This window comes from Anopheles merus, chromosome X, assembly GCF_017562075.2.
Source record: "Anopheles merus strain MAF chromosome X, AmerM5.1, whole genome shotgun sequence".
In the NCBI taxonomy this organism is placed as follows: Eukaryota; Metazoa; Arthropoda; class Insecta; order Diptera; family Culicidae; genus Anopheles; species Anopheles merus.
In genome coordinates, this window is record NC_054081.1 from 418,096 (window position 1) to 556,634 (window position 138,539).

At 50.7% G+C, this 138,539-nt stretch overlaps 10 protein-coding genes across 41 annotated transcripts in view; 5 read left to right on the forward strand and 5 right to left on the reverse strand.

The window, feature by feature from the left end:
• The window catches only part of LOC121595871 (histone lysine acetyltransferase CREBBP-like), a 25,652-nt gene extending 21,613 nt beyond the window's left edge, over positions 1-4,039 (reverse strand). For 4 of the 8 annotated variants that reach the window (XM_041920221.1, XM_041920257.1, XM_041920266.1 and 1 more), the window contains exons 1-2: positions 3,507-3,813; positions 1-916 (exon numbers count right to left, since the gene is read on the reverse strand). The exon at positions 1-916 is cut by the window's left edge and continues 927 nt beyond it. The gene's annotated coding sequence lies outside the window, so the exon portion shown is untranslated. Of the gene's footprint in view, positions 917-2,673; positions 2,749-2,788; positions 3,088-3,506; positions 3,814-3,951 lie in introns of those variants that run through there. The other 4 variants (XM_041920230.1, XM_041920238.1, XM_041920212.1 and 1 more) reach the window with 4 other exon arrangements.
• A 5,121-nt stretch (positions 4,040-9,160) lies between these two features.
• Positions 9,161-30,732, forward strand: LOC121589141 (integrin alpha-PS2). 4 transcript variants are annotated; one of them, XM_041907832.1, is made up of 11 exons: positions 9,416-9,578; positions 12,457-12,821; positions 19,437-19,558; positions 20,870-20,967; positions 21,050-21,179; positions 21,318-21,379; positions 21,488-21,536; positions 22,826-22,900; positions 25,092-28,843; positions 28,936-28,999; positions 29,153-30,732. In XM_041907832.1, exons 2-11 carry the CDS (start codon positions 12,601-12,603, stop codon positions 29,155-29,157), a joined length of 4,578 nt encoding a protein of 1,525 aa, XP_041763766.1. In that variant the 5' UTR covers positions 9,416-9,578; positions 12,457-12,600; the 3' UTR covers positions 29,158-30,732. The 4 variants fall into 4 exon arrangements, with proteins under 4 accessions (XP_041763759.1, XP_041763766.1, XP_041763749.1 ...); XM_041907825.1 differs by lacking the exon at positions 9,416-9,578 and adding an exon at positions 9,161-9,395 and having other exon boundaries at positions 28,936-30,732; XM_041907815.1 differs by having other exon boundaries at positions 28,936-30,732.
• A 2,186-nt stretch (positions 30,733-32,918) lies between these two features.
• Positions 32,919-45,970, forward strand: LOC121589165 (protein retinal degeneration B). Of its 14 annotated transcripts, none has more exons than XM_041907857.1 (9): positions 32,919-33,260; positions 35,913-36,655; positions 37,890-38,664; positions 38,752-39,185; positions 39,925-40,000; positions 40,688-40,693; positions 40,782-43,012; positions 43,119-44,547; positions 44,750-45,970. In XM_041907857.1, the coding sequence occupies exons 2-8, from the start codon at positions 36,578-36,580 to the stop codon at positions 43,305-43,307; spliced, it is 3,789 nt and encodes a 1,262-aa protein (XP_041763791.1). In that variant the 5' UTR covers positions 32,919-33,260; positions 35,913-36,577; the 3' UTR covers positions 43,308-44,547; positions 44,750-45,970. The 14 variants fall into 14 exon arrangements, with proteins under 14 accessions (XP_041763791.1, XP_041763782.1, XP_041763800.1 ...); XM_041907848.1 differs by having other exon boundaries at positions 35,917-36,655; XM_041907866.1 differs by having other exon boundaries at positions 36,416-36,655.
• A 2,797-nt stretch (positions 45,971-48,767) lies between these two features.
• LOC121589127 (protein lava lamp) lies at positions 48,768-57,532 on the reverse strand. 2 transcript variants are annotated; one of them, XM_041907805.1, is made up of 7 exons: positions 57,427-57,532; positions 57,069-57,142; positions 56,109-56,939; positions 55,909-56,032; positions 49,821-55,826; positions 49,478-49,747; positions 48,768-49,414 (listed from the first exon to the last, which is right to left on the reverse strand). In XM_041907805.1, the coding sequence occupies exons 2-7, from the start codon at positions 57,135-57,137 to the stop codon at positions 49,341-49,343; spliced, it is 7,374 nt and encodes a 2,457-aa protein (XP_041763739.1). In that variant the 5' UTR covers positions 57,138-57,142; positions 57,427-57,532; the 3' UTR covers positions 48,768-49,340. The 2 variants fall into 2 exon arrangements, with proteins under 2 accessions (XP_041763739.1, XP_041763730.1); XM_041907796.1 differs by having other exon boundaries at positions 57,069-57,225.
• A 4,590-nt stretch (positions 57,533-62,122) lies between these two features.
• On the forward strand, positions 62,123-83,117 carry LOC121599766 (low-density lipoprotein receptor-related protein 4). Of its 2 annotated transcripts, none has more exons than XM_041927833.1 (11): positions 62,123-62,146; positions 63,607-64,870; positions 66,326-67,331; positions 68,269-68,719; positions 69,203-69,327; positions 69,412-71,554; positions 71,653-71,949; positions 72,030-72,683; positions 73,688-74,765; positions 75,450-75,622; positions 75,697-83,117. In XM_041927833.1, the coding sequence occupies exons 2-11, from the start codon at positions 64,732-64,734 to the stop codon at positions 75,814-75,816; spliced, it is 6,186 nt and encodes a 2,061-aa protein (XP_041783767.1). In that variant the 5' UTR covers positions 62,123-62,146; positions 63,607-64,731; the 3' UTR covers positions 75,817-83,117. The 2 variants fall into 2 exon arrangements, with proteins under 2 accessions (XP_041783767.1, XP_041783776.1); XM_041927842.1 differs by having other exon boundaries at positions 69,415-71,554.
• Positions 83,118-84,943: 1,826 nt separating this feature from the next.
• Positions 84,944-89,967, reverse strand: LOC121589749 (gamma-aminobutyric acid receptor subunit beta-like). The gene is made up of 11 exons (XM_041908865.1): positions 89,357-89,967; positions 88,201-88,294; positions 88,021-88,110; positions 87,573-87,869; positions 87,345-87,448; positions 87,192-87,259; positions 86,753-87,119; positions 86,572-86,687; positions 86,106-86,493; positions 85,811-86,026; positions 84,944-85,740 (listed from the first exon to the last, which is right to left on the reverse strand). Exons 4-11 carry the CDS (start codon positions 87,632-87,634, stop codon positions 85,568-85,570), a joined length of 1,494 nt encoding a protein of 497 aa, XP_041764799.1. The 5' UTR covers positions 87,635-87,869; positions 88,021-88,110; positions 88,201-88,294; positions 89,357-89,967; the 3' UTR covers positions 84,944-85,567.
• A 4,476-nt stretch (positions 89,968-94,443) lies between these two features.
• On the forward strand, positions 94,444-99,930 carry LOC121589722 (gamma-aminobutyric acid receptor subunit alpha-6). The gene is made up of 9 exons (XM_041908833.1): positions 94,444-94,677; positions 94,898-94,951; positions 97,254-97,403; positions 97,480-98,168; positions 98,257-98,324; positions 98,412-99,164; positions 99,238-99,574; positions 99,641-99,829; positions 99,913-99,930. The coding sequence occupies exons 2-8, from the start codon at positions 94,899-94,901 to the stop codon at positions 99,793-99,795; spliced, it is 2,205 nt and encodes a 734-aa protein (XP_041764767.1). The 5' UTR covers positions 94,444-94,677; position 94,898; the 3' UTR covers positions 99,796-99,829; positions 99,913-99,930.
• Positions 99,931-104,422: 4,492 nt separating this feature from the next.
• LOC121589733 (monocarboxylate transporter 12-B) lies at positions 104,423-114,140 on the forward strand. 2 transcript variants are annotated; one of them, XM_041908845.1, is made up of 7 exons: positions 104,423-105,037; positions 108,295-108,659; positions 111,220-111,339; positions 112,065-112,502; positions 112,570-112,676; positions 112,775-113,603; positions 113,675-114,140. In XM_041908845.1, exons 2-7 carry the CDS (start codon positions 108,497-108,499, stop codon positions 113,836-113,838), a joined length of 1,821 nt encoding a protein of 606 aa, XP_041764779.1. In that variant the 5' UTR covers positions 104,423-105,037; positions 108,295-108,496; the 3' UTR covers positions 113,839-114,140. The 2 variants fall into 2 exon arrangements, with proteins under 2 accessions (XP_041764779.1, XP_041764788.1); XM_041908854.1 differs by lacking the exon at positions 104,423-105,037 and adding an exon at positions 107,470-108,139.
• A 331-nt stretch (positions 114,141-114,471) lies between these two features.
• LOC121593311 (SET domain-containing protein SmydA-8) lies at positions 114,472-123,320 on the reverse strand. Its single transcript, XM_041915562.1, has 3 exons — positions 120,452-123,320; positions 116,244-116,711; positions 114,472-116,136 (listed from the first exon to the last, which is right to left on the reverse strand). The coding sequence occupies exons 1-3, from the start codon at positions 121,433-121,435 to the stop codon at positions 116,020-116,022; spliced, it is 1,569 nt and encodes a 522-aa protein (XP_041771496.1). The 5' UTR covers positions 121,436-123,320; the 3' UTR covers positions 114,472-116,019.
• A 6,866-nt stretch (positions 123,321-130,186) lies between these two features.
• The window catches only part of LOC121588183 (histone-lysine N-methyltransferase Suv4-20-like), a 16,692-nt gene continuing 8,339 nt past the window's right edge, over positions 130,187-138,539 (reverse strand). For all 6 annotated transcript variants that reach the window (XM_041905867.1, XM_041905902.1, XM_041905893.1 and 3 more), the window contains exons 2-4: positions 137,898-138,539; positions 132,526-137,814; positions 130,187-132,445 (exon numbers count right to left, since the gene is read on the reverse strand). The exon at positions 137,898-138,539 is cut by the window's right edge and continues 531 nt beyond it. In XM_041905867.1, coding sequence (XP_041761801.1) covers positions 132,374-132,445; positions 132,526-137,814; positions 137,898-138,284 — 5,748 coding nt within the window. In that variant the 5' untranslated portion in view covers positions 138,285-138,539 and the 3' untranslated portion in view covers positions 130,187-132,373. The remainder of the gene's footprint in view (positions 132,446-132,525; positions 137,815-137,897) is intronic.

The window sequence follows — 138,539 nt, forward strand, 5'->3', positions numbered from 1 at the left end:
GTGTGTGTGAATATGTGAGTGGGGATGTGTCTGTAGGCTGATTATCGGGCGACGAAGAGAGAGCGTGGCGCGCGCGCGCGCGCACACTCACACACACACGACACTGCACACGAAACTACACACGCACACACGGGATTGCGATTGATGGAGATGTAGATTTTGGAACTTTACACACTTCACTAACACCGCTGCGCTTACGGACGCGCGCGCGCGCGCCTTCGACGCACACACACCGCGCGGCGTTCGAACGGGCCTGGCTGCTGCTGCTTCTTTCTTTTCCTTTGCGGTGTTGTTGTTGTTGTTGTTGCGTTGCCGTCGTCGCTCAGTGCATCGGCACCAAAATATAAAACGACGCGACGGTGCTGCTGCTGCTGCTGCTGCTGCTGCTGCCTGCTGCTACTGTGTGCTTGTGTGTGCGTGGGCATGCCGTCCTCGTTTGCTTCAGTGTCTATCGGGAGGACGACACCACACACCGCGATCCCTAATACTGTTGTGTTCAGCACACTCGCACGTACTGCAACTCTTGGCGCTACATCCTTCGATTGTTGCGATCGCTACCACTGCTGCTGCTGCTGCTGATGCACTTTCGCCCTTGCTGCTGCTGCGATGGATGCCGACGTCGTTGTTCACACATTAAAACAAAAAAAAAAATAAAACAAACAGGAACTAGGCAAAACTCCCGACTCGACTGGTTTCGGTGTGTATGTGGGTGTGCGAACAAGCGCGCGCGTTATTTTCCCCCCAGTAGGGTTTTCTTTTTTTTGTTTTTGCTTTTGTTTTGAAATTATTGCTGCAACTGCTGCCGCTTTTCCGCTATGCTGGGGTTTTTAAAATATTGCAAAAGAAATTCCTTCTCGCTTCATTTCACTATGTATATAAGCCCCCCTTTTTGGGTTCGTGGTACGGGGGACTATTCCTGTAAAAGAGAAAAAAAAACATTTGTGCATTAGGATAAAAAAAAAGAACAAAATGCCACCAGACATCAGCCAACGAAAACACAGCGGCATTCTTGCAACACAAAATGACCGAAAGTGGTGCCCAGAAATACACCTTTCTTTCCAGGGACCGTACAAACTGTTTCAACTCTGCTGCTCTGTTAAACGAACTAAATTCAGCCGGTAACTAACAAAACCAGACCGAATCCCGCAAAATAATGGAGGGTAAAAACAGCTAAATATCCCTCCACCGCTATCTACATCCTGACCCAGAATCTTATCTGTTTCTGATTCGCTAGTCCTACAATTTGCTAAAATGTTCCGGCAACCTGATGGAACGTGGCTTGACGCGTACGAAGTGCCTGAGGGACCGTGCACGCTCAACTCTGGTGGACTCAACCAAAACCAAAGAAAGAGACGTCGAGGCAGTGTGTTTAAATTGATTTGATTGCCCTTTCTGGCTGTGGTTGATTGTAGTTTCATTCGGTGACGGGAAAGAAAGTAACCTACACTCATCTTTTTAATTTAATTTTAGAATTCCTCCGAGCCATTTTTCCACCATGTGTGCACTAACCAAACAAAACCCACATCACAAATTGCTGCCGTTGAATAACGCTTCTGCCTGCTACTCCTCTGCATAATTCACACAACAACCGCTTCAAAACATTTATGCCCACACATCGACGCAGAGACCGACAGCAGCTTGCTTGCGTTTTGTGATTGCACTTGTGCACAAAACACACACACACACACACATATACACGCCGCACACAACTGTCACTGTCTCACATACGCACACACGCACGCCAACATACAATAAAGAAAGGATCCCAAGCGCGCGCGTGCCTGTGTATTGGTGTGCCGATTGGAAAACCAATAGAAAAGAACCAACTGCACACGCAACTGTGTTATTGGTTTGCCACTGTGTGCGCACTTGTGTGTTTGAACGGGGAGAAAGAAATAGAGAGGGAGAATAGGAAGAGCGTGTGTGTGCTCAGGCACACTTGCTCAGAAGAAGAATGAATAGCAGACGGGTGGTGAGTCTAAAATTGAGATTCGCCTGCAAAAACCACAACCATCATGAACCGCGCACAGCGATAATGCAAAATTTGGAAGAAGAAAAATATTAAAAAATAAATAAACGAGTTTTGCCCGAAACCTACAATACAACAATTGCCCACGCACAAGTAAAGTGTGTTGTATCGTGGTGATAAAAATATGAGGGTTTTTGGTGTGTGCAGTTAAACCTCACCGCCCATCATCAAACCAGTAACAAAACACCTATAAACAGAGGGCAGGGAAAAATGTTTCATCCTACAAATGCTCCTTCCTATTGCTTAAACTCTCACAACACACATCCACGCACATACCGAACCTAATGATGCACACACACATACACGCGCGCACGCAAACTGAGAGCGCATAAAACACATCATTTTTGATTCCGCGTCAAATGCGCGAACCAATCCCTCCCCCCCTGCCCCGCCCCATACACCCACAGTCTGGAAAGTATAAAACCATTTTTCCATTTGAAACCAAAAAGGATCAAAATTATTGAACACACACACAATAACCCATGCACAAACGCGTCGAAAATTTGTGTACGTACAAAGTGCTCGACGCGCATGCACACACACACATACACAAGCGCACGCACACCTTCGCACACGCGTACAAGAGAGCCACGATCGGTAGAGACACACACACACACGCACGCATACACAGACGGAAAGCTTACTTTCTATTGCTTCACTGTCTCACACACTCGGCACAACAATTTGCAAGAGCGTGATTTTTTTTTTTTTGGTACCGTAAAACAATTAAAAACAATTCATGTAGGAAAAGAAAATTACCACTCGAAAGCAACCAACAAAAAATAAAACGCGATATATTTTTTTCCAAGAACCAGCGTTCACCGTTTTGTTCTGCTCGCTCGCTCGCTCGCTTCTCGCCTCTAGAAGCGCTACTGACGACTGAACGAAACGGTGCCCCGCACAGTCCGAGATGTGAACGAGAGCGGCCGAGTCGCGCGACGACGTCAAAATGGCGGCCCTGATGTTGCCCTGGTCTGTTGCAAGCCAGACCGCTGCCGAGCCTGTCAGGAAAAATGTCTGACTGAGACGGCAAACCGCAAAAGCGCTCGGCGAGCTGGTGCGCGCACACTGTTCGGCCCGTTTTCGATCGCCCGCTCTCTCTCGCAAGCGGTCGGAGCTGGTTCACGTGACCTCGACCGTAGTTCCACGCACGGACGTATGGTGGCGCTGCGTTAGCTCAGTGTGCCCACCCTGTCAGACGGCCGGACGGCTGTACACGGTTGCCGTGTATGCACACAACGGCAGCAGCACAGCTCGGGCCACGCTCCCGTGTACAAGTGTATGCGCGTGTGTGTGTGTGTGTGTGTGTGGCTGGAGTGCGTGCTGGCATCGCAGAGGATGGTTAATAATTTTTTTTCGATTTTTTTTCCTCACTGCCTTTGCTCATCACCACAGTTGGGCAATTTTTCGTGCGTGAAAAAAATTCTTGCTACGATTTTTTTTATCCAAGCACACCGTGAAGCGCCACTGTTCTTACCTTGCGCGCCTGTACGAGTCACTTTCCTTAACTTTGATGTTGCCACTCTTCGGCTCGGGCAGAATGACAGTCACGAAAACCCTAACTCGTCCAGCAGCTGCCTGGGGATACTGCACTGTGATTTGTGTGTACGTCGCTGCCAGACGTCTGACGCCTTTTCGTCGGACGGCTCGTGCCCTCTCTGTCACGCTCGACGTTTCATTCGCATGCTCTCGCGTCCAGCGGCTTGCGTACATCACACGCACACACACACGCACACACTGGCATACACACACAGCCACACGCACCGTGGTGGATCGATGGCGATACGACGGTAAAATGTTACCTTTTCAAAATTGGGAAAATGTACGCACCAGTAGGCGTTTGGACCCCGGCAAACGGGGAAAAAATCATGCTGGAGGTTAAGATTTTTTTCTAATTTTTTCTCCGTCCCCTGTGTACTTACTTGGCGTGTTTAAGCGTGTCGTTTGTTTTCGCCCTAAGCTTTTCCCGTGAATGTTTATAGCTTTGTTGCAGTGTTTTCGGTCGTACAAATACCTTGCGTCACATCTACAATGGTCAAACGTCAGGAATGCTCTAGAGCAGTTTGCAGACGAATCGCCGCGCGTTCCCAAGCAACAGCCAGTAAGCGCTATACGGAGTGGGATAAATTGTCATTTCCAATTAGCAGAAGTCGATTGCACCGCTGCAACACGAACGTACGGTTATTTTGTTTACACGCGCGTGAAACTACATTCAAAAACCACATAGTTAGCGACTCGACTCGTGTATTTTCTGCAAAAGTTGCGCGCGATCACTGGCGTAACCGTAACATTTCTGGCTTAAACATTGAAATGACAGTTAAAACCCAAGGGCAACAGATTAAGCTTAAACGACTGGAAAATTAAACATCCGTAGAAAAAAAAAAACGAAAGCTGCGAAATGGCTTCACTGCTGGCGTATCATAACTCATCATTATATTACTGCCCTTTTCTTGCAATGTGTTTCGCCTAAGTTCATCTAAGCATGGCCTATATACCCATCAAACATTTCGAGCAAAAATCTACATGAATGGTTGTATGGTCAGATACGTGAGTATCAAAACCACCGACCTTTACTCAAATCTCACTTTGTTCGGTGCTGGTGTTTACATTGGAGTTTAGTATTTAACCAATCGTGTCGCCGTTCTAGTTCTAGCAATGCATAACTTCAATGCGAAACCATACAACATTACAGAGAGAAGGAGAAAGCTCCCGAATCGAGGAAAGCTCCACTGGCTGGGTATCCCACCAACAGATGATACCACCAGCTTTTTGCTATTTTTAGAAAGCATCAGTCGTTTGCTGTCTGCTAAATGAAGTCTTTTTAGATTTCTTTTGGGCTGAGAGCTTGAGCCGCTTAGAACCAGTTTAGTGATCGTTTAGTGGATATGTGGCACTTGCGAAAAGCCCGTTTACGCTGACAACATAACAATTAGAGCATATTTCATCTATTAAATTACCTTCTTATCATATCGCGTTTTCGCATAGCAAATGGTACAAATGCTACGTGCGCTGTCAGGACCAAAGCTTTCATTTAATCGCTACTGCCGTATTTTCTGCAGAACTGGGCTCCTTTTTTCAGCCAGTCACGTGCGATATTTCCCCTTAAGTTTAGAGTCACTGAAATGTAAAGAGTAAGCCCACAGCGATGCTCAACCCAAATAAATGGTCTAAAAAAAATAAAAAAAAGTTCCCTGGTTCGTAATTAATAAATTACTTAGGCTTGTGAACCATTCTCCATCTAAAAATAATCTACAACGCCTTTTATCCGGGCTTATCGCGACTCGGCTTCACCCGGATACTCGAGTAAGCCACATAATGGGTCCAAATATTTATTTTTTATCACAAACACATGAAGTATATTTTAAATTAAAATTATGTTATAGTATTCTAGTCGGTTTCTTAAACTTTATATTTGTTTAATAAGAATATTTGAATTTTGACATGAATTGTAATGTTTTGTTAGGACAATGTGTTCTGATTATGTAAGATATCTGCTATCTGCTATAATTATCTAAGTTCGCAGTTTTTAAATTTCATGGCAAAGTCACACCATTTTGTCTTTCACAATTTGTGCGTACAGTTAGTACTATTTGTTCAAAGAAATGCCATGTTTGGAAAATCGTGTATCTCCGTTCCCACGTAAATTCATTTTGCATCACCGATCTCAATAACTACGTTCTTGGAATTCTTATGAGTATATTATACGTTTTAAGCGCTGCAGACAAACCTTAATCTTCAATCAAAAACCAATATTTTTCAAAAATATTATTTAAAACCTACTTTTTCTACTTTGCATTATAGCACCACCGCAATTTGTACAAAAATGTTGCTAATTCAGTGAGAAATTTGAATTTCATACGTCTTTCAATTCCTACGTGCCTCCAATTCAACAAGACGTCTTAACGTCAACGAGCTGGTGCGATTTTGGGAACACGGATGTGAAGCATATTTATATCTTTAGTGAAGTGACTCCAGAGAGAAAAAAGCGTCATAAAAACGCTCAGGATATAGTTTCTTTAAAAAAAATTGCACGTTTTCCGCTGCTATTACATTTTTTATCGATTAATCAGAAGAAAAAGCAAAATTCCACTTTTAATCAGTACTTCAACAACATTATTAGCTCAAATCGATTGATAATTGATTACACAAAATAATAATGTAAAGCTAATGTAAAAGCTATAGTCTAAATTCATTTGTACATCTTCTAGAAGCAATCCGGTTTAGTATTGTAATCAAAATGATGAAAATAATATTTCAGGATTTATTTTGGAATCTCCTTTTAGCCTTTTAATCTAATGAGCCTCAAAATTCAATTTAATTTGATCAGAAAATATTAAAAATTTTGACATTAGCACAAAAGAAGCATTTATTTTGAAAACATAAATCTGCAATAAAATTGTAACTTTTTGAGACAAAAATGCTAAGTATTTTGCTAATTACAGCGTAGCTTAAAGTAAACATAATGCGTATGCTTTTCACAAATGTGTACACGCAATTAACGCATAAAAATTGGCATAATTATCAAAATGTTATTGGTATTGAATAAAATAAAGTATCATATGCCATATATTTTCTATTCGATTTACAAAAAAACACTATCATTCATTTAAGTTATCCGCAACCCGGGTGAAAATAGTTAAGTTTTTCTATAATGTAGCAAATATTCGACGTGAATCACGCACGGGAATTATTGTGTATAGCATGGGTATAGCCATAGATGTTTACAAGAATCGCTTGACAGTTGTATCATATTTGACGTAATCGCCACCAAGCAGAGTCACAACAAAATTGCAGGTTTATTGCCAGCAATTCGCTTACATCGGAAACCTTTTAGCGTTTTCGTAATTTATTTTAGTTATTGTTGAAAGATTTAGAAAGACTTACAAAAAACAAAGAACACATCATAAAGCATGATTTCATCAAAAGTCAACAGTTACTGTGCATGATGTACAAAATTTATCAATATTAATTTATATTAATCAATTAATAATTCCTTTGGAATCCTTTTTTTACATTTTAGCAGAGCGGACGCAACGCCGAACCTTGATGTAAACTCTGAAAACAAGTATTGTGAGCGATGTATGTCAGATTGCTATTAATTAGAAAAACATACTTGATGATTCATATTGGAATAGCTGGGATATTTTCTAAAGTTAATGTTTAAAGTTAAACCGGCGTAAGATAATCTTTACTTTTACCAACATGTACAATATTTATTCGATAACTGTTTACAATATTCCACCGTAGATTTGAAACATTGCTAGAAGTGTTCCATTCTAGCATTCCATTGCATTCCAAATGTTCAATAAAAACAAAAATTTAAAGGGAAAATCATTTAAATATAGCATAATCTGTAAATAGTGGAACTCCTCATGACTCCTCATTTTTTGCATAAGAAGCATATCTAAATACTCAACAAATACCTTTCTCAACGAAAAAATCTCACATAACTCAGCAATATCGTCCTGATACACTTGTTTGGCGCCGATGTGAAAACGAGATCATTAAAGCTTGAGCCTTTCGTTATTTTTGCTTATCGCTCAGGTAGATACGAGTTTTGATACTAACAATCGTTTTAAGAATAATTTTAAGCAATTGCCAGGAGGAGAAGTTTCGTACAATTGCGTGTTGTACAAGTGCGTGGTATATTGATGAGTGTTTCTTGCAGGCATTCCGATATTTGCATGAAATGAAATCCTTTTCATATAGAAAAAAGTCTAACCGTACATATCTAACACATGAACAATAAACTTTGGATACACTCCGATGAAAATCAGTTTAACCATGCTATTTTTCAGCAGTGATTGCAAACTGTTTCCTCATATGTCCGCATTCTGACGAGGCTGAGGAAACAGAAGATGAATTGGGGGATAATGGGATTTGTCATATTCTGGAAATATTAAAAAAGAGTCGAAAACAATACACCGTAAGTGTGCTAAGCAAAATGGATGAATAATAATGATAAGGAAATAGAAAACCACAAATATCTTCATAGTTAATGATAATGATGACATATTTCATTACTTCATGTGCATATATGCTCATTGTAGCAGAATATCCTGGAACCAATTATCAATTACATACATTATGTAGAAAAAAACGCTCCGATAACGTGTTTTTCGTACAATGAGTGTGTCGCTGGAAAAAACTCGTTATGCGAGCTTGTAAAATCGATAAGCGAACCATTTTATCTGGTCATGTGGGTTATCTGTTATAAAGATTTCATTATAATTTCTTTTTGCGTCACAAAAAATAAACAATATAATGCGTGCTATGTTTAATTTAAATTCCTGTGTAAATAGGGAAAAAATACAATGGAAACAAAATTTCACATCCACATCGCGGGCACGTTAACTACAAAACGGCAATTCTAAATTCTCGTTAGCGCCCTCTATCGGTGTGTAGCATATGTTTGTATGAGACAAGTTGTGCTACGTATAACAGAAAGGCGAAAGCTAACTTTCGCCGCGATTTACGTCCAACCAAAAATAAAAAGTTTACGTTTTGTTACGATTGTATCAATGTAGGACACTGAATGATTATTCCACAAACGCTTTTTAAGTTGCACTACAAGGTGTTAAACGATTGATGCAGAAGAGCAACAATGTAATGCAGCAAATTGTAAACCGGTTTAAACCAACCGGTGAAATGCATATTACTTGTCACACTGCTGCTAGTCCGCGGTCTATTAAAGGCTCCTATAAAGGAACTACGAGTCCAGACTGGATTGAATCCCTTTTTTGCCTTTACCATAGTACATCTACCTAACCCGGGTTGGAAGAAGTCTCGAAAAGTTTCAGGATTTACGAAACAATGTGCCTAAAAGTTGCACGCGTACAAATGTTCTGAAATTAAATTGGGAAACAAATTTGCTCAAGCCATTCCATCCGTCAAATGTGTGTGGTACGGTAAATATTTAAAATATTATTTTTTGTTTTAAATAATGCCCACCGAATGTATCTACCCTCGACCATCGTGTGGTTGGAACTCACTAAGATCAAAGCGAGACAGTCGTACGATCGTGCAATGTTTCGTCCCGTTCGTGAACAATTTCCCTTTGGCAGTTTATCCTGCAGGGAAAACTCAAGTTTCCGGCCCACCCAAATCAAAACACAACCCTGCTGTCCAAGGCATCGTTCATCGTTCGCAACACTGGGAGGAAAAACGGCACTCCACGCCCGTGTTGGAAACTGACATACCGCGCCGCCAGTGTGCGTGTGACCGTGTGCTCGTGGCGTGCTTCGCCTTTTTCGCAACCGCCAAACGGTGCGGCACGGTGCGCGGTACGGCGGGTGCTGCTAGTGTCATCGCGCGCGCTACTATTTCTGCTACTCGACGCATCGACTTCATTCTATTCTCGGACACGGTAAGGGACGACTCGGAGCGTGTGCATTCGCTCGACCGCAGTTTTGTGTTGGTGCGCGCCCGTTGCAGGAGTGTGTTTACTGCGTTTGGGTTTCAGTTGGTTTTTGCGCGCGTGGTTCCCTGGGTGTTGTTTTGGTGTTTCACTTTAAACATAGGCAGTGTGTGTGTGTGTGTGTGTGCTTCCGTAAGCATCTTGTGTACCTTAACTCGAATGCGAGCAGGCGGGGTGTGCTATGGTTCGCGTTCCAAAGTGTCCACACTTTCAAACCAAAAGACAAAATAATCAACGGGGCAAGCATTGGAACCTTTGGCAAAGGTGGAAAGCTGGCTACTTCTATCAAAACTGCCAAATGGTTCCTTTATTTTTTTTTGTTTAGTGTAGTCGTTGGTTTTGGTCAGCATAATTCCAACGCCGAACCACCCAACCCCAAGTCATCATCAAGTCAACCGTTTCGGTGTGCCAGACAGTGCAAAGCAGTGGGCGGCCGCCGGAGAGGGGGTGGAAAAAATCATCCACTCAGCTCGCGTCAACCTTTCGCGGAAAAATGGCGCTACCTTCCTGCTAGCCCCCTCCCACCCACACACGCACACACGAGCGCGCGCTCCTTCAAATGGGAACAGATGTTTCTTTGGAGGGTTGCTTTTCCGACCTAGCGCGGTCCGGCAAGGGTGTGCCACGGCTCGAACGATGCGTCAGGATCGAAAATGTGCCGCCCCGCGAGCCAGTACTCCCCAGCCCCATCGTCAGAGTCCCGTTTCCTCTGCGGGGGAAAACTCAGACCGTCCGGAAACCGACCAGCGGGTGCGGATTCCCCCAAGTGTGCGTGTTTCTGTGCGTGTGTTAAACAGTGTGTGGTTTATTTTCCCATAATCCACCACACACACATACACACACACACACACGGGCCCCTGTCCCGGTGCGAATGTGTGCGATGGTTTGGCGGGCTATTTATAGAAAAGAATATTGAACACAAAGTACATCGCGGTACCGAAGCGCCCGTGGGCCGTGCGTGAAATATGATTCATACCCTCCTGTTTCACCTCCTCCTCATCCTCCTCCTTCACGTACCGTTTTTTTGTGGATTTGGTGGGGCAGACGAGGACGAGGAAGTTGTGACACGCTCGGAACTCGCAATGCACTCGCTGCAGGATCTCTACGAGGAGGAGGAGGGTGGAGATGCCCGCAAAACCGCAACTGCGGCTAGAGATCGTTGTGCCATTTTTGTAACGGCTGCGACGAGGTGCGCGGTCTGAGTCATCGCCGGAAGGGGTGGAGGGGTGGCGAGGGCCCCACTAGTGAGAGAGCGCGCGCGCACGCTGCCGTTCCCTTTGGTACAAATCACGTGTGTGTGTGTGAGTGTGTTGTAAGCGTGTGTGGGAGCACGGTCGGTTTTTATTACCCTCCACACGGTCGCACGCACGGCAAAAGGGACGGTGGGGCAGTGTGGTCATGCTAAGAAATTGGTTTTACTTCTAGCGACGAGATGCCTGCAGACACTCACAGAAGGAATGGTATCATTTACATGTCTTTACTGCTTCTCTTCAGTAGGGGCAGTGTATGGTCGTATCAATGCATTGTTTATCAATAAAAGTTTGTTTCTTGCAGGAGCTACACAGTTCAATCAAATGCGAACAACGAGTACAGTGGAGACCTTGGAGCCTGCGTCAAGGATTCACAAATACTTTTTTGTACATGTGCAGTCTTTACTACTACATAACGATAAGAGATTTGATGGTTGGGATCGATTAATCTGTAGCGGCTCGGTTGAAAGTCAGTTCACTTTTAGCGTTCTTGACCCAAATGAAAAACGCCTGAAAAAAGGAATAGACTGTGCTGAATAGAAGACCAAAGGCGTGTGCATTGGTTATCGGGTGGCATCTTTTTTGTTCAAACTTCCAAGAGTACATTTGATCACAAGGATCTTGAAGTTGGAAGGAGCAGGGCGTGACCAAAAAAGCTTTCCGCATAAGACCCAAATTAGGGAACATATTGCATTTGGAACATTTGTTGTCAAATCGCACGGACGTATAGTCAATTTCCGTAGTAGAAAAGACAGAACGTGTTGTCATTGAACTAATGCGTCTTCCGTATAACTAATGAGTTACTGGAACGGATTAAACTCGTTATACGAGGGTTCTCTGCACGTAGGAACTAACTTTTTGATCCGCATTCAAAGTGTTCTGAGCACTGAAATGTTGTCTTGTGTCACCTTTGTAAAATACACGTACGAATTTCAAATTCTTAATCCTGCTAAAAGTACAAATAATTTCGAAAAACGAATTAAAATACATTCAAAATACGGCTAGGAAAATCCAAAGTGGTTAAAATGATATTGGGACTGAAGAGTGTAACAGTGCTTGGAAACACAGGAATGGCACTATAAAGAGGTGTCCAACTGTCCCGTCTCTCCCCTACCTAATAGATACAACGACGTGTCGATCTGGAGGTGACGAAATGGGCGCCGAAATAGCGCGCCCAAGTGTTTGTTGTTTTCCCTTTTTCTTCACCTCTCCTGGTCCTGTGTCTCCCCGTGGGATGAGTCCGTGGGAGGGGTAGTGCGTATGCGTTCTGCTGCTACCAGCAAGGACAGGGAAAGGAGCGCAGCAAAGGCAGGGCCCTTTTTCCACGGGTATTACCGACGCGGGCGTGCGTGTTATGTAATTTTAGTTTAAAAATAAAAAAAAGGATACGGGACCAGTTGACATTGAGCAGAGGCTCTCCCGCAAACACAAACAGTTGGGACTAGTAATACTAGCCTGTGTAAACACAGGCCACCGTCACCCCCTAGCCGTTGCATCTTAATAGTGAGTGCTGCGAGTGCCCTTCGCCAACCGCTCCCAGCCGAAGTAATCGCATCTTCTGACGACCCCTTCTGCTATGCATATGCGGACGGGACCGACAGTTCGCCTACGGCAACTACCATACAAACGCTCTCGCCGCACCGCAGCAACACAGAAAACGGCTTCTTGCTCACACCGACACGCTCACTCATTCACTCACACTCTCCTTCTCTTTCTCTCTGTCTCTCTTTTCAATCCCCACTCTCTTCTGTTTTACACAGTCACGGCGGAGATCACGGTGATCGAAGACCGCGCGATAGAGAGCGTCCGAGGCGACAGCAGTGGCGAACCCGTGCTGGCCGAGTCAGTGTCAGTCCATCCTCCGCACACACATAATCATCCGAAACACGTAGAAGGCTGGCAGCATGCGAAATCCGTTTACAGTGCGTGACGGTGGACGTGCGCACGTGCCGCGTACCGCCGCGACGCTAATGCAGCTGATCGCTACCGCACTGCTGCTCGTCTGGCTGGGTCAGACCGCGACCGCATTCAACCTGGACACGATCAACTTCATCCTGAAGGAGGGCGATCCTTCGTCGATGTTTGGCTTCAGTGTAGCGCTGCATCGGGAGCAGAACAACAGCTGGTAAGTGGATATAAGTGAAGTTTACAAGGCCCCTGAGGCCGGGGAACAGATTCTCCAGCTCGTGAAAGTGAGACATGGTATAATGTGATGGACGGGCTGTGATGAAGAAGTGCTAATAGCTAAGATGCTAATGAGGTGTGAATGTGCAGGAGACGATGTCCAGAAGGTCCAGGGTCTAAGTGACCCTAAACATTTCTTTCAATTTGTTGATGCTTTTTTCTGTTTGCTGATGCAATGCATTTGAAGCTTGATTGGCAATTGATCAGAGAATTGATGTGTTCTATTGCAATTCAAACCTGCTTGCCAACTGATCATAGAATTGGCGAATTCTGAAGTATTTGCATACAGATTGGAAGCGTTCAGAGCATCCGGAACAGTGGAGCGCAACTCCAAAAATGCCGTATTGCACAGCATCTTTGGGGTGTAAGTAGAAGCAGTTATAATTTCAAACCCTTAGCACACCCTGGTACACTGCAGATCGCAAACAAGTGGCTATCTCGGCACAAGAGCAGGCTTTAGATTTCTTCAACTCTCGCTCCCTAATCCCTGCACCAGTCCAAGAACACAGTTGCGTGCATGTTCGCTCTTGTTCTTGCGTCGCTCTAGGAATTGTTATCCACGCCAGAGCGCCCTTGCACACATCAAACTCCTGATAAGCCATCGGGGGCCTTGCTGCTTTCGCCACGGCTTATGTGACGTGCCACATCCTACGCCGCTGATTAGCTACTCGTTGCACGATATGCATCGCGGGCCCCTGTTCCTGCTGCTGCTGCTGGCCTGCCCGGGGTGATTAAGATGGCGAAGCTTTGAGTGGCACTTTATTGATTAAGGCCGTAAGAGGGGCTGCCACTCTGCGCGACGCAGAGCGAAAATGAAACGAAGGAAAGAGGTTCCACAATTCCCGTCGACCTTTTTGCGGCTGTGCGCATGCATTTGCCTGCAGCAGCAGCCGGCGTGGCCCTGCCAGATATGAGCAGCGTTTTGCAAACCCCTCCACACCTTCCTTTCGACTTGGGTTTTTCTCATATTGAGCTGCCTCCTTTACTTTTTACCATTTTGCATCGCCGTTCAGCCATTCGTCACTGTACGAACCGGGCGCGTTGACACAGAAAAGTCACACAGCAAAAACCAGACCAGACACACACACACATATCACCGTGCCAGAAGGCCAACCGGGCAGCAGGCGGACACGAAAAATTGAACGAACTTATTATATTTGTTTTGCGTTTTGCGTGATTTCATCTCTCGACGCGCGGCACGGAACGGAACGTCACCGAGAGCGTGCGGGGAGAGACAGCGTCGACTTTGTTGAAGTTTACTTTGGCCCAGTGTTTTGTTGACTGGGCCTTCGGGCGGTTGGTGTGGGTGGCCAGATCGAAGCCGTGGGCGTCGCTGTGTGTGTGCGTGTGTGTGAGCGCGTGGCAGAGTGAATGATGATCATGATGTTGATGCCGGGTGCAATTATTTAATTGACTATCAGGCCCTGACGACACCCGGGAGGGGGACTAGGCAGACTCACGCTGTGTGTGAGTGTGTTCTTGGGACAGCGCGGACCGTTCCGAATCAATGCGGGACGGGTTTATCAATGAGCTGATGAACTTTGGTACTTGTCCCAGTCGGTTTAATTTTTTTTACTGTCACACGCAGACCGATCCTCTGCGTGCGATAAAGCACGCTTGCGATGGGTTTAAGCTTCCGCATTCTGCGTTCCGTCGCTTACGCATCGCGTCTGGCAATTGTATAATTGTACAGCTGCAAGACGCATTCGTGCCCGCGCAGATCAAAGAGCAGCAAAAAGGGTCAGCCAATGGGCGCGGGTGTTAAGCATAATAACGTAGCTTTCGTCCGCTGGTTCGGATCTGTTTGATCCTCCCGCAGCAAAGGTGTGGGAGATGTGTGGGGGCTTGGGAGCGCTTTCCGCCTTCCAACAGTACCGACAAAACAAAAAAAAAGAAGAAAAAAACAAAACAAAAATCTTGACAACACGTGTGAGCCCCGTTTGATGAGCAGACTCACCAAACGTTGCCCCGAAACGGATGCTTCCTTCCTCCAAAAAATGTTGGAAATTGTCATCCGGTGCCTGCTGCTGGCTTGCATATTAATGACTTCGGCCGTGCGGTCGTGTCGATTGCTTCATTGCTGCGGGGGCTTTCCCTGCTGCTCGGAAGTCGGGCGCCTCGGCGTAGGAAGCAGCCCAGGAAGAGGACCCAGGCAGCGGGAAAACATATGGAAAAATCGGCAGAGCGGCGGCAGCACAACCCAACCAAAAACCCGAAACACACACGTGTGTGAAACTGCATCCCAATTTAAACGTGACGTTACCCCCGTGAGTGATTCACGTTGTGAGTGTGTGCGCACACATGTGTGTGTGTGTGTGCCGATGTGAATGAAGCTGCAAAAACCGAGCAAAGAAAGCGGGAGGAGGCAAAGGAAAAAGGGGGCAAATGTAATAGTGCAATAAACCATCCAGCCGAGCATTATCTCGCTGCGCTGCGTACCCTTGGAATCTCTGGGGGAATTTTGCTCTGACTGTTTTGCTGCTGCGCAACATTGGTGTCGCCGTGCGTGCCGTGTGTGTGTGTGTGTGCGTGTTTGGTGTACGGGTACGTAGGGAGGGCGGTGGCCGGTTGCCCACTGCTTCGGGTTCCCGCTTTTGGCCCGAAAAATCAACCATGTGCGTACCATATGTGTTAGGCGGGCGGGCGGGCGTGAGTGCGATCGTGCGCGAGCGGTCGCGCCTGCGCTCAAGGCCTTGCCTTGGCTGAACCAAGCTCTTGCTAGCGGCTGCGTTGGTTGTTTGGGGAGGTTTTGTGTGTGCTTTTTTTCTTATTTTTTTTTGGTTCGCTTCCTCCGATACAACATTTGCTGCTGCTGATGCTAGGTTTGCCTCTAGCGTAGGTCGATGTTGATGTTCCGCCATCTCGGTTGCGCAGCACTGAGCGCGCGCGCGCGCTCGCGCACACACAGCACTGGAAATGTAAGAAACATCTGTTACTTGTTTCCGCTGCAGTTACTGCAGCTAGGGCAGTATCCACCCGCACACAGCACTAGACTGTCGCTGCGGCACAGATGTTTGTGAAATTAGTGCTACGCCGAAGCAAGCGCTGCCTGGAACCCGCCAAAAGTGGCTTATTTTGGCAAACGAACAAAAAAAAACGAACCTCCAAAGTCCAAAAGGATGCATTCTAGCTCACCCTCACCATCCCTCTCTCTCTCTTTCGGTATCGATCGGAAGCAACCCATCTGGCTCTATCTGACGGTGGTAGAGTGTGGAGTGTAAGAGGGAACGTTTTGTACCTTTTTGGCCCGCAGGGCATGCAAAGATGGGCGCTGCAGCATCGCAAAAAAAACGGAAAAAAACCAAACGGAATGCTATTCCGAAATTCAAATGCACCGAGCGGCCATATAAGGGTTGGCCGGGCTGGAATTTGTCGCTCGCGCAGCTACATCTCAGGCCAGCACATCGATCGGCAGCCCAAACCGATCCCGGTCACGACGCGACGGGTCAGCGCCAAGATGGGCAAATGTTAATTGCAGCCGGGGCTACCTACCGCGCATTACCCCCGCGATCGGTGGCTGTCGGTCTTGCACAGCTTCGGCCCAGCTTGTTCGCCCACCGGCGGTGGGGGAGGGGAACCCTCTTTGCTGTTTGCGGCATATTTGCGCGATCGTACTTTTATGGATTTGTTTTATGTCTTCCTCTCGGCGTCGATGCGGGCTCGTTCGAGCAACTGCATGCTCGAAAGTGCACCGAAAGGGGAGGGCTTTCGGTGGAGTGCTCAGGGGTGGTTGGAGTTGGGCTCAGTACTAGGGTTTTTATTGCAGTTATTGTGTCTTCTCAATGCCGCCAACAGAAGAAGCGGAGATTGAATGTACGCAGCGCAAGCGCGAGCGGGCGAAGCGAACCCCTCTCCACACGGGGGAGCGGCGCAGGGCGACAACGGGGTGGAAAAAAGGGTCGCGCATACAAATATGGCAACCGACGGAGGACCCAGAATGTCCAAACATGGGGCTAAGGACAGTAGCGCCGCCCGCCACCCCACCCGGTCCGCTCCCTGTTGTCTGTTAGTGCGCTTTTCGCGCATTTCCCCACGCTCCCGGTGAGACCCCACAAAACCCGCTTTCGATGGGAAGGTGGTCGGGGGGGGGGGGAGGGGTATGTTTGGTTACCAACCCTGTTCCTCTTCGCCTTCCCCGTCGCTGCGTCTTTTTGAACCAAGGCGCATAGAAGACACTAAAGCAAAGGGAAGAGAATACCCAGTGGCACGCATGCGCACTACCAAACCGCAACGCTCCGTACGCAACGGTTCGTCTTCAAACGAGCAACAAACATAACATAATAATAATGAAGAGAGAGAGAGAGAGAGAGAGAGATAGAGAGAGAGAGAGAGAGAGAGAGAGAGAGAGAGAGCAAAAAAAAAGAAGAAGAGCTGTCCCATCCCTGATTGGCATTCCGGTTTCGCTGTGGCGTTTCCATTTATGACGTTTCCGTGTGTTTTGCCGCATGATTAATGGCGGACGATGACGATGACCCGAACAAAGCACACTCTCTCCCCCCCTCCCCCTCAAACTCCTATTCTCCTACTTCCACCCCGAAAGGATTGGTGACGATCTGCCCGGATCGAATCAGACCGCTGTCATTCGTATTCCATTGTCGTATTAGAATATGAACTAGTCGCGACGGGGGGCCTGGGTGCGGGACCATTCCCTTCTTACGTTTCTTACCTTCTTACATCGCACGGTGTGTGTGTGTGTGTGTTCTGTTCGCGTTTCCTGTCCTACGTTTCAGTCCCAACACCTCCAACGAAGCGTAAGGAAAGCGAAGAAATCGAACCTCACCCCGAAGAATGGAAGCGTCTCTGCGCGCCGTACCACTGCTTACGTAATATCGATTGCGGTGTCCTTCAAACATGTCCGCGCGCTGGTATCGGGTTTTCGGTGCGCCTTGCCACACTTGCCAATTCTTCTCCGGCACGCCACCTCGCCGGCAAATGGTTCTAATCCGGTTTTCGTTGCGGCGATAAGACACCACCCCGCACACGGGAAGACATCGCAACCCGGCGGGGTGTCGTTAGATTAGAATTGTCGTGTGTCATCGTGCCCGTTGGTGATCTCACTGCTCGCCCGTCGGCTACCACTGCCACTGATCAAGCATCAATGTGCGGTGCAGCTAGATGGGTTTCTGGAGAGTTGTTGAAAGCTCTTGTTGAGCCGGTGGCCGTCCGGTGTGAGGAATACCGAACTGGGTACCTTCCCTTCCGCCAAGGTCACCGTGAGTAGGGTATTAAATGCGAGTAGAATTGAGGGTTCTTGATTGATACGCGGGTTAAGATACCTGATCCGATCAAGCGGTCCACACAGCTGATGCTTTTTCGTTGCTGCAGGCTTGCCGACATTAGTTCGTGGCTAGGCTTACGGCTTTCTGCTCGCGTTCGTGCTAGGTTTACTCTTGTACAGTGCCAGCCATTCCTGTAAGTGCATACGATTTGTTTGGTATACATTTATCATTCAATCTTTTAGTGCCGAATTCATTATTTACCTTATTATCTAAGCGATATGCACGAAGACATCTCATTTTTGATTATTTTGTTGTTTGTACGTGCAACACATATGGTTAGGATCAGAGATGGAAGTATTTCGCTGTATCTGTTAAGAAAAGAAGAAGAAAAACTACTTTATCTGTTATGAATACGTTCTCAGTCACATCATAGTACCCAATTAGTCTTTTTGAAAATTCTCAATTCTGACTAGCAGTTTTTTTGAAGCTCGTTATTTTAAACTAAATACTTAAATAGTTATGTTCGTCCACTGTAGTTTTACACTTTAAATTTGTTTTTGAATCTGACGACCAGCCATCTATAATTAGCTATTCTTTCAGGTTACTCTTGCTAGTTTCTGTAAACTAGTTATTTTTGCTAGTTACTATTATTCCAATTTGCTTTTGAAATCGACGATCAGTACTAGTAGCTAGGTACTCACCAAAAATTACTACCTGTTCAGCGCTTCATTTGTACACAAATAAGCTAAGATAGATATCAGAAAGGTGGGAGAGGTTGCAGAAGGAACCTGCATTGATTATTAATAGTTTAAGTTATTACACAGCTCAAACTGAATAGGTATCAAAAACGAGTGTGCATCATGATAGTAATGTCTGAATCTGGCTCTTTCGATGGTTTCAGTTGGAATGCTCAAACTTCAGTCTGTTGAAGTATATTCATCATCTGAATTATTATTTCCGTACCCAACGGACAGATACCGTTGGATTTAGTCCGTTTGGTTATCGCCAGCTATTCTATGATCGAACATCGAACAACAGATCTGCGTCTATCTGAGTTCAAGGCTGTAATCTCAACGAATTTCAAAAACCATTAAAAAAACTTACTAGAATCTGTAGGTACATTCCTACACATCTCTTTCCAAAATTTGCTTCAAACAATGAGCCTGCGCTTACAGCCATTTCTGACACTGTAAGCTGAATTCTTACGCCCGGGCCAGTCTCCCCGCCACACACCGAGCGGCATCGCAGCAGAAAAGTGACCGCGCGCATTAAAACAGTGACTATATCGTTTATTTATTCTTCTCCCACACACACACTCACACCACCACCACCAACAGGGTCATTGTGGGCGCACCGACCGCCAACACATCGCAGCCGGGCGTGATTAAGGGCGGTGCCGTGTATCGCTGCGACATTTACGACGACTACCGGTGCTATCTGTTGCCGTTCGACACGAAAGGTAAGTCATCTGCTCGCGCGAACCCTCGCCCCATTTGGAGAGGCTTACTACGTTACTGGGAACGCTGGTAATTTCGAAAAAAGAATCATAACACAGCAGAAAAACGCCCGTTTAAGCCAACGCATGTCGAACATGTGTTTGTTTCTTTTTTGTTTGTTTGATGTTTTTGTTTTAAATGTTTCGGACGACTCCATCGTGTCAGGGGAGGGGCCGCCCTAGGGTGCCCCCGCCCCTGTTACTAGAGGAACAAAACGCTCCACTCTCTACCGTTGACATCGTTGTTGTCTTTTTCCAGAAAGTGCAGCAATAACTGAACTGCAAGCACAGCATAACGCTACCTCTAACATTACCCACGTCCAGTTTGATTTGTATGGCAAGTAATTGCAGCTCGCAATGTAAACGCACCCGACCTGCCCATAGTGCTAGAATTAGACACCCTCTGTCTTCCTTTGTGATAGACGGCTTCCTTTTTCCCGTTCTTTTTTTTAAATTTTCTTCCGTTGCTGAATGCGTTCCGATCAAAGACGTTAGCTTTAGATAGTGGCAGCGAAACATCTTTATATCTGCTTCAGTTTACTGCACCGTGTAGTTCTAGAGCCGGAGCTGGCAACCTACGCTAGCCTTTTATTTGTTATTCTACGCTTTCCACCGCCGCCGGAGCGATTCCGTTAGCTGAGATCGCTTCGCAGGTCGCTACGCAGCACAGCAACAAAAATATGGCTTCGATTGAAAGTAGTGCTCGTTCACGTGTTAGAATAGTCGCCCCCGTTCGCTAGTAATGTCTGCATCGGTGCAAGCTGCCCTGCAAGCGAGCGCACAGGTGTACGCAGACCGCCTACCTTCTGGCCGGCTAGTTGTGAGACGAAGGTTTGACGTACTTGTCTTCCCTTTTTTCCTTCCCTCTCTCTCTTTCTCTCTCTCTCTTTTCTCCCTTTCTTACTCGCCCATGCCATACATGCAGGTTTGGAGAAGTGTTTTTTTACATTCAAAGGTGGGTGACACCAGTCGTTTACGATCCAGTTTGAATCGTACACTAAGCAAGCAACAAAATAAAAAAAAGCCACTCACACACACGTAGGGCAGGTCACCTTGCATACTAGTGGTGCCTGCCTTTGACACTCCTTCCTCACCGGTCTCTAGGTAGAAGTAGTGCTTTCGTTCATCTCGCGTTCATTTCCTGGGCATAGTATTCTTCCATATATCATCAAAAGCATTGCAAACGATGCGACTTGCAATTGATTGTCTACTGCATAGCGTAACTGACATCGTTTTTCGTTTACTTGTACACCATCCCACTCTGCCATCTTTCAGGAAACACCTACAACGATCAAAACGAGCAAATAGACACGAAATCGAACCAGTGGTTCGGTGCGACAGTTGCCAGTGCCGGTATCGATGGTCCGCTGGTGGTAAGTACCCTTCAGTGATTAGTGGTGATTGGCCCAGTAACTAAAGCTGAGCCATTTTGCATTGCGTACCGTATCTGTGCAGGCATGTGCGCCCCGGTATGTGTTCCACCAGCTGCAACCGCGGAAGGCGGAGCGTGTCGAACCTGTCGGCACCTGCTATCTGGCGAAGAATAATATGCAGAATTTCGAGGACATATCGCCCTGTCGAACAGGTATGTTCTTCATTCAATATATCGCTCTCTCTGCCTCTCTCTCTCTCTCTCTCTCTCTTAAACACTCTGTTTATCGCTGTGCGGTCGAACACATTCTGATGTAACGCTTGTGCACTACCTTCATTGATCAAATTTCAGCCTACTGGGGCTACCATCGGCAGGGATCATGTCAGGCGGGCTTCAGTGCCGCCATTACGAACGTAAGTGTTGTGCACAGTACGCGGTGCAATTGTAACGTAACGTGCTTCCCACACGTCTAACCGAACTGAATAATCCCACTGTGGTTTTCTTGTTCGCTCTCATTGCAGGACGGTTCGCGTCTGTTTATCGGTGCACCAGGCAGCTACTACTGGCAGGGTATGTATCACACTTGTCCATGCCGCGGTCTTCGTACGCGTGTCTCTTTCTAGTTCCAGCAGGACGCAACTGTGTACCACAGAGAGAGAGAAAAGAAGAACACGATTTTTCGAACGGGAGCATTGATTAGTGTCATTTTGGTTTTACGTAGCACTTTTCTCGTGTGGCTCATCTCTTGACAGTAGGTCACCTGAGCGATCAAGATCGTTTGAATTATGGATGTACAGACTCTCCCGCTCCGCCAGCACTTCATTACATTGGTCGCGTTTTTCGTAGTTAGAGTTAGAGGCATTTCCTTTTCGCCTAGAAAAGATGATACGAATTCATTGTTTCATACGTTTTTATGCGCTCCAACTCACGCGATGCTGCTACTGGCCGTTGCATTTGTTTTTTTTGTGTGTGTTCGCAAACAGCCTCCCATAGAATAGAGCGTTTTTCTTGTTCCCGTTTGAGTTGCGAGTGATTTTCTTCGGTTTGAACGTTCCAGTTTGTCCCGTATCCTGATTGATTTTCTTCCCATTTCGTCCGGTAGTAGTGCATTTGCTGCTTCTAGAAAAGCTGTCATAACTTTAGCTGTTCCCGTAATGTGTGCATGATTTTCCAAGTGGGTTTGGCGTGCGTTGCTGCACCTGTTTTCTTCCCTTTGTGAGTGTGTGTTTTCTTTTAGTGAGTGGAAGTTTAGAATAGTGCTACGAAAAAATTGGCAAATAAGGCAAACATCCGGCCAGCGATTGGGGATGTGTGGGGAGGGTTACTACGGCAGAGGTAGTGGTAGATAGCTAGCGGATTACCTTGCAGTGTGTCCTTGAGGACGCGTTGTTCAATCGATGCTCTGTGTGGATGACGTTGAATGACCTCTTGTCACTGTATCCATTCGCTCCGTTTACGTTGTCTTGGAATAATGTTTTGCATCATTCTACAAACAGTGTTGTCTTCAAACTTTTGATGTAGGTATGCGAAAATACCTACAGAAAAAAGTTGAAGCGAACAGGAAGCGAAGCGCAAACTAAAACCAACAGTTAAAACGAGAAGATGAAGATGTACGTCCTAGCCATACTAAATGTCTGTTTTTGTTTATTTCCCTTTTTTCCTCATGCCCCCCTTCGCTCTTTCCCACATACATATACGCAAACATACACCAATGCTACTCCTGTGCGAACCCGGCCCGGTCACCAACAACCAAACCAACAACCAAAACCACCACCACCACCTGTCCCAACCCAATTGTTTTGTTCTTACTTCTAATCGTTCCTTGTGATGAGTGCACGCCAATTTTTGAATGATTTCAGGACAAATGTATTCCATTAACACCGACGTTGTGTTTCCCTATAAACCCCCGCGGTATGGTCATTTTGGCGAAGGAGGTAACCTTGAACACAGACCTTAAAGAATCAATCAGTTTAAACAAGAAAAACATAATATAAAAAAAAAACTACCCAATTACTATCTTATCAAAACCTACTAAAAACACTGACGCTCCTACTGTCATGCGCCTAAAATGTCGCCAGATGGCGGCACCCTCCCTTTCCGCTCTCGACGGATCCGCACCCACTCTGTGGAACCGTTCACTAACACTAATGCGGTCCATGTCAAACCTCTACCAATTTTCCATTTTGCTAATCACCCTGCCGCGCCCAATGCGGCCATTCGCCTCTATCCTAAGCTTGTCGTCCATTCATGTACTCACTTGGTCTGCCCACACCACAATCACCACACCAAGAACATGTGTGTGTGTGTGGAGCGTGTAGAATTAAGACATCGATATCAAACATCATCAGTAAATCTTCAATGTCTGGTGGTGGAAACTTACAGGTCATTTAGATGTGTAACGAATGCCTATTGCCATTACTACTCTGTCATCGCTGACCAGGAAGGATTTGTGGATGTTGTGTCATTGTAGGAACTAGACACTTCAAAATAAATGCTGGATTTAGCTGATTTCCATGCCTTTTCGTTTCTTGATGCACTGACGACGATCGATAATCATTTCAATGTTATTATTTAAAAGAAAAAGCGTTCTCTGCTTAGCAGGTAGTTCCCAACGCTATTGCATTCCTGATAAGCCCCGTCACAATCAGTCACCAAACCACCGTTTGGCAGATATCGTTATCGTTCTGGGATAGAAAACAAAACTTGACTGCCGTTTAATTTGCTAATTTGTGTAAATCTTTTTCCTTGATGTGTGTCCAGTGTGCCATCCCCCCTTTGACTTCTAAATAATCAGTGTTGTAGATAGACAAATGTTCCCTAGGTTAACAGTGCGTACTACAACAACAAAAAAGAAGAGAAAACAAGACATACTTGGTTGTAAATTAAACTCTGTTAGAAAATCGACTCCACTGCTTGACGGCTGCATTGCCGGTTAGAGCAATGCTGACGATGTGGTCTTATCGGTTAGATTATTTTTATTACTTTTAAAGCCTACAACAAAAAATGGTGACAAATCACTTCGTAAAAAGCCTTCCATTATCGGTCAGACATGTTTTCTCTTATTTTTTCCTCCTTCAAAAGGAAAACCTGTAAACATCCGGCTTATGGCAGTAGTGTCCAGTAGTGGTAGTGGTTCTTAGAAGCGAATGTATAAGTGTACATAATGTAGACCCTTTGCTTGGTGTGTATAAGCATCTTTCCGTGCGTTTTATGTAGCTCCCATCCCCATTTCCGTAGTCCAGCGATCATGTGTACATACTCATTCTGAGCAAACAGATGGTCACGATGTGTCCCAATTACACACACACATACACACACACATACACACACATACACACACACATACCATGTAGAACAGCCGTTAATTCGCTGCCTTCTCACAGTACATTCCGTTCCTCATCTGCCGCTCATTCAGCTCTCCATTCAGCCTCTCAGACATATCTGGGTCCATTTCCGAGATCGCTCCCCATCGCCCACGCCTTCTCCATAATCACCCCATCTGCATTGTACAAGACTCCTTCATCTGTCATGTGTGCATCCTCGCAGGCGGACTGATCTATTCATCGTGCAAAAATAGACAAAACTATCATGAATACATCACACACGCAAAAAGCCGCCAGCTGCGCATCAAAACCTCTGCGCGGTGTGTACAGAGCGCGGTGAAAAACAAAAAACAAAACCGCTGGCTTCCGGGTGTGGCTTCCTTCATCGGGTAGTGGTCGGAGCGGTGTTTTCGCGACACCGGTCAACCCTCCGGCTGTGAATATACATACATATATTTATAGTTTATAGTCCCGGTTTAGCGTTTCCATCTCATGTACGTCGAGGCTTTTTCTTCCGATGCTTTTCTCGCCTATAACCGAATCACGTTTGCCGGGTCTGTTGGTCACGCTCTCCCGAACACGAGCCGTGCGACTGCAGCGACGTGGCGACTTCACTTCAAACTAACCCCGTTTCTCAACTCTTCTAGCCAACTAGGCAGAACATATAAAGGCTTGCCATCGATAACTTTGGGAGCGCGTGCTCCATCATTGCAGCACTGTTCGGCTAGCGAAAACTAATGCATTTTTCTTTCTCCAATCTCCACCCCCGCCCCACTCCGTGTCACGTGTGTCAATTTCGCAGGCCAGATCTATTCGTTCAGCCTGAACAACCCGAAGGACAAGGTGTACAAGACGCTCGAGGACACGAAGAAGGAGGACGACAGCTACCTCGGCTACTCGTCGACGACCGGCGACTTCAACGGGGACGGCACGCAGGGCGTGGCGGTGGGCAAGCCGCGCGGCGCCCGCCTCCTCGGCAAGGTGCTGATCTACTCCTGGAACATGACGAACCAGCAGAACATCACCGGCGAGCAGATCGGCGCGTACTTCGGCTACTCGCTTGCCGCGGTCGACGTGGACGGCGACAAGCTGGACGATCTGATCATCGGCGCCCCGATGTACACCGAGCCGAACAACGAGGGCAAGTACGAGACGGGCCGTGTGTACATCATGTACCAGGGTGCGGCGCCCGACGGCCGGTTCCGCGAGCTGGACACGCGCGACGGCGTCAACAGTAAGGCCCGGTTCGGCCTGGCCGTCTGCTCGCTGGCCGACCTCAACCTGGACGGGTACGGGGACTTTGCCGTCGGCGCACCGTACGATGGGCCGAACGGGCGCGGCGCAGTGTACATCTTCTACGGCTCCCGGACGGGTCCGCTCGCCAAGGCGTCGCAGGTCATCCAGGCGGAGGACATGTCGGGCGTGACGCGCCTCTCCACGTTCGGCTTCTCGCTGTCCGGCGGCATCGATCTCGACGGCAACCAGTACCCGGACATGGTAGTCGGTGCGTACGAGTCGGACAAGGCGCTCGTGTTCAAGGCCCGGCCGGTCGCCGCCATGGTCGCGAGCACCCTGTTCGAGCCGAAGAGCAAGCTGATCGCGCTGGACGTGAAGAACTGTGCGCTGAAGCGCACGAACAAGACCGTCCCGTGCACCGTGGTCAACTCCTGCCTGAAGTACAACGGCATCAACGTGCCGCCGATGCTCGACATCGAGATCTCGTGGACGCTGGACGCGCGGAAGGCGCGTAACCCGCGCATGTTCTTCCTCGACCACGAGGGCAACCACACGCGGACGCAGCTGATGCGGCTGGCCCGCGGCAAGCTGGAGTGCATCGAGGACAAGGTGTACGTGGCGGACAACATCCGCGACAAGATCACGCCGCTGGAGGTGGAGATGGCGTACGGGTTGCGGCAGAACGTGCTCGGGCGGCAGCGACGGCCCCGGGCCCACACCGAGCCCGTGCTCGACCAGAACCGGGGCACGGTCCAGCGGGATGCGATCAACATCCAGAAGAACTGCGGCCCGGACAACGTGTGCGTGCCGGATCTGCGCATGGAGGTCAAGTCGGTGGACGACTATCTGCTCGGCTCGAACAATCTGCTCTCGGTGGAGGTGCTGATCACGAATCGGGGCGAGGATGCGTTCGAGGCCGGCTTCTACATGGCGGTGCCGAATGGGCTCGACTTCCGCCGGGTCGATCGGCTGGGCGAGGTGAAGGACGTGCCGGTGCTGTGTACCGCACCGTCGGCTGCCACGAACAAAACGCTCAAGTGCGACATCGGCAACCCACTGTCCAGCGGGAAGGTGGTCCACTTCAAGGTGATACTGGCGCCTTCCTTCTCCGCCGGCATGGGCTCCAGCTACGACTTCTATCTCGAGACGAACTCGACGAACGCGGAGCTGGACGGCAACCGGCAGGACAATGTGGTGCGCAAAACCATCGGCATCCTGGTGCAGACCGATCTGGCGATGTCGGGCGTGTCGCTGCCGGACCAGTTCCACTACAACCACAGCGAGTACAAGTCGCTCGCGGAGGCGAAGACGGAGCGCGACATCGGGCCGCAGGTCGTGCACATCTACGAGATCCGGAACGAGGGCCCGTCCACGATCGACGAGGCGGAGTTCTTCGTGCTGTGGCCGTACGAAACGGTGGACGGAGTGCCGCTGATGTATCTGCTGAATCAGCCCGAGACGCACGGCAACATCGAGTGTCTGCCGACGGAGTACGCGAACCCGCTCAACCTGGCGATCGATAGTGCGCTGGCACGGAAGAGCTTCCTCGACAAGGTTGGCGTGTCGAGCGCGAGCTACTCGTCGTCGATGGGCCGCACGGCCAAGTTTAACAGTGCAGCCGGCTCGGGGACGGTCGGTGCGGAGGGTGCATCGTCCATTTCCTTCCTCTCTACCACGGGTTCTTCGAGTGCGGGTCGTGGTGTTGGCGGCAGTAGTAGCAGTAGTGCTGGCGGCAGTAGCAGCTCTAGCAGCAGGACCAGCAGCAGTAGCAGCAGTAGCAGCAGCAGTTTCAGCAGTAGCTCAGCCAGTGGTAGCTCAGGAAGCAGTGGAGCAGGAGTGAGCGAGTCGAGGTACTCCTCTAGCGTTCGTGGATCGACTGCAGCGGGTGCGGAAGGTGCCAACTACAATCGCGTATCTGGAGGAGGCTCTGAGCGGCGCTATCAAACCGAGAGCAGTGAGTCGAGCGCTTCCGGACGGGTGCGAGGCGAATATGGTCAGACGCAGGGTGAGGCGTACTCCAGACAGGGCTACGCCCAGCAGGGATCTCACGGAGAGGGCTACAGACAGCAGCAGCACTACGACGGAGGAATGCGCGTTGACGCCGGTGGTTACGGTGCTGCCGGAGGTGCCGGAGGCTCTGGCTTTGGAGGAGGTTCTTCGAGCAGCAGTAGCAGCAGGAACAGTACCTCCTCTGTCGTGTACTATACGTCCAAGAACCGTACGACCTACCGGGATGAGGACGGCCGGGTGCATGTGTCCGAGAGCAGCGAGTATCACCGTCACGACTCGGATCTGGGCGGTGGTCAGGCGCTTGGCGGCGGCACCGGCTCAAGCGCTGCCACAGGTTCGTCCACCCGCCGGCGCATGATGAGCCAGCAGGATGGTGAGGCACCACCACGCACCGGTCTCATCACCGAGTTTATGCATCTGGGTGACTACACCGGGTCCGGTGGAGCCGCGGGATCTGCCGCCAGTCTAAGCGATCTAAACCGTCTCGAGAACAAGTTCCGCACCGAGTACTCCCAGCAACAGCAGCAGCAGCAGCAGCAGGTTGGTGGCGGCTCCTCCACCGCGTACCACGGCGCTTCATCCTCGGGATCGTCGTCGTCCGGTCGGCAGAGCAGCACGCACTACACGAGCAGCCGGGAGCAGCACCACGTGGAGTCGGCCACGTTCGCGAGCAACGCGTACCACGGCGTCGCCAACGATCTGGAGCAGGACGAGCACGAGGAGGACGACTACGATTCGTACGATCGCAGCGAGGAGCTGGACAGCTACGCCGATCCGGACCTGGCGGCGGGCCACCGGCGCACCTACCCGCCCGGCTACGGACTGCCCCACCTCAAGCACCAGCACCTCAACCAGGGGCACGAGAATGTGGAGCAAAAGTTCCGCTACTACCAGCGGTTCGATCGGCAGCGCCGCCAGGCGCCGGGCCCCCGGGACGAGTCGGACCGCGCGCTGGAGGAGGCGCTTCGCTGCCACGCCACCCGCTGCGCCATCATCCACTGCAAGGCGGGCCCGATCGGCAACAGTGACGTGGCGTTCGTCGCCCTGCGCACCCGGGCCGTCGCGCACACGCTGCACCAGCTGTCCTCGTCCGCGCCGCTGCACTTTTCCACCATGAACGTGGCGCGCGTCCTGAAGCTGCCGTACATCGGCGAACCGAAGGACAAGCCGATCAAGACGCACGAGATCAAGGTGCTGGCCGAGCCGGAACCGACGATCAAGCCGGAGGTGGTGCCGCTCTGGATCGTGGTGCTGGCGGCCTGTGCCGGCGCGCTCATCCTGCTGCTGATCATCTACGGGCTGGCCAAGGTGAGCGATCACAGTTTGAGCGGTTGGGGGTGGGTGGGGTTCACGTTTTGAAGATGGTTTAATCCGGGTTCGTCGTCTTCCTTTCTTTGCAGAGTGGCTTCTTCGAGCGCAAGCGCCCAACGGACGCGTCCGAGCGGCAGCCACTGAACCGAAACGGTAACTATCACGGCGACGAGCATCTATGAGCACAAACACCTTGGCACACAAACCGTTTGTCTCCCGGCCGCCCGCAACAGGGAATTCAAACCTGCAATACTCTGAAACGTCTTTTTCTTTTCGCCATTCTCTCTGTCCGTTCTTATGTTGCAGCGTAAGGTGCAAGGGATCAGTGGCAGACCCCACCTCACACGTGCATCTACCCTCCCTGCCCCTCCCCCTCCCCCCTCCTTCAATCAGGTGTGGGTTGACGGGGGCGACTGTTGCAAGGCAAGATGTGTGCATGCGCAAAAGCGAACAATTTGAAACACAACTTCGAACAAAACAAAGCAAGGGCAGCGCGAAAACAGCCGTGACGCATGTTTTCTGTTTATTGACAACACTTAATCAACTAGTCAACCGGTTTTGCTCGTAGTGCGTGTGCACAAAAAAAAAAAGTCGCATGCCTAAAAACAAAACAAAAACCGCATCAAAATCTCATGTAACATCATCAGCTGATTTGTATTATTTCTGTACTAGCTTGTTTTACCTGTTTGTTTTAAATTAGTGGTTTTGTGTTTATTTTCCCCGTTTTATTTTTCTAACGTTTTTGCGACCCCTGCAACAGTGGGGCGATGTGTTGCAGGTCGATACACTAAACTGGCTAATTAGCGTAATCGCCTCTCTTCCCTTCACTCCGGGCTGAGTGCGCTAGTGAGCATTACTAGCAGTAATAGCAATAGTAGTCGTAGTAGTAGTAGTAGTAGTAGTAGCAATAATTCTAGTTGTTAAAGCGAATGGTGAGCTAGTAAGCGCGCAAAAATGCAACAAAAAAAAAACAACAACAAATGTGGACGGGTTTCGGCGCGAATACTACCTTTTCGCGCATCACGCGTTCTACTCATCCGTACTAACACCGATTAACATCTCATTATTCGCGTTCATTGTGCGTACGTTTGTGAATGTTTGTTTGTTTGGGTTTGTTTGTGTGAGTTTGTATGTGTGTGTGTGTATGTGAATGTGTGTGTATGTGTGTGTATGTGTGTGTGAAGTAGCGAAGACTGACAGAGTATCCGATCCGATCGGGCAGAGGTGTGAGCTCGCCGACGGATACGAGCGCTAAGCAGCCAAGTAAAGCGGCGATTGGGAGGTACCGCGAGGGTTGAAAAGGAAGTACTGGTTTTATGGTAGTACACACTCAAACACAAGCTTAAAACCTTTTACTCTTTGTGCATCAGACAACCGGCGATTACGTTTGCATAAAATTTACTTTCGATCCTTTTTTAGCGAATGGCAATGAAAAGTCATTAAAATAGTTCAATTTGAAGGGAAACCCCTACACACCCATTGACGAATTCAATAACCGATCCGATCGATGTTTGGGACACAACACGTATCGATTCAGCATGTATTGGGGTGAATGGTGCCAAACCAAAAACCGAAAGTTTCATTTTCACCTTCGCGGCATCGCTTTTCCCGCGACCTTTAAGAAGGAGAGCAACTGAGTGTAACAGTATAAACCACGTGCCTTATGTGAACTACGTGCAGCTCGTATGCAACGACCCCTCCTATCCCCCCTCCCCCACCCTATACCCCAAACTATCTCATTAGCCGACCGCAACCGGGTCGGGACTTATTACGGACGGGGTCGGTGGACAGCAGATAATACCGATAAAGAGAACGATAGGGAAACAGAAAGAGAGAAAGAGAGAGAGAGAGAGAGAGAGAGAGAGAGAGAGAGAGAGAGAGAGAGAGAGAGAGAGAGAGAGAGAGAGAGAGGGAGAGCACAAATTTTAAATAATCGTTTTCGTAGCCTAATCAATTGTTGAGACACGAGACCTCATCGTATCGTTATTAAACTGATATTAATTTTAACTCACTTAAACGATGTGGCCATAAAGTAATAACACCGTTCTGTAATAACCTTAGTAAGTTATTAATCGCAGCTAGTAAAAAAACAGAATAGAAAAACAAATAAACAACAAATTAAAAAAAAACCTGAACATGCAGAGGTAACATGCAGAGGCAAACTATTTTAGAAGTGAGACGAAGAAGACGAAGAGAAGAAAAGTTCGGAACAGGAGCCGCTTGGGCTCACCCGTTTCCCGTGCCTTTTTTGTGCCTTCAAGATGAAAACAAAGCCTTTAGTAAACGGACGAAAGGTGTAATGTTTTACCCTGTCGCGTGTAATCTCATCCGCAAGCGTTCTCAGATTAATTGTACAATGTTTTGTTATATATAATAATAAAATGAGGAAAAAATAAATAATATTAATGCGACTTAAGCCAACCGGTGGTTCGTTTCGATTAACCGACCGTAACATGTTCGGAACACTTTATATGCGGCTGCTTCATTTTGGCAAGGTAAGTTTAAAGTTTGTGTTGCCCCACCAATAGAGGGCACCAGTAGTAATCTGCGTACTTCTGCTGGTTGATGATGATAAGGTTATCTTTCTACTTCTCTTCACATCTATATGTTTAAAATTAATTTGAGCAAACGTTAAACATCTTCTAGTATATTTTACATGCTGGCTTTATTTTTGTTAATAAAATAACATTTCTGCAACTGTGCCCTTTGAAGGTCAGAGCTAGTTGGACTGTAGCCAACAAACGCGCATGTCTCGCATCTTTCACCTTGCAAACCGTTTGCTGGTTGTTTGCTGCAAAAAAGCCACAAGAAATGGTAGCCATAAAGGAAATTAAATGCAAATGGAACTAAATGTAACCTATTCCAACACTTAAAACGTATTCAACGAGCGATACTTCCTAATTGAGCAAACATATGGAAACTTTCTTTGCGTCTTTCACCACTCGGGATGAGATTTCGATCACTTTCAGTAACATTGTAACCAAAGTTTAATCCTGCCGTTTTATAGAACGACCTTCAGCTTTGCGAGTGTGTGTGTGTCATTTGATGTGTGGTGGCGCAAGTATCAACAGGGCCTTTCTCTTTATTGCTTCGTGAAATATTATCGTAAAATGAAATTATATATGCAATGAGCAGAAGAAATTTTATGTGCTACAAAAATCATCAAACATAATGGAACAGACATAAATTACTTAGGAAGAAACTATTGTACAAATTATATGAAATGTTAAATTGTTGTAATTTACTCAGAATGTCTGAAATTGGATTTAAATAAATGATAACGGACCAAAAGCTTCGGTTGGTAGGTCATTAGTTGTCCTACCTAATGACTTTCCGTTGAAGGTAAATGAGGTACATCATTAACAACGTTGGTAGTTGGTTTTAGTATATTAAAGTTGCTGATCGTTCCTAAGCAAACCCTAAGGTTTGATAAGGTAAAATATACGATTTATGCAAGTGTGGGTATGTATCTTTCTCTATCTTATACGACAAAAATCATCGCCGCGAATTGAAATCTACCGTTGCCCAGTTATATGCAACAAATAGCTCTTTATTTTCTATGAGATTGCGATCTCAGCTGACGACTGCAGACTGGAGAGTTCGAGCACTGTCAAGCCTCTCAGCAGCTACCTGCTCGAAAGGTCTAATGGAAAATGTTTGTTGGGTGCGCAGAGAGGATGGAATCAACAAGAGAAAGCGTATTAGAAAACATCAAAAACAAGAGACGGGATGGCTCAGAGAAATCACATTGAGCCATTGCCTTTGAAAATGAAAAAAAAATCTATTTTAATTGTTTTGTAATATTAATAAAGGAATCAAATAAATGTAAAAGATATTTTTTTCCGAGTACAAAGCTTGCCCCAGTAATATCTACTTAAGATATGGCCACTGGTTTCGCGAGCTCAACCAGTACGCTCCCGTTGTGCTTCCCAAACAGCAATCTAATGAGGGAAGAGATCGCACAACGTGCTCGCATCACGGCACACACGCGCACGGGAATGCTCAAACACACAGCGAGAGCTGCTGCACAACAACAATAGTTTCCCACTGTGGAGGCTATCTCGCAGAGTGCGGCCGCACGTGTAACATTGGCCGTCTACGACGCAGTCGTTCTCGGGACTTGTTCGTGTCGGGCAGCAAGAGAACCGTACTCGCGCACCGGGGCACGGGCGACTAACACAAAACACAGAGCAGAGTACAGAGAAAGAGAGCAACAACAACAACAACAACAAATACACGCAAAAAAGCATACATTAAGTATACATATACATGTGCCGATACATGTATATATGTACAGTTCACCAGCTAAACCATTCGCCCCACCAACCCCTCCGACTGTGGCTGTGTTTTCGTTTATCCATGTTTATCTATTGCGCTCTTCCTACCTTCATCCCCTAAGTGTGTTTGGAAAGCTGTATGTATTGTTCCCGCCCCAGCATCATCTCGCTGCACTGTTTATTCTACACATATACACATAGCGCGTTGTATCCCGTATACACCTGTATTTTTGTGTTTTTAATTTAACAAAAAAGTCCTCCACTTCTGTCTGAAATTATCAAACAATTGTTTTTGCGCAAATGTTTTGCATGGGTTGTGTGTGCGAGCGATAGTGTTTGTGTTTGGTGTAAAAGAGTTAAGAAAAACAGAGCAAGAGATGAGCAGATCTACACGACTGTATACACTAGCCAGATGAACTGTATGTGTGTGTATATGTGCTTGTGCCTTTGTGTGTCTGTGTGTACAACTTTTTTTGTAAACAAATCATCCGCAAATTCCGAGTGCCCGTACGTTTAATTAGCAAACCGAGAGGCCTCTTGCGGGTGCACTTCCTACAGCTCTAGTGACGTGTTTTTGGTGCGTTCATCAAGACCAAATCGAACGTTAGAATAGTGGAGAAAAGGAAACAGAGTAGATGAGAAGGAAGGGAATGAGAGGAGAGAGAGAGAAAGAGAGAGAGAGAAAGAGGGAGAGAGAGCGAGATACAGAGAGTGAAAGCGTTAGAGAGCGACACAGCAAGAAAAAGAGAGTGCGTTAGGTCGGTGCCCCCTTTTGCCATATTTATTGATTTACCTAGGCCGTCGAAGCAGTCGTGTAACAGCAGCAGGTAGCTGTAAGGATAGGTGAAGTTTGTATGGGCCTAGTGGAGCTTTTTGTTTTTCTATCTATTTTTTTGTTTGGTAGTGGAAATGATAGTTCTTCCGGCAACGAATGAGCCTGTTAACAAGTTTGTTGCGCAATCTGTGCGAACTGCAATGGACGACAGCAATGGTGCAGCACCGATAACAGATCAACCATAAACAGTCCTTTGCTAGCTTCAGCTGCTGCTAGCAAGAAGTGTATTTTGGATAAATATATATGTATTTGTGTGTGTAAGTGTGCTTGCGTGTGAAGCTGTAACCAAAGCTGCTCTATTAGCTTATCTAGCTTCAAAAAATACCACGAGTGGCTCCAGGTAGGCAGTACATCTGCTCGAATGAACCAACAGAGGCCGCTTAAAATCTCCAGGAACGTTTTGTTGCGCCCTTTCCGTGGCGCTGTTGGTGGCGAATCTTCCCCCTCAAGGTCAAACAGAGAACTGAGCATCAATTAGCATCTGACGGTATTTACACGAAAAGCAAAAAACACAAAAAAGTACAACAGCAACGCTGCAGACTGAGGGTAGTGCAGGGTAATCGCAGTGGGGGTAAGGGTCAGGCAAAATTCGCGGGACCTGCTCTCTGGGAAAGGCTGCTCTCTAGGCTGTTGTACCACATACAGCAGAGGATTTCGAAATGTATTTCCTGGTTCTGGCACTGCTCCAGCACGGAAAATTGCGCTCATTTTCGGCAGCGCGCCGTTTACGCTACACGATTGAGTACCTCCAGGCACCAGGTAAGCAGATATAGCAGGACGATAGCTCGGTAGCTACCTTTTATACCCACGCACGACACAACCAGGAAGGCAGTACATCTGCTACTCGGCCGGGGTTGTATCGTTTCTTTGTGTCGAATGAAAGCTGGGAATTGAACAGCAAACTAAGTAGGCCGTTCAGTTGTAGCCCAAGTTCAAGTTGCAGTGTAGTGGGGGGTGGAGGTAAAACGAAGTTCCCTTATCATGAGCAAAAAGGAAGCAGGCTTATTATTAGATTATTGCGATTGTTGCAATCGCACTTGTTAGCAGTCAGTTTAATGGTCTTGGGGCAGTTAGGGAAATCCGGTTCGAAGGACTAAATCATTTTGGTTCCCATTCCAAACATAGCCGACTGGAATACATTTTACCAAAGCAGCCCTTTGACCTTTCGACAAACTTTGAGCGATAAAGACAAAAAAAGCTCTAAATAATAGAACAGAATCTCACGTGGATAAGCAAAAAAAAAATATCACAAAAGCTATATTCTGTTCCGGTTTCGAGTACCCGCTCTGGGCTAGATGAGTGTATCGTGTTCACCTGTGGGGCGAGTTGCCTACCATTCGGGCGCAAAAAATAGATTGGCCTTATTCGCTCCAGAACAAGCACCCACACACATACACACGCTTACATGCGCTCATACACGGTTACACGTGTTTGGTGTTCGAGAGATGCAGGAGACTATCCTTGGCCTAGGGGACCGTGCTATCTGGATTCAGTTCAATTTAATTAGGGACTGTTTGTTGCATGATTCAAAAATAGGATTAATACAGGTCAGGAGCGACAGAGTGTGTGTGTTAGAGGAAGAGACATATATAGATATATAACGAGAGGGAGAGAGATAGCTAGATATATACACAAAAGAGAGAGAAAGAGCAGAACAGCAGAACAGTAGAAAAAACGTTTCCGCGCAGCAAGTAGTAACGGAACATAGCTGAAACGGGAGACTTTAAACTGAGTTGGATGCATTTTGGAGCAAGCTAACCTGCCCACAAACAGGCGCTGAATATACGTATACGCCCGTTTGTGAGCTTGTTTGTTTGATTGATTAGTAAATCGACTGATTAGTAGAATGTTCTATTTTATTTAAAGCTTTCCCTCTCTTTATGTCTCGGAGCTTTCCAATCGCCCTTTTTTCGTTTCTATTTCCCTTCTGACATGTATTGCTTTCTACTTCGAGGCAGGTGGTCTTACTGATACTTCCGTTACATGCTAGAGTAACATTGTTATGTAACTATGTGTGTGTGTATATAAGTGTAGTTCCGTCCCTTAGTAGTACGACATTAACCTGCATTATGTAAGGAACGGGCCAGCACCACCGCCAGAAAGCAATCAGATATGCATGCGTGTTTAGAGTGGACTTTTTAATTTCGGAACCCCGCCGCAAGACGACCTGCATGTGGGTGCTGTGTGTGTATATCTTCGCATGTGTGCGTGTACGTGCGTGTGTGTGTATGTGTAGTAGACACAGCGTGCCATCAGTCGGCCTGCATGCCATAGGCTACCAGTCAGTCAGTCAGCTTCGAGCGTTCGGAACGCTCCTGAAGTGAAGAGAACTGCGTTCGCCGCGAATAACACACGCTGCCTCGCTGTAAATCTTCGCTCGTTTCCTTGCTTCCGACTCCGTTTATTCTGTTATTATAATTTCGTTTCCCAATGTCGAATCTACCTGCGTTTCGGTAGTTGTGAACTGAAGCATAAAAATCAAAGAAACAAGCGAACCAAAACCACAACCAAACATATCCCGATCAACCGTCGCTTGATGGAAAGCGGACGACGAACGTGCAGTGAAACTGACCTGTGTACCATCATTCCCTGTTGCAGGAAAGCATTAACGACTAAACGATGTTAATAAAAGAATATCGTATTCCACTGCCACTAACGGTGGAGGAATATAGAATAGCTCAGCTGTACATGATAGCGGTAAGTACTACTGTTTCTGATCTTCTCCAGCAGACGCGGGCAACTCTTCCCGACTGCGCGCGCAACAAGTGTGAAACACCACGCACTAGTTTGTCGATCCTGCGCACTCTGCCACTCCTCCTCTGTGCTAGCGCAGACTGGCGCATGTTTCTGTCGTAGTGACGCATCTTCTTCCCAAAACACCTTTTCCCCAATCACTGGTACGGCAAGGGCACCATAGATTTCTAGTAGCTGCGAGAGATTGGACATTAATGACTTTATCCACCCCCGCTTGGCTCTTCGCGGACTTGGAGTTGTTGCTTAGATCAGAACACAAACTCTAGTCTGGAGTTTGTATGTATATTGCCTGAGTAGATGTAAGTGTTCCAATTCCAATCCTATTGCGTGTAGTTTATGAAGATAACAGACACCAGACAGATCCCGAGAATATAGAGAGTCGACTATAAACTTTAAGAGTTAATGATTTCCGACCTGTTATGCGTAGTCAGTAAATGTAGTTTTGGTTCTGGGAGACTCTCAGATGTGTTGTTGTATGATCTGTAGAGACTTTGGTCTTAGGGGGTCTCTTTCTCCTCTCAGCAGACACGCAGCCGCCTGCTACCTGGTAATTCCTCGTACGTTCAATTTTGCATCTGGCTTACCCATAACAAAGTTGATCGTTCAAAGCTACTGAACAGTAGATCGCTTGAATAGCTCTTATGGGGTCTATTTCCCGTACATAGCACGTAGCATGGCTCTTTCAACCTTCCAAACCTGTTACAACCAACAAAGCACAGATGGCTGTTGGAGTCAGCAGTATCGACCAGTCGACTATCAAGCTATGTTGGCGCGATGTCTAGAATATCCATCCACACACACATACACACATACACACCCGTAAAAACGAAGGTGATGTAACGCACGTGTACATGTTGCCATTCTACCCTATCTTGTAACACTACCGTTTTCCCCTTGCTCCATTTCCTCTGCCTCGTGGGGTGGCCTCGTGGTGTCACTGGTGTTGGTTTTCCAGCAAGCTTTTTGCGTCCCTATCACCCCCTTAGCCTTAGGCACCGGTGTCGGAAATCAAGCCCCGTATGCTACACTTGCTACATCGCTTTAGGGTGTTCCGGGACAAGGTCGGGTCGTATATATATATGTGTGTGTGTGTGTGTGTACTCGTCCCCATTATCGCCGAGATATCGTGTACTGCGCCATTTTCATTTTCATGCACGCGCTTTTCCCGACATTGCAGAAAAAAAGTCGCGAAGAAAGTAGCGGCGCCGGTAGCGGGGTCGAGATCATCGTGAACGAACCATATCAGGACGGGCCGGGCGGCAATGGGCAGTACACGCGCAAGATCTACCACGTCGGTAGCCACCTGCCGGGCTGGATCAAGGGCTTGCTGCCGAAGAGTGCGCTCACGGTCGAGGAGGAGGCGTGGAACGCGTACCCGTACACGAAGACCCGCTACACCTGCCCGTTCGTGGAGAAGTTTTCGCTCGAGATCGAGACGTACTATTTCCCAGACAAAGGGCACCAGGACAACGTGTTCAAGCTGAGCGGAGCCGACCTGCGCAACCGGATCGTCGACCTGATCGACATCGTGAAGGACCAGCTGTACGGGGCGGACTACACGCGCGAAGAAGATCCGACCGTGTACTGCTCGGAGCGGACCGGGCGCGGCCCTCTCTCCGACTGCTGGCTGGACGAGCACTGGGAGGAGGTACAGGGCAAGCAGCAGCCGACCGCCCGCAACATGTCGCTCATGTGCGCATACAAGCTGTGCCGGGTCGAGTTCCGCTACTGGGGTATGCAGACGAAGTTGGAGAAGTTCATCCACGATACCGCGCTGCGGAAGACGATGCTACGGGCGCACCGGCAGGCGTGGGCCTGGCAGGACGAATGGTACGGCCTGTCGATGGACGACATCCGGGAGATCGAGCGGCAGACGCAGCTCGCCCTGCAGCGCAAGATGGGCAACGAGGAGGGTGGCGACGAGCAGGACGGGGACGGAGAGGAGGGTGAGGGTAAGTGTGATGCCTGCCGTTGTTTTGGCTGCTTTCGGTGTCGTAATTGTCGGTGCCCCTCCGGTCCCTTATTTTTTGTTTCGACAGGTGCCAAAGCGACCGCCGAGCAGGACAATCGAAGCGCCAATCAAATGTACTCGATCGAAAAGACGAACGAAAACTCGACGCCTCACATGGAGAAGAAGGAAGTGATCCCGATCATCACGACCACGGCGGAGGCGGACCACGGTGGGCCCGGTGCGGGCCGACCATACCGGAAGGAAAAACCGAAACCGTCCGCCCCCAGCTCCGAGGAGGAGGACACGCCAGACGGGAAGCAGCAACAGCGGCGTCGGGAGGAGGACGATGAGGACGAGGATGAGGACGAGGACGACGAGGACGAAGAGGAGGATGAGCGGCACGGTGGAAGCCGCGGGCAATCTCAGCAGGGCGCCGCCTGCTATCTGCGCAAGCAGAACAACACTGGCTCCAAGAGCAAACTACATTCACCGCTCGGCTCCGCACACAGCTTCGATCTGCAGGTAATGACAATGGGCACTAGTGATGGGTTAATAGCACAGTTTTGAGGAGTAGGATCATCCAAATTCCTGAAGAATGTCGCAGCTGGAATCGGAGCCACGATTTCAGGCGAGTCTGAGGATGAGTTCAACCGCTCCCGACGACTTTGGATGACTCCCGATGACTTTGGCTGAGTTCAGATGACTTTAGGCGAGTCTAGATGAGCCCAACCAATCCCGACGACTCCGAGAAAGTCGCAGCTGGAATCGGAGCCACGATTTCAGACGAGTCTGAGGATGAGTTCAACCACTCCCGGCGACTCTGGATGACTCCCGATGACTTTGGCTGAGTTCAGATGACTTTAGGCGAGTCTAGATGAGCCCAACCAATCCCGACGACTCCAGATAGTTCTAGCTGGGTTTGTGATTTTCAATTGGGTTTGAATTAAAAATGTTAAAAAATACGAGTTTTCAAACCCGTTTGGAATCTCAACCAGACTCGCTCAGACCTATCCGAACCTGTCCGGAGTAGTCCAGCGTCATCCAGAGTCATTGGTATTCATTCGGAATTCATCAATCATCTTACTTCCCAAAACATCCAGATTCGTGAGGAATTGTCGAATCGAATCCGGTTTTCATTCGAAGTCAGATTCAATTTTTCATACCCAAAGTCAGTGTGTAGACTGCATATCACTGCAGAACACATGCAACCCAGATGTTCAACCCCCTACCCACCTCTCTCTAATGGTTCCGCTCTTTACAGGTTGCCAACTGGCGCATGGAAAAACTGGAGGTGGATTCAAAATCGGGCTCGGAGGAGGAATTTTTCGACTGTCTAGGTAGGTAGTCGTATGCACTTGACAGCTACTGCTGTTTTGAAATCACCCACACAACACGAGAGAAGTGACATTTACGTAGTGTGTGCGTCATTCGGGTGCTGTTGCGGGGAAATGTATTTAATGTTGTGTAATTCTTCATTCATTTTTTAAATTATCTTTGTTTGTGTTTTTTGTTGCAAGACAGACGGTTCGCTCGTAACAATTCATAGTACATGCGCATCTAATTCATTATACTTCACTGAAACTGAATGAAACTAAAATACAGCAAATGTCTGTAGCGTTTTCAGCTCATTCTATTCAAATACATTTCGAATATCAGTTACGTGTATCTAACTACAGTAAGTTAGAGCAAGAAAACGAGTTCCTCTCCACTACTTTTGATTGCAAAACTTTCCATCTCTAGATTGTGAAATAGCATGTGCAAAAGCATTCTGCGTCTTGTGTACCATAAACTGTTACAGCAACTGTATCTTCCCAGTTCGTGTTAACGGTCGTGATTTGAATTTGAATTAGTGCAATAAAATCTTCAATAGAAAAAGGGTTAATAATTACAGCACCCTCAACGTACTGCAAGACACATACTGAACACCGTCCAGTAGCGCAATGGCCGTTGTTGATCGATTGTTTCTGTTTCTTTTCCTTTTTCTTTGTGTTTGTGCATGCGGTTATGTTTGAACGTTAAATCAGCACGCGGTAGGTGTTCAGTAGTGCGATATCGCGTCGACAAGTGCCACACGTGATGTTTAAAATATATCTCTCTCACTTGCTCTCCCCTTTGTAGGTGATATGGGCGAAAAGGCATCGCTGGTGAAGTGGAGCTCGCTGGAGCTGCTGGCGGAGGAAGATGACAGCCCGCAGCTGGCGCCGAACCACCGCAACCAGGAGGACAGCATCTTCAGCCAGTCGTACCTGCAGCGGGTCACGTCCGAGCGGGGCACCCGGCGCTCCTTCCTGGGGCACCATTCGTCCAGCATCGACCGGGGCACCGGGCACGGCGACCCCTCGCCGCCCGGTTCGCCCGGCCTGCCGTCCTGCCCGACCACGGTGCTGGTGCTGATCATGCACGCCGGCAGCGTGCTGGACGCGAGCTCGGACATGACGACCAAGAAGTCGGACATCACGACGTTCCGCGGCGCGCTCGAGTCGGTGATGCGCCAGCACTACCCGTCGCTGGTCGGGCACGTCGCCCTGCGGCTGGTCGCCTGCCCGGCCGTCTGCTCGGACGCGCTCGGCATCCTTTCCAGCCTGAGCCCGTACTCGTTCAACACCTCGCCGTCGAGCGCGGACGTGTCGAGCCTGGCGGACGTGCCGATCGGTGCGATCCCGCTGCTGGCCACCTGCTCGCCCGACTTCCAGGAGTCGGTGAGCCGGGCCGTGTCCTGCGCCAACCAGACGTTCGCCGACTTCCTCAAGTCGGACGAGGGCCGCGGCTTCAACGGGCAGGTCGTGCTGATCGGCGACTCGATGGGCAGCGTGCTGGCGCACGACGCGCTGTGCCGGTCGGCCGCCCACCAGGGCAGCGAGGCGTCCGGCCTCAACCACATCGCCGACTTTGCCGAGGCGAACGATCTCGACGCGACCAAGCTGCTGACGGCCCCGTCGCCCCGCCGCCGCTCCTCCTCCACGAGCGAGTCGCGCGTGCCCAAGTTCGAGTTCGAGGTGGGCGACTTCTTCATGTTCGGCAGCCCGCTGGCGGTGATCCTGTCCGCCCGCCGCCTCTCGGACGCGCGGTACGGGGCCAGCAAGCCGGCCTGCACCCAGCTGTACAACCTGTTCCACCCGACCGACCCGACCGCCGCCCGGCTCGAGCCGCTGCTGTCCGCCCGCTTCTCGATGCTGCCGCCGTTGAACGTGCCGCGGTACGCGAAGTACCCGCTCGGCAACGGGCAGCCGTGCCACCTGCTCGAGCTGATCCAGTCCAGCCCGCAGCTGTTCGCGGACGGCGGCCCGGCCGTCCCGTCCGCCCGCCGCCTCTCCGACACCTCGATCCAGAGTGCCGCGTCCGGCATGATCGACAACGTGCCGCTCACCACGATCAACCAGCTGCAGCAGCGCTGGTGGGGCTCGAAGCGCCTCGACTACGCCCTGTACTGCCCGGAGGGGCTGAGCAACTTCCCGTCGCACGCGCTGCCCCACCTGTTCCACGCGAGCTACTGGGAGTCGAGCGACGTGGTCGCGTTCATCCTGCAGCAGATCGGGCGGTTCGACGAGCCGGGCGCCGCCGGCTACGGCTACGAGAAGGACGTGTCGAGCTTCCGGCCGTCGCAGCCGCGCGAAAAGTGGAACAAGAAGCGCACCTCGGTCAAGCTGAAGAACGTGGCCGCCAACCACCGGGCGAACGATGTGATTGTGCGCGAGGGCGAACCGCAGCGGCTGGTCGCCCGCTTCATGTACGGGCCGCTCGACGTGATTACGCTGGCGGGCGAACGCGTGGACATACACGTGATGCGCGATCCGCCCGCGGGCGAGTGGCAGCTGCTCTCGACCGAAACGACCGACAAGAACGGGCGCGTCAGCTACATCGTGCCGGCGGAGCAGGCCTGCGGGTACGGCATCTTCCCGGTGAAGATGGTGGTGCGGGGCGACCACACGTCGGTCGACTTTTACATCGCGGTGGTGCCGCCACGCACCGAGTGCATCGTGTTCAGTATCGACGGGTCGTTCACCGCGTCCGTGTCGGTCACCGGGAAGGATCCGAAGGTGCGGGCCGGCGCGGTGGACGTGTGCCGCCACTGGCAGGAGCTCGGCTACCTGCTGGTGTACATTACCGGCCGGCCGGACATGCAGCAGCAGCGCGTCCTGTCCTGGCTCAGCCAGCACAACTTCCCGCACGGGCTGGTGTCGTTCGCCGACGGCCTGTCGACCGATCCGCTCGGCCACAAGGCCACCTACCTGAACAATCTCATCCTGAACCAGGGGCTGATCGTGCACGCCGCGTACGGCAGCAGCAAGGACATCAGCGTCTACACCAGCATCGGCCTGAAGCCGAAGCAGATCTTCATCACCGGCAAGGTGCGGTCCCGCGGACTGGCAGGGTTCCTCTACCCGCTTTTCGTAGGGGGTGTTGATTTTTGTTTTAATATTTTGTTTTCTTCTACTTGCATTTCCCAACCACCAGGTGAGCAAAAAGCACCAGTCCATGGCGACCCCACTGACCGACGGGTATGCCGCGCATCTCAGCTCGCTGATGACGGTGGGCGGCTCCCGGCCGGCGCAGGGCAACGCCCGCATGGTCATACCGCGCAGCTGCTTCAACCTGCCCGGCCAAAATCAATCCATTCGCAGGCGAAGGTTCGTGCCGGGCTAAGCTAGTGGACGCGGGCGGGGCTCAGCGCGAACGGAAAGCGGAACCGGCAGATGGAACCGATCGAATCAACGCTAACCCCAAGGCAGCCAACAATATCCTAAACAGGGCCCAGCAGCAACCCTTGCAATCCATGCCAAAAAGAAGAAATTGGAGGAAGAGGAGGAGGAATAAGAAGAAAAAGGGAGGGGGAGGGGAGGTAATATCTAAAGCCAGTAACCAAACGGAGAGCGGCAGCGAACAGGAAGAGGGCGTAAAAGAAGAGGAGAGAAGAACAAGGGCGAATAGTAGTAAACATATATAACAGCACTATTTAAGAGTTGCATCATGTATAGTAGTTGTTCGGCAGGAAGGGCAATAAGTGGAGTGGAGTGGAAGGCATGAGAAGCATGAGCAGAAGATGAAGCAGCGAACCCCGTAAACCAAACGATATTCCTTAGCGTGTAAGCAGCGTTACATAGACACACGTGCACCAGTTTTTTGTTTGTTTCTCTCTCGCGCTCTCTCTCTCTCTCTCCCTCTCTGTCTCTTCCTCGAACTCTCATAGCTTTCGGACGTATCAGTTAAGAATCGGTACAGAGATGTGGGAGTCCCCCACCCCCCTCCTCAGCAATCTATGATATATATATTAGCCAATGGCAAAGGTGTGGAAGACCACAGTGCGCAAAAAAGGCATTTGCGACCAATACGAAAGATCTGTCAACAGGAACTGTTATGTGTTATGTAGCGAAACTTAACTATAGTGAGAATGATATCATCAGTCGAACATGGTTCGAATAGAAAAGGAAAACACACACACACACACACACACCAACACGATACTCAAGCGATCACCAACTATCACTGGTTAGTGACAGGCGACTCTAAGGAAGCTTGGCAATAAGAAGCGAACCCTACAGCAATAATCCTGCGCCCCTGCATTATCTCTCGAAGCAAAATCCCTCGCGCGCTCTCTCTCTCTTTTCATTCCATACATATTCCTATACACTCCCATCCACCCCACCCCTCTCCTATCTCCTGTCTTTGTGTTACTCACACAAAAACACAAACACACATGCATCCATTAAAATCAAGCCCAGTGAGACGATTATCGGGCAAGCACGAGAGAACACATACACACACACACACACACACATACATATATACACACATATAGGTGCCAGGCTCTAGGCGAAAACAGGGGATTGCAGCCATTTGTAAAAATAAATCAGGATTTCTATGCAATATTCTATTTTGTCACATGGTGAGTATGCCGAGTCACCTTTCAACAACATCCCAACCACCATCCCCATGTTGCCCCACCCTTTCCCCTAATGCATGTTTTAGTACAAATCGACCACTCACCCCTCTCTTCGATGCTCCTCCGTTTTGCTGCACACGGCACTCCCGAAACCCGAACTATTTCCGACTGAGGCTAACCGCTAAACTCGTTCACTTCGTTTCAGGTACCTGGCTTAGAAGACTGTCTCTTAAACCGGCTGTAAAGAAGAAGAAACCCAAATTAAAACAAAACAGAGAAAAACGCAAAAAACGCATACAGATATGAAAAGAAAGCAAAACGAAAAAAATATATATAAATAAATAAAAACAACTACAGATGAATCTATGTAACAACAACTACAACAACAAAGCGACAAAACTCACGCGGAGAGGGCGCGAGAAGAGAACACAGAATCTGTTTCAAACGTGAAGAAAAACAAAAACAAGAGAAAGATACCGTTTATAATTATTATAACCTTGTTATTCGAGTATTGTTGAGCCTTATCTCGGTTTTTGTGTTTTCACAATAATGAAAAGGAGAGGTGGTAGGATGAGGTGGTAGACATCAATTCAATGTTCTGATATATACAAGTCGAATCTGTTTGGATATGTAATTAATTTGTAAGGACGTTTTACCCGACGCGGATTGGGCACACACACATACACACATCCACACATTTGTGGTGCGAAAATGTGCGAACATACCTACAGAAACCAAAAAACAAAACCAGCGGAAAAGGGAAAAAGAAAATCGCAATGTTGCTGGTAAGCGGCAGCAGTAAAGGAACAAACAAAAAAAAAAAAAAACCCACGCTGATGCGCACCTAATTACTGAACATATACATATAATGGATACAACTTACATATAAAACCGCGGGAATAGGTGTCCAGAACCGGATGGTAGTACAGTGCAAACGTTGTAAGAATCTATACATATATACATATATACATATAATATACATCCGTGGACGTATTATACAGGAGTCATCCAAATGTTCGTAGTTTGAGGCAAACGTCCGTTAGACGCCCGGTAATGTGTTAGAGGGGGGAAAAGAATACATTGAACAGGGGACAGGAAACCCTGCCCAGGGCGGGTTCCTGTATAAAGCAATGAGGTGCCCACTCCGCTCACCTAGATGGGGAAGCACTGGGGAATAGAGGAGAATATATTCTAAAACTTTGATGTTTCTTTACTGTTAACGTATGGAAGACGTATGGATGTGTGTGTGGGTGTGTAGCAACTTGTAGTGATTTAGAGGTTTAAAACCTGCCCCGGTCCCCCTCGATTCAAGAAAGCAAGATAGAAAGTAAAACAAGCAAAGAAATGAGATGAAAAAGGGGAAAGAGGACAAACTAACAACTGAAAATGATGGGGCACTTAGAAGAGGTAGGAAAAAGAATGCGATAGCAGAGTACTTGTATGTGTTGAGTGGTCAAAATAAACTGAAAATCAAACTTTGAAACCAATGACGACGTAATATTGCAAGATGATGTGAAACGGAACTTGTAACTTGTAACTTTATCTAGCAGCGCCGCAACTGCATACTATACATTACGGATTTACACACACACACATACACCTCATCATGAATACACATCTACACACGAACACACTCACAGTTATGCAAGGCGAGTGATTTGGAAGTCTTCTCATAAAAGAAAGCAAAAGCGAAACAAAAAAGCAAGAAAAAGGCTGTCAATCTTTGAACCCACTACGACAGAGCTGCGCTGCTCTGCTGTAGTAATAACCCGTACCATGCATTGTGTCTCTCGCCATGATTATTTATCCTCCGTCACGGAGCGACTATTTCAAGTATGGATGAATACGCAGAACCCGTGCCCATGGGGCTAAAACCGTCAGAGGAGTCCATATTCATGTGTGTGTGTACCAAATGTATTAACAGTAGGGTTGGCAGCTGGTGTCACTCTGCCACATCCGTTACTAGGTATAGCCGCTACTTAAACTAGGTCGATGTCCCCATTCATGTTTATCATCGCAGGAATACAACATATGGTTAAAAGCTCTGCAAACCCATATTCACAACATCCGCACATCTACTCTGTACAACACTTGTACTCAAAAAGCAGCTCTCGACGAATTTACACGCAGCAGAAGGAACCGAGCGAGGAACAAAAGTAACATACACTCAAAACAAACAAACTAACAAACAAAAAAGAGAAAACAAACGAAGTATTCTATTCACTGGACAATCTTTGACTACGATCAAAACTAGTACTATTACTTCTACTATTGCAGCTGCTGTTACTACTTCCACTACTAAATGCAAACTGAAAGCAAGCGGAAGCAAATAAACAAATGAAATCGAACCCCAGTCCCCCCGCTTCCCACTCCCCTGTAAATCAACAAAGGAAAAGGTTGTAAAAGCGAAACAGCTGAATGTTGTATAAGTGTAAAGAATTATTAGCAACTCCAACCGTCAGTGAATCGTTAGCTTTATCCACGTTTTGGATGCGATCTATACTGCATACACAGTACACACATGCACACAAATATACACAGACACACTGATACGCCCCACAAACGAAGATTTCAGCTGACACTTGGCTATACTAAGCGGATACTATGAATCAGTTGCTTACTCGTAAAGTAATGTAATTGCTTGTACATTAATAAATGATAATAATAAAACAATCCATTGTTGGCTGGGGCCTGTCGCAGTGTACATATGATGACTATTTGTAGCTATTTGATATGATTTCCAGGGTCCCTTTTACTGTCAGGTATAGGCTAAAATAAATGGCTCCCAAACCCATTCCAAATTGGAAAAAAGGAGGTACCATTAATTAACATACGGATCAAGAAACCGTACCAATTCTGGATAGATCTTGAACTGATACTGAATCTATACCGTTCTGGGATAAGTCACGAACTCAGACCGGTCCTGGAACTGACATGGAACTGACCCATACAACTACTTACTTATACCTGCGCTACAACTGCCTGTCTCAGGAGTGTCCGAAACCGCTCACGGTCTCGCGCCTTCGTCTACCAATCCGTTATCTCGGCCTTAATGGCGGCCTTAACTCGTCTTACCGCCTAGGGCCCTCGATACCCCAAATCAGCCACTGTGTATAAGTCAACCCAGATCCTGGCATACACTGATGCTATAGACATCATTTGGCCTGGGGCTCTCCTATCTAAGCATAGAACCTCGGAGTGCAGATAAACGAGGCAAAGCTGCTCAGCACGATTCTTGGCCTCGTATATGTGGAAAGACAATGGAGAAGCCGATATAACGACGAGCTATACGAGCTGTACGGCGACCTACCTGTGATAGCTACCACGCCACCTTTGTCCTTGTGGACGGCTTTAAAAGACTTTACAGGCTGAATCGTCCGTTTCTATGCATATAACATGGCCAACCCACCAGCCAGTAGCTACCACGCCACCTATGTCCTTGTGGACGGCCTTAACAAGTCCTCGTGGTTTTCTCTAACGGAAGCTATCCAGACGATTACTTCATTTGACGATAGCTGCACACTTCAGAATTCCGCAGCCCCTTTCCCATGGTTCTGTAAAGCGGGACATCGCAGAGCACGCTTTACTTGCGCTGAGTCGGCATAAAATGCGTTCAACCCTATGGAGCAGCGTTCACCAGCATCCACCCTGATGTAGCATCGTGCACTAACATCGGCGCGATATGGTACAGCCCAAGCTAGGGTGTCGAACTAAAGCCAGTCAACGTTCTTAGCTCCACGCGAATAGACGTAGATTCCACTGGGGTCCACGAAAGGGACACATTATTTACTTTGTAAAGTAATTGGCCGGTGTCGTGATACAGTCGTCAACTATAACGTACGACTTAATAACATGCCCGTCATGGGTTCAAGCCCCAAATAGACCGTGCCTCCTTACGTAGGACTGAGCTAGGCACACTAGTGGTTGTTGTTTGTATAGTTGAAAGAGGAGTTCTCCAACGGAGTTCTTTCGCCTTTCACACTAGTGGTACAGGCAGGCCTTGACGCCGACGACGAAGAAGATGTGTCAATTTTTAATATTCGGCATCAATATTGGTAGAGTTTATCCTTGAAAATGTTATACTCAAGAAAAGTGAAATGTTTATGTCGATGGTGTTTCGGAAGTAACTAGCAAACTGCGCTTAGCGATCAAACCTAGTTGATGCAAAAGCTCTTTAGACTCTAAGCTCTTAATTTTGAGCCGTATTTATAGGATCATCAAAATGGTTTTCTTTTTTTTATTATACATCTTTGTTTCACTAGAGCGTTAATTTGAGAGATATACCTGTATCATACATTTACTTCACCGTTCTCTAACCCAAATGCGTAATAACTCCCGGAACAGAAACGCAACCAAGCGTCGTTGCACGGTTTCCCGCAGGGCTTTTAAGCTGTTTCCCACACATTTTGAATCAGTCCCACGGTTTAACGGCTACTTCTCACCGTAGGAATGATTAAACAAATTGCGAAAAAACAGCCTCAAATCCAGGGAAAACCCCCTACGCATTATAACAATAACCGACGGTAGTTTTTTGTGTGGAAATCCTGGTCGGAAACTATTGTAGATACATAATGATTCGTTAGGTGCGGAGCATGTCATGCTCCTCGTAGTGCAGAGCGGATAATCATTCGCTACTTCTTCTTCCGCGGGCAGTGGTTACTGCGAATCTGCTGGAACACATCCACACTTACAGTAGGGGGTGGAAGGGAATAAAAAGGAACAAAACAAAACAAAACAAAATCAACAAAACAATGATACCTTATCGAACTAGACTACGGGCGCGCTAGTGTGTGCTTCTATTTCTTTCCCAATATCCAGTTAAGCAACACCGTTGACGCGCTCTGCTGTGGAGCTGTTGCATCTGCATCGGCTGTAATAAAGAAATAAGCATGAGTGTGTGTGTGGGAGGGGTGTTAAATAAACCCGTTCTTACCCGTCACGTCCGTGCCCGCGATTTTGGCTGCCGCCTCGACCGGCATGTTGGCCAGATCGCGCTGTATCAGAGTCAGCTGGCGGTCGCGCTCTTCGCGCTCCTCCTGCCAGCGCTTTTCCTTCGAGTAGCTGATCGACTGCAGCTCGGACAGCTTGGAGGTGAGGTCCTGGGGACCGGACAGGCTCGAGACGGGCCGCTCGTCCACCGGCAGGCTGCCGAGCGAACGGTCCGGCGAGGCATCGATCGAACACTCCCCTGACGTGCCGTACTCTGGAACAAAAATAAAGGGCGAAAATGGAATCAAGTGAAAGCTCAAACGCCTGCCATAGGGTTGCTGCTGCACCTTGCTCTCCGGGAATGGGGCCCGCTAACCGCATCTTGTACTCCTCGTGCATGCGCAGCGCGTTCGACAGCCGCAGCTGCAGCGTGTCGCGCTCCTGTAGCAGGTTGCGCAGCTCCAGCTCCAGCTCGTCGCACCGCATATCGCGCTGGTAGATCATGTAGAGTGCCAGCTCGAGCTCAGCCTGTGGCACCCGGTCGCCGGACGCTTGCTGTTGTTCCGGCTTCGGGGCGGCCGACTCGCTACCGCTCAGCCCGGACGCGAACAGCTTCGTGGGATCGACGCGTGCCGCCAGCCGGGCATATTCGGCGCTGCGCAGGGCCAGCTGCTCCTTGAGCGTCACGATTTCTAGCTCCTGGCGCTCCAGCACCTCCCGCACGGTTGCGTCATCGACCTGGGGAGTGGTGGCCAGCTCCGTGCCGGCAGTGCCCGCAGCGCCACTCGACGCTCGCTGCAACAAATCCGCACGCTCTCGTTCCAACTCCTCCACCCGTGTCTGCAGGTCGGTAAGCTGTTGATCGGGGGAAGCAGCGACTGGCTCCGCCGAACCCGCGTCCTCCCGCTGCAGCTGGTCCAGCGTCGAGCGGAGCATCTGTATCTCGACGCCCTTCGCGTCCAGTTCGAGCAGTGCCTTGTTGAGCCGATCCTCGAACTGCAGATCGTGCAGTATCTGCTGGTTCAGCACCTCCAGCTCGCGGCCCATCTCCGCCTTTTCCTCCTCCAGCAGCCGGTTGGTGTGCTCCAGCTCGGCCAGCTGCAGCTCCAGCGAGTGGCTGGTCGACTCGGGCACGGTGGCCACTGACGCCAGCGCGTCACTGCCCGCCGACTGTAGCTGCGCGTTCCAGCGCTGCAGTTCGCTCAGCTGTGTGCGCAGCTCTTCCACGCCCTCCACCTCCCGGGCGAGCTGCTCGAGCCGCGCGTTCAGATGCGCCACCTCCGATTCGCGCATCTGCAGCGTGGCCGTCACCTGCTGCACTCGCGCCCGCAGCTCGTCCACCTCACCCGATGGCACAGTGGTCGAGGCAGTGGCCGCTTCGCGCAACATCTCAATCTGCCGGTCCTGGTGCTCCTTCACCTCGGTAAGCTTCTCGCAGGCCGACTCGAGCAGCTCGAGCTTCACCGCCAGCGCTTCCTTTTCGCGCTGCAGCTCGACCACCTTCTGCTCAAGCAGCGGGTCCTGGGGTGACTGCTGCTGCTGCTGCTGCTGCTGCTGCTGCTCCTGCCGCGGTTGCTGTGCGTCCAGCTTCACCTTGCACTCCTTCACCTTGCGCAGCAGCTTGCCCGACTTCACCTTCAGGTCGGTAATTTCCTGCTGCATCAGCTCCTTCTCCGCCTCGAGCTGCTGTATCAGCTCGCTCTTCTCGCGAATCGTCTCCTCCAGCCGGGCCGTATCGCCCATGCCCCAGCCGGCGTCGTCCCACATGCCGAGCTCGGGCTCGGGCTTCGGCGCCTCGGGCTGGCCGGCGGGCAACGCCTGGCTCTCCTCTAGCGTGCGCTGCAGTTCGGCACACTCGCGCTCCTTCGTGTCGAGCGCACTGGACAGCTGCTCCTTGCGGGTCATTTCCTGCGCCAGCGTCTGCTCTGCCGCCTCCAGCGCACGGCCCTTCTGCTCTAGCTGCTCGCTCAGCTGCTCGTACCGCTCATCGGCAGCTTCCGTTTGCCGCTGCAGGTCCGCTTCCACCGTCTGCAGGGCGCGCTGCTTCTGCTCGTACTGGTCGAGCAGCGTCTGGTAGCGCTGCTCCGCCTCGCCCGTCTGCTGCTGCAGCAAATCCAAATCTTCGTTCAGCGCCCCGTTCAGCGAGGTTAGGATGGAAATGTTCGTGCGGTCTTCGTGCGTTTGCCGCTCGAGCGAAGCGACGGTGTCGCGCAGCTGGGCCAATTCGTGCGTTTGCTCCTCACACTGCACCCGCTGCTCATCCAGGCTGGTCTGCAGGCTGGCACGCGCTTGGTCCAGCTCGTGCAGCTGCTGCTTCAAGCCGTCTAGCTCCTGCGACTGCTGCTCGGATTGACGCGTCCGCAGCTCCTCCGACTCGCGCCGCAACAGCTCTAGCTCCTGGTCGCGCTGCTTCAGCGCTTCGTTCAGCTGTTCCTTTTGTCGCTTTTCATCCGCCAGCGCTGCCTGGGTCGTTTCGTGGTCCCTTCGCAGCTGTTCGCACTGCGCCTCGATCCAGCCGGTGCCTTGCGTTGCCACACTCAACGAGTCCTGCAGCTGCGTCAGCTGACCGCGCAGAGCCTCGTTCGCGTCGGTGAGCCGCTGAATCGTGTCCCGCTCTTCGCCCAGCTGCTGCTCGAGGGCAGCCACGTTCGTGCGCAAGGTAGCGCACTCCTCGCCCAGCTCGGCATTGCTTTCGTTCGCTTCGCTCAGCTGCTGCTCCGCTGCGAGACGCTCCTGCTGTGCCGTTTCGAGCAGTTTGCGCAGCTCGATCAGCTCGCAACGGTGCGATTCCTCCAGCTCCTTGCGAGCTTCCAGCGCCTGCTGCAGTTGCTCCTGCGTGGCGACCAGGCGCTCATTCAGCTGCTCAATGTTGTGCTCCCGCTCGACTGCCGACTGCCGGTGCTGCTCAAACGCCTCGTGACCGGCGTCGAGATCCGCCCGCAGCCGCTCGATCTCATCGCGCGCCTCGACCAGTTCCGTTTGCTGCGATTCCAGCGCGCCGCGATCAGCCACCGCCCGCTCCAGATCCTTCCGGACAGTGGCCAGCTGCTGGGCGAGCCGTTCCATTTCCTGTTCCCGCTCCAGCCGGCTCTGGGAGCGCTCGCTGCGTGCCGTCTCGAGTTCCGTCTGCAGCCGTTCGATCTCGCTGGTCAGCTGGCCCGTGCGTTCGTCCGTTTCCTGTACCCGCGCCTCCAGCGCACGCACTGCGTTCACCTTTTCGGCCAGCGTTTGCGTCACGAGCTGGTCCGTCTCGACTAGCAACGCCAGCCAGCCGAACACATCCTTCGGTGGCTCCTCCAGTGGGCTGTCCACCGTGGAGTCATTCGCCCGACGACTCCACTTCTCTCGGTACCGCTCGATCCACCGCTCGGTGTGGCGCAGCTGCTCGGCCATCCGACTGTCCCGGTCGTTCGCCACCACCAGCTCCTCCTGCAGCTCGGCCAGCCGGTCCTCTAGCCGCTTGCACTGCTCGTGCTCCGCCCGGACGGTCGCGTTCAGCTCCTCCTTCTCGCTCTTCAGCCGGCCCAGCAGCAGCGTCTGGTTGTGGAAGTCCTCCAGATTGCTCTGCGTCATGCGCAGCTCGTCCTCCAGGTAGGCGGCCCGCCGCTCCCATTCCAGCAGCCGCTGCGCTTCCTTTATCTTCTCCTTGATGATCACCTTACACTTCTCAATCTTGCCGCTCTTGTTCGCCAGCTCGTCCTGCAGCGTCTGCATCTCACCGCGGCACCGGTCCAGCTCCGCCTGCAGCGACTCGGCCGCGCCCGCTTTGACGCACAGCTCGTCCCGCGCGGCCGCCAGCTGCTCGGTGAGCTTCGCCACCTCGTCCCGCTGGCCCGCGCACTCCGCCTCCATGTGGTACTTTTGCTCGAGCAGCCGGTGCAGCTCGTTGTTGAGATGGTGCAGCTTTTGGCCGAGCTGTTCGTTTGCCTCCTGCAGCTCGCTCGTCGCCTCACCCGCATCGATGGGCGCTCCCGCACTGCTGAGCTGCTCCTGCAGCGCACGGTTCGACTCGCCCAGCCGCTCCAGCTCCCTCTCCAGCTCGGCGCACTGGACGTTTTTCTTCTTCAGATTGGCGGCAAACTTCTTCAGCTTCTCCAGCAGCTCCTCGTTCTTCTGCTCCACCAGGCGCCGCTCGGCCTGCGCCCCGTCCAGCCGCTCCTGGTGCTCCTCGACCGTGCGGTACAGCTCGATGATCTGCCCGTTGAGCGTGTCGATCGTTTCCTGCTTGTGCTGCAGCTCCGCCTCCAGCTCCTCGGTCGCCGTTTCCGCCACGCTATGGCGCAGCTCCGCCTGCAGGCGCTCTAGCTGCTGCGTGCGCGCTTCCACCTCCCGCTCGAGCTGGTGCTGCCGCTCAGCACCGTACACCTTCAGCTGGTGGGTTTCCTGCTGCGCCTCGAGCAGCCGCTGCTGGATCTGCTGCAGTTCGGCCGATTTCGCATCGACCAGCGCATCGATGTCCTTCTTCAGCAGCAGAATCTCGTCGTTCTTGCTGTTCAGCTCCACCTTCAGCAGCTCCGGCTCGTCGTCGCCGCACGCCACCTCCAGCTCGTGCTTCAGCAGTGCGATCTCCTCCTGCAGCAGCATCACCTCGGACGCTTTGCTTTCGAGACACTTGACCGTTTCTGCCAGCTTCGCCTCGAGCGTGCTGATCGTGCCGTCCTTGCCTTCGTCCGCCTCGAGCGTGCTTGAAATGTGTTCCTGCTGCTGCTGCTGTTGCTGGGATAGGAGCGCAATCTGTTCGCTGAGCTGCTCCCGCTCCGCGACACACCGGCCGTACTCCTCCAGCAGCTGCCTGCTCATTGTCACCATGCTTTTCGCACTCACGGTAAGCTTCTTGGCCAGCTGCATCTTCTTCTGCTTGTCCTTGTTCTTGTTGTAGTTTGCGATTTCCGTCTCGACCGCCACCAGCGACTGCTGGTACACGGTCTGATCGAACACGGCGGCTGCTTCCGTCGGGGCGCCGCTCGCCGCTGACGCTGCCGGCACCGGCACGACCGAGCCGACCCGAACGGTGGCCAGCTCCTGGCGGATGCTTTCCTTCTCGTCGTTCATGATGCGCAGCCGATCCTCAAGGTCGGACTTGGCCGACGCCAGCTCGCCGCTGTACGTGCGCAGCTGCTCGTTCGCCTCCTTCAGCTTGTCCAGCTCGCAGATGTACGCCTGGTTCTCGATCGAGATCGCGTCCAGCTTTTCCAGCACCTCGCGCCGCTCGTCCGTAAACAGCTCCACCTTGTCCATCAGCTCCTTGCTTTCCTCCATCAGCTTCAGCAGGCTCTCGTTCAGGTCCTCCTTGCTGCTCGGTTTGCCGTCCGTACCGTCTCCATCGGGCGCACCACCGCCCTCAGCAGCAGCAGCATCAGCATCACCACCCTCCGCCATGGTTCCACCCTTCTCCGAGTTTTCCATCTCCTGCTTTTCGCGCTGCGTCAGGTTTTCCAGTATCTCGATCGACTCGGCCGAGCTCACCTTCTCCAGGCTGAGCTTGTCGATCCGGCCGAGCAGTTCCGCGTTCTCGTCCGCATACCGCTTCAGCCGCTGCAGCAGCTCCGACTTTTCCGCCTCCCAGCTGTGCAGCACGCGCGTCAGCTCGGTCTTGTCCGCGAGACACTTTTCCAGCTTTTCCTCCAGCTCGATCGAGAGCATCTGGCTGGCGATGCGCCCATTGTCGCCCAGGTCCCCTTCGTCGCCAACGTCAGTGGTGGGCTGCCCGGCGAGCGATTGCAGTTCGGTGCGCGTGCGGTTCAAATCTTCGCTCAGGTCGTTCTTCTGCTCCTCGAGCAGCTGCATGGCGGTGGCCTGGTTCTGGCACGTCAGCTCCAGCATTTCGATGCGCTTCTGCAGCTCCGGGCCGACCGGTTTGCCGGTGCCGTCGTACGCGCTGCCGGCACTGTCCGGGGCACGCTCTTCCACCTCGGCGAGCCGCTGTACCAGCAGGGCATTTTCCTCCGTCAGCTTCGCGACCGTTTCGTGCACGCTCGAGGTTTTCTTGAACGTGTCCACCTGCTTCTGGAGCTGCTTGATTTTCAGCTTGCACTTAATCATGTTCTTGTTCGACTCGTCCAGCTGCTGCCGGAGCTTGGCCGCTTCCGTCTCGAGCTCCTCGTCGGCCGACCGGGGGAACAGCGGTTTCGGCCCGCTCGTCTTTAGCTTCTCCTGCAGCACCGACACGTTCGCCGTCATCACGTTCAGCTCGATCGTTTTCTCCTCCAGCGACTGGCGCAGCTCGTCCATCTGCTGGTTCATGCGCTCCGCTTCGAGCTCGTGCGCGGCCAGCGCCTGCTCGAGCGTGTCAATTTTCGCCAGCGCATCGTGCAGCTGCTGCGCGTTCGTGTCCTCCGAGAAGGGGGCGAGTGCTGAAAGTTCACAATCCAATCTGTAGTAGCTGAAGGGGAACTCGAAAGTTCGAAAGAGATTCACCGCAAGGAAAAGGCTTACCTGGCGCTTTACTTTTCTTTTTACACTCGCTAGCTCTTTGCAGTGGATCGTATCCGTAGGAATCGAGCAGCCGTGATGCTGCTTCGTCGTTCGAAATGTGGTAGCTTTGTTGCAGCAACTTCATCTACAAGGAAGGTACAATTTTCAATTTAAAAAATAAAAACCCCACGATTATCTGCTCCGCCCGCCCGTCCTCTTACCTGCAGGTTGTGCAGCTCGCCCACCAGCTCGGGCTCGGGTGCGTTGTCCTCATCCAGCAAACGGTTCACCAGCCGGGACAGTGCACCGAGCTGCTCGTCAATAATGCGCTCCTTCTCGTGCAGCTCGTCCTCCAGTGACGTCACCTTGCGTTCGAGCATTTCGTCGCTTTTCCGCTTGACCTGGGCCTGCCGCACGCTGTCCTCGAACTTGGTCAGCTCGTCGTCGAACTGCTCCTCGCTGTCGTGCTGCAGCTGCTGCACCGGCGTGGAGCTCGTCACCCTCGCTCCCACCGTCATCTCAGCGTCCAGAAACAAGTGGCTGCTGACCGAGCGCCACAACCTGTCCGGCGGATCGCCCAACGATCGATCCGCCGCGATATCCGCCAGGCCCGTGCTCGACCGGCCCACCAGCGTTTGCTGGGTCGCCTCAAGCTTGTGCTTGATTTCGATCACCTTCTCCTCGATCTCCCGCTGGCTCGACTCGCGCTCCGCCATCTTCAGCCGGTTCTGCTCGATCTGCTGCCGCAGCAGCGAGCACTTCTCCATGCCGTACGATTCCGAGCGGCCGCGCGGAAAGGCGGCACTGCGCGGATCGGGCCGCACGTCCACCGAGCCCGCCCGCAGCGGCACGCCCTGGTCGATGGTGGCGAGCGACTGCGAGCTGGCGCTGCTGGCGCTGCCCGCCCGGTTCAGGCGCGAGGTCGTCACCTTCGTCTTGAAGTGTGTCAGCCGCTGGGCGATGTTTTTCACCTTCTCCTGGGCGGTCGCATGCTTCATGTCGTTCACCACCTCCGTCTGGCGAATGATTTCGCGCAGTGCGCTTATTTTGGCCTGCAGAAGGGAAGTGGGGAGGCAGTTTAGCATTGATTGCATTCACAGATGTTGTGATGTGCATGAGAGAGGGAGAGAGAGTGTGAGCAGGAAAGAGGGCAGAAAGGGAAAGTTAATAAATACACGAACCTGCTGCTCTTCGAAGTTTGATTGGAGATTGGCTAAGTCCGGATCGTCAAGGTTGCTGCTGCTCGCCATGGTGACTGGGAAGGGTTCGGGGTGGGGGAGTTGTCGAAAGAAAAATAAAATAAAAACACAGAATCGAATGTTTCCCGGAAGAAAGTGTCTGTTCAGGGAGAGGAGAAAACGATGTTTGTTGATCAATGTTTTTACTGCATTCCTCTAGGAATGGACGGGATGGCAGGTTTGTGCATTTGCCTTCTTCCATTCCATTCCCGTCACACACACACGCTGTGATTGCCGATTAACGTGAGTTGCCGAGGCCCGGCACACAGCACTCCACTGCATTCGAAACCGCTCGGCTTACCTTGTAAAGCTAGCTAATTTATAACTTGAAGACAGAAAATAATACTATTTAAACTCAGGAAAACATTTTCGTGGGCTCGCTGTACACATCATCAACTGTTTTATGTTTTGACAGTGACGATTTTCGCCCGGCACGTCCGTATAAAAAGTCACCATTTCGCCCGTACACAAGTTGAGCTGTCATTGTGTTTTTCGCCGTTTATACGATTACGGCGCGTTCGAAATGAAAGTGTAGTGTGTGCGTTGCCTTCGGTTGATTTGCCTTTGCCACATCACGATTGCCTCCCTAATGAAAAATTCAATATTTTGAAATTAAAAGCTTTTTTTGCTTTAAGTTTTAAAACATTTAAAAAAGGACAATATAGACCATGTAACCAATTTGGTTCAGTTCCCTTCCATCAGTTTTATTAAAATTTACCATTTTGACATGCCTTCCGATAATATCGCATCCGATCAAGAACTGCCACGAGCTCAAATCGGTGAAAGGCTGTACAGGTATTCCCCAATATACGCTATCAATGCAGACCGGATCCAATCGCGTCTATGGAACTATGAGGTTTTCAGTGAAATTATGGCGAATTTCCGTGTAGTTTTGCTTGAAGTCGTAGGTTTTAGCTACTAAGTTCAAACAATTTGATCTGATTCCCACTGAAGATTTTAATGTTGTACTTTTTAAAATGGTTTTTTTAAATTCAATGAAAAGGGCATTATTTTGCACTTGGCAATTGATGTGTCAAAACAGTACAAGCAATCAAAAGAACGATTAAAATTAGAATATCGCGTTTAACATAACCCTGTGTATCAAGTATGGCGTATATCGGGGAATACCTGTACTCGAAGCGCGTTCGTCGCGACCGCGGAAAACGCGTATAACAGTAGAACAGTTTCGCAGAGATGCCCGCCACCAGCATTTCTGCGTTTCCACGGTAGCGCGATCGAATGATATTGCATTGCATTGACTGGATTGACACCCGTGTTAGCAGGTGCTCTGGCATCAATCGAACAAGACATCAAACATGAAACATGTGTGGAATTTAACGTGGAAAAAGACAGAAAAAGTATAGAAAATCATAGGAAAGATGTCGGAAAATGATAAGAACTAGGCTAGTAAATGTAACTTCAGCACCAATTCACATTTATTTAGTTTGTTTGAAGTTGGATGGCTCGGAAAATCTTATACAAGACAGTGCTCTAGCATCGGTGGTAGGAAACAGTTGCTTGGTTAACCGACGATTGATTGGAGGTGACGATTGATTTTTATCCGAAGATGTTCTTTCACCGTTGTGGTAACCCCCCCCCCCCATTGTAAACACCAGAAATGCAAGGAAATAGGATATGCGATGTACCCGTTTTCGTGTTCGTTGGGCCGATGCTGACAATGTATTACGAGCTGGTCCGTTCTCTAAGTATAGTTGGCGGATTAAGCTGTCGAACCTTAACAGAAAGCAGATCCCCGGAATCTAAGCCTTGCGAATGAGGGGAAGAGAGAGAGAGAGAGAGAGAGTGAGAGAGAGAGAGAGAGAGAGAGACTGGAAGGTTGAGAGCGTGATAATTCCATTCAAGAAGAAAATCAGAAGGTAGACCTGATTCCGGGAAACTGTACTGGTGAAGCTTGGGATCGCACTTGGACCAATCAGCATCTGCTCATGGCGGGCCCTTATTTGTTTGCGCAAACATAAAAACGTTTCACATACGAGCAACATATGACTGGTCAACTCAGTTGTTTACAGCAAAAGTGCTATTTTCGGAATTCCAATACATTTCAGACAATATTTTGAAATTAATATCGCAATCGTAAATAAAGACACTCCCCCCCCCCCCCCCCCCCCCTTTAACATATATCGCAATCATACCTATAACAATCACCAACAGGCACAATTGCAAGTGGATGGAAAGAAAGAAATAGGCCGCAGATGTGGTTTTCCTAAAAGTCACGTTTTAAGTTAGTCATCCTTATATCCTTAGGAGGTCATCCTTAGGAGCCGTTTTAACGACGAGCTATACGAGATGTACGGCGACCTCACTGTCGTGCAGCGTATCAAGCACGCCAGGTGTCCATGTTGTACGCATGGAAACGGACGACCTAGGCCGTAACGTCTTTTAAGGCAGTCCACAAGGACAGAGGAGGCGTGGTAGGCCCAAATTGAGGTGGCAAGATGACGTGGAGGAGTCCGCCATTAAGGGCGGGATACCGAACTGACAGACGAAGGCGCGAGACCGTGAGCGGTTTCCGACACTATTGAGGCAGGCCAAGACCGCAAAACAGTTGTAGAGTCGGATAAGTAAGTAAGTAAGTATCCTTATAAGATTATCACGATTCTAATATTCTATATCATGAATTTATACGACAGGTACAGTTAAAAGAGGTATTTCTATCCAACACATAAAAGATAATGTCTCTCAATGTATCTTCTGCGGTGTACAATTTAGAGCGAAGTCTTTGCTTCCATCCTAAAAATCATTATCATTAAAAGTTCAACAGGAGCTCGAGATGTTTGTCAGTTATGCTTTGCAGTTGAAGCTTGTTTCGTTTCAGCGAAGAATGTTCCGCAAATGACAACATGGACTTGATTAATTATGTTTTGTCTATAGTAGCGCAGCACTTGTTGCAATAGTTTCATCCCAGCATTCGAAACGGCATGCTTTTTAAACTGCACGCCGTGTGGCCGGAGGGAGTAGAACGTAATTGCGTTTTCGAATCCTCCGGTTCCTGCGTTGGATCATTACCATCGATGACCTGTTTAGTGCGGGTGGTCATAGTGATATCCACGCCTCTCGTATCTTGCAGCTTATCTTTTTACTCGCTGTGGCATTTGCTTACTCAATCCTGCGCTTTGGACGGGCGTGTGTGCGGATGTTTGTCGCTGGTGTGATGAGCTTGAAGAAAATATGATTTCCGCAGCAACACCGCGAAGTACGCGGAAAGTGCAAAAAGTTCTGGATAGTGCCGGCGGCAGCTCTAGAACGAAAATAATTGCCTCATCGGTCTTGAGGGTGCCTACCGGCTGCCTACGGTTGCGCTGTTGTTATGCAAGTCTTAATCAGTTCGAAAACAATCATCGGAACCATTCAGTGAGATTGTTTATCTTTACTGCGAGTACAAAAGGCAGCGCGGAAGAAGTTGTGGTGGTAGTCGGCTGTAAGAGTTACGCGATGAACGATCGGAAGGACAAAACTATTCTAGGGAATAGAGTTCATACAGTCTGAAGTGTTTAAGATGAAGTGAAGTAGAACTAGTGAATTTGTGGTACGATTTGAATTGCATCTTATGCACTGATTTATAGTATCTTGCATATCTCGTAGAAACGCGTTTAAATAAGGTTTAACACTGGTGCTTCAATAAACATCTGATAGTGTTTGCTAACACGCGATTTTGAGTAATTGAAATCAATTTTGTTATAATGTCATCCGCCATCAAATATCAGGTCATACTCTGGTGTATTAATGTATTGTACTGTGTTCTCTCGTCGTCGTAGTGTTTTAAATCCCTGGCCTAGAACGAAAATTCTTTTAAACCATTTTAGAGTTTTTTACATTGCTACTAATCCGTTTTATAGACTTAGAATTAGAATTTCCTTAGAACAATATGGCAAATAATACGTATCCGTTATTATCTTGATATCGAGAGAACACGAACTTTTAAAGCTCCATGAAAGCTTGTACAGCGGTCTAGTTTTGAGCTTTGTGGGTGTTTTTTTAACTTTTTTTTAATTTTTGAAAATCAAGCTAAACGTGCACTAACAGTAGTTTCTATCACTGTACAGCATATGATTGAATTGATGCAATACACAAGTGTTTGGAAGTAAGTCAGCCACTGTTGCTGTTGCTGTTTGACACCCGCTACCTTAGCTGCCCCCTCTCAGCACCCTTCATATCTTCGGCCGGATTGTACGATCGCTTAGCCTAAACTCTCAACTCAAAGACCATCTTTCCGCTAGTGGCAGCGACATCTGTCGATTGCTTTCCGGTACCACCGGGGAGCTTTTTTGCCCGTAGCGAGGGGATTTTCCGCGGGATGGTTGGGAACAACGACCAGTCCTGCGAAGGTGCAGCTAATTTGGAAAGCAAACAAACGCAAATTCTGGAATGTTGGCAGCTGTGACCAACCTCGCCATCTCCTCTCTCTCTCTCTCTTTGCCCGTGGACAATGAGTGCATGGTAGAGCCTAGATGTCCCAGCGTGGGCAATTAATTGTTGGATCCCGCTTCCGGTTGGTTACTTTGTTTAGTCTACGCGACACACGGCCAACTTCCGTTGCTTTAACAAAAGATTAAGACGAAGTAAAAAACGCACACACGCACACACACGCACACCCATGACAGGATCCTCCCGTATTGGAAGAGCGAAGGCTCCCGGTTAGTTGCGCTGCACGGATATCGCGGTTCGCACAGTGCCAGTGCCGGTCAGGGCGACTGCGCACTGCTCGGCACGGGCCGTTCGCTCGCTCCCCGGGATGCAACTCTCCTGCCAGGCAGGCTGGCTGGCTGGCTCGCTGGCTCGCTCGTTATGTAAGTGGCGCCCAAAAATTCCCCGACGCTCTCGGATGCTGGGCTGTGAGATGCTGGCTGTGCTGAGAGCCGGGAGAGAACCGGCCAGATGCCGAACGGCGGATGCGCCGCGATTATGTGTGTGGACGAGATGAAAATCTGCTCCTGGCTCGTGGATGCCACCAGTTACAGATGTACCGTTCGCGTGATTGGCTGCACCGCAGGCCAGGTCTGGTAGTGTTCGGTGGTGAACGGCCAACGGGGTGGAGTGGAGGGTGGAGCGCGCGCGACGAGAGTCGAACGCCAAAAAAAAAAACCCATCACCACTACCCTTTCGTAGAGATCATTCCTCATTCCACACACACGCCACCTTTCCTTTCTTCGCAAATCCTTGTGTAGTCGTCAAGAACGCCAACACTGGTAGGGTTTCCGGTGCAGGGTTGGGACCATACGCGTGGCCACGGCAGCTTTTCCGCGGCTGGAGTCCCAGCGCTGGACCTCTCACCAACCAACACTGTACGCCCATCAAGCGCATCGATCAACACGCGGCGGAAATGCTTAAACGCGTTCGGGCGAAAGCACTTGCCAACGACGCAATTTGCCCCCCTGTAGCAGCAGCAATAGTGAGCAGGCTGGCCGAGGCTCTGTGCTTGTGTGTGTGTGCATGTGTATGTGTGTGTAATTGCGTTTGCGTGCGTGAGAATGCCGTTGGTGCGCAAAAAGTAACAGAAACAGGAAAGAAAGAAAAACACACACGCACGCACGCACGTCGTGATTCTTGAGCCACCGTGTGCAACCCACTGGGACGATTTGGTGAAGACTAACAAAAAAACAAGAAGAAGAAACAAAACGAAAAAAGGGTGTAGGCAGCCACGGGAAACTACGGTGCACACCCACACGTACGCGGGCGGGTGATATACGCAGTACCGAAAAGCTGTGAAAATTAAGCTTTTGGTTCAGTGTGTGTGTGTGCGTGTGTGTGTGCCGCCGCATGTTGAAGTGAGTGTAAATGTACACGTTTGTGAAGGGGTTTTTTTTTCTTGGCGCTTTCCCGATTTTCTTTGCCAAAAAGGGAGGATGCCTTAACCCTACTTCTATGTATGTGTCGCCATGTATGTACCCGACATATGCGTCGACCCTTTTCGACCCACTGTACCTTGTGTGTGTGTGTGTGTGTGTGTGTGTGTGTGTGTGTGTGTGTGTGTGTGTGTGTGTGTGTGTGTGTGTGTGTGTCCATGTGCCCCATTTGGGCAAAGCGAGTGACTTGTGGGCGTGGGCGACTACATGCTGGATTATGAAGGGGTAGAAGAGTGGTGAAGAGTGGAGAAGGATCACAGTGGAGGGGGATGGAGCCCGAAAGTCGTCCGGACGTATATATTTGAATCTGCACAAAACGCACATATACAGCGTCCTCAGCTACATATACATATGTATAGTCGTTGGGCATAACGCCTCCAGATCTTTCTACACTCCTCGCTCTCTCTCTCTCTCTCTCTCTCTCTTTTCTCTCTCTCTCTTTTTCTCTCTTTGTCTAAGCTCCCACTCCTATCTCCTCCCTCCCTTCCTACGCCTTCCCCCCCAACCCCTTTTACCCATCAAACGGTCTTATATCAAAGTGTCACCATTTTCGCAATCGCAAAACTCCATTCATTTCTCCATCCTTTTTTTTTTTCTTTGCGGTTTTTTGATGGCAGATTTTTTTTGGAGACTCAAAGTGTAACCGACAGTGTGTGCTCGCATCATGAGTAAGGGATATAAGAGAAGATGCTAAACCAGTGACCGCCCAGGCTTGCCGCGTGACCTGTGACCGCGGACATTGTGCTGTGTGTACGTGTGTGAAAAGAAGCTTGTGTGCGTGTGGTTGTGTGTGTGTGTGTTGTGTGCTGGTGTGTTGTGTTTCCCTCGAATCTGTCGCGCAAAAGCTTATCCCCCCTTCCCGAACCAACAAACAAGTAAAACGAGAAAACACACAGAAGAAAAAAAAACCGAACCTGTATGATAACTTAACACCAGCTAACCTCAACCATGTATCAAGAGCAATGCTTGCGGGCGCGGACGGACGAAGAAGCAGAAGCAACGGCAGGAGCGGCAGCAGCAGCAACGGTAGCGCCCCCATCATCGATTAGCTTGGCCGCGTGTGCACCGGTGCGGGTGCGTTGCCCACCCTAGGAGGGCGGCCGTCAGGGTTGGCGGGCGGTCCACCAGGGCCACCACGGACACGGAAACTTCCGACAGCTTAAAACTTAGCAGCGCTTCCCAACGCGGTGCGCTTAACTTTTTAAATCTCTGCCAGCTCCTCCCCCCCCCCTCTCACTCCCTGTGCTCTCCCTTCGCCGTCTCCTGGTTCCATCAGTTTTCGGGCACCGCCCCACCGTAGCGCGCGGGGGGAAAAAGGATCGAGTTTTGTCAGAGAGAAAAAAAAGGAACAAACAGTTTCCGAAGAACAGTTTTGTGCCACAAACTTGCCCAAGAGACTTGCGAAACAAAGCGAAGCCGTAAAACCTGATGCCCAGCATGCCCCAAGCTTTGGCTTACTGGATGTAAAAAAAAAAAAAAAAAAAAAAACAAAAAATCCTGTGTGCGTGATTGTGAGGCAGCAAAGTGTCGTTGGCGGGTGCAAGCTTCTTAGCCGAACTTACTTAATCGAACCGTTAGTGGACTGTGAGTTTTTTTTCGGGGGTTTTGCACCTGCGGAAACTCCAACACAACCGAGCGGGTCCGCGCTGGGGCGGAGGGGCGTGAGCTGCACGGCAGCGTTGGACGGTTCCGGCAGGCGAGCCGGAGCCGGAGGAACATCATACGCCACCGGGCGGTACAACATGGTGGTGGCGGCGGCGGAACCGCGTCGGAACCGGGGCAGTGGCCGGTCGCACCGCTGTCTGGTCGCGCTGGCCGGGTTCGGCGTGCGGCTGGGCCTGATCGTACCCCTGCTGACGGTACCGCTCTTCCTGGGCATCGGTAAGTAGCGGGTGAGGGAGACGGGTCCGTTGGTCACATATGGAGGGCTGCCCGGGGTCAGCAAACAGCTGCTCAATGGCGTTATTCCACTCAGGACTTGGGAGCGAGTGGAGTTCCCAACGGACAGCTTAGCATATGGTAGTCAGAGGGAAGGAAAGTGTTCATCATTGGACCAAGAAACGTTAGGGCATAAGGTCATAAGGGCATAACGTCTCGAAACAAGTAAGGTAAGAGACTCCATACGGGAGCTAATCTCCGGACTAGATTTGGAGAGAAAAAAAACTGTGCTGCAGAGAACTACGCTTTCACCCGTTCACACGCGAAGCACACCCAGGGGCACACCTTGAAAGCAAATAACCCACCCAAGGAGACGTGGCAATGTTGTGGGGAGAGGCGTGCAGGAACGCCAGCAATTTCGCAGAAACCATTGGAAAAAGGCCTGCAAACGGTGCAGGGGTGGAGGAGGCGAGGGAAGGAGACGTAGGTATTGCAAAACCGTGGGTCGGGAAAACAATAATGGTTTGAATATTGGACTTCGATTTCAATCCAATCAACTCCCTCTGCCTTCTGCTCCCCCTTCCAACGCATCCCGCGCCCAGCCAGCTCCATTCCATGAATGAGCGAGCAGAAAGCTGGTTGCAAAATTGATACAAAAGACGAGGGCAGCCGGAGTGGCGGGAAGAGGGAAAAGGATACGAACGCGATTAGGCGCCAGATGAGAGCCGAGAGAGGTCGGAGAGTAAACGGGGTGAGCTTAACCACGACACTCAGACACCGGAGTCTGAGAAGATGAGGGCAGCAGCCGAGCGCTGCGAGCGCTCGCACAATAGCTCTCGCGCGCCCTCTTAAATCAATAAACAGCTTTTTCAGTGCGAAGCTCTGCTTGCGCTGCGTGTGCGTCGTGCGGACAATCGCTCTCTCTCTCTCACACAATCACACGCCCGTTCGCTCGAAAATGGGCGAAATTTTTGGGAACTTTATGAGCAAAAGATTTCGAAACTAAATCGGCACGCAGTGAGGACGAACCGTGCGCACGCGCAGGTATCCCCCCCCCTCCCCCTCTGTACTCCCCCAACCCTTAAATGTTCCATTCATCAAAACAGCGATGGGTGTAATCTGTCCTTGAAACCCGAACGGGAGGGGATCAAAGAGGAAGGAGGAGGAGGAGGAAGAGTAGGAGAAGGTTTAGGTAGTGGACTTTTTCGAAAGACGCCCCAACGGCTAGGCGAACGCCATCCGATGGCCACGGTGGCGTTTCCTTTATTGGCCAATTCGAGGTTAAGTTTTTCCTGAATGCTGCTGAATGTCCGAATGACTTTACCTGGGAGAAGACGGGGCTTTCGATATCGGGACACGGGCGTACCAGATTGTCGATGAACATGTTGTAGCTCACAATTTTCATTCTATTTTTCTCCCACCCACACCCACACACACACACACACAATCCTTCCCTAGCCCACGGTGAGGAGCAGACAACGGAAATCACGTCGGAGGGCGTCGGGCACTACAACGGAAAGTCGGAGCAGTCGGGGCCGCCGGGGCCGAATCAGCTCGGCGCGGCCTGGCAGATATTCGGCTCGAACTCGATGCGGCAGCCGGGGGGCGAGGGCCGGGTCGTCAAGACGAAGCCGCGCAAACCGAAACCCTACCAGAAGGACATCCGGCCGCAGCTGCCGCCGGGTAAGATCATGATGGCGCCGCCCCGGCGGCGCACCTTCCACCAGGCGACCCAGTACCCCAAGAACGCCTCGATCGCGATCGACCGTAGCGCAGGGCTGTCGCACCACCCGATCGGGAGCCACGCGGCCGGTGGCAATGTGTACGGCTCGATGTCGCACTACGACACGGTGTACGGTATACGGGGGGTCGAGCGGCGAGACAACGATGGCTTCCGGCCGTTCGAGCGGTACGGGCCGAGCGCGCACCTGGGCCACTACCACATCCACCCGGACGATGACATATTCCGGCCGGACGAGGAGCTGCTGATGGAGTCGGGCGGAGGCGGCGGCGGAGCGGGTGCCGCCGGCAAGGCGGACGGGCTGGCCGGGATCGAGAGCTGCGACATCAAGTGCGAGCCGCGCGAGTTCACCTGCGACAAGAGCTGCGCCTGCATCCACATGGATCTGCACTGCGACGGGCAGGCGGACTGCGTGCTGACCGAGGACGAGCAGAACTGCGAGATAGTGCACCAGCGGCTGGCCCAGCAGATCAAGGACAACTGCGAGACGAGCGGCACGCACGTGATCTGCGCGACCACGCACACCTGCATCTCGCGCGACTGGCTGTGCGACGGGGACGACGACTGCGGCGACTACACGGACGAGACGCACTGCGGCAACCGGCACGACTGCACCGAGGAGAAGTTCGAGTGCCAGAACGGGATGTGCATACCGCGCGACTGGGTGTGCGACGGCGACAACGACTGCAACGACCTGTCGGACGAGAAAAACTGCACCAAACAGTAAGTGGCGGCCATCGCGGAGGAGGTTGCGACTGCGAGGAAGGGAAGAGAGCGGTTGGAATGGCAAGTGGAGCTGCTTCAAGCACGGCTCATCAAGCCAGCCAGCTCTATTTGATTCAATTAATTAGAGCCATCTGCTGGTGGCATTCCACATTACGGCTAGATGAAATCGCCCGTAGGACCTGAGATGTTATAAGTTTTTCCTCGGAAAAGGCTCAATTGCATGTGTCTAAGGTGCTCCGGAAGCCTGAAGTAATCGCACGGTAAATCCCGGTGCCTAGTTACAGGTTGGCTATTCCTGTCAAACAAAAGCTGACATGGAAAATTACCTCGGAAGGTCACGACCCAGACGACCCAAGACTAGTCGAAGTTGCACTGGGCGGGACTGAAATTCCAAACAAGAAGACTCCTATTTCTGACATTGCACTTCAAACAAACGGCAGCACTGTAGCTGGACGTGCACCTGCACCAGCTTGATTTAATTAATTAACAAAATTGCCAATGTGCCAACTGTGCCTGTGATGTCCTGGGAAGCATACATCTTACGGCTCCCAGGGAGTTTTGAAGTTTGGTGCGAACATTCATTACCCCGACCGTGAACTTGAACTAGTTGCCTTCATTAGTGCTCGGCACTCGGCAATCGAGACCTGGGCTGGAAATTGTTTGCTACCTTTTCGCCCTGCCTCCCCGAGGGTGGGCCTAGCCTGCTTAACCCATGAACACCTTTTGCTAGCTTCACCCAGGGAATGCCTAGCGCGTGGCTGGGTTTTCTTGTTAATTGGGAAGGCTTAATGGCGCGTTTCAATTTAACGATGTTTACCCCGCTGCACTGCTTAATGAGCTGCCTTTTGAAGTGTGCATCCGCTGCTCTCAGACCTTCCCTCATCCCTATTCATCATATTTGCCACCGTACCTTAACCTTCCTTCTCCGCCGCAGATGTACGCGGGACGAGTTCCGGTGCAAGGATGGGTCCTGCATCTCGGCCTCGTTCCAGTGCGACGGCGAGACGGACTGTATCGACGAGTCGGACGAGGCGAATTGCGACCGGCCGATGCAGAGCTGCCCGGAGGGCGAGTTCAAGTGCAAGGGCGCCCTGGGCGGTATGGGCGGCCCGGGCGGCCGCTGCGTCCTGATGCGGTTCCGGTGCGACGGCGACAACGATTGCGGCGACTGGAGCGACGAGGAGAACTGTGCGAAGAAGCAGGTCGACTGCATGATCAACGAGTTCAAGTGCGACGATGGCGACTGCATTCCGCTGCAGTGGCGCTGCGACGACAAGCAGGACTGCAACAATGGCGAGGACGAGAAGAACTGCCCGGTGGATCGGATCGCCGGGCGGACCTGCTCGCCGGACGAGTACACGTGCAAGGATGGCCGCTGCATACTGGTAAGCTTTGTTTAAGGGTGTTTTTTGTGTGTGTGACATCGGCAGCGTGGACTATGTATGTTTAGGCTAATCTGGATGAATTCGAATACGTCCAGACGACTTCGAATCATTACAGACGACTTCAAATAGTTCTTGTAAAGCGATTCTGAGCGATAAGAATAGGTTGGATACGTCGGGACGAGTTCGGAGTTCACATCACTCCAGACGACTCCAGGTGACTCGTAATGGTTACAGAAGACTCCAACTAGTTTTGGTTGCGTGAGTTTGACTGATTTTAATTTCGAAGCGTCGGGACAACATTGGATGAGTCTGGATTGTTCAGGTTGAATCCATTAGACTCCAAACGGCAGACACCTTGGAATGCTTCTAACTGGAGGACGCTGTTCAACACGCTGTGCCGAGATCAAAATGCTTCTCCTTCGTTACGTTCGTGTTATGAACCTATTTGATGAATATACGCTTCATTTGCCTACCTTTCTGTAGCGATCCTGGGTGTGCGATGGCTCGGCCGACTGTCGGCGCGGCGAAGACGAGCAGGACTGCGACATCAAGTGTGAGCTGAACCAGTTCCTGTGTCCCTCGGGCAGCCGAAATAGTACGCGCGACTCGTAAGTACCACACAGCCACAAGTCCGACTAGCCTTCCGAAAACTGGCATCTAACGCGGACGGTCGACTTTCCCCCATTTTGCAGCAGCGTGTGCATCAACCAGAAGCATGTGTGTGACGGGCACACCGACTGTGCGAACGGCGAGGACGAGATGCGCTGCCCGATCGTGCACCCGTGCGGGGCCCACTCGCGCTGCGAGCAGCTCTGCATCACGGCGTACAGCGGTCGGGAGGAGTGCATGTGCCGGCCGGGATACCTGCTGCACGGCAACGGCTACAACTGCACCGACATCGACGAGTGCAGCATCACGAGCAATCCGGTCTGCTCGCAGGAGTGTCTGAACGTGGCGGGCAGCTTCCGGTGCTCCTGCCAGCCCGGCTACGTGCTGCGGCCGGACCAGCGCACCTGCAAGGCGGTCGGCGGCTCGGTGAAGCTGCTGATGGCGAACCGGGCCGACATACGGCAGGTGTCGCTCAGCAACAACCAGTACACCTCGATCGCGAAGGGCCTGCCGAACGCGATCGCGCTCGACTACCACTACCGGCAGGATCTGCTGTTCTGGACGGACGTGTCGATCGACGTGATCAAGCGGTCGCACCTGAACGGGAGCGGCGTCCGGGACGTCATCAAGTGGGGGCTGGAGTCGCCGGGCGGGCTGGCAGTGGACTGGATACACGATCTGCTGTTCTGGACGGATTCGGGCACGCGCCGCGTCGAAGTGTCCACGCTCGACGGCCAGATGCGGGCCGTGATTGCGGCGAGTGATCTGGACAAACCGAGAGCGATCGCGGTGCATCCGGGCCGGGCGCTGGTGTTCTGGACCGACTGGGGCACGGCGCCGAAGATCGAGCGCGCGTTCATGGACGGGTCCGACCGGCAGACGATCATCGCGGAGGCCATCTTCTGGCCGAACGGGCTCACGATCGACTACACCAGCAGCCGCATCTACTGGGCGGACGCGAAGCACGTGATCGAGAGCGCCAACTTTGACGGGCGGGTGAGGCGCAAAATCCTGAGCAACAACCTGCCGCACCCGTTCGCGCTCGCCCTGTTCGAGGACTCGATGTACTGGACGGACTGGCACACGAAAACCATCTCGACCGCGAGCAAGGTGAATGGGCGCGGCTTCCGCGTCGTGCACGAGGGGCTCCACTTCCCGATGGGCATCCAGAGCTACCATCCGTCCCGCCAGCCCGACTTCACCAACCGGTGCGTGGCGGACAAGAACGGCCGCAAAGGGGGCTGCTCGCACCTGTGCCTGCCGGCCCGCACGCACCGCCGCTGCGCCTGCCCGATCGGGCTGACGCTGCGCCCGGACCAGAAGACCTGCTCGACCGTGCCGGACAAGCTGCTGCTGATCGCGCGCAAGAAGGACGTCCGGGTGCGGCAGCTCGATGCGGCTAACCCGGTCGACATGGTGCTGCCGCTCGACGGCATCAAGTCGACCGTCGCCGTCGACTGGTGCAGCCGCACGAACGTCATCTACTGGACGGACGTCGGCAAGAGCATGATCAGCCGGGCGTTCATCAACGGCAGCCAGCAGGAGGCGATCGTGAAGGCGAACCTGATCTCGCCCGCCGGTCTCGCCCTCGACTGGGTGACGGACAAGATCTACTGGACGGATCCGGGCACGAACCGCATCGAGGCGGCGACGACGGACGGGCGCCAGCGGGCGCTGCTGATCTGGGAGCGGCTGGACAAGCCGCGCGACATTGTGGTGCACCCGGGCGAGGGCTACATGTTCTGGTCGGACTGGGGCTCGAACCCGCTGATCGAGCGGGCCGGCATGGACGGTACCGGCCGGTTCACGCTCGTGTCGGAGAATCTGCAGTGGCCGAACGGGCTGGCGCTGGACGTGGACAAGCAGCGGCTGTACTTCCTGGACGGTGGCACGAAATCGCTCGAGTACGTCAACTACGACGGCACCGGGCGCAACCGGCTCATCACCGAGGGGCTGAAGCACCCGTTCGGGCTGGACGTGTACGAGAAGCGCGTCTACTGGACCGACTGGGACACGCACAGCATCCAGGTGGCGAACATGTACAACGGGCACGACCGGCGCACGATACTCGCGAACAACACCGACCTGATGGACATACGCGTGTTTCACCGGAACAGGCGCGACTCGCGCAACCCGTGCGCCCACAAGAACGGTGGCTGCTCCTACATCTGTCTGCTGAACCCGACCAGCTACAGCTGTGCCTGCCCGATCGGTATCCAGCTGAAGGTAAGCGGTTGCCACTCGGGAGGTTTAACGCGCCAAGCAGCCAAGCTCTAATCATGCATTTGTGTCTTTCTTTCCTTCCCCTCCTTGGCGGTCCCCAGGATAATGGTAAAACGTGCAAGAGCGGCCCCTCCAACTATCTGGTGTTTGCGCACCGTACCGAGGTGCGGCAGGTGTCGCTCGACAGTGACTATCAGATCGATGTGGTGCTGCCGCTGCCCCCGATCTCGAACGTGGTCACGCTGGACGTCGATCGGCGCACGGGCGAGATCTACTGGGCGGACACGATCGAGGACGTGATCATGCGCTCCACGCCGGACGGCATGCGCATCAAGCAGATCTACAGCGAGAGCATGACCAGCGTGGACGGGCTCGTGATCGACTCGATCGGGCGCAAGGTAAGCGAGGACGCTGCAACTTCCTGGGGCCTAAGGCATTAAGGAGTCTAAACTCTCCCCTCCCCACCCCCAATTTCCAGCTGTACTGGACCGACGCCGGGCGGAAGGTGCTGGAGGTGAGCGACCTGGAGGAGGGCATACGCAGTGCGCTGGTGTGGAAGGATCTGGAGCAGCCGCGGGGCATCGCGCTCGACTACGAGTCGGGCTACCTGTTCTGGTCGGACTGGGGCGCCAACCCGCGCATCGAGCGGGCCGACATGGACGGGGAGAACCGGGTCGATCTGATCACCGAGGGGCTCGGCTGGCCGAACGGGCTGGCCGTCGATCGGGCGGCAAAGCGTATATACTGGGCCGACGCACAGATGAAGACGATCGAGTCGTGCACGCTGAGCGGTGGGGCGCGCACCAAGGTGGTGGAAAATTTGCCCCACCCGTACGCACTGGCCGTCACCGGGCGCACCATCTACTGGACGGATTGGATCACGAAGGCGCTCCACTCGGTGCCGAAGGGCAACCCGGCCCACATCCGCAACGTTACGCACGGGCTGGAGGGCCTGATGGATGTGAAGGTGGTGCAGGAGGACGAGGAGCGCCATCTGGAGAATGTGTGCGGGGCGGGCAACGGGGGCTGCTCGCACCTGTGCCTGCGCAATCCGACCGGCTACTCGTGCAAATGTCCGACCGGGCTGACGATGCGGGAAGGCAGCACGACCGACTGTAAAACCCTGCCGGACGTAAGTAGTCAGATTGTTCTTCACAGGTTGCTATTTTGTTTTTATCAATATCTTTGTTATCCTTTGTTTCAACTGGTTTATTGATTGCCTCATGTTATTGAAAGAGGTACTATTTGTGTATTTATGCAGGCATATATATGACATATGACCTTAAATATTGTGTAGTTCAGTACCTCTATATCCAGCAGGATTTATACTTTTAAAAGCTTTCTTCTACTAGGACCACTTAACGTTAAGGATGCCATGTCATCAGGCTTGATGAAATGTCTATCTTCAGTATAAGTTAGTCAACACCCTGCAAGTAACATGTTGTATGTAGATATTCAATTCTGACTTGTACCCTGTAACTGTATCGAGAAGGAACATGATCCTAACATGAAATAAGCATCTTACAGAGTTAATCTGCCTAAACTGAACTGTAAAGACATTCAAATCCCTTTAAACCCCTTTGATTTGTAAGAACAGACGATTTGTCTGGCGTCTAGGCTCTAAAACCCACGCTAAAGGACACAATCCCCAGGAAGAAATAACTGAACTTAGAGATAATGTCCTGTGATCAGAAGAATGTCCTCCACAGAGCAGGCACTGCTCTCCCCGACAAGAACTCACTGACCCAAATGGTACCGTGAGTTCAACGAAAGGAGAGTAACGAACATGTCTGCTATTGTGACTAATAAACAATTCGAAGAAATCGGAAAGGAAGCGAACAGGACATCAGAAGACGTCATTTACTGATTTAGAAGCTGTACAGGCAGTCCTAGACAATTATAATTAATGTTTCTGACTGGTATGATGGAGCAAAGAGACCTTACCTGAGAATCGTGTCAATGTGTCTCAATGCGTCCCAGCACTGGGAAAGATCTTTACAACTTCTTTCAGTCTCAGTTTGGGGTAGATTTTCTCCATTCCTGACGTGTATACAATACATGAATACTTTCAGTTAGAGCATTAAAATGAAATGAAATAATGCAACCAACATCTCTTCCACGCCTCTTCACAAACAGGAGTACCTGCTGATAGCACTGCGCTCGGGCATTGGGCGCATCTCGCTCGACACGCCGGACCTGTTCGATGTGGTGCTGCCAATCGAGGGCGTACACGGTGCGGTCGTGCTGGACTACCACTTCGACAGCATGTACGTGTTCTACGCCGATGTGAACGTGGACGCGATCCGGCGCGTCAACATGCACAACTACTCCGACACGCAGGTGATCGTTTCGAGCGGGCTGAACACACCGAACGGCATCGCGGTCGACTGGCTCGCCGACAACCTGTACTGGACGGACACGGCCCTGAAGAAGATCGAGGTCGCCCGGCTGGACGGCTCGTGCCGGAAGGCCATTCTGACCGACGGGCTGGACGATCCGCGCTCGATCATCCTCTATCCGAAGCGGGGCTTCGTCTTCTGGGCCGACTGGGGCCAAACGCCCAAGATCGAGCGGGCGTACATGGACGGGTCCGAGCGGCGTAGCATAGTCGACTTCGAGCTCGGCTTCCCGACCGGCCTGGCCATCGACTTCGACGCGAAGAAGCTGTACTGGGCGGACGCACTGCAGGATCGGATTGAGCTGTGCGACTTCGACGGGCGCCGGCGCCAGCAGGTGGTGTCGCACGCGACCCATCCGTTCGGGTTCACGCTCACCGCGACGCACCTGTACTGGACCGACTGGTACAACAAGTCGGTACTGCGCGCACCGAAGCACAGCGTGTCGAGCGTCGAGGTGGCCCGGTTCAGCTTGCGCGGTGCACTCGAGATACGGGCCGTGTCGGGGCAGCGGCAACCGCACGACTGGAACCCGTGCCGCAGCGACAACGGCGGCTGCTCGCACCTGTGCCTGTACGCCGAGACGCGGTACGTATGCGGCTGCCCGGACATACCGGACGCACATCACTGCGACCCCGAGCCGGCCATCCTCGTGGCGATGAAGCCGAACGACGAGATGCTGTCGGCGAGCGAGGAGAAACCACCCCACTCGAACGGCTCGATCGTGCTGAGCAGCAGCCGAATGCACGCGCAGCTAGTCATCATAGCGACCGCCATCCTGGCCGGGCTGCTTATCATCGTCATCATCGCCATCTTAGGTAATTCGGACGCGTAATTTCAAACAGCGGCAGGAGTTCAGGCTAGACTAGGCTAGGCTAGACAGCGCACTTTGTTTTGGACAGACACTCTAGTGATGGGTGGATTCAGCTTTTGTGATGCAGGGAGATATGATTTTCGGACGATTCTAGTCGAATTCTGAACGATTCTAGACGAATTTGCTACAATTTTGTACGAATTCTGGATGGTTTTGGACAATTACAGACGATTGTGGACAAATTATAGCGAGACCAAAAACCAGCTCAAACGAGTTAAGACCTTTTTCGATGAATGCAAATTAATCCATATAAGTGAATCCGGCATGAGTCCGGATGTCTCGAGACTAGTCCATACGGCTCATCCGGAAACATCTTTATTCGTCTGTGGATAGTCCGAAGTCATCCAGAGTCATTCGGATTCATCCGGAACCATCCAGGCGCGTTTGTCAGATTCGTCGAGGTTCGTCAAGAATTCTCGACTCAAAACGGGATTTCCGAATTCGTAACCAGATTCAAGATTTCAAAAGCTGAGGTCGGAAAAGATCCTCGATTCCATTGCGGATCACCCATCACTAACACCCACGCACGCACGCACTCACATACACTCCTCCGCTACGCCTATCGCTTGGGGTTGGATGATTGGTAAAACTTGGAATATTGTGATGTGATGTGCTTTCACCTTTCCAGTGCTGATTGTCAACTCGAAACGCAAGCAGAGTAAGAAAAGCTCGCGCAGTGCCAGCGACGTGCTGACCTTTACCAACCCGAACTACAACGGCATCGAGGGTCTCTGCCAGACCGGCGATTCCGGCTCGTCGCGCAACACCATCTGGAAGCGGCTGAAGTACGATCGGGCACAGGTTAGTTTTTTGGACCCACAGCCTGAAGTCGCCTCAGAAACCTGAACTAATCCCTTGCCTTCACTTCCCAACAGGAGCGTGTTTTTGAGGAGAAGTATCTGGGCGTCCAGCATCACGGTACCAGCAACGGTAGCTACCTAGCGTCGACGCCCACGTCCCAGATAACACCGGTGTCGGCTGTTCTACCCGTCTAAAGCGCTCTAAGCGTTTTGGGGGCATGCCAGTCCTTGTGGGTGTATAGTTCCTGCTGTTCGCGCGAGGCGATTCACTGACGATACCCGAATTCCGAACACATCTAAGGGCAGACTGAGGACGAGCGGCATGGGCAAGGGGTTGTTTTTACTCTCCTTCCGGCCGGCAGCTCCTCCTGCAGTTCTGCTACTGGCGAGGAAGACAAAAAAACAAAAACCACATACATATATATATTAGAGAACAGAGTCCTGAGAGGAAAACGGAACACGAACCTTAAACTGCTCAAGCAAGAATGTTATATACATTACAGACTGGGACACAAATTGGGAATGTTATGACTATTACAGGCAGCTAAATCACAACATCGTTAAAACGAAAAGAAAGAAACAAACAAAAAAACACACACACACTCACATTAAAGAACTTTACAGAATATTAAGATAACATTTCAATTCAATGAAATATTCTATAGCGTTTGCAACGCAGCAGCAACTCGTTGCTAGATGGTGTCCCCAGGCAGTGCCCTTGGGGAGCCTGAGGGGAGGAAATGTACTGGAAAAGCTGTGAGCTAAAATACATACCGGTGGTCCGGCACCAACCAGTTGGTCCCCACAGGTTTAGGGTCATTCGTTTCCGTTTGATACTTCCGTTTGAAGCGTTGCATACTCCCATACATATGCGTAAACATGCTGTGAACTATCCCGGTGGTGGCGAAAGAGATAAAAATATAGGTGAAAAGAGAAAGAGAGAGGGAGAGAGTAGTCGCACCACCGACAAAACAAACCATAAAGCAAACGATTCCATTACACGTTTGTCAAACAACACATCTTTGCCCACAGCGGGCCATCTTTTCCACCTACGCTCGGTTCACTGTATCCATTCAAAGAAGCAAAAGAAGTAGAAGATGTTGATGATGTTTTGGAGCAATGCACAAAACAATACTGGCAGAGATTGCTGGACTCCTAAAGGATGATCTTTTGCTCCAGCAAGAAGCTGTCGTCTTAATATCTACGTGCGTGTGTGCGTGCGTGGCTTGGTAAATACACCCACCCATACACACACGCACACACTTAACGCAAACAGGCAAATACATTCGGGCAGCAATTACCCGCCAGGTTGGATGTGGGGGAGGGGGACCTACGCGAACCCGTTTTAGAAGCTAAATTTGTATATTTGTAGGTGATCTGTACACGTGTACTGTGTGTTTTCAATTCATTCTGCATGAATTTGTATCTAAGGAAGATAAAAAGAGGAAGACGACGAAGAAGAAGGAGAAGAATACAAAATACCATACCACGAAAGGAAGAGAAAGGGGAGGAAAAAAGTAACAAACATACAAATAAAGCAAACAAACAAGGGCAACGAGATTGTAGTGGTAGAAGGCGAGGGCGAACTTGATACGACTATATAGGAGGCTGTGTTGTGTACCAATCTGACGTGTAGGTGCGCGTGTGTGTGCGTGCGTGTGTGTGTGTGTGTGTGGTGTGTGTGTGTGTGTGTGTGAGTGACGGTTTTAGTGGCGAACGTTACTTAGCAAGCGCTTGCACTCTGCTTGCTAGCCGTCAGCGTACGTCAGACTGTTGGATCTGTACAGTGGGGAGGGCCGCATCGCCTCTTGTCCCCGTGCGTCGGTGGCTCCGGACTGCGGGACCAGCGTAAGAGGTGGTGCGTTAACATCCAACGTCTTTAAATTCGGTTGTTAATTAGTGAATGTGTCTATAGTCGTACACACACACACACACTTACACACAGGCACATCCTCGCGGCAGCTCAAAAATCATAACTCGAGTGGCAACGCATGTTGCGCTCCGAGGTTTACTACGTTATTAGTAGCGATACATTAGGGCGATAGCTCAGACCGCCAGAGAAGGCTCGAGCGTGAGCTAACAAACAGACAAACGAACAAAAAAAATGGAGGGGCCGACACCAGACAGCCAAAGTTTGGCCCCGGATGCGGTCGCTCCGGTCGCTCGCAGGACGCGCCGCGGCGTTCTTCGTTCAGTTTTACTCAAAGCACACTTGTTTCAAATCTACCAAGCGTTGCTCTGTTTAGCATGTTGAGACTATTGACTGATTATCGATGTATGTATCTAGTTTAACCGGACGACGATGTTGGAGGGGCGGGTGGTATGGGGGCTGTGCAAGGGATGGTTTGAAGCAAACCAACGCCACCCCGCGGACGTGGTCGGACCGATTAGTAAAGGGGACGAACGAAGCTTTACGATTCTTGGTGGTCTTTGTGGTGATCGGGTCCTCGGTGCACCGACCTTGGACGATTGGCTGGAGCTGGGCACATCGAGTTTAAACTTTTTTGTTGTTTTGCGGGCTTTAAGGATACCGAAGGATGCAAACCCCAAAACACTGCTCATACCTCCACTCCCCTCTGTTGGCGACCGAACGTTTTGCCGCGTGGTTTGGTGTGCCCGTTTGGGGTCCTACACGACAAGGGGAAGGAGAGATTGAAAAAAAAGGAATTAAGAAATGCCAAGCAAATACGAAACAAACTTATTTGTAAATACTGTGTACTACAAGGGCAAAACACAAACACACATTCACATATTACACTTTACACACACAAACAGAGCAACATGGCGAGATTGTCATCGGAGTAGTGTGTTGACGTGCAGCAATCAGCACAGTTGATGGACAGTGCAACAATGTGCCAAAAGCATCGAATCGGATCGATTAGGCGAGTTTTTGGTTGGTTCGTTAGTTTCGTTACGGTTTGCAATCAACGCGTAGGCAGCGCGCACTTGGGGACAGTTGGCGAAACCTGCGGGCCCAGTCTAGCTCCACATGTCTGTGGGTACACTCAGCGGTAGCTTCCTCGCCTGCATGCAGCCGGCTGGGTGGGAGCGGACTAAGTCGGCGGTCCGTTTGCACTGCTTACGGCGCCAGAGGCTCAAAAAGGTTGTGCACACAACCTGGAACGCTTTGAGCAGATGCATCACGGTACCAGCCGGCGTAGACTGTGCCTACCAGTGCGCTTCGTTTGCTGCGTGCTACAGCCGAGTGTCTCCTTATGCCCGTGAGTTTCCGAGCTGTCTCCCAAGGCGTGTGGAATGCGTTAAAGAATTCGAAAGAGAAGAAAAAAAAACACATAAATAATTGAGGCTAGTGTGAGGACAACAATTGAACATTATTTTTCCAAAAATATTCTAAAAAAAAATGCATAATATTTGCATGACTGTTTTACCGCTCACGTTAACACATCGTAAGAGATACTCACCAGGACAACTCGACCGGTCTGCCTGTCTACACAACAAACGGAAACGGCACAGAACACAGGCAAAAGTACGCTATACAATCTCTGTAAAAGAAGCAGACAAACGATGCATCAAAGTGTTGCATTGCGAGTAACTAATAACTTTACGGTACTTGAAACACAGGGCAATACATTCTAATCGGACGGTGTCTATCGTTTCCATAGCAATGCGTGTGTGACAAGATGAGCGGCAGAGGCCAAACCCCTAAGCAAGCCCTCAGCTCCCGCAAAGCAAACCGTTGCTGCGGCAAACTTGGCACCAACGGTGCCCTCAATCAAGGGGCTCTACATTGAGGCTCACACTACGGGGGAGCCAGGTTTGACCCCACCCCGAACGGTTTACGGATGCGCTTTAGGGGCGTTTGTTGATTGTTGCAAAAAAAAAAGAAAAACAAAACTCATTTGCCTCATCGTTCATACAATCTGTTCGAACGTGTTACTTTTCTCTTGTCTCAAGACCTGAACTGGAACAACAGCAGTTATCACTTGGTACTTAGCGTGGCTAAACGTCAAGTTTAAGATAAAAAATATAATGTAAACACAAAAAAACAAAACCAAAAGAAGAGACGGGCTGTTTGCGATGTTAAATTGCGAGTGAGGGGAGGGAAGGGCAACATAAACAAAGCAAAAACGCATGCATTCATGCAGGTTTTTGAATCCGCGAAACGCATCATCAGAATGCGCGTTTTAGTGCAGCCGTACCGTGGGAGGTGCGGATTTTTTTTTTGTTTTGTGCTACGGAGTAGAGAGTCGGGGAAGCAACACGACAACACAAATGCATGTTTTTTCGGGAAATTTACGATAGGGTTGGTAAGCGACGGGGGCGCCCTACTGCACACAGGGCAATGGTAGAAGTGCGCTCGGGGCAATCACGCTCGATGGCTCTAGAGGGATTCGCTGCTGTCACTTCCATTGTTGCCCGCCGCATGTGTGCGGGCGCAGTGCGGCTAATGCGCCGCGGGGAGAAGAGTGTTGGAGTGTTTTATTAATTTATTTGTTTGTGTTGTTTTTTACGGACACAGTATATGATATCATCGGGAAGGTTACAAATCGGCCGTCCCAGTTTATACATGTAAAAACAAAATGAAAAACACAAACACACACACACACAAAGAAAAGCCACAGGCTTTAGTAAAGGCAACGGGGAAGAAATCCATTGGACCGATCGCTTTGGGTATGCGAACGAATCTCGCGGAATGAAATTTGCGCAAGGCTCTACAAATTTTATTATCGCCGAGATATTCGCAGAGGGGGTTTATGACAACAACAACAACAACAACAGAACACACTCACATACACTCTGAGATTTAGTATAAGCAAGATGCTCGGGATGGGGCAGAGAGAAAGAGAGGGAGAGAGAACGAAAGAGAGCAAAAGAGAGAGAGAAACCATAGCGTAGAGCGTTCCAAATGCTACAACAGTAAATGAATTATGATGTAAAACGGATGTGAATAATTTATTACCTACCTTATATAGTATTATAAGGATAATACAAGTTTTGGCAGGGTTATAGACAAACAAAAAAAAACTGGCTTGTGAACAAACAAAATGGGGGAGACCGAAGAAAGCCGCAACGCTTCGTTCGGATCTCTTGTTTGATGCTCATTTTAAACATTATTTGTAGGGTATATCTTAGGAGGTCCAGTTAAAGTGGACAGTAAGGATCATCTACGCAATGCATTTAACGAAAGGAAGAAAAAAAAAGACAACAGTACGTATGATTTTTGCTAACACACAGTGTGAACACAATACTACAACACTGCAGCATTCGGTGCAAAGCAAACAGAGCAAACCTACACCAACACACACAAGAGATTTTGCGATGTGAAACGAAGGAAAAGGCGCTCCAACCGTAACTCTGGTACACGCGCTAGGTTCATGCTAATGCCGTTCGGATGGGGTTTAGGCAAAGGCAAAGCTAAAACACACATACACTCTCACACACAAACACAGAAACAAAACATAGATTCACATTTACAAGCGAGTGAAACAGAGAGAATCGAAGAATGATATAATGGTTGAAGGAAGGCGGTACCGCGCATCTAACGTAAGATTGATTGTAATGAGGAAGTATAAACATTTGATAACCTCGAAGAGGGTATAGCAAGAGCGTAGCAAACAAAACGAGCAACAACAAGAAAAAAAACGAAGACGAGTCAAACGAAACACAAACACACACATGAAGGTCAGTGAGTCTAACTCACAAATGATTCAGATGATATTTATATTTTTAAAAAGAAAAACCAAACAAAAAAGTGAATAGTCCTGCATTTATTAGGAACAAAAGAAGAAAAAAAGTCGTTTAAACTACAAAAAAAGGAACAGCATGCGGAATGTGAAAATGCAGTTGGCGTGGACAGAGGGGGACAGAGATTGAACAGTGGTAGAGCGAGAAAGCGAGCGAAACAGCGAAAAACAATTGAGCGGACACGAGCAAATAAAAGGGGGGAAAAGGTAAGGGGGAGGGAAGAAAACAGTTCTCAAATCAATGTATATTAGGAATTTAACAAGACAAACCAAAACCAGAAAACAAATCACAAAGAAAACAACACCATACACAATACAGACACTCACACACGCGTACACATGAATACAAACAGACAAGTGCAAGCAAATCGAAGCAAAAACAACAAAAGAAAAAACAAGATGAGAAAATATGTTAAGGTATTCTGACACACCAATCAGCTCAACTAAAAGCAACTGGATGACAGGGGAAAACAAAGGGAAACGAACCTGCCATCGCACACGGAAGCAAAACTACAACAAAAATAAGGTACGTGAATGGAAGCGCCAGCAAACGAGTGAAGAAACACAAGCAAGCAAACAAGCAAACAAACAATAAACTAGTTCATGTGAGGTGGGAAATTGGACAAACAGAAACACAAGCGATGAAAAAAGAGAAGAATGCGAGGGATATTGAAGCGATGTACGCTGCAGCAGCACAGGCCGGCACGGCGATGGCCGAGCATTTGACAGTGACACAACAACAAAACCCCCAATTCACACAGAACAGCTGGTCGTTTTAAAAGGACTGTGTTAAGTTCCATATCCTTGTTCGGTGTAACGCGGTGTTTGCAACTAATTTAATTGAGCAACAAAATGGTACACATTACCACGCGGTGGTCAGGTTCGGTTGTGAGGCGCAAGGCAGATGCTGTTCATCCACGGCGGCTGCAGCAAAATGCATGGATTTGGACTAATTTTGATAACTTATTCACTACGAAAGCCAACTGAGTGAAGCGTGCACGTGTTAGAAGAATTGATACAACGGAATGCTTGCTTGATAAGACAGTTTAGTGTGTTTGACACGGAAGGTTTTTTCTTTTCACAAGCACAACGGTCAGGCCTTAGTACTCGGCGAGTACATTTAGTAATGTTCTGTTGTGTTTTTTTTTTTACGAAAACAGAATAATGTTCTTCAATGCTCATGTTAGCCATTATGTTAACTGATTTCTTGACAGTAACAACCTCACACATTCATATCCGTAAACACACAAACACACACCCACACATCACACACACAAACGCGAACATCGAAAACAAATAATGAAAGCACGGATCTAAATAGTTACGTAAGCATTCCGACACATACTAACTAATGCTGAATATTTCGATCACAACAATTACCTAGCGAATTGGGCAGTGTGCTGCAGGGAAGCCGCCATTTTCTACCACTGGAGAAATCCTAGGTCAGCTGACACACTCACAAATACACTCAATAACACACACACACACCATACACACATACCCACAGACACACATCCAGACACGTTGAAGCCATTGAAAGGTGGACTCGGCTCGGCTTGTCGAGGAGCGCAGGTCACGGACGTGGCTCGCGCACGGGACCGGATGACCAACCGGTCGCCGTGCGCGATGCCGCGCCACGGAGCGAGAGCAGTGATACGGTAGGCAGGGAGGAAACGGGAGGGAAAGTTGCGGTGGCGGATGAACAAACCACTAAAGAAAACTGAATAACATTGTAATGATAAAGAGAAAGAAAAATTAAATATTAATAAATGTATTTTAAATGTTAAAAAATGTGTTTCTGGTGTACGCGCTATGCTACTTTGTAATGTTTCTATTTACTTTCTATACATCTTAGTGTCACAAGGCGTCGGTACACTATGTGGTGCGACTTTGTTCATTCAACGTTCTTTTATTTTTGTGCGTCAGGCTAGTCTCCACAGCTCAAATGAAATCTACGATGGAGGCGCCTAGTGCTTTAAAGAGTGCAGTAGTGTTGCATACAAATGTCTCCTAATTTGAGGAGCGCCCAATGGTTATCCCTAGATGGATTACATAAAAAAGTAAAGCCATACATATGTGGTACCCCTGTAAAGCTGGCTATACTAGGAATATTTAAAATATTTTAATCATCACAGTCATCCTCATCACACCGGCTGATAAGAACAACTTGAGATTTATCGCTCAGTATTTTTTTAGTGTTAATTTTGCACGTAATTAGTGATCATTTTAGTGTGAAAAGGGAGTGGTTTAAATTGTTGGGAGACAAACATTTCCGACTGAATTCTCGTGCGGTCTGTGTGCTCTCCTTATTTGTGATGGAGACGCCTAGTCCTAGTCATAGTTACACAATAGTGATGTGCTGTATGGAGCGCACCCACGACTCCAATCCGACTACGACTATTGTTAGTTCGATTCCGACTCCGGCAAAATGCAATCACTAGATCCGCCCGGAGTCGGAGTCGTTCGGAGTCGTCCGTAGTCGTCCGGAGTCGCCGGAGTCGGAGTCGTCCGGAGTCGGAGTCGTCCGGAGTCGGAGTCGTCCGGAGTCGTCTGGAGTCGAACGACTCCGAACGACTACGGCGACTCCGAACGACTCCGGGCGACTCCGAATGACTCCGAACGACTCCGAACAACTCCGGACGACTCCGACTCCGGGCGACTCCGAACGACTCCGAACGACTCCGACGACTCCGGACGACTCCGGGCCTTTTCGGACGATTCCGAACGACTCCGGATATTGCAGCGCGGATCTACCTTCCGGAGTTGATTCCGAATTTATCGGAGTCGGATCGGAGTCGAGTCGGGATTTTTGCCATTTTTACCCATCACTATTACACATTATTATTATTATTAATATTATTTTTCTTAATTTAATTCACCAAGCTAAATTAAATGTGTGGGCCGGTCACGTGGTACAGTTGTCAACTCGTACGACTTAACAACATGCCCGTCATGGGTACAAGCCCCGTATGAACCGTGCGTACCATACGTAGAATTGACTATCTTGTTATGGTAATCAATATTGCCAAAGAAGAAGAAGAAGAAGAAGAAGAAGAAGAAGAAGAAGAAGAAGAAGAAGAAGAAGAAGAAGAAGAAGAAGAAGAAGAAGAAGAAGAAGAAGAAGAAGAAGAAGAAGAAGAAGAAGAAGAAGAAGAAGAAGAAGAAGAAGCAGAAGAAGAAGCTAAATAAACCATCCTTATGGTAATAGAAATCATTGTTTTTGGATCTCGACACGATATGTAGAAGTGCTCAAGTGAAGGTCTTAGTATCCTGCAAGGTGTCTGTTAGTTAATTTTTTTCTACAATGGATGAGGTGTCAATAAAACCACAATTTTCATTAGTGTACTAGTCCAAATAAGAGATACCTGACACGATACGAAAGGCATTCAGTCACATAGAAAACTTCAGCTCGTTGATTGCAGAGGCAATATCCGCTTCGCATAGGACAGCAACGGCAACGAGAACAGCACCAGACATTGAGTCAAACGCGACTGGGAAGTTGCTATCTCATGGTTATCAAAATGTTATGTGAGAAAAACAAACAAATCAAAATATATGTGACATCATTGAAAGCAGGAAAAGAGAGAAAACACGCGACAAGCTTTTTTATATTTTTTTCTTTGTAGTGTAATTATCTTTACTTCTGTGTGTTGGTGTGTTTTGGAAAAATAATATGACTGCATCTTTGATTATCTGTGGTTATTTTTACAAATTCGTCAAGCCTTAATTTTGCCTACACTGTTTTGATGTTGTTTTTGTTGGGTTTGGTGGGTTTTTTATGTCCACTTTTGCTTGCTTATACCACGTGTGGTTGCTCATCGCCCGCTGGCAATCAAGCGCGAAACTCATCTGGTACGCCTTCTCCATCCATGTCGTCATCAATGATATAAGTCGTTCGGTTTAGTTTTGTTGTCGAATACGCTGATCCCTGCACATCGAATAGATAAGATTTTGAGCTGAACGAGCAAGAGCCAGATGCAGAGTGGGGTGCACTGGAGCAGGAGGGGCAAGGAAGGGCTTTAAAACACAAAAAAGGGAGGACCTGATCCGTCTGCTCTTTGCCGGTTCCGTCGTTTGATCGCCCGCACGGAGCGTGCATAAATCGGCCTGATTCTCATGGGTAGGAGGTGGATGAATGGGAGAGGGGAGGGAAGGAAGAGTCGTAGGCGGAATGGTCTACAGAGCGTATGGTTTACTACTGCTGCTAGTAAGTGCCTGCTGCGCTCTTAGTTGACTGTGGGTCACTCGAGCACGTAGAATATCCAGTAGCCGGCGTTAAAGGCAGCGAAGCTCACGGGAAAGATGACCCGCGAGTACTTGTCGATCACGTTCACGTCCTTGATCTTCGGTATGGACGCCTTGATGACCGAGGCGCCCCGCTTGATCGCGTGCAGCATCTTCGGTCGGCCCTGGCCTGCGGTAGAGAAGCAAACGGAGCGGGTTAGCGTTCGAGCAGAGCGTTTGCAGCTTAGTTCTCACATTACCTCTCGAGCTGCGGTACCGTAGGCCGCTGCGGGTGCTCGACCCATACGAACGGGCGATGCGGAAGCTCGGTGGGAACTTGGCCGAGTCGACACTGTCGGTCGTGGTGATCGTGTTCGAGTAGTGGCGGTTGCGCAGCGACGCGATCGGACTCATGCGGATGTCCTGCAGCTCGATGATGTCGTCGGCCGAGCAGGTCGAGGTCTTTTCCGTTTTACCTGTGTATTTCAACACCAACAGAACCCGAATAATAGAAACGAAAAAAAAGAGCCCTAAGACGCAGGATAAGAAGCTTACCGAACACCTTCCGCTCGGCTTCCTTGTTCTTTTTGCTCTTCTTCTTGGCGCGCGCCCCCCAGTACGTGTAGTTGACGGCGGCGTACTCGAGCAGTGCGGCAAACACGAACACGAAGCACATTACCAGATAGATGTCGATCGCCTTGACGTAGGAGATGCGGGGCAGCGAGCTGCGCACGCCCGTGCTGATGGTTGTCATCGTCAGCACGGTCGTGATGCCGAGCGCCACGCGGGCCGACGTCGCCTCGTGGTTGATCCAGAACGACACCCAGGACAGCATCACGATCAGTATGCTGGGCAGATAGGTTTGGAACACGAAGTAGCCGATGTTGCGCTGCAGCTTGAAGGACAGGGACAGTCGCTGGTAAATGCCGGTGGCTAGCTTTTCCTGCGGGATGCCGGGACAGAGGGTAGAGCGCGTTCTTAGGCCAATGCCGTGTTGGATGCTTGATGCAAAGCTGCTTACCTTCCGATCGTTCGTCTCGTAACCGATGATGGTGAACTGTGGCAGCTCTGCTTCCTCCACCCCACGGATCGGTGTCGACCGCCAGTACATCACCACGTCCGACACGGTGTAGCCATCTAACAGGTAGAAAAGAAAGACAGATAAGACCATCCTTGCCAGGTCTGGCGTCGCTGACGCTTACAGCTTTCGATCTCCACCGTGCAGTTCTGCGAGTCGAGCGGATAGTAGTGCAGGTCCATCATGCAGGCGAGCGTCGTGGTGAAGCGCATGCCGTACGTGACCGCACCGTCACCCGCCAGCCGGACCAGCTTGTTTCGCTCGGTCACGTCGTGCAGGAAGCTGTTCTTGTCGTTGGCGAAGAACGTGTCCGGTACCCAGATCTTTTCCGCAAAGTCGCCCGACAGCGTAATCACATCGTTCGCACCGTCGTCCTCTATCATGATCTCGCCGGTTTGATCCTTCTGATTGTCTCCCCACAGGGCGAACGCGTTAAATGCCAGCCGCTCGTCCTTCCAGTACTGGTTTAGGTACATAGTGATAGTGTAATCCTGCCGGTGATTGCAACCATTAAAAAATGTGTCTGGTGGGTTGCTTCTTGCGTATGGAGAGTTGCCACTTACCATATTCACTTCCGAGATTGCATCAAAGCTCGCTATCGTGAGGTCCATCCCCACGTGTAATGGTTCCCCTGTTTGAAGAGAGTGAGCGAGAGAAACAATCAAACAGTCAGTGTGAGTTGTATTCCCGCCGAGTCCCAACTCCACCTCACTTACCACCAAAGTTTGGTCTTAGTCGAATGTCATAACCCTCCAGTATACGCGATATTGTCTGTGTTACATTCTCCAGACGGCCAGCCGCCATCGATCTCTGGTGCACACTGCAAAGAGGAGCGGGCCCCACCGCGTTAGAAAGCACCACCCGACACCAACGCCCCAAAACAAGCACCGTTTGTCATGCGGATAGCATCACTTTAGGCGCATTCCTGCCTCGAAGTCACCTACCTTCGCAACGCATTGTTGAGTTGTACTGAGTTGAGGAAGCAAAGTATCAGAATTTGCCACATGTTTGAATGGTTGATTGACGCGTGGTGCTACCGGTTTTGCCCTGCTAGCGTTGGCTAGTAGTCTCTGTGTGATAGGTTTTTGATTTTTGTTTTTTCGTTTTGGTTTAGTTGCTGAAATTCCAAGCTCTGAGGCGTCCAAACCCGTCCGATCCGTTGCCTATCCACTAAACAAATACAGCCACACAAACACCCGCACGCACCCACACATACAGACACGCTCGGCGCGAACACACACCTGAAGAAAAGAAGAGTAAAGAGTTTTAGGAGTTAAGCAACAAGACTCCTATGTCCATGTAAGGTGCTAATCAAGTGTAATTAAGTTCCTAGACAGGTGCCTAAGGATGGCAGCACAAAAAACCTTGCCTAGCGGACCCGAGAAAGCTTACCTGGTTGGTCGTCACGTGTTTGGTGTCATAAGCGTGATCGTGCTAGAGCTTCACCTGCAGTGGCATCTTCACCACATCCCACTGGACACGCTGTTGTAGGAGAGATTGTGGAGAGGGCGGCACAACAATCGATTACTATTGCCGTAGATCTTTGGTTTCGTCCGACCGGGAGCAACTTACGCGTTAGTGCATCGCTGGTTGGCAGTAGATCTCTAGAATCGCGGAGCAGTCATCCGGTTTGGTTCTTCACAAGGAAATTCACTCGTCAGCGTAGCTGGACCGACGTATAAGGAGAGACAATGGTCGAATTTCTTATATAGTATATGGAAGCAAACAAACCGCTTTCAATTTATTCTCCACATCCCATTATCAACAGGTTCGATGAGCCTATTTTTGCACCCACCCCCTTAAATTGGAGGTAAGTTGTTCTGGGAGTGGACCTACATGGAATCTACCAACGTTTGAAACTGATTGATAGCTATCAGTGAGGACGCTCGGTCCGCGTTACTAGCAGGAAACCATGACCTCTGGAAGAACCTTCAACCGCATCGGGCGCTCCCTACTAGTCCCGATTTACTATGAAAGCTTTGAACCTCGTCAACCCTGCGAAGCCATTGATTTTGTGACATTGATTCAGGCGCGCGGCGTGACATAAAGCACCATCAGCGGACGTGACTTTCACACAAAGAAACGAAACGCGCACACACACACACACACACACACACACAAATGCATGCACACAAGCTCGTTTTCATCTCAGGGGTTTCGGAGGATGGGAAGGTAGGGCAGACGGGAGGTATGCTGCTCCCCTGGGAAGAAGGGTGCTTTATTTATCCACGGAAGGAGAGAAAAAAAACAACATTAGTTGGCCCATCAACTTTGGTGCCAAAACCTTGTCATTTGGACAATCACTGTCACACTTACAAATGGCTGTGTGTGTGTGTGTGTGCGTGATAAGGAGGGAATGTGGAGATGTTGTAATGAATTGGTTGTTAGGGTTGATTGATGCATTACATAATTGAATCACTGTAAAGGATTATGTAAACATGCTGCGGCAAGTTGACGTCCGAGCGCAGTTCATCAAATGGAGCTACCACGGCGCTTCTTTGTACCGACTTTTGGCCCGACGTCCATTATATTGTGCAGATATGTGACCGAACTTTGACCACCTTAACACACATACACACACACAGAGCTACACTCACAGACACAGATCGTGCGCGCGCGTCAACATAAACACCCTTGTCCCGTGGGGAGGACAAAGAGTTTCGTTCTAGCGCTACCGCAACGCGTACAGAACCGCAGGAACTACAGCGAAGCAGCGAACAACACTCACAGCGGGCGGGCAGACGCTTTGGCAGAGGCACATCCGGTGTGTGCTGGGATGTTGGATGTTGGGCTGGGCTTGGCTGGCTGACCACTCGAACGGCAGGCGGGCAATTGGGCTAGCGTTGTTCTTTTTGTTGTTGTGGTTTTGGCCACCTATTTGGCAGGAACGGCGGTCTGGTGGGCTCGCAGGAACGGCTGCAAGCTAGTGGGACGCACGGCCACTCACGCTGCACGCACTAATGAACACTGGGCCACAGAGCACAGAGCAGCATTTTTGTTGTTGTTGTTCGGTTCGTTCCCCTCGGTGCGTGATCAGCATCCGCCGTGCGACTGCACATCACTCGTGTGATAACGCGAAACAGTATCTGAGCTGGAGTTCTCGGGAGTACCTCGCGCTTCACCGCTGAATGGGAGGAAGCTGAGCCTGCAAGCGAAACGGACCAAGCAGTAGCAGCAGCAGCAGCAGCAGCAGCAGCAACCACAACAACAACCTTCCCACAGCGCACAATACACAAAGATATAGCAGGGCACAGGAATGACAAGGATCGCTCGGGAGCTTTGGATGCTGCTGGGTACGTTCGCGAGCGGGCCCGAGCGGGAGCAGACTATGCAGATAGCAAAAGGGCGAAAAGAAAGGCAGAGAACTTTTCAGCGACTCCGTACACGGGGAGGGGGGGGGGGAGATGGTGCGACCAGGGCAGGTGGTTGAGATCCTGTTCTGTTCTCCCCCATTTTGCTGTCGGCTTTCGGCTGGCACCGTTCCGTTCGCATGGCCCGCTAGAGCGAGACGCACTGGCGTCGGCGAGAGCCAACCATCCCGGAGAGCAAACCATCCGTTATCCGAAACAGATGGCTCCATCGACGGGACGGGCCAGTCGCACAAGCCCCAACCATCCACAGCATCCGCACAGCGAAGCGCACAAGCCCGTGCGCTCGTTCTCGCATGCGCCACACAGATTACGCGAGAGCCACCACGCTGTTTTCACCCCGTCCCGGTCGCGGTCGCAAACTGACAGGCGGAAAACGGCTGCCTGAAGCAGTTTCTCGTGTCCTTTTTGTTCACACTGTGGGGCAGCCTTTTTTTGTTGTTGTTATTGCTTGGCTTTCCTTTGCCACTGCCTCGAGGATAGTAATTTGCTTAAGGTGTGTGCGAGCTTCCCGCTACTACATCCGGACCCGTACGAATTCCGGTCGGAAGTGTCAGCTTTGTAGAGGGTAGTCCTGGGTTTTGCTTATTTTTTTCTTTACTGAAGCCAGTAAACCGCAATGTTACTATTTTGTGCCATAATACACACACACAAAATCCAGCTAAAACCGAGGGATTACGAAAGTATGCTTAACAAGCACGATAATAACCGCGTATTGCATACTATTAGGCGCACACGAATCCAAAGCCACAAATACCCCATTCTCTCTAGGTGCAAGCTTTCTTTGCTTTAGCTGTTCAAACACACCAGCCAGGCGTGTTGTGTTCTGCTATCAACTAGCTTTTCCCCTCTCTCTCACTCTCTCTCCCCATTCCCCCCTCCCCCAGAAGTGCCGGAAGCGCACGGTATTTGCTGAGCCTCCGCACGACTGTCGGCACGTTTTATTGCTTTACTTTATTTTCCAATATCCCAAAGTCTTGCTGGTGTACTTTCCGCCTTTCCTCTTCCCGATCTCTACAGACAGCGATGGAGATAGAGAGAAAGAGAGAAAGAGAGAGAAAGAGAGAGAGAGAGAAATAGAGAGAAAGATAGAAGTGAAACTGCGAGGGTGAGATGCAAAAGGCACTGGCACACTGCTTAGTCATGGCTTTTTGTTTTAGGGATCGGGTTCTCGTTATTTTAAAATTAATTATTCATCCACTTTCCACAATGCTCTACCGTCTTCTCCGCTGGTAGGCGCTGTTCAGTCCGTCATGGGCGTGAAATATTGTTTCCTTATTGGTCCAACGTTTGTCATCGCTGGTGTGTGTGTGTTTGTGTGTTGTCCTACCGGCGCACGTTATCTCTGCCTGGAATGTCCTTTAGCGACACTTTGAACGCTGGCACCAGAAGGTTGTCTTGAACAGACTTTGTATGCTACGCGCTGGATGCTTCAAGCAGCATGATAATTCCTCAATCAGCTGTCTTTAGTTAATGGATCAAATGGTTGCCGAACATTTCTACCAAAGCTTCAGATATTTCAAGAAACAATACCTTAATCTTGAAGGCATTCTGGACTAAAGCTCGTAGTAACAGATCAGTAGGGCGATGTACTACAACAGTCTTGCAAAACAATCATTTAGAAGACAGAGCTACGACTCAACGACACCAATTTCCGCTCGTTTGCTGCTCCACACATAATGCAATTCTGTAGTACACTCCGTGGCACAGTCGCTTTGATCTGCGCCGTTTGTGGTCGGATAGAAACACACACACACACACACACACACACACATACACCCACACATACCACAGCTTAAAAGTAGAAATAACAAAACCGGGTTTTTCGTTACAACAAAGGTGTCCCTTGTTTGCTGCACATTCCCGGCCACGCCAAGAAGCTGCCACACTCTGCGCTTTGCAGGACGGCGTTCCGGAGCGCATTTCTGCCGGGCAAAAGAATCTCAAGCCCGGCGAAGAATGCAGCCAGCGTGCAGAGGCTGGGGCCGAGATGTTGCAATTATCCACCACCGGCAGGTGGAAGCGGCGGGCATGGAGCGGCGCAATCTTAGCATACTAACCGGCAGGTATACATGCAGGCGTTAGGTTGTGTCGAACTAGGGCACACTCTTGCCCGAGCCAGCACAGGAGCGTGCATGCGAAACCGGGCCGGAATTGCGGACCGACCGGCGACAATGCGACCACCACCGCCAAGCACAATGGTCAGCACGGGCAACACGATCGGTATTGTGTTGGGCGCGCAAAGGGGACGATTTAGGACTTAGGTTTCAGTTTTAATGCGCCTTTAATCGTCTAATGGATTGCAATCTCGGTAAATTGGTCGCAACGGCTACGGAAGGCGGGGATTACATTGCAACTTCTTTTTCTAGCAGAATAGCAGGAGTTTAAAACCATTTTGGTTTTCGTTTTTCTGAATGTATCATTGAATATAGATCTACTAGACCCAATTTCCCCAAAAATTGGGTATTTAAACATCGAAAGAGAATAATTCAAGGGAGCATGTTCAGGAAAATGTGAAAGAACGGCTAGTTTTGATAAAAAACGGCAAAGAACACTGACAGGAATGTATGTTTTTGAAAGATGAAATCATTGAACGTAGCACTGTATCAGAATTGTTTGTTGTCACTCTAGAGCTAGAAGACTGTACTTGATTTGAAGCCGACTTTTCATGAGCTTTATTGGAATTGTATCTTTGTTTAATTATTTTTTGCCATTTGACTTTGCAAATCTTTGTAAAAGAAAAGAAAACATCTTGTACTAATATAAATTATTTAATTACACCTGAAATATGATACACAGGTTGTCCCTAAGACACATGTGGATAGGTGGACTGAATGTGGACTTTACTTTGGCTTAAAATTGTACGCTTAAGTTACTTAATGTTTTTTTTTTATACTGACAAAATAGTACAACGTTGTAGGAAGAATTCAAAATACAAAATTTCATCAGCTGGAAAGGTAATATCGCAGCCCTTAGCCCTTTTAAATCCCACGAAGCATAGTTGAGCTACAGCATGCACCGGTACACGCTACTAACAATACACCCAGTGAAGCATGGGCATCGTCCGATTCAATTCTTTCTCCACTATCCTGTATCATGCTCTGGTACGAACTCCATAATGAACATTCCCCCGTGGTGGACCTCCGCTACCAACACCCGCCGGGATACCCGGGGAGGGGGGGGGGATTATACGGAATACTCGTTTGTTTCCCACCTCCCCCACAGCCTTCGCCAGCACGCATTTGTGACGAATTTGCATCCATTTGATTGCACCGATGCATAATGCGCTTGGCCCAATTTTTCCTGCCCCCCCCCCCCCCGCAATGCTGCGCTTCCCCTTGCGCCGCGCCCAGTGGTAGCAACATTTTGCTGACTGAATTTTCGGATTCCAATCATCTCGTATGCCTTTTGACATTACTTCATTTTACCTTTCAGAAACACGCGCGCCACCGAGTGACGAAACGATTTCCTCGTTTTGCTGTTGCTGCTGTTGTTCGGTGTTTGTTCGGTGGGTGCATTTAAGCGCTTTTTGGGTCGAAAAATGATTTCCCTATGTCCTATTGTACGTCTTTCGGTGGGTGGGTGTGTGTGTGTGTGTGGCTGCGGTGTGCGGACGCGATGGAGGAAAACGGAGGCAAATGCTCGTTCAAACGGTTCGCCAACGTTATTATGTTTCGTTTTGCCATTATGCATTGCCAAGCGGAATGACATGTTTGTGTGGCGGCGTATCCCCATCAGGGAGTGGGAGATGGTGGGGGGTTCTACCCCACACAACCCTTCCTTCCATTTTGCCTTTGCGCGCCGAGCGAGCGTGTAAAAGATGAAGGGATGGTTTGCAGAAAAGCGCACAAAACAAAACCAAAATAACGCGAAGGAAGAAGCAAGCAAGCAAACCAGGGAATTCTAGTTGAGGGTGAAGCTGAGGCGGATGGTGTAACCCTGTGGAAAGGGTTTGCAGGGAGCACGCAAGGAACCTGCACGGCTGTGTGTAACTGCTGCGAAATTGCAAGTGTACTGAACACACACAAAAAAAACCGCCACTGGAAAAATGAAAGCGACAGCAATCGCTCTTATCCTGTGAGAAAAGGAGAGGGGGGTGAGGAAGATGAAGGAGGTAAGAAAGGGTTTCACGTGGGAAAGAGTCGGTTGCTTTCGGTGGGTGGTGCCCATTGTAGGCAACACTGCTGACAAGGGAAATAGATCACAAACCAGCCAGCATCGCTCCCACCCGTAACCAATGTGGACGAAACCGCACATACACACACCCACACCCCCACATGTAAGAGAAGAATTTGTGTGAGTGTATGCGAGCAAGGAGCGAGCGAGCAGACGACCAACGCAAGCCGAGCCTGCCTGAGCGGGATGGAGTTAGCAGCGCAAACGAAGGTATCGCTAACGTCTGGCACAGGCGGGCGTTGGGCACAGTTTGAAATTGGTCGGCGCGAGAACGCACGTGCTCGCCCAGCTGCGGTCGAACGGGCCCGGTCGTAAAGCGTGATTTGCATGAATCTGCATACAGCTGCGAGGGGCGTAGGACGCACTGGGCTGTGATCGTGTGTCCTGGCTGGCCGCTACGGGTGCGTCCAGTGTCCAGTTGGCGCGTGTAGTCGACGCGTCTCACGAGCTTCCCCAGCCGTGATCGCGAGCGTCCCGAGCGAAACAGTGTCCTTCGCCGCACAAGGTTAGTGAGAATTGTGACCAAAGTTAGCGCCAACGATCGCCCATTGCCATTTCCATCAATCAACTGCGAACACTCGCAAACATTTCTAGTGCATGAAAATCCAAACCAAATTCCAACTCGAAATTCATTTGTTCAAGTGTGCAGTACAAGCCTGTTCCTTCCCTTGCCATCCTCAGAAAGGCATGCATAAATGTTTTCCCCCTTTTTCACATCGTTCCAGCATGGCACACGCCGCGGTTCGTTTGCTCGTCCTCGCCTTCGTGCTGCTGCCGGCGTAAGTATTAGTAAGCGAACTCGAATAATGGATGCACTTAATCGGTCACACCAATCGGGTAAACAATCAAATTGAAGCTGTGTCAGCTGTGCACCAATCCCACCGCCTAATTGTCCAACCGCCTAAGTACTTCACGGTGATAATTGCTCAGTGTGCAAGGTGTTTACAGCGCTGGCGTCCACATCGTGTAGCATTTATATTTTAATTGTTCCATCCATTTCCATCAAGTGCCTTCGTGGCGCCCTTCCAGGGCATTGTTGCAATATTTGGTTCAATTGCATGTGCATCTACACCACGGCCGAAACCATCCCGCCATAATTGACGTACTCACATGCCTGTCAGTGCACTGCGGCCCGCGCGCGCACACCTTGACAGGACGCGTGCCGCTGGCGGACCGTGCCGCTCCGGTTAAGCTGCCGTAAGGACACTTGGCCCAATAGCGTAGGCTTTCTTTATCGATTTTTAAACTGTGTTTCTTCTTTACTCTCACTTTCCTGCTCTCACTCACTCGCTTGCACGCAAACGGTAGCTCTTTCTCTATGCAATTCCCTCCAGCATCCTTGTCCTTTGCTTTCTTTCTTCCTTTTGTGCTAAATCCACTTGCAATTTGCCTTGTGCCCTTTCTGCCCATTATTAAGCCTTGCATCGGTCCATTTACTGTGCAGCCCTGACCGCCTCACCACCCCCTCTCATCCGTTAAACGAAGGGGGAGGTTTTTGTCCACTTTAATGCCGATTTATACCGCCCTTCTCGGCAAACGCGTGATGAAGTGTGAGTGAGACGCTCAAGCATTCTCGGCCCCGTAACGGGTTTAACTGGTCTAATTACATTTAAGTGGGTTCCTGCCTCGAGTGGTGCAGTTGAGACGGCAATTAGTAGTTTGCACCCAAAAGCGAAACGAGCGCCCGAATGCCCTCTCTGCCACCCCGTCTGTCCTGGGCTCAATCCCTCAGGCTTAACACTTAACTGTGCCCACTAAACTGTGTCCCGTAGTGACCCCGGAACAGGGAACCAGAGAAACAGTGTCCGTGCGGACGGTACAGACCGTGCACAACGGAAAGACAAAACCGAACACCAAGCAGGAAGGGAGGGTTATTTGTTGAGCAAAAGAGGGGAGAGAGGTTACCGTTTCAGGATACAGAAAAAGGGGAACAAGTTCTTCGTGTACGTGTGGTTGCGTAAGAAAATTAAACCTGCCTACAGGCGAACGAAGCATGGGCATCGGACATCAGACGCAAAACAGGATGTTGGTGACTTCTATGTCTGCCACCCTCACAGCTCGTACACATTGCGCGTTCCGAAATGAGGTCGTGAAAAGGCAGCGTAATGAACTCGGCAGGACATCACGCAGATATGAAGACTATTCCCGTTGCATTAACCTAGCTTTGTACTTATCTGCGGACGTATGCATCAATATCGATAGGGAAGTTTAAACAGGAGCATGGTTTCCCTATCAGGCAATGAAAAATGGAATCTAACTCCGAATGTCCAGTTTTAATTCGACTCCAACAGTTCCTAACGAATCTCGACGAATCCAGGTCAAACATTGCTGAAAAAAGTTTTATGAACTTGAATGACCCTGGATGCCTCCAGACTGGACGGCTAGGAATGTTTCCAAATAAGTGTCGATAAGTATGCACCAAGAACTCTGTTGAACTCTGGTTTACGGGTTCATCGAAACGGGTTTGAAAACTCCAATTTTAAAGCATCAGGCCCGTTTGGATTGATCAGGACTCACACAAACTCACACAGCCAAAGCCGCAGAGAGTTGTGTGGAATATTTGAGAGTCATCCGAACATGTGACGACTCAGGACTTGATGAGTCACTTGTAGTCATCTAGACTCATCCAGAGTTGTCGAAATTCATCAGGATTCAAATCATATAGGATATTCCAGGAAAAGCTATCCAGAGTCGTTTGAAATCGTTTAATGTCGTTTTGAGTCATCCGGACTCATCCGAAATTGTCTAGACGTAGTTGGAATAGTCGTCTGAATTCATTTGAACTCTTCCTCGATCTCATTTGAATTTGTTTTGAACGACTCACACAGAATCTTCTGGTCTCGTTCGAAGTCATCCGGAATTATAGGGAGTCGTCCTGGCTCATCTCGATTCATCAGAAATCGTCAGGACTCATATGCATTCGTTTCCAGACTCTGGACTGAGATTTGCCCAGAATAGTCTGGAATCGTCCTAGATTATCCCTATCCATTACTACAATATAGCTGCCGGATGATTTACCTCATTCAATATTTTTGCTTATCTATGCTTCGAACTATTATTTACTATTATTTGCTGCGTTAGTTTCTTCGCCCTGACTAAGCAAACTGCAGCCAGCTCGCTTAACCAACACAGCTCTATGGACAAGAGACGTATTGTTTCCTCAAACACATCTATTAAAGGTGAAGGAAGTCTCGTTGGGAAAAAGTACAAATTCTTCTACCTCGTTCCAAGGTAATCAGCATCCCTCTTCCCAGCCCGAACAAGTTCTAATATTCTCATCCTCTGCTCAATCCGTAATGTCCCTCAGTATCGAGCTATTGAAGTTCACGCCTGCCACTGGATATAATGCAACCCATCTGCAGCCCATCGTTACTGGCCCGGGCAGTCATCGGAACGCCTCCCAAGCCAAAGTGCTGCTGCTCGCACCGTCCTTTGTAGCGCTTGGGGCCAGCGGTTCCCAGGCCCCCAACCGGCTTACCGATACGGACCAGCACCGCCTGTCGGTGGAGCTGCACAAGCTGCGTCATTTTGCCACCATCGCCGGTGTACAGCCGAGCAGCACTGGTAGTAAGCAGCGCTCCATTCCACGTACCTTACTGGATAGCGACGAGCCGGCACGGGAACACACCGCATCTAGGTACCGTGCGTTATCGCCGGACGCCGGACTTCACACAGGCTCTAACCGGTACTACATCTATACCGATCCTATACGTCCTCGAGGACTCGAGGCAGAAGCGGATACGGCTGACGGTGCCCAACGGCAAAGGGCTGACGGAGCAACACGGAACGAAAGGGAGCGTCCGGTGGCATCGCATGTATATCACCGACAGGCACGATCATTCAACAGTACTGAGGAGGAGCCCGGGGAGCAGGAGAAGAGCGATCGCTTCAAACGTCGCAGTGCCGTGGACGATATGTTAAGCAAGAACATTACGATCATACTGGAGAATCTGCTGAAGCGGTATGAAAACTCGCAAATTCCAACGCATGGACAAGGTAAAACGCATGTTGGGAAATTGAGAATGTACTTTACATGACTCTTGGAAGGGGTTACTAACGATGTGCCTACTCTTTTTGCCTGCAGGTGTACCTACCTTAGTGCAAACCAACATACTTATACGAAGCATGGGACCAGTGTCCGAACTCGATATGGTGAGATGATGTTGTGCCACAACTGTTTCTTACTAAATCTTCTAGACAGTATCGGGTCTCAATTCAACTACGTCTCTCTTATTGCAGGATTACTCGATGGATTGCTACTTTCGACAGTACTGGCGCGATAAGCGGCTCAGCTTTCGCGGTCCGATCAAGAGCCTGTCGCTCAGTATCAAGATGCTGGAGCGCATCTGGCGCCCGGACACGTACTTCTACAACGGCAAGCATTCGCACGTGCACACGATCACCGTGCCGAACAAGCTGCTGCGCCTGAGCCAGGATGGTGAGATACTGTACTCGATGCGGCTCACGATCAAGGCATCCTGTCTGATGGAGCTGCGCAGTTTTCCGATGGACCGGCAGTCCTGTCCGCTGGTGCTGGGCAGCTATGCCTACTCCCGCCAGCAGCTGGTGTACCAGTGGAAGGATGAGGACTCGGTCAACTTCGTGCCGGGCATGACGCTCAGCCAGTTCGATCTGATGAGCTTCGGGCAGAAGAACTACACGTTCATTAGGCGCGAGGGCGAATTCTCCGTCCTGCACGTGTCGTTCAATCTGCAGCGCCACACCGGCTACTTCCTGATACAGGTGTACGTGCCGTGCATTCTGATCGTGGTGCTGTCGTGGGTGTCGTTCTGGATTCACCGAGAGGCGACGAGCGATCGGGTCGGGCTGGGCATCACGACCGTGCTGACGCTGTCCACCATTAGTTTGGACTCGCGCACCGATCTGCCGAAGGTGCGGTACGCCACCGCTCTCGACTGGTTTCTGCTGATGAGCTTCTTCTACTGTATCGCAACACTGCTCGAGTTTGCCGGCGTGCACTATTTCACAAAGGTAACCGGATGTTCTCGAGGTACTCTTACATGCTCTTTAGAGTGTTAATATCTCAACCCTGTCTCCGGTATAGGTCGGCAGTGGTGAGATACCGCTGGACGAGGAGGAATGGGAAGACATGGAGGGTGTGGAGGAGATACGCGACCTGCCGACGCTGCAGCAGCATCTCAGCACGGCCGCCGCGATCGAGTCACCGCGGCTGCTCGCTGCCCGGCGCCGCAGCTCCCTGATCTGTCCCATTTACAACGACCCGACGCACATGTTCAAGCCGACCTCGTCCCACCTGTCCACGATGGAGCGCACCACGCAGACGGAACCGCCGAAGGAGCCGACCTGGAAGCAGGTCTGGCTGTGCTTCCTCGGGGATGACCAGTTCCGACGTCGTCGCCAGCGGGAAGCTTCAGCCCGAGGTAGCAGTGCTTGAGCTGTCCCGAAAAATCAATAACGCAACGGTGTGGTGTCGCTTTCTCTTGCAGGTGGCGGTAATCGACACATCAACAGCGTATCGCTCATCGATCAGGCGGCTCGCGTTCTGTTCCCGGCGTCGTTCACGTTTTTCAACATTCTCTACTGGCTCGTCTACTACACGTACCAGGCCGACTTCACCTGGACGCCGTTGAAGGAGGTTTAAAGCTCGCCCCGCCCGTCATTCGCCGACATTTCGCGTAAGTAGAACATTCTTCACATGCCGTATACCGGCGGTAGGGGCAAATATTCCAGCCGTACGAGAAGCTTCTCGTTTTGACAGGGTGAAGCAAGAGCTTGCAAAGCGCAGGGAAATTCCTCCATTAAACAACCGGCATGCCAGCACAGTGTGTAATGCGTACAATGAACCATCTTAACAGTGGAAGCTGCTTGCAAAGTGACAGGATGAAACAACGGAAAAATGAAATGTATACTTCCCCTGTACGATTTATGAAAGCTAATTTGCTAGCGTTCGCTTAGCAGAAGATTGCAATTCAAAGGATCCAGTAATTGCCAGCCAGCACTAGGAAGCTAAAGCTCAAAATTAAAATTGAAAGCACTCCGTCTCAAAGCTAGCCGTATCCGAATTCAACCCGAAACAGGTTTCCATCCAAACAAATCATAGCCCAATGGTTTCAACTCGAAACAGGTAGTCACGGTAAGAAAAATATACCACACATTTTGAGCGGCTGTTAAGTATTGTAAAGAAAAAGGAACGTGGAAGAGAAAAAGCGCATCTTTGCATACAAACCCCAGTAGCCTGAAACGCGAGCTTCCTCTTTATTCCCACAGGTCGATAATAGCAAAGAACGTTGGTTAATGTATGTAAAACGGTTAGCAAATAAACTGGCACGTGTTGAAGTAATGATGACGTTCGTTTCATGCTCCTTTAACTCGCGTGTGATCGTACACCCCGATATGCGGAAAACATTTGGTAATTTCATTTGCATGTAATATAATTGATTTCAGAGCCATAACAATGCCAGAACAATCAATCTGGAAATATGGAAATTTTGTAAACTTGTAAAATATTCCAAGTCTTGTTTCGTTCTTTGATGAGATTATACTCTAACATTTTTGTTTACTGTTTTGGTTTTTTTTTTTAATGGAGAGGTAGTACCAAATAAGTAATTATGTAAACCTTTCTTACCTTAGTAGGTTCAAAGCCACATGTCTTTCAAAGTCAACTCAAACTCAAACTGAGCCTGAGTCCATACTGGTTTTGGAACTACTCCCTTACGTAGAATTGTCCCGGAAATAATACTGAACCTGCCCTCGAAATATCACCAACCCATAACGATGATCAACCTGATCCTGAACCCATTCCGATCCTGGAACTTGTACAGAATGTCTCTCTTCTTCTTCTTCTTTTGGCTCAACAACCGTTGTCGGTCAAGGCCTGCCTGTTCCACTACTTGTGGGCTTGGCTTTCAGTGACTTATTTATCACCCCATAGCAGGATAGTCAGTCCTACGTATTGCTGCACGGTCCATTTGGGGCTTGAACCCATAACGGGCATGTTGTTAAGTTGACGACTTGACGAGTTGACGACTGTACTACGACACCGGCTAACAGAACAGAATGTCAAGATGTAATAAAAGTATCCCTTACTAGATTTGGAGGGCTGTAACGATTGTAATCGTAGTATGTTTGGCGACGCTCTCTTGAATACGATATTGTTCTTCTCTAATTGTAAAAATAGACAAAAGAAGGTCACAGGTCACTTGCATGTAGTAATGTTCTGTATTTTGAAGGTATTGCATTAGTTGTCATATTGTTTGCTCGTTTAACTGATGTTGAACTGAACTTCTGAGCACCATCACAGTCAATTTAAGTTTCTTTCGTTTGTTTCGAGCACTACATTCACAAACTGTCTGCATGCAGCTGTACATTCAAATCCAATTGGGTGTCGATTGACCACATGGTATTGAAATGACTTGAATTGACTGTCAACCATGGAGCGCTACTATTATTATTAGACAAAACATGCATAAAGCTGTTCTTCCAAACAACTAAATTCTATTTTTGAAACCATGTTACGCAGTGTACTATTCCCTCACTGCGCTAATTACAAACCATCGAGCTCCAGTCACTGAGCTGTTCTAGTATTCCAGTTAGCGCGCAGTAGAACACTCGACATGCCTCAAATGGTGAAAGCAAGCGGTCCCTGTTTTTACTTATTACCCCACATTTCTATTTCACTTTTCGCGCCTACTTAACTCACAGCTAATTGTGCAGCCGGTGCATGCTGGCCTTGCGCACGGGGAGCAGCAGTAAGCTGTGGCGCTGCACTGTGGGCACGGACCTGCAAAACAAAAGCGTCACCGAGCAGCAGTAGCAACAAGTAGTTGCTGGTCGATAATGCTCCTGCCTGCCTCCCGTTGGGCCGTACATCTTGCACCCGAGTGGTGGGTTTCGGTTTGCCAGCGATTTGTTTTTTTTTATACCTCCAATGAATGGGTGGCAGCCCCGTGCAGCGTGGAGGGAAAACTGTTTGACTAGCTTTTTGTTTTTGGACACGTTGAACGAGCAGTTTTTACGTCTTTTTTTTGCTTTCTATTTTCCTTCCGAACCGGTTGGCTTGGTTGGTTCTCGCTCTCGCCGCAAGCGGGGGCGCATACCGAAAGCTCTCAGTCTAACCGACATCGTCGCTCCGCAAATCGGGTTGCAACTGTCGGCCGAACTGGAGCCCCCAGCAGTGTACCGGCACGGGGTGACAGTGTTTGGCGCGCGAAAGCTCACGCGCACGTGATGTGCCCCAGTCCGGACGAGTCTCAACCCAGTGGTGGTTTGTGGAGTCGGCCGTGGCTCTCACGGTTAGTTTTTGAAGAAGTTTTAAGTGCGTGTGTGTGTGCGTTTTTTGAGTTTGATGTCCTGACATGGGCGAGCAGGTTCATCCCCGGCATCACCGGAACTGTGCCGATGGATTTCGCTGGCCAACGCATCTCGCTCGGTAAGCAGCGGTGTTCCCATCGGTGGCCCTTTAGTGCCCAAGAGACTTGTAGACAGCTCGGGTCGAAAACCGTTTCGTCACCTTCAGTCGGGGAAACCGCACGACACCGTTCTGCCGCAGCAGAGGCCGCAGTCGTGCCAATCGATTGCCGCAAACAACCTTGACTCAGTTCGCGCGGATCACGGCGACCAGTTCGTGTGCCGCAAACTTTGGTCGATGAAGTTTAAAACACACACACACACACACACACACACACACACACAGAGTGAAAATCTCACCAGCACGGGAACAGGAACGCGATGAAAGCACGTCGTGGGTTGGGATTGGGAGGACGCCACTGCAAAAAGGACGAACAAAAACACGTGTGTAGCGGTTGGGCTCATTGGCACCGGCCGCCGAACCGGATTCGGTTCCCTTCCAGATACAGAGAACACTTCCGATGGAGCGATGAGCGAGCCAGATAAGCAGCCCAGTGCTCGGTGTTGCTTCCTTCCACGCCGTGTTCTTCCCGTATTGGCACAATATTGACACTGGCCTGCAGGCGTGTGCAGGCAGTGTGTCTGTGCCGCGTCTGCCGTATCGTTTCTATCTTTCATAATTGATGCGTTCTTTAATGACCTCGATCTTCCCGCCTTCTAGCGACAGTGTGACGGATCTTTCTTTCTTTTTTTTCTCTCTCTCTCTCTCTCTCTCTCTCTCTCTCTCTCTCTATCTATCTCTCTCTGGCTCGTACATATCGTTGTGTAATTCCCGGCGGTTGGTGCGAAATCACTCCAGGCAGCTGAGTGTTATCCAGCAATGGAGGATGAGAGGAGAGGAGGAGGGCAAGCGTAACAGTAACCTTAATCTCCGCAAACAAACATGGCGCATAGATATGGAGCGTTTTGTAGTATCTTTTCTTGTTGTTTTACGTTTTGAGTTTCAACCAAAGTAACCTTCTTTTTTCGGCAAAACGAAAGGTTTACACTCGTTACATTGCTCTGAAAAGGGGTTAGAATAACTTGTGACAGCTGAACGGCACTGACAGCTGCTGTCCGACAGATTGTATACTAAACACGCCATCCGGAATGATTACTTTGTTTACATCATTGGATTATTGTTATTTATAGCCCTGTTTCTTTTTACAATCAAGTCTGTACGTTCTGAGCACTCCAGGTTTACCAAATCAATTCCCGACGAGAATACGCTTCTGAAAAATCGCTTCAAATATTGAACTATGGAAATAGAAGAAAACTCCCTTCTTTCATTTTCAATTCTCAGCTGCCTAACGATCTCAACTCTTTGTTTATGGGTTCGTTTGGCTGGAAAGCGTAAAATCAGACTTCACGTTACGCTCGCATCTTCAGAACGCATTAACCTCGCAGCTCGGAAAAAAACCCCATTATTCCATGCCAGTGTTTATGTCTCACATTTACAGATCGTAAAACAAATCAATTTCGAGCCAAACCGAGCCGATCGATTCCCCCTGATATCACGTCAGCCCGAAACGAACGTGCGCCTTGTCATTGTCGCGGTAGTAATAATTCTTCGCGGTAGGTTGTTTTAGTCCGCGTTTGCATCTGTTTATTTATTCGTGTTTTTTTTTGCAACCTCAAACCCCTCCCAATGAAGTCCTAAACACCAACATTTCGAAACAACATATAAATACCGTATCCAGCTGAAAGTCACGCAAGGCAACGCCAAAGCCCCCCTCGTCAAACGGCAAGAACTTATCTTTGAGGCCTTACCCGATTTGCCCACCAGCACGCTGGAATTATGATTTGGGTTGTTTATGTGTCTGTGTGTGTGTGTTTTTTTCTTCTGCCGCAAATACATTTCGGTACGGCGCAACATTGGCCGGGTTTAAGTTATCGCTAGCCTTCGCCGGGAGCGGGTGTTGAATGCGGCTGTGGTTGACAAAACTTTGGGAGCGCGTGATTTTGGAGCGATTGGAGAAAATATAAAATTGAAATAAATATCGTTGGCGAACATTTCCGGCACACCCTGGAATTCGATTCCAGCTCCAATACGACCAAACGGAGTCTACTTCATAACATTTGCTAGGTGTGGGTGTGAGTGTGAGTGTTTTTTTGTGGATCCCGCGTAGTGAGAGCGTATGCGCAAACGCCTGCGCAACACGTGCGCAAGCAGGGGGCCAAAAATAAACGTCCGCTCGAAGACTGACTGCCAGCCACGCGGGTACGCAACAGTTGCTCTTAAGCCGTTCATCCCACTAGAAAATTGGGAGTGTATGTGCCTGTGTGTGTGTGCGTTGTATTAGTGGGAGGAAGAAAACATAGTGCGTTGCAAACACCGTTTCCTCGGGAAGTCTGCAAGGTCCCGTGGTCTAGCCTGCGCAAGCAGTAATCCCGAAAGCAGTGCTTCAAATGTGGCGCCATCAATGAGGGGCAGGTTCTACAGCGAACTAAACCCCGACATCGGTTACCTGTGACACAGGCCGGAAATGTGTCGAATCGTAAGTATATGCATCGACCCCTCCCGCACTCCACACTGCACTGGCGAGCTGATGCGCCTAATCGGTGTCGTAACGGCGAGCGGCAAGATAAGATAAGCGCGAGTGAAAGGGTGAGATTGTGCGAGCGCGAGTACGCGTGAGCCATTTTCGGCGCGTGTTGCATCATCCACCAAACGGTGACCCCGTGCACGTCCGGTCCGTGTGCGAATCAAACATCAATCAAAAGAGTTGTACCGCCAGCGATCAATGTTCCAGCAGCAGACCCAGCAGTCATGGCGCGTCCACGCGTCCTTTCGTGTTGCAGTGCACGACGCGTCCTCCAACTGCGGACGAGGATGTAAACAACCAGCCGCTGGCGCTAAGCCGGAAGCTAGCAGTGACAGATGTAAAGAAGGCACGCGTGACATTCTTTACGATGCTGAGTGTGGCATTAGCGGCTGTTTATCCAGTGCCACACAGTGAGATGCACACATCACATACCTCAGGTCGTAGCAACAGTGTCATCTGGACGGCGACTGACAATGTCGCTGAGTGTCTACCAGCAACAGGTTGGTGTTTGTTCGCAACCGACCGGCAGTTTGCGATTAATGATGGCACTGGTAATGACGTTTTATGGCTAGATTGTACCTGGTAGATGTTTTATCTGCGCCGTTCTTACCCATCCAGATGGCGCTGTAATCGCTGCAGCAATTAGTGGAAGGAAACAGAAACAACGGCGTCTTGTGCGATCTTTTAATACAGTGCAACGTAGTGCAAAAACCAGGACCAACTAAAAAGGGTCTAACAAGGTCAATCAATTCCCCCAGCACCTCCACAACCTCCCCCCACACCTTCTCCACGATGTATGTCGCAGCAAAGAATGTCGTGGCAGAAAGCATCTAATTAAACACCTTCAACCGAAGGCTGGTAGGCCGAGAAACGAGGCCGGCTATGGCAGACACCTACCTATTGACACCTTTTTTTTTTTGAGACAACGGCAGCGGAAAGAAACGTTCGGCTGCGAGCGACCAAAGGGCCAGAATGCAGTCGCGGGCGCTATTTTCAGCAACAAAGCAACCGTGCTGCAGTGGAGGCGAAAAAAAAGAAAAGAAAACCGGCAACAGTTAAGCTCGAACTCGCGCATCGAACCGCTATTTTTACGCATTCTCGATACCGTGCAGGGCCAGAACTAAGACATTGTCCCCACGCGGCCGCCTCGTTGCACTCGGAAACGGGGGAGAGCAGACAGAAAAGAGAGCGAGAGTGAAAGAGAGCGAGAGAGCTGATGCAACAAAAAAACAACAAAAAACGCGCGCTACGTTACTAGTGTCGTTGTTTGCATTACGGTACCGGTAGGCGCGAACAGAACCTGCCACAAAGAGACGCCTCTGACCTGGCGCGTAGAACGGAGACGGGGCCATGAGGGAAGCAGGGGTTGAATGCAGTCGCAGTGAAAGTGTGCAGCGCGTGTTTATATTGAACGTGTGTGTGTGTGTTTGTGTTTTTACTCTCACCCGGTTTTTCTACGTTCTGTCTATGGAGTTTCCGCATCCCGTGCCGTTTTAGAAGGTTGCGGACTGCGGAAGCGAACCCGTCCGAGCGGCAGAAAAATGCAACAAAACAACACCTGCCGACGAGCGCGTGCATGTGTGTGTGTGTGGGAAAGTGCAAACCTCGGCACGATAAGGCGGTTTAGCGGAATGCGCTACTCAAGTAACGACGCAAACAACGGCTCAGGTGTCGCACTTGGGCCCTCCGCCATTGACCGTGCGAATTATGGGCGATCCCTTCAGGGTCCGTACCGGTGCAGAGTGGCCACTCGAACGGTCAACAATGTAGCCTGGCCAACAATGCAGATAAATGCGCGCGGTGCCAGAACGCGCCATAAATCCTGCAGCACGTTCCCGATTGTCCCGGTGCGGTAATCCGTCCCGCTCCGATCAGCGATCGATAAGACGTAGCCCGAACGGATGACGAACGCGGGGCACGATCGGTTCTCGGCGTTCGTGTGCCCGCACCGATCGGCTATCGGGGCGGCGTGTTCGGCAGCATCCTAACGCTGAATGGGGGCCACCGCCGCCATCACAGCGATAACATGATGCGGCAATGGCGGATAGATAATGGCGGGTTCGGTTGCGGACGCGAATACGCGCGCGTCCTGTTCGCAGTCGTCGGTCGGTTCTTCACCCGTGCGGTTCTCGGTGCAGCAGTGGCACTTCAGATCATCTTAGGCAAGTGCTGACAAGTCTCTCTGCTACTAGGTGGCGCCGTTTCTTTGTGCGTGTGGCTGATACAAAACAAAAATAAAGCGAGGGCGATCTTCAATAAACCGCCTTTCTTCTCCCACCATTCCCCCAGTTCAACAATCAATCTTTCAAAAACCCCCCTACCGCTAAAGGAAACGGTTCTTCCCCGGGCTGAGTAACCACTGATGCACTGTGTGCACACATGCACCCTAAGCTAAAAGTTTTTTTTTGTTATTTTGTGTATGTGTGCATGTGTGGTCTGCCGTTCCAGTGGAGTTGTTCTGCCGACTTCTTGCTGCAGGCGCTTGCAACTGTGCCGGCCAAAAAGGGTCCGGATCGGATGCGTTCCATGGGATGCAGGCGGGACGGGAGAGGGCACACTGTTTGTAGATGATTCACTGACCGAGCGGTTATTTGATAGGCCCGTGCCGGTTAGGCGTAAACAAAGGCTGAACGGGCGGACAAAGCAGCTGACGACAGAAGGAACACACAGCGGCTTATCGGATACGCGGTACCAAGTGAACCGGCGCGACAGTGAGGACTGGTACTGGACGGTAATAAGGCTGTTTGCGCGCAGCCCAAGATTCGGGTCGTTCGATGCGGTTGTGCGCGTGTGTGTGTAGGATCCTTCACGCGGCGTTCAGATTGCTGGTAGTTGCTTGGGAACCTTCAGCCCGGTCCGGTGTCCGGTGAAACTATTGACGAGTGTCACAGCGTGTGCCCCCTGATACACCACTATCGCACCACGTGGGCGCGTAATACAGTTCGAGCAAAGCCGAGATAAGGCAAGCAGGGTCGGCAGCCGCTGTGAACTGACTCTGTGTCTGTGTGTGACTCAACGCGGAAGCGATCGCGCTATTGTTTATTTCGGCCCTGTGTACGTCGATAGTGTTCGGTAGTTGGTAGTGCTGGAGCGTGCGTCGATCAGAGACAGTGTGATAGTTTGTCTGTTTGCCTGCGCGTTACTCCATCGCTAGAGAGCTTCCCGATCCCATGTCTTATCGTACGTCCATCGTCTCCCTTTCCGAACAGATGCGTGACATCGACCAGCTAGCCCGCAACGCTACACACCGTAACCTGACGCCACGTGCCTAACGCCAGCAGTGCGGGGGGAAACCTGACGTGACGCAGCAGCTAGAACCCAGGTCCCGCGGACCAGATTTGGCAGAGAACTCCAACCCCCAACCCCCTATTTCCACCCCTCCAATACATATCAAACACACCAGCCGGTGAGATGACGCACGGACCACCGGCAAGCCGCAAGCGGCAGCAGCAGCAGATCGACAGTGACATCGAGCAGAGCGTCACCGAGGTGGACCCGAACGGGTTGCCCACACCGCCGGACGGTGGCTGGGGCTGGATGGTGGTGTTGGCCTCGTTCAGCATTCATATCATCAGTGAGTATCGTTTCCCAAGCAGCAGCCGCAACCTTTGCTACTAATCGTCATCCACGGTCGTCGCGGGCCACGTGGGTTACCAACGGCCACTGCGGCCCAATAACAGATCAATCATGCGCGCTTGTGGCTCGAGTACCCTCCGCACGGGGTGAGCGGGGAGGGAGTGAGATAACACACACACACACACACCTTCGGCAGGTCCACAATGTAATGCATCGGTTGAACGATGATCGATTAACGATAAGCAGCGCAATTGAACTTTCCTCATCGTTTAATCGGAATCTATTGTTTCGATGGCCCCGGGTGGCAGCTATTGGCTATTAGTGGACGAGGGGGACGCCCTAAGTGTTGAAGCTGATGTAGCTTTCGTCAGATAACGGATAGGGCTCTTGTTACATAATTGCCTTTTTTGTGTGGAGCACGAGCTGCTGGTGAACAATTTCGGAAATAAACGTCACTGGTCAATTGCTGTCAACTACAGCAAATGGTAACCAGGGCGGCTGCCAGTAGTTCTGTGGCAACATGTTCCCTAGATATGTGGAGCTTTAACGGTATGTTTGCTTAAGATAGACTGTACTTCAGAAGATTAACGAGCTATCATGACTGTTCGTGTCCTTCGATTCGATACTTAAGATGCTCGTAAAGTCGTTATCGGTTTGAAGATGAAGTTGCCAACCCATTTTATGTAGCGTATGGGGACAGTAGAAATCATTGTTGTTCCAGTGCGTAGTTGAGATGATTTTGGGCAATGCCAATAAGTATTTTCATGACTGTCAGTATTTCTGAGCTTGCATATCAACATAGAAGATTTGGTTGGAACCATTCAAAGTGTACCTTAACATTCATACTTTTAACTGATTTGAGATACTCGACTTGTAGGCAAACGCTGAGACACGCTATCAAATGCTGAAGCCTCAGATATAACCATTAGAACATTTAAAGATCTTTTTTTCGGTAAACGATTGTAATGTTCATTACAACATAACGTATTGATCTCAGTTAGCTTTGTCTTACTTGAATCTTACTTGGATAATGCATGAGACAGTTGCTTTTTGCATTCGTTGAGTCATCAGTTGATCTTTCGCGAATATAACATGCTTTATCGACTCGTGTTATAGATTGTACAGCAGCAAGAATTCTTACAAAGCCGGAATGCACTGCTAAACACCGTCACCGACAGTGCATTAATTCTAGCGTCGATCTTTGTGCGGCCAGCCTCCCTCGGCGACAACAAAGCCCGCGATCGTATACAGGCGCTTGATTAAACCAGTTACCGACATGGCAAAACCCATGATTAACCGTTTCGATCCGTTTTTCCTTTATGCAAGCAGTACTGCATCACCGACAACTGAGAACGCAGCCGATGCCGGTGGTGTTGTTGCGTGCCCTCCAAGGACGAACATTTCTGCGAGCGCGCGAGCGTGGCCATACTAAAGCATGTTCGATTAGCCTGTACGCGATCGGTATGCGGCTGGTGTGGCTAATGTCTGTCCATTGCTTTGGAGCGTAATGATAGCGAAGACAACAACACGATGCCAAGTACAGCATGTTCGCTTTGCGGCTGTAAAGTAAACGTACACAAATTATTAGGTGCCATAGCCTTGACCGGGCTGATGGCGTTGATTTGTTGTTTTGTTTTCCTATTTTTGAATTAAAAACATGCCCGTTGGGCTGGGGTCCATCTGGTGGCTAGACATACGCCGAAACGGCTGATTAAACCAACGATCCTGAACCAATTATTTGCTGTGAATGAGGTTGCTGGACGGAAAGAACACGTGATCGTGGAACACGCGATCCTCGTATCAGAGAGCTTTTCCCCGGGAATTCCTGCCTCTGCACGATTGAGCTTAGCCGCCTATCAATGATTCAGCTGACGAGCGGCGCCTCCTGTTTCTGTGTGCAGCAGGAGTGAACCTGCCCCGGAAACCAATCAAACAATGCAAGCGTCCGATTGCCCAATACAACGGTGCAAAGCGCAGACGGCAGAAACATTTGTAAACATACATTCATACACACAAAGGCGCAGCTTGACAACGTAAACCAGACGCCGATTGCATCGATATGTTTTACTGCTTCACCTTGCGCGAGCGCGCCGGGCCATGACACTTCTCGCACTGGCCGTGCTGCTGATAGTGCGCCCCCGGGGCGGATGACCCGGGTTAAAGGAGAGGGCGCGAAAGATTAGCCGCAAGGTGAGGGAAAAACAACAACCTCGGTCCCCGGGGTGCAGTCAACCACGGTCAGCGCAAACGCACGCTAGCGCGAGATTATCAACCGATGGCCGATGGTTTCGAGCGGTTGCGTTTGCGTCGCTATCAAGATCAGGGTGCGAGCGGCCCCCGAGCAAAACGAAAAGTGTCTTCCGGGGACGGGCTTTTGCCAAACTGCTATCTTGCCGGGCTGAAATTGTCCGCTCTAATATATGCAATCACGTATCAGCAATCATTAGCGGGATCAGTGAATGTAGCGGTAGAGCGGACGCGCAGCAATATTCCAAACTATACACGTTCTGTGGCTCGGCTCGAAACTAACCAAGCGTTTGTCTTATCTCAACACACAGCCGACGGTTTGACATACTCGTTCGGTATTTTCTACTCCGAGTTCCTGACGTACTTCAACGAAGGTAAAGGCTACACGGCCTGGATCGCATCGATCCTTGTAGGTGTTACACTATGCTCCGGTAAGTTCCTCGCCAACAGCTCGGCACTTTTTCATTGTACTCTTATATTTAACTTCCTTTCTTCTTATTTTTCTTCCTGTTCTTTCTTTTCTTTTGTTTTCTTTTTCTTGTTCTTTTGTTTCTTTTTCCCTTTCTTCTTTTTTCCTTTCCTTTATTCTGCTCCTTGTTCTTTTTCTATTCTTCCTTATATTCTTCATTCCTTTCCTTTTTCTTATTCCTCTCTTTTTACTAATCTCATTTTTACTTCAACTGTTGTCCCTTTTCTTCATTTTCTTATTTATTCTACTTCTTCTTCTTCTACTTCTTCTTCTTCTTCTTCTTCTTCTTCTTCTTCTTCTTCTTATTCTTCTTATTCTTATTCTTCTTCTTCTTCTTCCTTTTCTTTTTCTTCTTCTTCGTCCTCCTTTGTCTGTTTTCTTTCGTTTTCCTCATCTGTTTTCTTTATTCTTCTGGCTTTTGTTTTTTCCTCTTCTTGTTACTTCTTTTGGTACTTTTACTTTATCTTTTTCTTCTTCATCTTCCTATTATTCTTCATCACTTCATTTTCCTCCTATTATTTTCCCCTTGTTTCTACTTCTTCTTTTTTCCTGTTTCTGTTCTTTTTCTTTTCCTCTTCGTCTTCTTCTTCTTCTTCCTCTTCCTCTTCTACTTGTTTTTCTTTTCCTTCTTCCTCCACCCTGTCGTATTTTTCTTCTTCTTCCTGTACCCCGCATCAACCGGACCAGGACCCATTTCGTCATCGCTGGTCAACCGGTACGGTTGCCGGGCGGTCACGATTGCCGGTGCACTGCTCGCTAGTGCCTCGCTCGCGGTCAGCATGTACGCGACCAGCGTGTTTATGCTGTTCATCACGATCGGCGTCGGCACCGGGCTCGGGCTAGGACTGATCTACCTGCCCGCGATCGTGAGCGTCACGATGTACTTCGAAAGACTGAGATCCCTGGCGACCGGCATCGCGGTGTGCGGTTCCGGCCTGGGGACGTCGATCTTCGCCCCGCTGACCGAGGCGCTGATCAAGAAATTCCAATGGCAGGGCGCACTGCTGGCGATCGCCGGCATCGTGCTGATCTGCGTCCTGTTCGGGCTGATGTTCCGGCCGCTGGTGCACGAACCGGCCAGCCCCGGAAAGGAGCTCCAGGAGCTTCCGCAACATTCCAGCACCGGTAAGTACGCGCGCGGCAGGTGCTAGCAGCTGAACTAGCTTTAAACCACGCAATGTTTGCCCGACAGATCCAAGCACCGCCATGAAGCCGACCACGGGCAACGCTAACGAGAGCAGCCTGAAACGCTCCAACAGCCACAGTCATGTCGATGCACCGAAAATAGATCTCAATGCGGTACGTAAACTTCCGTTTCGCTGGGCTAGTGCAGCATCACGCCCGCTGCTCTGTCTTAATCTGCTCCCATGCACCACCATTCCGAACTCCCATTGCAGAACGGACACTCGGCAAGTGGCCACAACCTGGACAAGCACACGCGCACCACCCCGGGCGAGGATGCGAAACGGCTCGGTCTCAGCCAGCCCCTCCTCACGGCACCGGACAGTGTTCAGCCAGTGCCGCTGAAGCGCACCGAGAGCGGCACCATGTACCGCAAGGACGCACTCTACACCGGCTCCGTGCACAACATCGCCTCTCGCCACGCCTCCCAAGCGAACCTGTCCATCTACGAGAAGGGCAGCTACGGATCGGTCCAGGGCAACGGGCTGCACCGGCCGCCGGCCGAACCGGACGCCCCGGAGCGCTGCCTCGGGTGCATACCGTGCTCGCGCGAAACCTGCGACACCTTCCACGAGATGATGAACTTCTCCATCCTGAAAGATCCGATCTTCATCATCTTTACCGTGTCGAACTTCCTGACCAGCGTCGGGTTTAACGTGCCGTACGTGTACCTGGCCGCCCAGGCCCAGGTGCTCGGCATCGGGTCGAAGGACGCGAGCTATCTGCTCGGCATCATCGGCATCGCCAACACGATCGGGCGCATCGTGCTCGGCTACCTGTCCGACAAGCCGTGGGTGAACCGGCTGGCCGTGTACAACTGCTCGCTGGCGGTGTGCGGCATTGCGACCGCCCTGTCGGTGCTGTGCGTGGACTTTTACTGGCTCGGCGTGTACTCGGCGGTGTACGGCTTCACGATCGGTGCGTACGTTGGGCTGACGTCCGTCATTCTGGTCGACCTGCTCGGGCTGGAGAAGCTGACGAACGCGTTCGGGCTGCTGCTGCTCTTCCAGGGCATTGCCTCGTTCGTGGGGCCACCGATCGCGGGTAAGCAATGGGGCGGGAGATTCTTCCTTTGAAACAAACCGAAGTGCTCATCGCAATGTGCTCATTCGCAGGCTGGCTGTACGACTACACACTCTCCTACGGTCCCGGATTCATCATGGCCGGCACGACGATCGCCATCAGTGGTGCGATGCTGTTCGCCATCCCGTCCCTGCAGCGATATCTGGCCCGGCGACGATCCGCCGCCGGTGCCACGGTGGCCATTCCGTTAGAGTAGACGCACCGCGAGCCCTGTTACGGTGTCCTGCCCGATTTTGCTCATAGCCTCCGGCAGGGCACGGCGGATGGAAGTAGTTTGTTTTTCTTACCTCATTTACTACCGCGTGCCGAATAGAGCTTAAGGTCGCGAGTCGTAGCAGCTTAAGCTAGAGACGCTCAAGAGCGAAGCGCGTGCGGGAGGCAACACAGCCATTATCGCGCAGTTTTGATTACTATTTGTAAGAACAGTTTTTGTTTCCGTTTTTTTTTCGTCTTTTGTCTTGGCTTTTGTTCGAAATAAATTTACTTTCTACTATCAAATATGTGTGTTGGTATTCATTTGAAACTGTGTCGTTAGTTTAAAATCGTAATCAAGAGATAAATACTCTACGTAACGTATCTAGGTCACAGCGCCTAAAACGTATGCAATGTTTCGTCATCGACCGAAAGCGTGAAGGGAAAACAAAGTACAAAATCACTTAGCTTTCGGATGCCCTCTGGTGACAAATTTGTTGCAACAATGAATCATAAGCTTACCGCGTCGTTTCTTTCGTTTAAATGCAAACCGATCCACTCCGATCATGTGCCTTAATATTTTAAGACGCTCGGCTAGACAAGGAGCGAAACCCCGATATGGGCGGTAGGCAAAAGGTAGTGTTGAACTTGCTTCGATTTTATTAGGATCGCTCGATACAAGGTGGCACCGAATGCGGAATGCAAAACGGTGCAAATGTAACACGTAGTTGTAGACGGATTGGAGATGTTGTGGGAGACGTGAAAGAGTACAAATTTTAAGGGAGAGGAGCGCAGGGAGCCAAACATCGAACAACTCTGAGCGGAAGAACTCGAGCCGGTTCGTCGCTCACACCCTGCCCTAGGATTATTATTTTCATATTTATTTGTTTTCTTTGCTGATGTTTGGAGCAAGTACGATTTAAAAAAAAACGGCTGAAGAAAGAGGTTTATCAATCTTTATAGAGCAAACACGGTTGGACACGCACCCACGTGCAACAGCGGAGAGTAGTGTGGCGACTGCACGCCGCTCCAGCCTCCCGCTAGTTCACGGGGAGGGCAATGTTCTGTGCAACGGTGTGTGTATCAATTGAGCAATGGTGCAAATGGTCCGTAAACAGGAGAGAAGTAGAACTGTGTATATAAATATATATGTGTATATTCGAGACAGGACGTGGTTCTAAAGTGAGCGCTTTGTTAGAAGATCACAAACCAGACCAATCAGGAAGGTGCAGGTGAGCCAGATTGCATACCCCGAGGGCGAAGTTGTGCACATAGCCGACCGATAATAACCTAAATCGCCTGTAAGGTATGCAATCCACTAGTCAAAGGCAACCTTTTTGATGGGGTATCATGTCACGGCTGACTTGTTCGCTTCCAACAGGGCAGTTTTGCTTTGAGTTTTGTATTCCTGTGAGCAATAGCGATGCAAGCGATACAAATCGAAATGGATAAAAATAGGTCCGTTTGATCAGCTGTAACATTCACTCGGAACGTTGGTTAGGTTTCTGCTTCTGTAACCATTTCTACCCTCGCTTTGTTCTCTCCTCAATTCTCACTCTTCACACTGCCAGTGCGCTTTAAGTGTATATGTTGAAACCCACACGTTTAAATCACAAACAACGGTGCAACATCACCACCCACGGGATTCCTCCCAAACAGTGTACCCGTTTGTGGGGAGTTAACTGCTTTCGGTTTTTTTCTCACCTTTTCTACTTCTCTTTAGTATCTTTTTCCCCTCTCTCTCTCTCTCTCTCTCTCTCTCTCTCTCTTCTTTCTTTTCTCCCTGCTTCTCTACTTCTTTTTCTCTCTCTTTGAATATTTTCTGTCCCTATCTTTTCTATCTTTTTCTCTATCCTCTTAGATTCATCTCTACTCCCTAAATTCTCACGGTCTCACTCACGGTTAAGCTTGATTTGTTCTTCTACTTCCGCGTGCGGCTAGCACGAACCTCCAAAATGGAAGTAGCCGCGCACCGCACCGCTTCCTCTAGTGCCGTGAAAAACAAGTGAAAAATAACACACACACAAACACACACACACACACAAGTGTTGTCGCGAGGTGTCGATATGTTTTTGTACAAGAGCGTTAGAGCCTGTGTTTGCTTTTGCTATCGGTTTGCCGTGCTCGCCGTCTACAGCATGGCGCTCACCGGCGTCCGCTGGTCTCCAATAGTCATTCGCAGTGCTCACTCGATCCCGTATGTCACAACCAGTTGCTGCAGGTCCCGCGGTCGGTTGCCGCTCGGTTTCAGTATCTGCCAGGCGGTACGCAGCTGGTCCAGATTGGACGTCTCCGTTGCGATCTGGGGAAGCAAATGAGTGAGAGAAGAAAACAACAAAAAATACAGTGAGGCCGTCAGTCAACACGGATATGACGCAAGAGGGCCGTACTGGTACTCCCTCGACTTACTTCAGATTCGTTCAGCAGCTGGGCGATTGTGACGCGCGTCACGAACAGCTCGTAGCACAGCACACCCTTGACGAAGCACTCGCCGTAGTTGAGCCGCTGCAGGATGTCCAGTATCTCCAGGCAGTACTTTTCCTTCTCGCGCAGCTCGACCAGCGGCCGGTCGGACTGTATCTTCTTGATCGCCTGCAGCTTCAGCTCGACCGTGAACTGGTTCGTGGGCAGCAGGAACTTCACGATGTGATCGTTCAGGTAGTCGATGATGTGGCTCGCCTCCCGCTTGATCGCGTTGTTCATGATCATGCGGCTCGCAATCTCCTGGATCTTGCTCGCCTTAATGTTGTCCATCTTGAGGCTGCAGCGGTCGCACCGCCACACGGACGATATCTTGAGCGGGTTGACCGGGAGCAGGCGACCCTCGGGGCAGCTTTCCCGGACGCACTTGAGCGCACCAAGGTACGTGCCGAATTCCTGAAAGGAGTACAGAAAAATAGTGGAGGGTTACATTCAAGGTTGTTTTATCTCCTTGAAATAGTGGAAAGAAGCTGTTGAAAGTGTCTGAAAGAACGTTAGCGAACTTTGAAGTTAGGGAAAGTCCTCTAGGCTCCAAATATATTCTTAGGATAAAATGTATACAACAGGACATAATGAGTTGAATTAGAAGAAGCTTCGGCCTGGTTTGGAATGTCCAGGAATAGCAGTACTTAGGCTATATTTTTGTTCCATTTACTTGAACCATTATTTTGAGAAACTTGCCGAATTAGACACAGGAATGTTTTTTTGCAACCATGATTTACCATGCATCAGAGGGGAAGCTATTCATCTCGAGGCCCTAAGCGGAGGGTCAAGAGATAGAGCCCACAGCTATGCCCCAAAATGTACGCAAATCATGTACGAAGTTCTTCAAAGTCAGCAGCATGTTTGATTGCTAGGAACACGACAAATTCTGTTCAAGAACAATAATAAAACACACTAACTACAAATAAACGCATGCCATGTGAAACTTGTCCTTGGGATCCTCTTTAAACAGGGTCGCAGAAATTCTTCTCTGCCATTTTCCCTTAAAATTGTCCAAGAAATCAGAAACGAGTTTACAATATTGGGTCCTAGAAAAATAATTTTTCAAATCGGAAAGTCCAGTTCTTCCTTAATTAGCCAAGGTCTCAAAAGGTGAGCAAAGAAACCCAAAATTATCAATCACCCAGAGCACAAGCCCACTCTAACTGCACTAATAATATCAGCTGAGAGAGAGTCCTTCAACCAATGGCACCCAACTTCCCGTGCCGGTAGGTAAGCATTTAAAGTATCGCGTGCACTAGACGTAAACTTTCCAACCAGGAGCCAACCCTGGGAGAATATCGTGTCCGGGCACCATTTCAGACCGTAGCTAGCGTGTGAAGTGGAGCGACCGGCAGGAAACAATGCCCCGCGTGCCCACGTGTGCTGGCGGATAATGGTGACAGAAACTCCACAGAGACCTCCTGTTCCACTGGCCGAGCGTCACAACTAACGCCAAACACCCATAAACACGACAACCCGCGGAGTGGTTCCCGCTAATGACGCCGATCGGGCTGCTGCTCAACACGCCCCAGTTATGCCCCCGATGGGTGGGCAATAAACATCACTTACTGACAATAAAAGTCGGGGGCACGTTTCTGCTCCGGCAGCTTTCCATTTCTCGTTTCCGAGCTAACTATTTCTGTTTCGTTGTGCAAGGTTTTGGAGTGCTTCCACCTACATTCAACGTTTTAAAAAATTCGAAGGTTAGACGCTGCTTTCCAGTTTTGCTAGCTCAAAAGCGTCACCCTCTGCAGCAGTTGGTGTGCTGTGTACATCCAGCCGAGTCATAAAATTTGCATAGAAAATTCATTCCAGGCTTAAAAATTCTCAACATAACATGTTTTTTCTTGGAAAACCGACTCGAACGCTACCGGCTGGATAATTGAAGCTCTGCAGCCACGTCCGTTGCGGCCTTTTGCGCTCGCCTTAGGACGCAGCAATTCGCTCTCATATCTAAGCTGAAAACTTTTCCAACACTAAGCAGCGACTGCAATCGAACCATGCCAGAGCCAAGGGCCGCCATGCCAATGAATATTCATGATTTAAAATACCGCAGTACCGACGTTGAGACCGGGACGAGTTTAAATGCGAAAAGTGACCGCGTTTGTTGGCGCGTTTCTCCCCCCACACCGATCAATCCTGCATTAGCAGGCAATGGCGATCCACCCAGTCGCTGAAAAAAGAAACCAAAACCTCCGCCAATTATGCAACAAGCCGCCCGCCCTCCGCTAGATGGAGGTGCAATTATTAAACTGACACCACAAATCAATCAATCAAATGCGCATCGTTTCGCACCGCCGTAGAAACGCGCAAAACGGAAAAGCAAACGAAAGGAAACCCTCCCGCCCGGGGGAGCGACAACCGATTCCGTGCCAAGAGCGGTGCTCAAAAAGCGTCTCACTCACAACCGGAAAAAAAGGCAAACAAAATATTCGCCCCCAAAAAGGTCACCGGACCGCGCGGCGCACCAGAAAGGTGATTGATTCGGACTTGAAAGGTAAGAAATGTTGTCTGCGAAAACGACAAACCGGGCTGCCAAAATAGTCATTGCAAGCTGGTAGCGAAAGATTAGGTAACGCGCGCGCACCAACAGCTGTCATCCGTTCCGGACGCGCCATTGCGTCAGTGCGGGCTGCCGAGCCGAGATCCTGTCGCGAGGCAGCAACGGCACGGCGGACTAGCTTACAACTCCACCAAAATATAAATATATTTTAAATGTACTCCCGCACCCAAACATTAGAGTGTAATCGCCACCTGAGGATCGTGCAGTGATCGGTACAACCCCCGCCCCAAAAAGCCGCCTCCATTGCACGTGCAAGTGGATACACTTAGCTGTCACAACCGTAACAGCCAATAACGGACGCAGCCAAACGGGCGCAGCCAGCCCAGGTGCGGCAGTATGGAATTAAAACACTCTCAGCTGACCACTGACATGCAATTAAATTTACCATTTGTCGCACATTAGCGCGGTTGACAACCTCTTTTTTTGTGTTAAAAGATCGTGTCCCTTCCCCTTCCCCACGCACCTTGTCCGGCATTGACAAACGATTGAGATGGCATTTTATTTTAAATGTTCATACCTCCCACTTCGCAATGTCTAGAATCCCCTTCTTGCCAGAAATCAATTCTGCTTAGGCCGTCCCATATGGGAAATGGTCCGAAAATATGGACGTGTGAACTTCGACAACGGCCGGCTCTCTCTCTCTCTCTCTCTCTCTCTCTCTCTCTCACACACACACACACACACACCACCCATGTCGTGGTGTATGCAACAACACCTTGTTTGTTTTTTTTTTGTTTTTGGTTTGGCGTTTTTTTAACGCTTCTCCTCCCCGCAAAAAAAACCGAACATCGGTGGTCCAAAAATAACGACCCCGATATGAAGGCAATGTAATGTGCCAACCAGGGACAACGACACACACACACACACATACACACAAACACACATAAACTCCCACGGAAAACATGCGCCTCAAAATAGTCGCTTATGCTGCTAAAGACAGCAAACAAGCTACTCATACTACTCCTCCACGTGGCACTCCTCCACGGCAAGGTGTGTGTGTGCTTGGCGTCCTGTTTGCGCTGTCTCTCTGTCTCTCTCCCCAAATCAATCTCTCGTATGCACAAATGCTGCATTAGTGCTGCACATTTGCTGCCGAGTAGAAGGTGATGGTGCACATGTGACATAATTTATTAGCGGACATGCGGGACTGCAGCGTCTCTTTTGGCTGCATCATGTCTGAAGGGGCACCACCGAAGAGGCGGGGGACACCACCAGCAGTCCATAGACGCGGGCGTTGGCATCGAATTACGACGAACGAGTGAGCTGCCCGAAGTATAAATAACGAATCATCTGGTGCGGTGTGAATGACTGTGTGTGTGTGTGTGTTGGACACGAGATTTTGCCGTCTGTCGCGGAACCCGCTGGCCCCCTGTTTGACACCGAGGGCGAAGATGATGCTGGGGTTTATATATAGCCGGGGAAAAGCGCGCAGCACCAGTGCACCGGGCACGGATCGGACGGGTCGCGCACCCGTCCCGGGCTCGAGGTTGATCGAGGCGCGCACATGGCTGATCGTTGGCACCGAGTTGCTTGCTGGAAGATGCGCGGATGCGAAAGTGCGCTGCGGAAGCGAAGAGTGAACACTCACCGTCGGGTCCTTGCACCGGTCGCAGCAGCAGAGAAAGTTCTTCGAGAAGCACAGATGGATGATGCGGTGCTGGCTGCCCCACAGGATCTTCGAGTAGTTGTTCATGATCTGCTCGCCCTTCTTGATCGGGCGGGACGCGTGCACCCGCATGCGCAGCTCGCCGTCGAACACGTACCGCACGTTCGGCCGGCAGCAGTGGTTCATCAGCGCCCCCAGTATGTACAGCCCCCGCAGGATGATCTCGTGCTGGTTGTTCTCCTCGTCCGCCACGATGCGGCTCGTCTCGAACGCGTTCGTGTTGAGGATGTTCACGACCTGGCGCAGGTAGCGGACGGCCGGCCCCTCGCCGTCCAGGTTCCAGAAGTACCCGTCCTTCAGCAGCCGCTCGATCTCGGTCGTCATCTCCTTGCGCGGCGGGTGGCCCTCCATCTGCAGCACGATCGAGCGGTCGCGCTCGCTCAGCAGAAAGCCGCGGATCGAGGTGAGCGCGTACAGGATGTTCTTCGAGTAGCGGCCCGCATCCTTCGGCTGCCAGCTCTGTATCAGTGCGCATTCGGCGGCGTGCGGCGAGCTCGCCCCGACCGAGTAGTCGCACCGGGAGCAGATGGGCAACCGGCAGCCGCCGGTGCAGAGCTGCAGCCGGCGCAGAATGCTGCAGCAGCTGGCGCAGAAGATCACCTCGTAGTTGTTGACGCGCGGCCCCACCAGGACCGGACGGTCGACAAACACCAGCTCGTTGACTGCGATGTCACGGGTGGCCACCAGACCGCGGCCGTACCCCTCGAAGGTGGCAATGTCCCACGGGGGCTCACCCGGCGGCACCAGCTCGCCCAGGTAGGCGAGCAGCTCCTGCTTGAAGGAGGCGATGCGCTCCGGAAGCGACAGATCGACTGTCGGCACCTCCGGTAGCTCCGGCACGGGCGGAACATTGGCTGCCTCGGCCGCACCGGTCGCACCATTACCGTTCTCTCCTGCCGCAGCCATCCTTACCACTGTTAAACCTCTAGCAAAGTGTTTCAGACTCTACCTATTCTGCACTACAACTACACTTTCCCGCCCGGACACTAGCCTTTACTTCTTGCAGCACACGTGTTTACCCTTGCTCGCTTTGTTTGGTACTTTCTTGCATATCACAAAAACGTGTACTTTTGAATCTAAATTCTGGGCCCCTTCTTCCCTTCCTTCCTTTCCTCACTGCCTGATCCCCTGTATTTTCGTTCCGACGTTCACTCGCCTGCCTTCTCGAGCTCGAGCAGCAACCAACGCCAGCACTAGTCGGCACGACGGCCGAGCACGAACTGCTGGCTGTTCGCGCGCAACCTGAACAGTGCCGTCGGTACCGGCTGCGCCATCACACGGTGTCCATCCGCAGCGTAGCGCGCGCGCTTCGGAGCTTGTGAACGAGCGATCGGGGATCGGGGATCGGCTCAGCTCAGCTCATCTCACGCGGATGCGGTACAGATTGTTCACTTGCGAGACGCTGTCGCCTGATAACGCCTCTTGAGTCTCTGCCGCCTCGTTCACCTTACACCTGCACGCCCCACTGGACTGGTCACACTCTCACTGTCGCTCCCTCCTCTCTCTCTCTTTCCTCGTACGCTGACGGTTGAGTTGTGTTTTTTGTGTCTCACTTTCTGATACAGTTTGACATTGAGTTGTTCTTTTACGTGAACGGTATTTGTTTGGTTCTCTTTGCCTTTTGCCTTACCGTGTTCAATGAAAGGCGGACCGGGGGACGGACGGGGAGATAGATTGTCATGTTACGCGTACGCGTTGCATTTGCTGCCCACAATGGCACGCTGTTAACGAGCGTCCTCCCATTCCAACGTCGACGATACGTCTCAATACACCACACTGTTGCGCCAACCGTAGCACTGTCTCGCTCTTTCTCTCTCTTTCTCTTTCGTCCTGCACGTTCGCTCTCGCTCTCTAGTGTTTTTGGCGTGGAGACGCCGTTCCAGGAAGGTTAGGTGCGCTACTACTTCGGGCAGGCGACGACACGCATACGCACCAGCCTGTCTGTGACAGTGTTCGCGGGCTTGCCTACCTTTCAGGCGCACGCTGCCGCAGTGGTCACTAGCACCAGAGATACCGCAGCAGCAGCTGCTGCAAACTGGAAAACAGGTGGTTGTGTGACCTTCGGTGCAAACGCACGCACCACTACCACACGGCCGTCACGGGAAGGCTGTTCAAACCCGCGAGTGGACAGCAGCTTGGAACACAGCACACTCACACGCACACATACTGTACACTAAATGGTTTTTTTTTGGGTTGATGGGGTGGGAGTAGTGGACCATGGGAAGTGGGTGCTGGAAGGCGGAACTGTGCGGAGAAACCCCACACTCGAACGTGCTAAAAGGGCGCCGCTTGAGATACGGGCGGCTCACCTGGACCGTCCGTCCATCGTCGGCCGTGTGCGATTTTGGAATGGCATCGACACGCACACTCGAGATAAACCGTACCTTCCCATTGGCCCCAATGGCTTTCCTGGACGGACGGAAGAGCCGAGAAGGGCGCGAGGAGCTTGGAAAGGGATCTGCATAGGGAGTCAGGGGCCGCGAGTGGAAGGACAGCATTCGTGTACATTATTTTTCGTCGTCCTATCGCATCCTCTCTCGTCGCAGTTCTGCTCTTTTTTTCTTTTGCATTGTTGTTGTTGTTGTTCCCTCGCTTGTTTCCCTGTGCTCGCTCACGCCTCTCTCCTGCGCTCTGTTGTGGCTCCTCTGCATAGTCCTAGTTTGCGTGTGTGTGTGTGTGCGTATCACCAGTAAGCGTAAAAAGGATATACTGCGGAGGAGGCACACTTGAATAGTTTCAATACTTCCGCACCTCTCACCGAACTTCTTGGCGTGAGTTGGAGAGGTGAGCAGAATGTACTGCCAGTGGAAAGATTCAAATTGAAGAGATATTACCAAGCTTGATGGAGTCCCTTTTTTGTGGCTGTGAACATCTTCCAAGCGTGTTATCCCGTTCCGATATCCTGACAGAGCGGAGAGCTCACATCTTTTGCGAAGTATGCGGCACTATACCAAAACAAACGAGCGCGCGGGAGAGCAGCGTATGATAAGCAGCGGTTTCGGGAGATTGCGAGAGCCACCGGAGGCACAACCTCTGTACAGAGTGCTAGTGCGAGTCCTGCCCAGCGGGCGAAGAGCGCTCGGCTCTTTGTGTGTGGCGATGGCAGACCGAATCTCACAACCGTGTGCTGAACTAATGCGAATGCGCGTAGAGCAGCCCAACAACACAGGCACAGGACTGCAGGAGCAGAACAAGAAAAAAATCCCCTAGCGCCGTCACGACTGGCTGCCAGGGATAGCAACGGCAAGAGCAACAGAGATAGGGTGGTGTAGCAGTAGTAGAGTAGTATCAGGAGCTGATAAAAACTTTTGCTCTCAGCTCTACGATGAAGTCGGTGAGCAAGCGTTGTGAACGTGCGATAGGAAGCGGAAGGGCGGACAGGCAAACTTTTCGATGTGTTGGTGCGCTCCAGCAACAAGTATTCTAGCCCCGTCAGCTCCTGCATCACCTACCACTCCACACGCGCTCGAATGTAATACGAAATGTTGCAAATGTGACGTACAAATTGCATCTTCTCTCAAGCGTCTGTTTTGCAAGATGTTTAAGCAAAAAGGCACAAGAGCAACCATTTGGTACTTGTTCCAAAAAGAGGCACAGAATGATTTTGTACAGTTTTTGTACAACTTGGATTATGGATTTTAGAAATAATGTCTGCTTGAAAGACGAATAACAAAACAATTTGTAAGCCACAGTGCGTATGACGACTTTATTGAACAATCCCTGAAACTATTCCACATAAGATGTGCATAATTCTTTACATCAGCTGTAGTTGTTTACTACATATATGAGTTTCATAGTACAATTGGTGGTAGTTAACCTATTTCGCGGTTTGCCGTAAATCTATCTATACAAAATAAGCTTTCTGAATTAATTGCCCGTATTGTCCGATTTTGTTTATTGATGAAAGAGTCATGTAAAACTGTGGTTCGAACAAAATTACCTATTATTTGACGGGTCTGGATAAGACGTCTCTAAGCAAAAACATTCAAAAAGGTAGAATATAAACGGAGTCTCTGGAGCAGTCCCGCAGTATGCCCGTCGTGGAATCAAGCCTCCCTCCGTAGCAAGGACTGACTATCCAGCTGCGTGGTACTCCATACGTCTCGAAAGCTTGTATAGGCAAGCATGATTGCGTAGGTCGTCACGCCGAGAAGCCGATCCCTGTGAATGTGTTGTGAATGTAAGTCTAACCTTAAGTTTTAGGTTAAAATACATCTTCTTCTTCTTCTTTTGGCTCAACAACCGTTGCCGGTCAAGGCCTGCCTGCACCCACTTGTGGGTTTGGCTTTCAGTGACTTATTGATCCCCCCATAGTAGGATAGTCAGTCCTACGTATGGCGGCACGGTCCATTTGGGGCTTGAACCCATAACGGGCATGTTGTTAAGTCGTACGAGTTGACGACTGTACTACGAGACCGGCTTAGGTTAAAATACATAGATTATCTTAAACAATCGTTCCAAAGGCGATTTTACAAGATTGTAATGAGGCTCCGAAAAGAATTTATTCTTTTTAGAATTTGCAATTTTATGAAACACAATTCCATAAGTTTTTGGAATATCATAAAAACCAAAAACCCGAACATCCAATTGCTCGATAATACGAAACCTTTTTTATGTGATCAACCTTTGAACACATATGATTACACCTTCATGAGCAGTTGGTCGCTACTTTCTGAACTCCAAGACTAAGAACTTTCGTTTAAACTGTTGAAGGTGTGTTGACGATTAAATGTTTTTTAGCTAGCAAAAAACAAAACTCCATAGCGACATAGTTATGAGACCAGCCCAGATGTTCATACATGATCTTAGTCAGCCTCTTATAATCGTTCTTACCGCCGTCATCTACTTCAAGAGCTGCCACATGTTTACACCTTCATGAGCAGTTGGTCACTACTTTCTGAACTCCAAGACTAGGGACTTTCGTTTGAACTGTTGAAGGTGTGTTGACGATTAAATATATTTTAGCTAGCAAAAAACAAAACTTTGCCAGCTAACTATGCTAACTATCCCATCATGTCCGTAGCGACACAGTTATGAGACCAGCCCAGATGTTCATACATGATCTAAGTCAGCCTCTTATAAGCCTTCCTACCGCCGTCATCTACTTCAAGATCTGCCACATGCTGGCCTTAAAGCGTGCAAAATGCTGAACATCAAAGCCGACATCACCGACCATGTGTCGTAGTTTCACGACCAATCGCACAGAATTCGATGTTTACCAACCAACGCCACAAATATCACGGCAAAATCTGTTTCCGTGAAGTTCATCAAAGGGCAGCCTTCACAGCGCACACGTGTTCAAATTTCGTTTCCCGTTTCCTCGGTGATCGCACCAAGGGACGGGGAATTGACGGAACGGATCCGAAACTCCCGACCGGATCATCTGATCTTCTCGCAAGCATATGTGGTTACGTGTTTTGCCGTGCATTCTAGTAACATTTTTGATTAAATGTGACACCGATTTCATCGCTAGACACGTTGGAAGCCTAGCTGCTGCTAGAAACAGGGGACAGATTTTTTGGCTAACGATTTTGTTTCACAAAATCGATCGCCCGATCTGTCTCACATTTCAGCTAGACGGTAAGGGGGGGTGAAAGAGGGATATCTGACACCACGATTTGCATTTTTCTCTCGCTGGCAGCGCTCTACAGCCAGCCCGGCCAAAACCAACCGTCCTGGCTATATTTTTCCTCCCAGATCTTGCCGAGTTCTTAGGCGGTACGATTTGGTTTTTCCGTATCGATTTGGCTCGCAAACACACAGGTAGCCGCGCCCGACCCACTGCCGCCCAACTCCACCGACGTGGACGTCGTTACGGCGGAAAGTTCTTTTTGCTTCGTTCTGTCAAAATGATTGAAATTTATGTGTCCGCCACCAGCCATCAGTTGTTCAGCAAAAACCCCGTTGTCCGCGGGTGGGGTCCGGGGTTGCTTCTGGCACGCGGCTTCGCAACGCGCAATGCTCGAAAACGAGTCTCGCAAACCTTCCCTGTATTTGATAACAGCGAAACTGACGATGTTGAAAAACGAAAGAAGAAAAAAACCAACAACCTGAGGCGTACCTGAAATTCAGGTCGAAGCTGGGAGGAGGCTCACGGTAGGCAAACAGTTATTTCCAAACTCACGCAACATCAAACTTTTGCCCGGGCCTAGCTCGCGCACTACGGGCCCTGATTATTGGTCGTATAAAAATAATTCAATTTGCTTGCCATTTATTATTAATGGCAGCAGGGTGAAACGAGGAAAGCGGAACCCCATCACCACCGCCTCAAGTCGACCGAAACACTCCGACCTGTGTGTGTTTGCTGTGTATGTGTATGTGAGCGTGGATTTTCCTACGCACGGAAACTATTAGAGGTCCTGGTGCCCTGCACAGCGAAGCAAACCATGCTCCGGGGATAAAACTACGCCAATTGCCAAAAAACGTTTTATTGCCGGTAGCGTACGATTTGGCCTTAAAAACGTTGATAGAGTTTCGGGGAGGGTTTTGTTTGCTCGGTTTTCCTGCGCACTCCAAGCGTGTGTTATACCGCCCGTAAATCCGATGACGATGGACTATCGAGGCTCATGCATTTTAACGAGCTCGTTTCCTTTGTTGATTACATTTAAAATCGTTTGCTTACCAAGTGGAACCCTTCAGAGTACTTCAGAAATCTGCTGGTTGTAAAATAAATGCTATAGAATGCATTGCAAGACATCTTCCTCTTCTCATTTGGTGCAACAACCTCACTTGGTCTATAGGTCCGTCCTGAGAACCTCGCTCAAAATGGGTCCCTCTTTTTAATTAAGCATTCCTGGACAATTATGATAATTGTTAAGATTTCGGTCAAGATTCTGAAAATAACATATCCAGCAAGTTTGAAGAATGCGTGGAAGTTTTACACATAGGGTATCATTTTAAAAAGATATAGAATTTCTTCTAGGTTACTAGGTTCTAAAATACTAGGTTAATTTCAAGATTTCCCTTAACTCCTAGATAACAAAACGGCTGAAAACCTGAATAAAGTTCAAGAAACAAAATTAATATTAATAAATCAGAAACAAGAATCAATTGACTTATACCTGAAACTGGAACCTATATTGATCCTAGAACTTATACTGAACTCATAAGCGGATACTGGATACTTGAAACTGATATTGAGCCCTTACCGATTCTGGAATTGATCCTGAATTCTTACTGGTCCTGGAACTGATACTGAACCTATACCAGTTTAGGAACCTTACCTGAACTCATACGGGGTCCTGGATCTCGAACCCATACCGGTCCTGCAACTGATACTAGATCTAAAACGAAACGGACAAACCATTCGCCGTAGTATATGGTCACCGTAGCAATTAGGCATAATAATCCAGAGTAGACATTAGCGTGGGAATTTGAATCAATTTGATCTTAATTTTGAGATCAGAGACAAGGCGATTGGTTGTAAGAGCCTGTCATCATGCACAATTACCAAAACTTTTCCCAATATATGGGAAAGACCAACGATAGATGAAGGTAGGAGTGATATTAATATTAACAAGGAACTAGCCACAGCCACTTATCTGCTTACATCAGTACCGCAATTGCAGGGTTGCTTTCTATTTATGTGGTTTTTATTAGCATTATCTGTTTTTTTGTTTTTATTTTTACGATTACTATGATTACTATACCTGGCTGCACACTATGTTCCACTTTACTTCTCGCTCAAACGCTAATATCTTTTCCCCCCTCCTGTTGCTTCAACACTTTTCTTGGCTGTATTTCAAGTTAGATACTAAACTAGGGTTTATAATCGTTACATTCAATTTTAGTCGCAGTATTCACAACACTTCATGCTTCTCTGTGTAAGCTACATGCACACCGATTTGACTATCACAATCATCTTTCGCTCGCTGCTAGTTTGCTCTGCTGCTGTTTCATACATCTGGGTTTACAACGCGCTCTCCCCGCATGCCGACTCTACGCCATACGGGGAACCATTCGGTCGGCCATATCCATCACGCGCAATCTAATGATCTGCTAATGTCCTCCAAGCAAGCTCTACCTGTTCGTCAGGTGTCAGTCGAAGAATATACACGGAGTGTTAATGCCGCCACGAGCAGGGAAACGCAACGCTCCCGATAGGCTGTCTATCAGCAAGGACGCGTACAAACGCGCTGAAACGGCGGGCCGCGTCTAGCCTGGAATAATAGCTAACCGAGCTTACAGGGAAATACTTCAGGGAAATATTTTTGGAATACGTTTCTAGCCATCTTTTGCGCCTTTTCCTCCTCCTCCAAACGCTTTAAGGGACAGGAAGAAGGGGGCGCGCACAGTAATACTAAAAGAAGACCCCGAAAGGATTCCGCAAACAGTCACGGATCGTCTCAATCTCGCGAAAGGAAATTGCTCCAACCGTAGCTACATTATTGGCGATTTTCGACGCCCCTGCACCATCAAGCGTATCAGTTCAATGCCTCATTAATACACCACGCTCTGCCGTTCGCTGCCTAACTAGTTAATACATCTGTCCCTAGAAGTACTGCTCCCGTTAAACCGGCGCCGGCGCAATCGCTCTAACTTCCTTTGACGGCTCAACGCCACAGTTGAACTAGTTCCTGCCACCGTCTACCACCCTGTACCCTGTCAGCGTGCCAAACCGTACGATTCAGCACTCCCGCTACCCACCTCTTCCTCCCACGCAAATCCCTTACTACTCCCCTAAAACTTAACATCGATCTGCCATGGCATGGGTTGTTTTGTTCGAAATTGTTCGAAGTTATCTTGCTACCTTCCGCACGGATGCGGACATTACACACTAGAGCGCATCTTAAGATATATATCTCCCTGACTTGGAGTAGAGTGAACGAATCTCAAGGAGGAGAAGAGGAAGAAACTATGAAAGGAAAGGCAATCATATGTAGATATAAAAGAAAGAGAGATGGAGAAAGAGAGAGAGAGAGAGAGAGAAAGAGAGCGCGAGAAACAGCAGTATGAAATGGCAGTACGTGATGAGACCGTTTTATTCATCCGACTCCAGTCAGTCTACGAGCTTATTACATCTAAATTACACTTCAGTATCGTACAATTATTATGCCGTATTACATCGCCCAACTCTTGCCCCAGTTTGGCAGGGGTTAGCAATCTGCCCCTCTTATTAGTGTAAATCATCTCATCTGTATTTTTTTTTCTTTCGGGGGATTTAATCTTTCCGATTGTTGCTTCAGTTGTTTTCCTCGTTCGCTGCGCTTAACACAACCGCTACATAATTTCCCCACCAAAAGAAAAACACCCCGCAGGATGCAGGATGAGGATGAAGGTCCTGCGCGATACGTTCGAGCGCACCAGAGTGTATGTGGACATACCGTTACGTGAAACGAACGAACGAATAGATTAGATTTTTTTTCCGTTTGCTGAGTTTACATCACACTTACTTTACTTCACAAAAAAGGCGAACCTCGCCGCATGCTTCTACATATTTCTATACCGAGAGGCGGGTTCATCGTCTAGCGCTTGTGGCTCCTCGCACGGCCATCGTTAGCTAAAGACTCTGTTATATTAAAAACAAAACAAAAAAACTTTTCGAAACAAACGGTATCTCTCTCTCTCTCTCTCTATCTTTCTCTCTCTCTCTCGTTCTCTTTCTTTCTCTCTCACTCTCTTTCTCTTTCTTTCTCTCTCTCTCTCTCTCTATCTCTCTCTCTCTATCTATCTCTCTCTCTATCTATCTCTCTCTCTCTCTTTCTCTCTCTCTCTCTCTCTCTATTTCTATCTCTCTTCGGCTTTCTCGCGACATCATTTTCTCGGGCGTATATGGAAATATGGAGTTTAAGCTTACGTTAAAAAATAAATCATAAGAACAATCGGCGCTCTGGCTAATGTAGCGGAGCTGAACGAGAGGCTATACGCGTTGACCGTTTGGTATAGCGTGTACACATCTTTGTTTGTTTGTTTTCATTTCTCTTTTTCTTCTTGTTTTCATATTCACTTCAGAATGATTAGTAGCGCAGCTGACCAACCGCAGTTCAGCTCATTACGTGTGTTCAACATCTAAATGCACAGTAGTGTAAGTATCGTGCTGCTTACTGACACTATTGAACCTGTGTATACGGTGCGTGCCACCCACGCGCACACACACACATACACTCACACACACAGACACACGCACGCTCATACAGCCGATGCATCGCTTCTGAACCGCTTTCTGTATTTTTTTCGGATCTCCGGAAAGGGAAGTTTTAATGTTCCGATTTAGCCCTGCGTGTCGCTAACGATCGGCTTTAACTATAGAAAAACATTCTAAATGTTGCACAACATAACATATGAAAGAAGAAAAAAACAAAACATTGGCAGGCAAATAATTCATCTAAACTGTTGGCTAACGCTTCTTGAGCTGCGACACGCCACTGGAATTCTTGCATCAAAGAAAGGATTGTTTGAGGTAGTTTTACTCAAAAATAAACAAATCGAATCCTTACTGTTGCTTTTCTGCTCAACCACGCTGTTCTTCGAATACAATTCTGCGCAAGCTATTTTACTAAATTTGGTGCACCTTTTTCCTGCTACACATTTTCTAATCATTAAACTCTAACCGCACGCGTGTTGCTTGTGTTGATACAGCCAGAGAAGCCAAGATTTTTCCAAGAAAAGAAAACATATTTTACAAGCGTTTAACCTTCTTTAGTTAAACTGGTTAAAGAAAGATCATGCAGATTCCGTGCACTACCAAATCATATGCTAAAAGAACAAATTAAATAACAAAAAAATCTGCTCTACAAAGAAAATAGCTCTGTGTAAATCCTGACGAGAAACATCACAAAATAGGATGTACCCAGCTCAACAAAAAGGCGATTGTATGCCCTCAACCTTAGCAACTAATGCATCTTTCCTTCCCCATCAGTTTGGTGCGATCCAGTTGCGCGACGCATCGATGCAGCTCGAGCTCTCTAGCTTGGACTAAGGGGGAGGTGTTGTCGTTGTTTTCTTCTTGTTTTGTTTATCTTTTCTGTTGTGATTTGAGACACCGAAAATGAGGTGTAAGTGTGCACCTATCTATCCCTCAGGCTCTTTAATACGCAAACCAACACACCTAACCGTGTGTGTGCGTGCGTGCGTGTGTGTTTGTTTCTTACGTTTCGTTTTGTTTTTCTTTCTTTTTTTTTCTTCTTTTGAGATCGTCGACTAGACCAATAGTAACCTAGATATAGTCTGCAGTAATGCTTTTTCCTCGCGTGCGCCGGAACAGTCGCTCACTACACACTTTCGCCCTTATCTGCCTCTTCCTCCTTGCTATGAAGTGAGGAGGGTAGTTTTTAATTTCTTTGCCTACCCCCTTTTCCCTACTCTGCCGACCGACCGACATCGCGCCATCGGAGAGACGCGTGTAACTCGCTGCTAAAACAATAATAAAAAAAACATACTGATGAAATAGATTGCGCGCGTAGCTGAACAATGTGTCGAACTGTTTCGTTCTTTTCCAACTAAATCCCGTCTAACTTGACGACGCACATGCACCTAACTGAAACTGGCATTCGAAGGAAAGAGGCAAAAGGGGTGCAAACGTAAACGGTCTCCCTTTTCTTCCCGCCGGAAGGCGATTCTCGATCTGGTCGTGGCCGAAGTCGTGGACAGCGTCTACAGTGGAGCTTCGGAGCTTTTCGATCGGTACCTCTACGCCTGTGCTGCGTAGCGCAATGCCCGCCGGACGCGCGATAATGATTGTGTTATGCTAACGATACTAATCACGCGATGGTGAACAGCATCATCCTTCATCTGCCTAGATAAGCAGACAGTGCGCCGTCCCCGAGAGCCGTCGCGCCGCCGGGAACTGTGTGTAGGGGTGTGTGTTCCGAGTGACCGATGGGTTTCCCCCCAACCCCCAACCACCTACCAGCTGGTGCCATTGCCCGAGCACGGCTGCACATCGAGCGTCGGCGGGAACGAGAGAAGAAGGAATCTCTGCAGAAAAAAGAAACAAAAAAAAACAAATAAAATAAATGAACGTGTTACTGTGCCTGTCTTTCAAGGGTAACACTTACGGTAGTTTGTAGCCCGCCGGCACTGCTGCCGAGCTGAAGGTCTCCGCCCGAGACGGGCGGGTAGACGGCCCCACCGCCGCACGGTACCTCGGTGGGAATGGTTGAGGACGGTGGTGGCTGAAGGTGGTATTGCGCGTGCAGCAGCAACCCATTGCTACCACCGCCACCGCCCCCTCCACTCGCACCGGTCGACGGTGGATGGTGCGCGTGCTGCTGGGGACGCTGCAGCAGCCCGATGTGCCCGCCAGCGCCACCGACATCGCAACCGGTCGTGCTGTTGATGACGCCATCGCTCCCATTGCTTCGCAGCACCGTCGGGGACGACTGGTGCGGCGACGGCGGCGGCGGCGGCGGCGGTCGCGTTGGGCTCACGATCACGCCCGGCGTGTTGCTCATGATCACGTTGGACGACACGGGGCACGGGTGGAGCTTGCCAGTGGTGGTCGATGTGTGCTCGCCCCCGTTCCGCAGGACGCTCCGCCCGGGGGAGCGAACCGGCGAGGCAGCCAGCGCCGACGAGGAGCTGGCAGCGGCGGCAAGTGCCTCGGACAGCACCACCACCGTCCCATCGTCGGTAGCCGTCGGGCTGGGGGTGTTGGTGGTGGCGGTGCTGGCGTCCGTGTTGCCGCTCGGCGCCGCCTCGACCGCAGGAATGTCGCGCGTGTGCGTCTCGTTGCCGAAGATCAGCCGGAGTCGCTTCATCGGCAGCCCGATACCGCCGTTCCCGATGCCTTCGCTGGGCGGGGCCGTGGCGGCGGCACTGCTCACCGTGTCGCCGTACATTGCACCGCCACCGGTCGCCGAGGGATTCATCAGGTGCGGCCACCGGATGTTCGGGCGACCCATCTCGTACCAGTCGTCCCGGCCGCCGCCGCCGCCGCCGCCGCCACCGGTCGCTTCCGTGCGCATCCCGCTCAGTGCGGTCGGCTGCAGTATCACAGACTGATGAGTTTGATGATGATGGGGATGGTGGTGCTGGTGGTGATGGTGGTGATGCGGATGCGAGTAGCTGTTTTGTTGCGCTGGGAGCGCAGAAGGAGGTGGTGGTGGTGGTGGTGGTGGTGGAGGCGATGGAGGATGTGCGCGCTGGTGTGACGGTAGCTCGTGCGTCACCGTGGAAGAGCTGGCAGGGGGTGGTGGTGCTGCTGCTGCTGCTGAAGCTACCACACTGCTCTCCCCCTGTCCACCGACCTTTTCGTCTTGCAGCGCTGCCGGTGCGGCTGGCGCCGCGTAGGTGGCGTAATACTTTGATTTAAGCTGTTCGTTCCCGCCATGCCGCTGCTCCGCCGCGCACACCGTTTCGTACAGCAGCTGCTGCTGGCGGCGCTGCCGCTTCGCCTCCTTGCGCAGCCGGCGCGCTTCCTTGGACGCCTTGTGGCGCTTTTTCCGCTTCTGCGACACCAAGCTGCTGCAGCTGCTGCTGTACGACGTCAGGTCCTCGTCCTCCTCCTCCCCCTCCTCCTCTTCCTCCTGCTCCCCCTGCCCGCCATTGTCGTCCTTCGGGAGGGCAAGGAACGGGGGCGGGGGTTCGGTGCCGGCCGGCGAGTCGTCCCGCCGCCGGCCCTTCGCTCGGCCGCCGTGCGTGCTGCTGCTGGCCGACGAGTCGTACGTGAGCGAGCGGCGGGCCGGCAAACCGCCGCCACGGCACCTCCCGTACGGGCGGTCCGGCGCTCCCTCCGCTTCCTCCTCGTCGTCGTGCTCGCGCAAACCCTCCATGCGCAGTATCTCGTACTCGCGCCGGAACGCACCCGGGCTGCCCCCGTTGTCCGCGTCGCTCAGGCTGTTGCCCGACTCGATGATTTCGTCTATCACCGGGCTGCGCTTCATGCGCAGCGTCAGCTTCAGCCGGCGCTCCGGCGTCCGCATCAGCGGTTCGCCCGCCGGCAGCGTGGAGGAGGACGCGGTGGACGACGGCGACAGCTTGGCGCTGCTGCTGCTGCTCGTCGCCTCGCCGTCCTTTGCCGACGAGGTGGAGGAACTGATCGCCATGCTGCTGATGCTGCTGGACGCGTGCTGCTGTGTCGCCGCCTGCTCCCGGTGCCGAAACGTGCCGCTCCGCTGTTGCTGCTGTTGCTGCTGCTGCTGCTGCTGTTGTTGCTGTTGCTGCTGCTGCTGCTTGCCACACTGCAGTATCTTCGCCAGTATGATGTCGTCCTCGTCGTCCTCGTCCGAGACGGTCGTCACGGGCGTTCTGCCGTGCTCCGCTTCGTCCCCCCGACCGTGCGTCGTGCTGCCGACCGAGGTGGACTGCCCGTCGTCCCGTCGGCTACCCTTGCGCGGCCCTGCTGCATCCGGGCGACTGTGGGACGAAAATTTTGACTGCGCCAACGAAACGCCGCCCGTGCGCCACTGCTGCCGCAACCGGTCCCGGTGCTCCTCCTCGTCCTCCGCCTCCTCGTCCTCCTCCTCTCCGCCGGTGGTGGTCGAGACGGGTTTCATGCGCAGCTTCAGCTTCAACCGATGCTGATCGGCGGCGGCGTTCGTCGCCTTGTGGCGAGCGGACGACACCGACGACACGGAAGACACGGACGACGCGGACGAGCTGGAGGAGGAGGACGCGGACGAGCTAGACAGGACGATTACGCCGGGGCTGCCGCCGTCGGGGCCGTGCTGGCCGTCCCGCAGCAGAAAGGTGCTGGCCGAGCTGCTGCTGGTGGGCAGGTTGCTGTTGCTGCTGCCGCTTCTGTTGCCATTTTTTGCCGGATGTTGCCATATTACGTCGCCCTCCTCGTCCTCCTCGTCGTCGTCCGCCTCGTCGTCCTGCTCGTCCTCCTCCCCGTCATCGCCGTGCTGGTCTTGCTCGCCGAAATCGTACCTTCTCCTTTCGCTGCCCGGCCCGCCCACCTGCCTCCCGTTGAGCGTGACCTCCCGGGCACCGCGCGTCCGCTTTGTCGGTGAGAGCTGCTTGCGGGTACGACTGCTGGCAGTGGCCGTGGTGGTGGTGGTGGTGGTGGAACGGGCGACCGGCGGCCCCACCTCCTCCTGCTGCAGCCGTTTCAGCAGCGCACCCTTCTCCTCTACACGGTGCTCCTCCTCCTCCCCCTCCTCGTCGTCGTCATCATCCTCGTCGCCGGCCGCACCCTCCCGGGGGGGCTCCTTTTTCCGCCCGTAGCGCGCCGCCTGCAGCTTCTGCTTGCGCCGGCTGCCCCTGTTCCACTCCTGCGTCCGCTCGGCGTGCGGTTCGTCGCCCGGCTGCGCCGTGGTCGTAGTGACGGTCGATAGCCTTCCACCAGGCCTCCCGGCATACGTGCCGCCGTTCAGCGTCCCGGGCGGCGGTTCGGCGGAGGTGCCCCGGGACGGTGGCTTCGGCGCCTCGTGGTCCTCCAGCAGGCGCAGCATACCGCGCGTTACCCGTGGACTTATTTCCTCCATCTCGCTGCTGCCAGCGGCGGCGGCGGTTGACGACGATTCGGCATTCCCCGTCGCCGTTGGGGGACCATGGCCCGAGCGCAACGACATGCAGCGGGTCATGATGCGGGGTGGCGCGCTGTCCGCTGCGCTACTGCCCCCGCCGGGCCGCTTGGCCGAGGCGACACCCGGATGCTGCTCGTCCGGCGTCTGCTCGCGGGGCCGTTTGCGGCTCGTCGCCTGCCCGCCCGACCGGGGCGGCGCCTGACCGTCCTGCTGGGCGGGGTTGTTGCGCAGCGCGTAGTACCCGTTGTGCGCGGGGGGCGGCGCACCGTCCAGCGCGTCGTCGTGGAACGTGTAGATGCTGCGGCTGCTGCTCGTGTACATGCTGGCGCGCCGCTTGCGCCCGAAGGGCAGGGGCGCGTCCGTGCCCGACTGCACGCTGCTGCTGCCGTTGCTGCACTCGTCGTCGATGACGATGATCTCGTCGGCCGGATCCTTCGAGCGGGCCCGGCCCTTCCCCGGCGCTACGGAGGCAGCCCGCTGCCGCTGCCCGTGCTCCGCCGGTTCCTTTTTCCGCTTGCGTTTGGTTTCGTGTGGCTGCTGTCGACGGTCCGTCGATTGCGGCTTGCGCTCGGTCGACACGCTCGACAGCTCCGTGCTGGCGCTGCTGTAGCTGCTGTACCGTCGGCGGGGATTGCTCTTGCCCGGCGGAGCCACCTTCCCATTCGTCCCCTCGTGCGCGCTGCCGTCTCGCTTCTTTTCCTGCGCTTTCGCGCCTTCCTCGGGCTTGCTGGCGGCGGTGGCGCCGGAGGCGGCGGGCACGATCAGTGGCTTCGTGCTGCCGCAGGTCGACGAGCGGGTCGCTCGCTTCATCTGTGCTTCGCTCTTCTCCGTCGCCTTCTTGCTGCCAGGCGCCTCTTCCTCCCCCGCTGTGTCGGCACTGTGCTGGGCGGGTGCTGCGGTCCCCGCCGGCACACGACCACCACCACCAGCGACCGGTGCTAGAGCCGGTGCCAGCGTGGTCGCGTTCGTGCAGTACGGTTTTTGCTGCGCGAGCAGCATCTCCGCATCGTACTTGGTCATGCCCTTGTCGCGCAGCTCGCGCACCGTCAGCAGGCTGAGGGCGGAGGGCGGCTCCTTCCCAATCGCGGTCACCGCCTTCGGGCCCGCCTCGCCCCCGCCCGCCCCATTGTTGCGCTTGTTTTTCATCCGGTTCAGCCGGTTGTCCGTCTCGCGCAGCCGGTACCGCACGCCACCGTTGGCGGTGCCGACGACGCCCACCACCACACCGCCGCTCGGCCCGTTCACGCCGCCCCCCACCAGACAAGGATCGTAGCGGGGACGGGCGCCCGTCCCGTTCACGTCGCCACCTGCACCGGTCCCAACCACGCCGCACCCGGCGTCGCCCGCGCTGCCGCCCACTCCCGCCCCGTTGTACAGGGCGGAACTGCCGCCCTCCTCCAGCAGGCGGGCGCGCGCCGCGAACGCACCCGTCCCGCGCCGCTCGCACGTTTCGCACTCGCAGTAGCAGTTGTTGTCGCCGAAAAAGTCCTCGCCGTAGAAGCAGGTGATCTCCTCGCCCACCTCGATGTCGCGCAGCACCTTCACGCAGGCGGTGTCGCGCCCGGTCGCCACGAACTTGCAGTTCGCGCGGCAGTCGTGGTTGATGTAGGCGGCCGGGCCCAGCCACAGCTGGGCGCAGTTCTTCCGGCAGCTGTACATGACGGAAAAGTCGTTCCGGCCCGGGTAGAGCAGGTCGGCCTCCTCGCGCTCCGTCAGCTCGGCGATGCACCCGACCAGGCACTCGATCTTTTCGTTCTTCATCCAGCGGCGGGTGGAGCAGATTTTGGCACCTTTCTGGCCCTCGAGCGAGTAGCGGTAGCACGCCTCGATCACGAAGCCGGAATGCTGATCAAACACCCTTAGGTAGCGATAGATCTGTACAGGAAAAAAAAAAGCACAATAACACATACATTAATCGATATTGCTCCCCACAATGCACCCCACCGCACAGCACTTACGTGTGCTTCCAGCCGCTTCAGGGCCAGCTTGTTCTTGTTCAGCACGGAACGCGGCATCCAGTTGCCGTTCATCAGCTGCTGGTAGCACTTGCCATAGTTTTGCGTCCGTATAAACTCCTCGATGATGTTCTTGATCTCGTCCTTGTTCGCCTTGAGCGGCCGGTACTTGAGGCTCATCTTGTGCGTCTGGAAGCCGAGTATGGTGTCGAGCACCAGCCCGGTGGCGAGATCGTCGTTGTCGGACAGCTCCTTCGGCGTCATGCCCGTGCCCGGGCTGGCGACCTGGGCCAGCTTGTGCAGGTGCTGGCTGCTGCTGCTGCTCCGGGCCTGGGCCTGCTGTCCGCCGGCGGCACTGCCCGATGCGTGCCCGGACGACGCTACCACCATTTTGGCGCTGCCGCTGCTGCTGCTGGTGATGCCTGTACCGTCGTCACAGGACGACGCTTCGGTCGCACCCCCTCCGCCCCCTCCTCCTCCTCCCCCTCCTCCACCTCCAGCGGGTCGTGTGGGTGGCGGTGGTGGTGGTAGTGGTGGCGGGTTGATGGCGGCGCAACAGGATGATGCCGCTGTTACGCAGCCACCCGCAGCCGACTGTGCTGCTGCTCCTGCTGCTGTTGCTGGTGCGGGGCCTGCTGCTGCTGC

Excerpts from the sequence above, each read along its gene's own strand:
- LOC121589141 (XM_041907825.1), top strand. The coding sequence starts at position 12,601 with ATGCGAAATCCGTTTACAGTGCGTGACGGTGGACGTGCGCACGTGCCG. Across the intron at positions 19,559-20,869 it reads GTTGCCGTTCGACACGAAAG|GAAACACCTACAACGATCAA; the intron begins GTAAGTCATCTG and ends GCCATCTTTCAG. Across the intron at positions 22,901-25,091 it reads TGGTCATTTTGGCGAAGGAG|GCCAGATCTATTCGTTCAGC; the intron begins GTAACCTTGAAC and ends TCAATTTCGCAG.
- LOC121589165 (XM_041907857.1), top strand. The coding sequence starts at position 36,578 with ATGTTAATAAAAGAATATCGTATTCCACTGCCACTAACGGTGGAGGAA. Across the intron at positions 36,656-37,889 it reads CTCAGCTGTACATGATAGCG|AAAAAAAGTCGCGAAGAAAG; the intron begins GTAAGTACTACT and ends CCGACATTGCAG. Across the intron at positions 38,665-38,751 it reads GGACGGAGAGGAGGGTGAGG|GTGCCAAAGCGACCGCCGAG; the intron begins GTAAGTGTGATG and ends TTGTTTCGACAG.
- LOC121589127 (XM_041907805.1), bottom strand. The coding sequence starts at position 57,137 with ATGGCGAGCAGCAGCAACCTTGACGATCCGGACTTAGCCAATCTCCAA. Across the intron at positions 55,827-55,908 it reads AAAGAAAAGTAAAGCGCCAG|CACTCGCCCCCTTCTCGGAG; the intron begins GTAAGCCTTTTC and ends GTGAACTTTCAG. Across the intron at positions 49,415-49,477 it reads CGCGGGCACGGACGTGACGG|CCGATGCAGATGCAACAGCT; the intron begins GTAAGAACGGGT and ends TCTTTATTACAG.
- LOC121599766 (XM_041927833.1), top strand. The coding sequence starts at position 64,732 with ATGGTGGTGGCGGCGGCGGAACCGCGTCGGAACCGGGGCAGTGGCCGG. Across the intron at positions 74,766-75,449 it reads CGTCATCATCGCCATCTTAG|TGCTGATTGTCAACTCGAAA; the intron begins GTAATTCGGACG and ends TCACCTTTCCAG. Across the intron at positions 75,623-75,696 it reads TGAAGTACGATCGGGCACAG|GAGCGTGTTTTTGAGGAGAA; the intron begins GTTAGTTTTTTG and ends ACTTCCCAACAG.
- LOC121589749 (XM_041908865.1), bottom strand. The coding sequence starts at position 87,634 with ATGTGGCAAATTCTGATACTTTGCTTCCTCAACTCAGTACAACTCAAC. Across the intron at positions 86,688-86,752 it reads CACGGTGGAGATCGAAAGCT|ATGGCTACACCGTGTCGGAC; the intron begins GTAAGCGTCAGC and ends TCTACCTGTTAG. Across the intron at positions 86,494-86,571 it reads ACGAGACGAACGATCGGAAG|GAAAAGCTAGCCACCGGCAT; the intron begins GTAAGCAGCTTT and ends GGCATCCCGCAG.
- LOC121589722 (XM_041908833.1), top strand. The coding sequence starts at position 94,899 with ATGGCACACGCCGCGGTTCGTTTGCTCGTCCTCGCCTTCGTGCTGCTG. Across the intron at positions 94,952-97,253 it reads GCCTTCGTGCTGCTGCCGGC|TTTCTTCGCCCTGACTAAGC; the intron begins GTAAGTATTAGT and ends TTGCTGCGTTAG. Across the intron at positions 98,325-98,411 it reads CAGTGTCCGAACTCGATATG|GATTACTCGATGGATTGCTA; the intron begins GTGAGATGATGT and ends CTCTTATTGCAG.
- LOC121589733 (XM_041908845.1), top strand. The coding sequence starts at position 108,497 with ATGACGCACGGACCACCGGCAAGCCGCAAGCGGCAGCAGCAGCAGATC. Across the intron at positions 111,340-112,064 it reads AGGTGTTACACTATGCTCCG|GACCCATTTCGTCATCGCTG; the intron begins GTAAGTTCCTCG and ends CAACCGGACCAG. Across the intron at positions 112,503-112,569 it reads TCCGCAACATTCCAGCACCG|ATCCAAGCACCGCCATGAAG; the intron begins GTAAGTACGCGC and ends TTTGCCCGACAG.
- LOC121593311 (XM_041915562.1), bottom strand. The coding sequence starts at position 121,435 with ATGGCTGCGGCAGGAGAGAACGGTAATGGTGCGACCGGTGCGGCCGAG. Across the intron at positions 116,712-120,451 it reads ACCGGTGCAAGGACCCGACG|GAATTCGGCACGTACCTTGG; the intron begins GTGAGTGTTCAC and ends TACTCCTTTCAG. Across the intron at positions 116,137-116,243 it reads AGCTGCTGAACGAATCTGAA|ATCGCAACGGAGACGTCCAA; the intron begins GTAAGTCGAGGG and ends TTGCTTCCCCAG.